The sequence below is a fragment of the Electrophorus electricus genome, chromosome 25 (assembly GCF_013358815.1).
Source record: "Electrophorus electricus isolate fEleEle1 chromosome 25, fEleEle1.pri, whole genome shotgun sequence".
NCBI classification, from domain to species: domain Eukaryota; kingdom Metazoa; phylum Chordata; class Actinopteri; order Gymnotiformes; family Gymnotidae; genus Electrophorus; species Electrophorus electricus.
In genome coordinates this window covers 3,496,525-3,640,703 of record NC_049559.1, presented here as the reverse complement: position 1 = coordinate 3,640,703, position 144,179 = coordinate 3,496,525, and the positions used below count along the sequence as shown (strand labels likewise).

The window sequence follows — 144,179 nt, the reverse complement described above, 5'->3', positions numbered from 1 at the left end:
GCTACTAGAGGAGATTAAGAACTGTTCTCCACCCCAGCTGGCCATATACCTAAACAAACTGATTTTTTTCTCCCCCTTCATCTAGTAAGAACTCCCATCCTTGAAAAACACCGTCTACAATTTCCACTATCCCCCAGAACATAAATACTGATTCAGTGACCTGTCAGTGTTTCTACTGCCAGGAACGTGGGCATTCCATAGCTGCGTGTCCTGCATTAAAGAGCATGAACATACAGAAAATAAATGCTGTTGCTTCTTTGAAAGGTAGAGTCCTATTAATCTGAAATACCATGTACAGCCCAAATATAGATCCCTATTTAAACTTTTTTGTTTTCATTGGGTATGCGTTGTTTAATGATTCTGGTGACTTTGGAACATTCTGTACAGATCTTAGGAGACACTGATGCTTTGCAGTCTCTAGTCTAGCTTCTTTTCTGGACACATTCTTAGCATTTTTGGATAAGAGCTTTGTCAGTGACATTTTGATACAGGGAAGATCTAGGTGTTGCTTGCATGCAATTGCACATGGTAATTCTAGAAACTGCTGATATTAAGGAACTTGTTATGGTAGCGGTGTATTCACAGTTGCCAGTATGTGGAGTGGCTTTGATACTTGGTAATGATTTGGCTGGGGACAGATTGTTTACAAGCCCTGAGATGGTATCCAAACCTTAAAATACAGCATCTGATTCATTGTTCCCTACTTGTGTTTTAACTTGTGCACAGAGAAAAAAGTTCCTTGATGTCATAGAGCTTTCTGACTAATTTTTAGGTAGGGACAGTCTCTTAGTGGGGAATGAGGAATAGGTTATCAAGGGTGATGCGAGTGAGTCACACACTTCCTCTGCCCTATGCCTCTCTTATCCTATTACTGTCATTAGCAAAACTCACTGCTGCCCAAAAGTCAGATCCCTCCTTATACTAGTGCTTTGATACCACTAACCTTTCTCATCCTGACACTTGCTATGTTATAAAGAATTATGTTTTGATGAGGAAGTGGTCTCCTCTGCATGTTTTAAATGATTGCTCAGTTGTGTGTCAGATAGCTGTTCCTTTGGGTCTTAATTCTCAGGTTTTATCTTTGGCTCATGAATACCTCTGCTCTGGTCATCTCAGTACATGCTAAACCCTCCAGCATTTGCTTAGGTTTTTTTTATTGGTCTTCAGTAAGGTCTGACATGACTGAGTACTGCTGTACCTGTCATGCACACCAGCCAGTGGGAAATCTGAACCAAGCCTGCCCTGCTCCATCCCATTCCAATAACATGAGCCCTTTGATCATAATCAATTGCATGGGAACCTTCCCAAAGACTTGCTATAGGAATAGCTACTGGCTTATGTTGATGTGTATTGCTACTAGATTCCCTGAGGCCATTCCGATTCAGAACTTACGCAACAATGTTGCCATAAAAGCTCCGGCACATATTTGTACCACTTTTGGGCAGCTTAAAGTACAGTCTGACCAAGGCTAGAACTGTTCGCACAGGTGACGCAAGAGCTCGACATAAAACATCAGATGTTAAGTGCTTATCACCTCTAGTCTCAGGGCATGCTCGAGCATTTTCACAAAAAAGTTCAAGAACATATTGCATTTAGCTGACACATTTATCCAAAGCAACATACAATTATGAGAGAATACAACTTTAGTTAAGCAATTGAGGGTTAAGGGCCTTGCTTAGGGGCCCAAGAGTGGCACCATGGCAGCAGTGGGGCTTGAACAGGCAACCTTTCATTTACTAGGCAAGTACATTAAACACTGAGCTACCAGTGCGGGATGAAGTAGTGGTGCAAGAATTAACTGGTTTTAGTCTGTCCAACCTTGTTTTTAGCTATGTTATACGGTCGCCTTTGAAAGCTCTACAGTGGTGTTCCCCTGAGCTGTTTACAGGTACTAGACCTGTTCTAGATTATGTGTGTTCTCTTTGGCAAGATAAGCGACATGAACTACGTGATTGTGACCCTATAAAAAAACAGGAAAAACCTGCATCTGTCATATTAACCTGCTAAAACCTTACCTCTCCCATTCATATGTGTCCCAGTCCTCCCGTCCTGTAGTTGTTTCAGTCCAAATGGTCTCCTGCTGCATCCCCGCCAAGTACTCTCCAGAGGCAGACAGACCTCAGACTGGCAGGTATAGTCTCTCCTGGGCTTTTCTACTCAATTCTGAAGCATTGTTAAATTCAGATGAGAAATTGACTCATTTACTCCCTGGCCCTGAGTCTGCCATTACAGACCTCATTCAGAAATACCCCTCTTTGTTATCAGGTCTTCCCTGCCAGCCATTGCATCCCAACATGCCACTATTTTACATGCACCCCAGTCCACTTCGGTTACTACTGACATACTACTGCTACACGCTTAATATATCAGTCTTAGTACCTCCCTTAAAATTCACACCTAAGCCTGAAACTGCACTTGTACTACTGAGCACACCTGTACAGTTACTAATTACCAAACCAAGACTGAAACTGACATAGCCAAGCAAGTAGTAAAATAAAGACCCAGAGCCTACCTCACCAAGCAGAGAGAAAACACAATCACACAGCTATTGAAGCAAAAAGAGCCACAACTATATAATCACCCAAGAAGTCAGTACATGAATGTAAGTTGATAAAGCCAGCTCAAAACACACTGTGGTGAGAAAATAATGTATATATTTCACAGGACACCAAACCATTTACAATGACAATAATAATAATAAACATAATTTTTTACAGATAGGAGCATGCTTTATGATCAAGGATTGTGATTGTCTCCAATATTCATTATTAACTGAGACACTGAGTAGACAATGTAGCTGAAGAGAATTCTAAAAGACTGTTTGTCCATGCAGGACAAAATTGGAGGCAACTTTCATAGCCTAACACTGCTGTCTTTGTTTCTCTGACAAACAAGGTAGAAAGAACACTGATGAAACATCCTGATCCTGCTTGTTGGAAGTCCTACACAGAGGTGGGGAAAATACACACCTCCTCTCTGAAGTTGATGACATGCAATTATTATTGTGTGTCATAAGCACACTTTTTTTTGTCCCTGGAGCACCAGCAACACATCAAGGAGACATGAGATTCCCTTGTTCTCCTGCATCCTTGTTGTTTAAATCTGTACTGGGACAATTGAAACAACTTTGACATCTGAGCACAAGCTCCTTTACTTTCTGTGAATCCTTTAAATCATGAGGTTATCTTCCACTCTACTGCCTGTAGTTGCTAGACTGCAAAAATTATGTTGCTATCTATTAATCCTACAGGGATCCTGTTAGATTTCATTCATCCTGCAGAAATCCTATTGGATTCCACTTATCCAACATGGACCCTGTTGACTTTCACCCATTTACCTCAGTCACACAGTGCTTACCCTCAAAACTGGAGAATTCCATTTTACAAAAAGGAGAATATTAAGTTCATAACAGTGTCATCTCCACAACCTCATCAGAGTGTGTGAAAGTAGAAGAACTTCAGCAGACTTACAATTTAATGTGTAGATACAGACTCACTTCTAGCAGGTGTAAACTTCAGATAACTTTTGACATCTACATTCTGAAGTTATATAAAAGAGCAATAAATATTCAACAAAGTTTCTTTCAAATGTTTCAGAGAGTGATATGGTCAAATATGATAAGTTCATATGCAAGTATATAGTTCCACTGTCATGGTAGAGGTTGTTTGCAATGGCCACATATTACCTTCGAATTTACATGACAATTATACATACATATTCATCTCCAAAACCGACCATCCTGACTTACAGTAGTAGTGAATATGTCAGAATAAAAAAGAAGAAGGAATATAACTAAGACTTTGTAAATGATTAATAATTAATATTTATTCTGCAATATGCAAAAAGGATTATAGCCTACACTATTACATAGAGAAAGTAATGCACTCCACTGAAAAGCTAACAAGCTCCAGGCTTTCTTTCTACTAAGATGAAAGAGAATACATTTTGAAATGCACAATTTCTTTGATTAATGAACCAATAAAAAGATTTCAACTTAATCCTCACAAGTCATCATAATTTGCTTTGAATATGAAAATATTCATATTTTGTGCAGATCAAAAGGATCATATCAATAGAACAATTGAGCCTATAGAGAACTGATCTACGTTTCTGCAAAAAGGAGGAAACACACTGCATAAGAGAATCATACAATTATCAGACAGTCTTGCTTGTGTGCATTCATAACATATTGTCGTAAAATCCTACACTGAACACAATCATTCTTGAAGGATCTGTTTTGTTACCAGGTCCGATCACCCATTAAATCTTGGTATAATTTCGTTAATCCATCCTTCTGCAGAACACACAACTGTCAGGAATGATCTTGGCATGCTTGGATCCATGGGGAACATTTTTGCATGCTTTGTATGGCCTAAGGTGTAGGTCATGCTGAAATGACACTTCTCTTTTTTTCCTTGTTTTGCTGACAGAGCCCTCTGTAGGACAATCAGTTTTGACCACTGGGATGTGTCTTGCCGGGATATTGCTGTCTAATTATATTGGGTCAGCATATTTTGCAACCACTCTACATGGCAATGGGGAATGAACTGTAATGGATATTCTAGGGAAAAACATAATTTAAAATGCTCTGATGAGTAAAGAAAATATACATTTAAGCCTTACAGTACAAGAAAAAAAAGGTTAATACTATGAAATTCAGACATCTGCTTACTGGTTAGTATTGTGGGGATGATAAAAAAATGAAAAATAGAAAACCATAAGTATCTTTATACATACTTTCAAAACATTATTTGGAACTAGGAATGATTGCTTTGCCTTTAGGCAAAATTCTTTATCTCCAGGACATCTTATCATCACATTATCATATTAAGTCAATACCTCCAAACTGAACCAGGATCAGATCATTTCCCTGACTAGGGTCCTGGAGACACCCCCACCTCACATCAACTTGAGGGTTGTGCTTTCTTTGTTTCTGCACACCCAGCTCAGCTCATGAAAGACCCAATAATTAGCTGAGACTGTGAGTCTGATGGGACAGGAGGCCTCCTCAAGCTGGAGTTCAGAGGCAGTAGTTCTCTCAAATTCAGGGTAAGTTTTCTTAACTGATGCATACAAACAAAAGTGTACCCCAGACACAATTTCAGCAGGTTCTCATCTGCATCCATTTTGGCAGAATATAGCCCACTTTGTCTTGCTTACTCAGACATTTTTGCTGATGCTCTGTGAGCTGGAGACTTATATTAATGGGACATATAGTTGGAGAGATAGGGACATTGGAGACAGGCATTTTGGTGCTGTCACTCACTAAAGAGCATTGTGTTCCATACTTTTGCCGAGGTAGTGTTAGATTCCACTGGGAGCCTGGAAAAGATCCATATGTCTTTGGTGAACCATGGGGAGCAGATATGCACAAATGTAGTATATGTTTAAATGCGCCACATTGCCTCATTGGAATTCTGCCAGCATAGCAACTGTCACTCTGGCCGCCTTGGTGACAAATGGTGACATAGCGCCGGGTGCCATATGTGCGGGATCAGGGCTATGGTAAGAGTGTCAGACTTGATAAAGCTGCTAACATTGGTGGCCATTTTAAACCCTTGGCAGTCGGTGGGCCACCGCAGATTAAAGACTGATGGCCTGTCACTCACGCAGCCATCATACTCTCACAGAGGTCTGGTGTGAGTGCCTTCACTCCTGCAGTCGACTGAAGGGGAGATTCTCAAACTTGACAATGTGACCCTCCCCTCCCCCGTCCCTCCATCTCATAGTTAAGGGAGTGGTGGAAATATGGGAGTTGTATTTCAGAGCCCTGCCACAATGCTCATTGCATATTTATGCACTTTCAACTCGACAAGGACAAAAAGTGGATGAACATGTCAGATGTGAAGAAGACTAAAAAGATCAATGCCTGCTCACGTGATTACTTGAACATGTTCATGAGCCTGTTAGCCTCTCTTTTCTCAGAGGGCCCTTTATCTATTGGTGTGCTCTTTTATGTCAACAAAGCGATACCTGGCATAGCATACAGTGATATCAGTTATTGTTTGTCTAATAATCAGGAAACCTGTACTTTGCCAAATGACCAAATACGTTCATACTAATTGTAAAAAAAAACAAAAAAACAATAACAACTATTGTACTATATTTAGTTAAGTATGAGCAGAAAATTTAAGTAGGTGCTATTGCTGACAATCTCAGATAATTTAGATGCCATTTCAGACCACATCCACAGACACTGCTTAGAATTGTAATTCATCTGCAATTCTTATATTACACTTCTAAAACAATATGTCTGTCAGAAATTACCATGTGTAAGATAAACGAAGGTCCCTTGCCAGGTAAACCTTTTTGCAGGGCTTTCTAATAATTTAGCCATTGACTGTTTTCTAAATTCTCCTGCAGTGCTCTGCGTCAGATCTGTCTAATGCGTTTGGAGTAGACTGCGGCCTGATGGAGTATGAAGAAAATAATTGGGTTCCCTGCCTCATATTGAACCATCGTATTGCTCATGGTAATGGATGAAAAATGTCTGTCACTTCTCCATTCTTTTGCTAACATCCTTGCAATAACAATTTTCTAATATGGGAGGAAATCAATTCCCACCCTGCATCTACCCCCAACCCCCAGCCCTCACTGCTGTCTCTGGATACCAGAACAAATGAGAGCATATGCATCACACCACAAAGACATTTGCTGCCATCTTCTCTTCTAAAGTAATTCATTTATTGAACCCAGCAGATGTCCTGATCAATGGACACCTAAATTTAGGGGATGGTTTCAGTTGAACCACAATCCCAATTTTGAAGTAATCATTCAAAATGATATTTATGACACTGGTGTTATGGGCAGACAATCTGTCCATAGCAAAGGTTGGGATGAAAAGGCATGCTATGTGCTGCTGTGAGGTAAAAATGTAGATCACCTTAAAAGGGAATAACCTTGCTGTCTTTTTTTTTTTTTTTTTTTTTTTTTTTTTGTTACATTTACTCTGATCAGTGAATAAGGGTAAAATGTTCCTTACACAAATCTAAAGACTAATAATTTTGCACATTGAAACTCTGGAAACAGTCTTCAGCAAGAATCTGTCCAAACCAAAACTATATGCCTAAGGTGATAACAAGTCATTTCTGTTAATTTGGTTTTAGAAAGGTAGTGGTGGAATTCCACTACCTTCCTAAACCACTACCTTTCACTTAATTCAGCTTTAGGAAGTGGTATCATAATTAATTATGACAGGAATGTTTAAAATGGTAAGAGACCATTTTATTAATAGGACAAGATTTTTTCTGTCCATTTTGTTTGGGCATTATTGTTGTAGAGAACACATTTCATTCAAACATACATTCATTCAATACATATTTCTACACTGTAGTGTCATACCTATTGCTGCCTATTGCAAGCCATTCAAAATTAAGGACACTTATCACTGAATTCAGTTCATGCACAAAGGTATTCATTATTACTATCCATATAGAATATGACATGCTATAGAAGCTAGAGTTTTTCATTTGTGCCCTTTGTTACTGTGCATTCAAAATATTAACATCACCACAATTCTCAATTCCAGAAACCCTTGTAAAAGAATAGGCTATAATAGGCAGTTAATCACCAGAAGATCACTGGTGGACGAGCTGCATCCTCCCCTTGCACCTCATCCAAACTTAATTACCTGCTGTGTTTTCCACTCCTCAGTGGCCACAGACACACATGTAATTAGATTAAGATATTCAGCAGAGATAAGATTAATCATTGTAATCAGTGACAGATATATTGGGAAGTGCATGGCTGCACCTTATTATGGGTCCCTAGGGAGAGCCTGAGATAAAGGCAGGTCCGTGACAATCAGCGCTAATGATACAGTCGCCTTCTTAAGGAGGATGACCATGGGTTATATGCATATAAATTCCCAGAAATTGTATGCAAAAGTTCTAGTCTTTTTTTCTCTCTTTTTCCTTTTTATACCCCAATGAATGGCGAATTCTTACTCAGAAAGAATATATATGCATAGATAATGGTCAAAGCATCCAGTTAATTTGATGATTTTACATACCAAATGAAAGCCAGTTTTAAAGATGCAATTTGTCACTTAAAGTGAGGGTTTATAAAAGAAAATCATAATGTGACTGATAACAAATGTGTTTAAATACAATGTATGGTAGATCTATTGCAACTGAAAGATCTCAGTAATACCAGCATCCCAGGAGACACTGCACAGGACAATGATGAAAACAATTCAAAAAGGCTATCAGAAACAAACAAATAGGATGATTTATTGAAATGTCCAAAGGATGCAGAAGATAAATTAGGATACTGAATGATAAATTATGATTAATGAGGGAACTATGATAATTATGATTATGAAGTTTTTTGTAATTTAAAAGATAGACTACTAATGGCATACATAGACCCCCATAAGAGTATAAAACTTTAATACTGAAAGTTTGCACACAGAATGATACTGTCTCCATAGGATTCACCAAAACCTTTTTCATTAAGCAAAAAGCAGACAGCTGATTGTGGGACCTTTTTGACATGAGCTCAGTCTAGCTACTGCATTTCAGTGAAATTTCTTCCAGCATGACCCCAAATGATGGGCTCAAGGGTCATGTCTCACTCCCTCTGTTAGAGAACTGAAACTGACCTATTTCTGCAATTTGCTTAACATGGCTCTTTGAGCTCAGTATAGATGTAAGAATAAAGTGGAGAATTCAGTAAGCTCCACATGACCAATAAAAGTGGATGGTGAGGGGGACGAGCTTAGGAATTTTACTAATTCTTTACTTGCACAGCTGATGAATGACCTCTGTCCAAAAAGTCCCGTTTCTCCAGAAACCATATGTATGTCACTACAATTTTTTAAATCTCTACATCTTTTAGTACAGTACACTGCAGTACTGTACTAAAAGATGTAGAGTTTTGAAAAATTATATATATATATATATATATATATATATATATATATATATATATATATATATATATATATATATATATAATGGATTCAGAAAGTATTCAGACCTCCTTACTTGTTTCCTGTTTGGTTTAATTGTCCTTGAGATGTGTCTAGAACTTGTTCAATTTGATTGACACATACTTGGATCAGTGAGGGCCAACACCTTACTCTATATCATCAAGGCAAGTCACAAAGTTCAAGCAACTGTCTATGCATCTCCAGGATCAAATTATGGCATAGCATAGATCAGGGATATAAAACAATATATAAGACTTTGACTGGACCCAGGACCACAGAGCCTCAAAAGTTTGGAAATGGAAGAAATTGGTACAACTTTGAACCTTCCTAGAGTTGGATATCAGGCCAAACTGGGCATCTGGACAAGAAGGGCATCAGTCAGAGAGAACAGAAAAGATCCCAAAGTCACTCTAAAAGAACTCCAAAAGGTATAGACAGCCATCTCTGCAGCATTCCAGAAATCAGGCTGCAAAGATAGAAGCCAAGTATAAGTATGAAAGCCCATTTGGAGTTTTGCTAAATGGCATGTCAATGACCCTGGAAATGTGGAAAAATATTTTATTGTATGATGAGATGAAAATTTAACTCATCTCATCTCATCATACATCATTTGTAAAACTGCAGGCATTATGTTTGGCAAAAAACCCCTAAACAGGCACTGCACATCACCTGGCTGATACCATTGCTACAGCGAAACATCATAGTGGCAGTGTTACACTAAGGGGGTGCTTCACATTGGCAAGGACAGGGGGACTGTTAACAACTGAGGGACTGATGAATGCAGCAAATACAGCAACATCCTTGAAGAAAACCTCCTCCAGAGAACATGCAAACTTAGACATGGACGACAGTTCACCTTTCAACATGATAAAGACCTGGAGCATACAGACAGAATGACAGTGGAGTGGCTTTGGGGGAAGGCTCTGAATGTCCCTAAGTGGCCCAGCCAAAGCCCAGATTTAAGCCCTATTGAACATCTGTGGAGAGACCTGAAGATGCCACTTCACAGACACTCACCATAAAATCTTGACAGAGTTTGAGAGGATATGCCATGAAAAATGGGATAATCTGCCCAAATCCAGGTGTGCAAAGCTTGTAGAGATGTATCCAAGAAGACATGCACCTGTAATTTCTGCCAAAGGGCCTTCTACAAAGTATTTAATCAAGTGTCTGTTTATATTTGTGAATAAAAAAATATTTTAGATTTTTTATTTATTCTTGAAACTCTAAAAACATGTTTTCATTACATCATTATGGGTAATTAAATGTAAATTGATGAGTAAATCTTGCTAGGATGTGCTATACACCATGTATATTCCAGAGCTGGGTGGAATTTAGTGAAGGAATAAATAAACAGTTAGAGCACCTTAAATGTTAATGTAGCACTTTAAAAAATGTCATCAATGTATTTCAGAAATACTGTGGATACAGGCCCAATATACTGTTGCAAAAAATCCAACAAAGGTTTATAGTGGATGCTCCCATTATAGGATAAAAATTAATGCCCATTAAAAAAAGGAAGGAGTTCCATGTGGTAGTATGACACTAAAGACTTTTTGTCATTACTTCTGTGTACAATAGAACAATGTTGCAGTTTTACAGGAATGTCTTGTTGCAGACAACATTCTAAATGCCTCCATTGTTGTCTTTGTAAACATGAAGTTACAATCCAAAAAGAAAGTGAGTCGAATCCCTTAAAATGGTTGGGTCTGTCTCATTAAGAATCAATGTATCCTATTGGCATTGATCTTTTAAAAGCTACTAGTAGTTATTGACTAGTGGTTTAATATTGGGTCATCCATACAGTTCTTTATTATAGATCAGTGCCATAAAGCTTTTAAGATTAAGCTGTTAGGCCATTTAGGATTTGAGTATCAGCTAAGGGACCATCGTCTGTAGCTAAGTCCCCAAGAGTACAACTGATAGTACTGCTCATTTGGTAGAAAGATACATGATATGGTGGTCAGTGGTGGTCATGCGTCACTTGGCTTTCAGCCAAGCATGTTGCACAAGCAGCAGTTCAAAAATGTAGCATGGTTGGCTTCAGCTGCTTCAGACATAGGTACATATTAGCCTGACTGCATTGCAAGACACTGAAGCCAAATCAAATGATTTTGGGTGTAAAACACACCAAATTGGAAAAAACATTCCTGGGCTCCCAATAAGTATGAGTGTCCAAGGCTTCACCCTATTGTTGTGGTTTCGAATCCCGATGATATTACAACCATCCATTGATAGGGTCCAAAGAAAATAACTGGCTGTGCTCTCTATGTGGAAAGGATACTTCCATCTGCCTCTGTGGATCTATTGTTGTAGCTGGCTTCACATATCTCAGAGGAGCTATTGTAGTTGGCTTCACATGTCTCAGAGTTCACTCACAGGAAGCTAGGTAAAGCTATAGAGGGAAATGTAGGTAGTATTGACTGTGAATAAATAGGAGAAAATTGGGTAAAAGTCCTGCCAAAAATATGGAGGTGATTAATATTAAAATTATATTAATATTAAAAATTAGCACATTAACACAACACTAACACAACACTTTTGAAATCTGAATACAATTGTGCAGTAGTGGTTTGTTCAAGCCACTTTACAGAGATCTCACTTCTTCTAGTCCACCACTGCAAATCTTGTTTGAAAAGAATTTCACTAATTCACATGGAAGGCTGTAATATTTGACAGGAATCTGTGTCAAGTGCCAGATATTAGATTTCTGGGTTTTTTTCCTGCAGCAAGTGGATAAATAAACTCTGAAACTTATACTTGCTGAGATTAAGTTTTTATTATACTAATAAATGAGAAAATATGTGAAGGGATTTTTGTTTTACAGTAAATGAATATTGTCCCTGAACCAATCAACCGTAAAAGCAGAAAATCTCGGAATTGGCAATGAGGAGGAGGAAAGCAGATCTCAAATGCATCTGAGGATTTTAAGATGCAGTCGGTCCTATCTCTACACTGGTACACCATGACCTTTATTTGTGTTTTACCTCTACACTGGTACACCATGACCTTTATTTGTTTCCTTACTGCTTTTGTTGATCACAGGACAAAGACTTAATTGTCACCTAGACCATAAAACATAATATTAATTATCCATCCATCCATCCATCCATCCATCCATCTATCCCTCCCTCCCTCCCAGTGGTAAGGTTTCTCAACTCTTGTGCAAACCAGCTATCAGAATTGCTCCAACATCTGTTCACCTTATTTCTGATGTTACAGTGGGTGTCCTCACTTTGGATATCATTATGCATTGTTGCTGTGCTAAAAAAAGGTACACAGTGGAATTTAATGACTACAGACCCTAACTGTGAACTCCCACAATCCCCTACAGTTTGTATCATCAGGCTCACATTGTAATTTAGCACTTGCTTCTTAGAGCCTACTATTATATGAACACACCAGGGAATACAATGAGAATCATGTGCTTGGACATCTCCAGGACATTTAATACTATTTAGTCTGATGGGTCAGATATTCAGATTGACGAAGGTGAGTGATGGCTGAGTGAACTAAGTGATGTATTATCTCACCATGCAACATCAGTTTGCTTGCCTTACCAATTACACTTCAGACACTCATCAGTGAATGAATTTGGGAGCAATCAGTTGCCTCTCTGATGGATAAGAATATGCCTGTACTTCTTAGCACTGAGGTGGGGGCCATTAATTTTGACCAAATCACCAACTCCATTTGCTGAAATATAGCCACAGAAGTACAGGTAATCTCCACAATGTTTCACTGTTGAATGCAGATAATAATCCATTCTGCCCAGAGCACCTGCTGCCATCCGCGTGTTTATATCTCTCCCTCTGAGCCATAGCTTTTTAGTCACAACTCTTCCTTGAAAACCACTTCTGACAAGCCTTCTCCGAACTGTAGATGGCTATACCAGGGTCCCAATGGCTTTTCTAGTTCAGAGCTGAGAGCAGTGCTGAACATCTTCCAATTTCCATGTGAAGTAAGCCTGAGGGTATTTCAAATCGTCTGTACTCAGTGTCCATAGGTGACCCATTTCTTGTCCTCTGGTTTGTCTGTTTGTTTGCAATTCTCCAAAAGAGCTTGGACAGCACATTTGGAAACATCTGTCTACCATGAGTTTTCATCTTGGGAGAAGGCTGGTTTATGTAGGATGATTACCATGTATATTGCCATGATGTAAGACTTTAAGATTAAACTCTAGGCTTTTTAGTTTGACTGCCCCTCACACAGCTTTATTCCCTCTATGCAGCTGCTTCTGTTTCAGTTAATCAGTATATATCAATCTGTACATGTCACTGATTGTAAGCACCTAGTTGTTATATTTGTTTAATCAAGCCCACAAAGACTTTTTAAAGATTTTTTTATAGAAAAATCCCCCTGTAGAATTTCCTTTTTTTTTGTTGTTGCAAAAATAATGTTTGGAAATATTTCCCACTGATACTGATATAATAATAATACATAAGATTTAAAATAACCATAAATCCTGTAAAACTTTTCTGTGCTTTTGGACAGTACTGTAACTTTTGGACAGTAATCTCTCTCTCTCTCTCTGCATATATATATATATATATATATATATATATATATATATATATAATTTGAGCTGTGAGCCCCAATAGTCAGTGCTGAATGCCAAGCCCCCTGGAGAATTTTACGTTAGAGGCCTTAATTATGAATCATCCAGCATTAACACTGCATATATCCACTGCAGACCTTCTCACTGACTGATCTCTCCAGAGACTAATTACAACCTGCAAAGCTTTGTTATGCCTTAATATATTCAATCTGCCTTACTTAGACCTTTGTATTCCAGATCCGTCTGGACAGTGTGCTGTCAATAATGGCCAATTATTTACGTGAAGATGTAATTTGGGTTTAAGGTGTGTTATCTGATCAATTGTAATAGCCCTTTCAGAATTGATTGTTTTCAGGGTCTGTTGACTAATAACATGCAAAACAGTGTATTCCACAACTACTTGGACAATGAAGACACTATTGTTAGTTTTTCCGTACACATAAACATGTTCAATTCAAGAAGAAAACATGGATTTGAGGTACAAGTACAGAAACATCTATTTAATTTTGACCTATTTCTGGAATTACTTGTTTTTTTGTTGTAAGTACCCATGGCCGGGCCATCTGCTAGGCCACATTTGACCATCAGATGGTGGCTCCAAGATAATTGGGGCAATTAGCCAAGTCTGTCCTCCTGGTTACTCACAGTCTTTTCTGCTTATTCTGTGTTCAGTGTTCTGATGAATAACAAGGCCAGTAGTTCAGGTAGAGACCACAAGGGCTGCCTGTTGGGTCACTCTTGCCACTTTGTGCTTCTCCTATAATTGTCAACTCAGGCCTTCTCCCTTAAGAATTTCCCGCAACCCCTCACTGGAGTTTTAGCAACACTTGGAATTTCGCAGGCTTTTCCTTTCTCTACCTCGCTTTCTTTAGCCTTTCACACCCTTAGTGGGAAATTCTTGGCACTTTTAGTTCATTATGTGGAGGAGTTCTCTCTTATATTTACCCAGGTCTGGCTAATGCTAGTTCCTGGTTGGGCATCCTGTTTTTTATTTGTTTGTTTTGTTTGTTATCTCTTTGTTGGATTTTCCAGCTCTCTAGTTGTTCTGTACTTCTCATATCAGTTGGAGGCCCTGCTGTTTTTGGCCTGGTTTGCCATTCTTGGGGATGTGGGTTTGGCTCTACATCAGGGTGAGCACCCCCATTATGGTTTTGCAATAACAGTACCAGTCTAATCTCCCCAGTTTCCAATACCACAGTAAGGTTTCCATGTTGTTCATGGGTATTTCAAGTTTCTTTTATGATTTTGTTTTGCTTTGTATGACCCTTTAAGAACCCCTGTTGTGTTTGCCTTAAATCATAATTCTTAATTTGGTTTATACATACACCTACAGTCATGCTGCATTAGTGCAGAGTTCCTATACAAATTTGTAGTGAAGACTGTAACTACAAATTATCCTTCTGATGAAACTTCAGTCTGGTCATGGTGGGCTTTCTCTCACATCCAGCATATGGACAGGAACCATGACCCCTCTGGTGCCATGATGCTGAGCAACAAAAGCATAAAATGGCTTAGCTGATGGCTTATAATGCTGACCTGGTTTTCTGACCCTTCCTCCTGTTCTAAACTGTCATAAACCCACAGATTGCAGGAATTTATTTCCAGCCTGGCTGTATTTCAAGGAACTATGGCCATAAATTCCATCATACTCAAAACCTACCAGGACAACCAACTTTTCTCATCCCAACATATGTACGTTTCTTGTCCCACAGATTCAAAGATTAATAACTTGTTATTCCAACCTACTATGTCAACTGTTAATCAGCCTGTATGTGTGCTATTTTAATATAATCTTTAAATTGTGATGTTTGCTTCTTGATACATGTAGATTTTATCATTTTTCTTTTTATTACTTGTTCTGATCATCCTTACAGGTTACATGGATAGTGTTTCTTTTCTTTCATTCTTTCCTTTCTTTTACTAGGTAGCTATTTTGGTCCACCATAAATCTAGTTTGCGTTAATTCGTTATGTTACTTCATTTGCTTCATTTGAATAAATCACAATTGTGATTGAATAAATCATCAATAAATTATATAAAATTATTTATTTTTCACTGTTAATCAGGGTGGTGCCCCAATTCATCTGATCAACTATGATTGACAATTTATTAAAGTGTTAAACTGCTACAAAGTGAAAACTGATTAAGATTATGGTGCCTACATTTAATCATGTGGATAAGTCTTCCAGTAAAGAAACTTTTTTTTTCTTCTGCTGAAAATATAAAGAGCCTACAAAATGACATATTTCTTATTATAATCGACACGTTTGTGCTAATTTGTAGTTTGTCGATTTCTAGGTGATAGAACTACTAATAAATCATTAAGTATTGTTAAATGCCATAAAAGTGATGCTGTCATATTTTCCCTCTTTAGCTTCATTTATTCGCATAGAGCACTTCCCTCTACATTTCCTCCTTCCTCATTATGTTTTGTCTCCGTCTTGTTATTGTATCCCCTTCCTTCTGTCTTCTTCACCAAGGACTGATTATACCATTGTTAATTTGTGTATGTAGAAGCCTGTTTCCTTGGTTTGGTATAAAGTCATGTTTTGTTGTAGCTGCTTTTCTGTGCTTCCCCCATTCCCTGACTTTTGCCTTGTTTGTTTCACAGTTATGAATTGCTGTGTCTTTTCCTTGTCTTCTGTGTTTTGACCATCTGACCCCTGACACTTGGGTTGTGCCTAATAAACATGCCCAATTACACAGGCAATCCTTAGTGCCTTTTGAACACTACAGACACTGCAGAGCAATGATAACTGAATAAATTGATTGATATATTCTGACCTTTAACTCTCTTTTACCACCCCCAAAATAAACAAACAAAAAAACCCAAAAAAACCCCACTTTTAATTCCACATGTACTGTTTTTTTTTTTTTGTTAGACAGTCCTGTATCATTATTTCAAAGGAAACACGGAGCTTTAATTATTGATATCAAGCATATTTGTGCTTCTTTTTTTTTGGTAATTGTGAGGTTATCCTTCAAAGTCATGTTACTATTCATAACAGTTATGCCATCATTTTTCATTGTTTGCTGGACTGTTTTTTTTTTTTCCGGACTGTTTTTCCTGATGACAAATGTAATGTGGAGTGTTTTCTTACAGAGAGAAGGTCTAACTGATTGTTACCTAATTATGACCTCTGAGCAGATGAAACAATATGACATCATCATAATCATCATCAGAGGATATTGGCATGCAACTACTATGCGTCTTATGAATATGAGGCTCATCATACTCTAGATAAGATTATTGCCACTTAAAGATTGAGTGCTAATAATAACATTTATGCACACTACTCCTGACATCCAAACTCTCTTTACACATCACTAGTCAATTAAAACAAACACTAATTAAATGCCACAGACATTAAGAGGTGTACAGAGTCAATAAAAAAATTATACATTCATTGTAAATAAAAGTTGTAGAGTAAAACATACTCTTACACAAAAATAGAAACAATGCATTGAAAGATAAAGAGAACAGAAAATACTGATGTTGCTCTCAACTACAGCATTGAATTAAAAAAGATTTTTTTGCCAATCTGGGACACATAAAATATCAATAGAGAAAATATAATTATACAGGATGATAAACAAACAGGTATGATTGCAGAAAGCCAATGACTAACACTAAGAGCTAACCCATCAATACCTATTAAAACATCATCAAGTTATATTAACAAGAGCTATATAGGTGGTTCATATACTTTAAAAGAATTTTACTTTTGAACAACAAATAAACACACTCTCCATTATTTTTTGATAAAATAATAATCTAGTATTAAATTATTCAGTGATTACTGAAAGCCCTGGTCTTCCATACACCAAATGTCATGCACACCCCTTTACGCACTGGCAGTTTTAAGATCAATTTTGAACGATTTGTACTTGTTCACTTTAACACTAGGTATCTGAAATTGTACACTTAGCACAATGATCATTCAGGATTCAAATTGAAGTAGACAATTGTGATTAGACATCCATTCACATCCAGGCTTATTTGTCCATCATTTAGGTTCCATTTGAGCTCATCTAATACAGAAGAAAATGTCAAAAAAACATGAAACGCCTTTGATTTTTTTTTGGTGTATAATGTGTCTATTGATGCTGGAGATTGATTTTCACTCATACTCTGCGTTTTCTGATTCACCAGGGTCTTGTCTAATAAATTGAAGAGTTTTGAGCATATACATGAAATGACAAAATATCTACACAATGTTTTCCACTAGGTGTCCTAGACTTCTCTGAAGGGTCCAAAAACCTCTCAATGAAAACAAAGTCGTTAATCACTATATATTGTTTGCATGTTTCTTTTTGCTAAAACATCACAGTAAGTTACTTTAGTAAGTTCCACAACAATATTGGCTTCATAGCATCATTGTTAGCATCATTAGGGGAAAATACTGTAGCTAATACTGTAAATGCTGGGGGAAATACTGTAAATGCTGTAATACTGTACATAAATAGTATACTTTCTCATTTATACTTACGATTTGTAGCAGGATTACGAATTTTTCCAGCAGTGAATGGAAACATCCAGTGATTTGCTATGCAAACATTAAAGCTAGTCCATGCTAGCAGCCAAGCTAGTCTATGCTAGCAGCCAAGCTATTCCATGCTAGCAGCACCCAAACAACTCCACAAACTTCAGCTAAAATAAGTCTTTTCCTTTCCATGATGTCCAAACGTATTGGCAAAATCATCAAATCATTCTTATGGTTGTACGTGTTTCGCCCAACATCATCAAACCAATGCGCTATGCTATCTGCAAACAACACTGAAGCTCTGAGAGTACACGGTGCACAGACCTTTAAACATTAAAGGGTTGACTAAATAAGGCAAGTGAGGGGTCTATGTTTTCGTCTAAGCCTCCTCTATTTGATGAAACTGCTGCCAATCATGCAACTTGCCCTGAAAACTCTTGGAAATGCCTGGAAGTAAATGTCACCCTCCCGCCCCCTTCCCCGTTCACACATAGGTGTGAATTGCTGTCACTCCAAGACAATGGCGCTGCAATTGCCATTAAAAATCAATATAAAATAGAAAAGGGGGGTCTAATGCTCTATTCAGGAACACTTTTACATCAGTAGCATGCATTTTCAGTTAACCAAAGGCTTGCGTAGTTTGGGTTTGTTACGAAGGAACTGAACCGAAAGAAAAACGTTGCTTTTACGTAAAGAAGTGAGCACGCAATTAAACAACTTTACTAACGCTCCGTATACCATTTAAACATGTCATGCAGTTGTTTTGATGGTACTTGAATTTTCTCTGACAAAATCTGAACTTATCTTATACCAGAAGAATGTTTTAAAAGGCAACTTAAAAGGGTAGGCATGTTTTTGTGGAAATTTTACCCAAAAACACGATATCTTCAGTGTGTACTTTCTGGCAAACGGATGCATGCAGATGGCTGAAAATTGGTAAATTGGTACTTGTATAAGTTAAGGAATGTTATGTTGATAAATGTACTGTACTTTAAGAATATTCGATGTTAACAAGTAATTTATCCGAGTATGCCTGTTTGGGTCCGCCCGCTGGCCCGCTAGGAGGCGTTGGCGCATATAGGGGTTAACCTGTTCCATGCTGTTTTTCTCAAAAGCACCACTTCTTGCCTGAAGACAGACTGTGAGAGACCTAAGAACAAAACATTGATTAATCTAAGCACAGAATAAATCATCACAGATGGAAAATCTAAGAAAGTTGTATTTTGGTAAAGAAAAGACACTGTTGAAAGGCAGTATGGTAAAAAAAAAAACAAAAAAAAACGAAGCCTAGACCAGGCTTCAATGGAGAACAACCCCATGTTCTCCATTGACTTCATATATCTACATTGGTAGATAAACATGCCTCCTCAGGTAAACGCCATGGTCCAGAAGTTCATCTGGAAGTGTTTGACAATGAACACTGTACTTGGAATAAAATTCAACAGAACTGCCCTCTCCTTCTCAACGATGGTATAGATGGTCATATTCAGGTTCTCTGTCACCACTTGACTGAAGACTCTCACTTCAGACATTTTAAATATTTAAAAATATTCTGTTTGACTTCTCCTTAGCCTTTTTCATTATTGCAAAAATGTTGGTTCAGGTGGTTTTTTGTTATGCTTACTTGTTTTAAATGGATTGTGTTCATTCCAAAGCACATGCAAACGTTTTGGCAAATCCTTTTTGTGTGTGTGTGTGTGTGTGTGTGTGTGTGTGTGTGTGTGTGTGTGTGTGTGTGTGTGTGCGTGCGTGCATCATAATATCCATGGATGAATATGACAAGTGATACATTTTTGATTAATATTCCATATTGTTATATATTTGGAGAATCATGAAATAAATATTATTTATATAAAGATTTTAACAAATCCACAATAGACCTGGACTGGTGGTCTTTTATTTCCAAGGTCGGGTCCTCTACCAGAGGCCTGTGATCTTAAGAGTCCTGTGTAGTATCATAGCTGTTCCCATGTCTGCACTCTTCTGGATGGAGATCTGGGATGTTGCTCCTGAGATCTGTTGGAGCCATTCTTCCATTTTGGGGGTCACAGACTCTAGTGCTCAGATCTTTTCCAGCTCTTCTCTCAGCCCTTGGTATTTCTCAGGCTTTTCTTTTTCCTTGTTCCTGATGTTTCTATCTCTTGCGGTTGCCATTGCCCTCTTCTGTTTATGCACCACTACTGTTTCCACTTGGTTAGCCATTACCGTGTGTGTGTGGATAATGTATAGAGTTGTATAACTTTGTACATCTGTGCAATGTAAAAACGATGATGCTGTCAAAATTTCAAGCATTAAGCTTAAACTTGCATGCAGAGAAGGCTGTGCACATGCATTGCACATACAACCAGTCTATGTCATCCCTCTAACACACTTCACTTTGTTAATAAACTAAGTGAATTGTTTTTAGATAGCATCAGGGATTCCTCTGAGGTGAATTGATAAGGCCAGGTGAACCAGGGCATATTAAAAATGGTACTGAATCAAAGCATTGGTCTTGAGACAAATGTTAATTGTTTCAATCTTGCTATGCTTGCAAGTGAATATCACTCAGTACTCAATCTTCATTTAGTGTTGCACACTTGGGACCTCTTCCTGAGACCAGTTAAAGATCATAGAATATTTGAACTAGGATTTTAGTGAGTATTTATAACTAATTTATACCTAATACAAATTATGAGATTCAATGAATGTATCATTTTGTTGTTTTCGTATTTGATAATTCTTTATATCTTGGTGGTGAAAGTTAAAGTACCCTTATTTTTATATGATTTGCTTTTGGAAGATAAGTGTACAGTATTTTAAATTCAAAATTATATTCTTGAATGGAACATTTTTCTGGTGTCAGTCTAGATTCAGAGAAAGCTTCAGTCTGAAGGTGAATTCTAATTTCCACATGGTAGTGCAATTGATGGTAGTCTATTGATGTAAAATGTTTACATTATATATTCTTAAACCAAACCATGAATTAGAGAGTTAATGGATTACAGAGTGGGTGTTCTCAGAAAGATATGGAATGCTCATTTGTGTTTTAGGCAATAGGCTTGCATTTGGCTGAGCTTTGTCAATTATATAGTTGAGTTAATTAAGTAAATTGAGGCTCCACATTTGCATAGTGGAGAACATAGAGTGTATACTTATCACCATGAATTCTTCAGCTGCATGTAAGCTATCGGCTATAGTAACAACAAGCTTAAATGGCTGGATTCAGTTTAGTCCTGTATGGAATGGTGTAGTGTACTAATGAAATTATATATACCCGGACTGACTTAAAATATTGACCTCTCAGTTTCAAATACATTTCCTTTCTTTTTTTTTTTTTTTTTTTTTTTTTTACATTTGCGTATTAAATACATTTACATATAAAGTTAATTAAATACTGTAATTCTGTCTTGTTTCTCCAAGTAAGAAAAATATTTACAAGACCATGAAGTATGTAAAATAGTTCACACATCTGACCCTATTTGATCCTAGAAAATATAGCTCTTTTCCCCCCCTCATTTTTACTCTCCATGTACTCTACAGGGGTGTCACATGACTACTTGGTGAAGTGGATGAGCACACCTGTTCCCAAATTATCTGCCATAAGACACTTATAAAAGCTAATTTGTGTGGTAAGTGGATTCAGCATCATTCAGTATTATGGAAATTAACTAATTGTTTCATGGTGTCATTCTTAAATGGCACAATCATAATACATAGATTAGCAAGGAGTGTATAACTTGATAAACAGCGTATAGTTTTATTTCAGACATGGGTCATGTTTGCAGTGCTTACATTGGCTGATGTTGGATGTTTCAGTATTCCCTCGTGTTTAATAAAGTAGATTACAAGAGAAATTAGAATTGTAGAACAGTCTGTGCCAAATTGTAATCTAAGTGGTAAATCTGATCAAATCAAAGAACCGGGTCAAAACAGAATAGGCAAACAGACAATAAGTGGCTCGGAACTTGACAGGCAAAAACAAAGACTTCACAAAGAACAGCTACTGGAGCAATGCTTATATACACTAGTCAATGAGTTTAATGAGTAGAAACTTAGATACAGGTGAGATGATGGAGTGCAAGTAGTTATACAATGGGGACCTCCGCTGGTGTGGGAAGGTTACCCCAGGAAAGGTCACGACAGATCCCCAACCCCAGTTCTTTCCACAGGCTCTGAGCCCTAGGCAATGTGAGCAATGCAATCTGTACTGTCGCAGTAGGATTCTGAAATCAGGGATGGGTTGGGACTCAGGACCTTTCTTCCAGACCTTACCCCGCAAAGTATTAAAATACTAAAACATACCGCCACCCCTTTGCCTTGAATTCAAAAGGGTGCAAACACTAAACACAGAGATGCCGTCTGTGTCTGATGGTGGAGCAGTACCTAAAGTGCTCTTAAAAACATGGACAGGAATATGAGCAGTTTAAACAGCAAGACATGGAATGTGAGCCATATACCAAGGAGGCTGCAATCAGCAGTACGCAGGGTGCCAGGATAGAGAAAAATCTTGATGCATGTCTTTTTTTGTGTTTTCAGGGAATGTTGGTTCAAGACGGGCTGTGCCAGGAGCTCTAAGGTGGCATGATGCAGAGCAGGATTTGATTAGTGCTTTTAGGTATATGGGAGCTGGTCCAGTTATGCCTTTGTAGGTGCCATTGAGGTTTCTTTTCCTTATGCCACATAGATTTGTTGATAAGTAAAATGGCAAAAATAATACAGAGTACAGACTGCAGCTAGAGCAGATAGCACCTCTTTTTGGTTCAGACTAAGCTCAGAGATGTCTCTACTTTCCTCTCTTATCACATATAGCTCTTAGACATGTACTGGTATGAGCTAAATTTTTTAGCAAGTTTCGCTGCCCTCTTCTTGGGTGTTGGAATGTGTTTTCATCTCTTCCTGATTGCGATGGGTACAGCATGGACACACACACACACACACACACACACACACACACACACACACACACACACACACACTCAGCTTAATTCAGTGTTTCCTCTCAGGTCACACTTTAAAACAGAAATAGTTAAAAGTAGAAAATGTATATTGTGATTATTATTCTGCATAAATTATTGTTTTACATCTGATGCTAGCCACTATATTTGTCCAGTGGTAGGAATGCAGGAATGGTGAAACATGCGATAACTTTGGGAGGTTGAAAAAGCTATGCAGCTGTATTCTGGATGAGTTGCATGGTTCTGATGGCACAGAGGGGATGGCCTGCCAGACGTGAGTTGCAGTAGTCCAATCTCATGATGACAATGGACTGAACAAGCATGAACCATGTGCTGAACCATATAGAAAAATGGCCAGATTTTCCTCATGTGGTAGGGGAGGAACCTGCATGACCAATTCAAGTTAACATTATGAGGAGTTATTGCAAGGTGGCATGCCTTTCCAGTTGTAGTGATCCAAGAGGTCTTTAGTAAGATCCCAAGGTCTTGACTTGGAGAAACATCATCAGTGATATATAGCATATATGCTGAGGCTCAGCTTCAGGTGATAAACTGCCATCCATGAAGGGATACTTGCTAGGCTTGCCAAGGTACGAGGAGTAAACGGAGTGTCAGAGGGAGGAAAGGAAAAGTTGTGTATCATCAGCATAAAAGTTGTATGAGAGATCATATCAGGATATGACTTCGTGAAGAGAGCTGGTATAGAGGGAGAACCAGAGAGGACCAAGTACTGAGCCTTGTGGAAGTACCCTCTAGCCATTGTCTCCATTCCATGAAAGCAGGTTTCTTGGCTAAAAGTTTTGTTCTGCCAGGTGAGATTTCAGGAGCAGTTGGGAAATACTTTTTCATCATCAATCTCCACCATGAAAGGGATACCTAGGTTAGGATGCTTGAACATGGTAAAACAGGCCTTTAGGGAGATTAATCAGACCACTGATCAGACCACTGGGGCTTTTTGCAATTTCCTTGCAATTGAGATCAGTCGTGTTGTTCCTGAGCTGAATTTCCAAATAAACTGACTGTAAAAATTTTCAAAATCACAAAACAGATTATAGCTCTTGGATTCTTAGTGTAGGGCCACTCCTTATCAGCCCTGACATTCTCCCTGTTTATTCGCATCTCATGTTTATCTAACATCTAACTTGAGCCCCCATCTATGTAGCAACAGGAGGTGTGAATGTACCCTAACTTCAAAGCATCCTCCACATACTCTTCCAAGGCCTTAGTCTTTTGGCAGACAAGAAGTAAATACAGCCTTTAGGAGGTGATGAGCTTGACAATAGGCTTATTGCGCAGACCTAGGCTGGTGTGGAGGAGTTTTATAAAACAGTAGAAAGATCTTCATAGCAAAAGGTAATATTAACAGATTGATGTATCAAGGACATGGAAATAGTTCTAACCTTAAAAGCCATACTGTCAATTAAAACACGACAAAGGTTTAGAACAATAAATACAGGCTTAGTACATACAACCGAGGCTAGGAAAACAAAACACTGGCCATGTGAAAACAGGGCTAGGACAAACAACGACCAGCAAAAAGACTATGGACACACAGGGTATGAATACAGAGGGCAACAAGGTAAAAATGATGAACAGGTGAAACTAATAAAACAGTGAAAACCAGCTCAAGGAATGGAACAGGAACTGAGACATGAGACAGGGAAAACATGGCGACAGGATGCTAGGAGGAGCCAACCATGACAGGTAGTAGAGAAAGCATGTATTAAGATTTGTCCATGGACCTCATCACAAAAAGCATGATCTGGTCAAAGATGAAACCACTGTGTATTACAATGTAGTGGTTTTAACACTTTAATAAATTGTCATTCACAGTTGATAAGGCTAATTGGGACACCACCATGATTAACCATCAAGACAAGACTAAGACCTCTAGTAAATTGGACAAGACAGACATTAATTGCTTATTTTTTCATTTTATTATTATTTATTTTTCTCTTAAAATTGTTATTATTGTGGTGACCATTGTTGACCAGAGGAGGATCTCCCCCCCCCCCCCCCCTTTTTAGTCTTGGTTCTTCTCAAGGTTTCTTCCATATGCTCTAGGGAGTTTTTCCTTGCCACTGTCACCCTTGGCTTGTTCACTGGGGGGGCTTGGATTTGTATATGTGTAAAGATGCCTTGTGACAACAGCTGTTGTAAAACATGCTATATAATTAAATTTTGATTTGATATGATTAACAGAGAAAATGTATTCATTTTAATTAATTTATTAATGATTAATAATTCAGTCTCAACTCATGAAAGTCACCAGTTGAATACATGATTATTTATCATCTATCAAACATTACAACATCACAGATGTTAGATTCTACTAATGATACTAATGATATCAAGTTCAGTAGAATCACTATAATAAACAAATGTAACAATGGAACCAAATCAAAATTAACGCAATTTGTGGTGGACAAAAAGTAGCTAACTAGGCTAATAAAGAAAATAAAACAAAAAAAAGGGAAAAAAAATAGAAAACTGTCTCAAGCAACCTGTGGGAATGACCCGAGATTCATGGTAAAAGAGCATGACAAAGTATAATCGAAGACTCAGGAGAGAAAGGGGAAACTTTTGTGAAGCAGCCAGAGGGAGAACTAATTTTACGATTTAAGAGGCTGTATCATAGATGACAGAAAAGAGTTAACTGATCTGATTTGATGTAAAAAAAAAAAAACATTTAAATACTATTGATACCAACTGGTAACATGAAAAGGAAAATGCCTGTGCTTACGACTCTCTGGCTCGACCATGTAAAACTGTCTGGTTGTCTCTGAGAGAGAGTGCCCATTTCCCATTCAAGCTGTCTGGAGGGCACTGAAAGAGAGTGTCCATCTTCCATGGAACAGACAGGATAGCACTGAAAGAGAGTGTCTCTTTTCCATTGAAATTGTCTGGATGGCACTGAGAGAGTGTCCATCTTCCATCAAATCACCAGGATGGCACTGAAAGTGTCCAGTTTCCCCAACTTTGCTGGTTCAGCAGTGCATGAGCAATGAAGGTCAATGACAATGAAATGACCAGGCTTCTTGGACCAAGGGATTGGATCTTTGATGCTGGCTCAGTTAGAGTCATAGGTCTTTGAGGGTAGGATTTTCTGACTCCAGTCTTAATCAACACAACCAGGTGAACTAGATATAAGCTGTGATGAGCAAATTCCAATGAACACATACGAACTATAACAAATTAGCAAACCAATTAACAGAAAAAAAAAACAAAACTAAGATAACATCCGCTTAGTGAGAGGCTATTGGCTTAGTTTAAAAGAAATATTTTGAGTGTTGGTCTCCTCAGATATGTTCTGTGTGTGTGTGTGGGGGGGGGGGGAAACCAGCCCCAAACTCGTACTAGAGTAAGAATGGGGTCAGACTATCCAGGTATATATTGGGGGACAGGGCATGCCTGGTTCAGCGTATTCAATAGCCTTTGTTATCATCATGGGGTGAAAAGAATTCCTGTAGATCCACCATGAATCAATAATAAAAAAAAAATCCTACATTTACTAGCCTTTTCTACCCCCTGCTCTTAGAATGAAGTTTGTAAAACAAACCCTGAGATTGGAGGAGCAATTGGATAATCAACTTAATTGCATTCCATTTTCTAGAAGTTACAAACTGACTTTACAAATTATTGATGGTATAATTGGTTCATATTAGATTTCTAGTAAGCACAACTAGGAGTTATTAACAATTTGTTTACAATAAGCATGAGGTAGGCAACATACAAATGAAGTGATCAGCATGAATAATGCCAATGAATAAGGAACAAGTAATGAACAGAATAATTAAACAATAGACACTTATCAAATAATAGGAGTGAACATCACAATTTGGAGATGATATTAAATAGCCATAAATTACTAGGTGATTACCCTTTGACATCATAGTTAGTATCTTAAATCGTAAGGTGTTACTTTGTGAATCTGTGGAAAAGAGAAACATCTGTGAGCATATCTCTGTGGGATGAAAAAAACGTTGCTGTCCTGGTAAGGGTTTGAGTCTGATGGAATTTATAGTCACAGTTCCTTGAAGTATAACCAGGCTGGAAAGAGCTTCCCACCTTCCAATCTGTGGGTTTTATGACACCTCAGAAGAGGAGGAAGACTTGGACAGATAGTCCATCATGATAAGATATCAACTAGACCATTTTTGGCATCATCATGCCAAGAGGGGTCCTAGCTCCTGTCCATGAACCAGGGATGAGTTTCCAGGTCAGGTTCATTGTCTGTTTTCATTACAACAATGTTCTTGTTAATCCAGGCAAATTTACAACCCATAGCTACTTATTAAAAAATCTTGAATGATGGTGATCAGTGATCCCTTAAATATGTGGTGAAATCAAATCGTAGAAAAACAACAGTAGAACTCAGGGTAAGAAGCACTCAGGGTGCATCAGGGTAAGAAGAAAGGCGGCTGAAGTGATGCACCCATCATGCCTAGTGCCTACCGTACAAGCCTGTGGGGGCAGTGCTATGATCTAGGGTTGCTGCAGTTGGTCAGGTCTAGGTTCAGCAACGTTATGTGCCCAAAAAATGAGGTCAACTGACTACCTGAATACTGAACGACCAGGTTATTCCATCAATGGATTTTTTCTTCCCTGATAGCATATTCCAAGATGACAATGCCAGGATTCATCAGGCTTAAATTGTGAAAGAGTGGTTCTGGGAGCATTAGATATAATTTTCCCACATGGATTGGCCAAATTGGCCACAGAGTCCAGACCTGAAACCCATTGAGAATCTTTGGGATGTGCTGGAGAAGATTTTGTGGTCCAAATCTCCCATCATCAATATAAGATCTTGGGGGAAAAATTAATGCAACTCTGGACAGAAATAAATGTTGTGACATTGCAGAAGCTTGTGGAAATGATGCCACAGTGAATGTGTGCCGTAATTAAAGCTAAAGGTGGTCCGGAGAAATATTAGAGTGTGTGACCTCAGCACTGTAAATTTAGTACTCCTGGGGCCTGCATGCCAACTATTTGACCAAGGGGTCTCAAACTTGTCAAGCATAAACCAGGCCTTAAGTGGATGGCAAACACCAAGTTTAAAGGCCTAAGGTTGAAAGGTATGTATCCTGCAACCATTTACATATGTCAATACTGTTCTCATTTATGTATCATTTTGCATGGTACCAAAAATGATAAAATAATATTAAAATTACATTTAACTGATGCTTTTATCCAAAGCAACTTACAGTTATGATTGGGTACAACTTGAGGGCTAAGGGCTTTGCTTGGGGGCCCAACAGCAGAAACCTGGCAGCAGTGGGACTTGAACTAGCAACCATCTGCTTACAAGTCAAGTATCATAACTACTGAGCTACCACTGCCCCTACACCTGTCATAAAATATCCTAAAATAAAGCATATAAGCTTTTGGTTTGGTGCTTGGCCAGAAATTGTCAAGATGCCACCTATGATATTGGAGTGTGTAGCATCCATGGTAACAAACATATTATAGGTTAGTTTAGTGAATTAAAACAATCTTGAATTCCAGAGAACATATGCATGGACAACCTGAAGTCTGATACTCGGATATTAGGAAATATTTTTGTGTTTCTCATATAACATAGAGAAAAGCATGATATGATTTAGCTATCATAAATTGTCATTCCAATGCAATGAAAGAAAAATATGTTTCCCTGTCAATTACCACCTGACCTACTGGACATTCATTTTCATTAATTCCAAAAGTGTCACAGTATGGCTCCTTCTCCCGAATGTCTCCTCATGTGTGTGTGTGTGTGTGTGTGTGTGTGTGTGTGTGTGTGTGTGTGTGTGTGTGTGTGTGTGTGTGTGTGTGTGCGTGTGTTTGTTAATGTGGCCATGTTCTCCCTGTGTCTCATACCTACTCCTCATTGTGTTGTTATCATGTATGTATAAAAGTCTGTTGTTTACGAATTTGTGTTGTCTGGGTTTAATTGTCTGTGTGTTACAATGTGTATGATATATGTGCAATAAAACGTGCGACTCATCTCCGCATCCTTCTATAACTCCTCATGTTAGAAAAAGAATAATTACATTTTTCTAGTCTTCATCTTAACTTTGTTAGTTTAGCATTAAAAAAAAGTTAAATTATGTTAATTTTCCAGAAAACAAAATTAAGTACATAATGTTACTCAATCATGGTACTGTCACATAAAATGAGAAATGTGTTTTTGGTACTGTTACATAACATGAGAAAACCCCTGAAACAGGAATTTGTATATTAATATTGTCTCATAATAAAAGATATGTGTCTATGGTACAAAATACATTCTCCTGTATACTCTACTATATTACAAATGGGATTGAGACTGGGTTGATATGAAATATGTACAAGTTGTTAAAGCTTGCATAGTTCCAATTTACTATATGAACAGACTGAGGTTTCTTGTTTGGCAAATATATGATAAAACGTTTTGAGTTTGAGTGGATTTTGAAAACCATTTTAGATACTTATTTCAAAGGTCTGCTAAAATAAAATAATTATAATTAAAATTGTAAATCACATGAAGTCAACATTCAACAAACCAATAATAGGTTATTCTAAACAAATCTGACTTTAAACATTACGAATGGATCGTGTTCCATATTGCCATCAGCATCAAATTTGGGTGCAGTAGAACTTAGTATAAAGCCTATGGTACTGCCATGCACATCATAATCTGAATCAAAAGGACACGTTTTTATATACTGATGCCAAAGAGTTTTGCCCAAGCTTAAACCGATAATGAGCGGGAAATCTCATTACTGAGATGTTGAGGAGTAGGATGAGAATGTTATGTAAATCACAGCTTCAGTTGCAACCAGAAGCCAGTTGGATGTATTAAGAAAGGCAAGTAAAACTATCAGCACAATGCTTTATTTTTTAATTGTTGCAGCAAACAGCAAGAATTGCAAATGTTGACATATGTATACTACTGCAATTTGCTTTATAGAACTGAAGATATAGAAGATAAGAAGTTATTTAAAATGGCAGTGCTAAAAGAAATTGCAGCATATAAGCATATAATTCTCCATCTCAATTTATTCTAAAGTCTATACATACATGCCTTAGTTTTCTGTCTAAATGAGCAGAGGTATCATCTTTTGAATGCCCTGTTATTTTCAAATTCTGTCAGATAGGCTTTGTAATTGCACAGCATCCAAAAGGGGGTCACATCAGCTGAAAGTGTAAATGTTAATAAAATTCCACAGACCTTGTACTTGCAAAACTAACACCTTAATGGGACCTGCCATGAGTTTCCTAATGCTGGTCAAGAAAGATTTAAAGGGCAATTTATTTGTTTTTAGGCTTAACAGTCTTTTTTTTAATTTCTTTGCTAAAGTTGTTTTAGATTAAATTAAATTTGTTTTACATTAAATCAGCTACTTTATTAGGAACACTATTTCTTTGTAGATGTGTAGAGACTCTATCCCATTGGTTGCCAGGCACATTGTGTTTTAGACATCCTCAAACTCTTTGTCAATTCTGACCATTGAACTGCTGAATGAATATTTTGGCAGCAGATCACTCTTAATGCAGCAGTGACATGTTTGGTGTAGTATAGTGGGTAACATGTCTGCTTTCCATGTAGCAGACTGGGACTCTATACCCCATCCAGGCAGGTCTACCATGCTAATACTAAAAATAATACTTGGGCAAGGTCTCCTATGCTACATTTGCCTTCCTCAACAACTACTATGCTTGATAGACCGGTACAACAGCTGCTATTATTTTATTACAATGTCTGTTTCTTTACTGTGTTGGGAATTGTTAAGCACCCAACATACAACAGTGGTCATGTTGTCAGGAAGTAATTTGTAGATATTGGTAATATTTTATACTGAACTAATAATAATGAAACTTTTTAGCCAAGTTCTCAAAACTGAAATCTACCTCATCAGTTTAAAAAGTTAGTGTTAGTGAGTGTTCCACATGTAAAGTTCCACCACCTGGCGTTATATCAGAGGAATGTTTGACCTATTTTAAATAAAAATGACACAGTTTCTTTCATCTAGCTTAATTTGTCTTTGGAGCCAGAGGACAGCATGCAAATATTATCCCTATCCCATCAATGTGGAGTTCAAAATCAAGAACTCTGGCATATGGCATGGTGCTCAGAGTGGATGTAACCTGAATCAGGCATGTAGTGGCACTGTGCCAGGAGGAAGACAGGAGAAAACCTTCAAAGCCCATGCTGACTCTGCGATTTCCACAGAGCCAAACCTCTCATGACCAAAATCTCTGACGTGTGAGCCTGACAGTTACATTTTCCAATGTGTCTTTCTCAATTTTCCAGTTTGATAAAAAAAAAAAATTTGCCACAGGTAAGCCAGTGTCGCAGGCATGTTTCTATCGATAAAAGATACACTTGTATTTAAGTAAAGTAGCGTTAAGACATATTTAAAGCAGAAAACATGCTTGGTCATGGGTGACCTGTGTTCTGCTACACATGATGTTATTTTCTTTCCTTCCTTTTCTCACAATTTCAGCTGCCTTGGTAGTCATGACTGTTATGATGCTGTGGAACTGCCTTCTGGTAATATATATTATATTTAATCTTATTTGCATATTTACATATATATATATATATATATATATATATATATATATATATATATATATATATATATTTAACATATATATTTATGTATTTATTTATTTACATATATATATATATATATATATATATATATATATATATATATATATATATTTACACACACACACACACATATATATATATATATATATTTACACACACACACACACATATATATATATATATATATATATATATATATATATATATATATATATATATATATATATTCTGTGTTTGATGCATATATTTGAAGATTTTGATAGATGCAGTTGACATGCAGACTTAAAGGTTTATATGCATGTGACGTGAGGAGGCTAAGCAGGATGCGGGGACCAGTCAGGTTGAACAGAAAAATCAGTTTATTTACTCACTTAACACACACGATGTAGCACGCAGGCTATTTTGTTGAAACATCGACAACACAGACATGTAAACGATAGACATTTATACATTTATTCTAATGACACAATGAGGAGCAGGTGTGAGACACATTGAGGGTGTGGCCATATTGACAAACACACACACACACACACACACACACACACACACACACACACACACATGAGTAGACATTTGGGGGGAGGAGCCGTACCATGACAGAGCCCCTCCCCAACGACGTGACTCCTGGTGCACCAGCCTAACAGGCTGTGGCCCTGAGACCAATGCCAAATGGTGAGGCTGGAGGACCAAGCGACCCGACATGGGCCAGAGTGAGCACGACAGCGGGGGGAAGCACAGGGACCAGGATGACGACAGATACAGGGATGCTAACGGGGATGGGCACAGATGCAAAGGGGGACAAAGTGATTGGTACATTAAATGTAACAGGGACAGGCACGGTGACGAAGACAGGCACATGCACAGCACCACGCAGAGGGTCGGAAAACAGTCCAGGAAACGGATGGGAGATGGAACCCCAGCCAGTCCCCCAGTCGTTGGCTGAGTCGAAAACCGATCAGCCTGGGGGGGATTGTTCTTCACTGTCTTGGGTAGCGGCGGCTGTTCTGGCTTTGGCATATGCGTGTCGGGAAGCGAACCAGCTGTTTTGCCCATTTCTGGGGCAAGCACTGGTGCCACTGCCTTTTTTTCTCTACAATGCTTAGGTATAGGCACATGCACTCTGGGGCTATTTGCCTTAGGGGGAGGAGTGACTTCCTCTGACGACAACGCTGCCTCCTTGCAAGCCGCCCGGGGCAGCTTGCTTGCTTGCTCCAGAGTGGCATGCCCTGGGTGAAGCTTTAGGTGGAGCCTTGGGTGCTGGAGGCTCACCGCTCTCGGAGTCTGCAGTGTCGCTATAAGAGAGAGGGTCCATATGGAGGACCTACTCCACCTCCTTTGATGGGTCTTCCTCACGATTATACTTAAAGTCCGACTGCAGACTAATGTCACTGTGCTCCTCCATCTCTCCACTGTCTGCTTAACCCTCATAGTAGTCCATGTAGTCGTTGGACCCAGCGGAGTCCACTTCTAGGTGCTGATCCCCATACTTCGGCTGGGGTCTGTAGGACTCTGCAGATTCCGACCCTGGACCATAACCAGGGTGCCCCAAAAATCATCCATTGGCCTCATCACCTGTTGTGGGGGTATGGAGTGAGGCCAAGATGACTGAAGGTCTCTCTGCAGGGTAGCAGGACCCTACAGAGTCTGACTCCGAGTACTGGACATCACTGTGCCAGTCCCGGAAGCCCCACGTGGGTTCGTCCAACTCTACAAGTCTGCACCTGGACCACACTCAGGGCCCCCTCCAAATCCCCCAGTTGCATTCTCCCCTGCTGTGGGAGTCAGGGATGTGCCCAGGAATATGGAGGGCTTCCCTCCGAGGGTTCTGGGAGGCGTTTGCATCCCTTCTTACCCTTCCTTTTTTTGCTTTTCATCCCAGGCATCTTTCACCGGTTGATGTTTCTGTGACGTGAGCAGGCTAAGCAGGATGCGGGGACGAATCATGTTGAACAGAAACATACGTTTATTTACACACTTAACACACATGATGTAGCATGCAGGCTATTGTGTTCAAACATCGACAACACAGACACATAAACGATAGACATTTATACATGTATACTAATGACACAATGAGGAGCAGGTGTGAGACACAGGGAGGGTGTGGCCACATTGATTAACACACACACACACGAGGAGACGTTCAGGGGGAGGGGCCAATGTAGTTGTACTGTTGACCTTCTATTCTACTTTCAGTTGTGGAACACAACAAAACCAGTCCCTACAATTGCAGGAACAGCCAATTCAGCTTGACACGATTAATATTATTATCAAACATCACAGTACATTAATTTATCAATACTACTACTACTGATGATAATAATAATAATAATAATAATAATAATAATAATAATAATAATAAGAAGAAGAAGAAGAAGAAGAAGAAGAAGAAGAAGAAGAAGAAGAAAAAATTTAATATGGCTAATACATTCCTGTAGGTATTTACAGAATATCAATAATCCTAGTCTTAAAAATATCTTTCAAGAATGGACACATATGCGTCCAGTAGCAGGTCAACAGTGTGCATGCATCTTGCATTGACAGTTAATCTCCAGAAAAAAACATTATTTGGCAGGTCACCTGGGCATGCAGGAGCAATCGATGATCCTCAATATGTATGTGTGAGCATTAGCTATGTTCCTTGTGTTATTCCATGACAGAACAACCAAACTATTCATTTTGAAGTCACTGTTTTAAATTCCTCCGAATAACACAACTAACCATTTACAACAGCTCTGCTAATTATCTTAACAACTGGGTTTGATATGACTCAGGCATCATTTCCTGGCAGAGTAATTCCTATGATGCATAGAAACTTTATCAAACATTCTGTTTCTTTTGAATAGTTAAGCAGCTGAATATCTGCATTTGCTTAGAAATTAATTATTTTCTTATGGAATTTATGAATGTGTAAATACCCACAATACCAGATCAGTCCAGGGACTTTTTATAAGTAAATTACAAATATGTTACATTTATTCATTTGGCAGATGTTTTTTTTTGTTGGTTTTTTTTTTTTTTCCAAAGCAACTGCCAAATCAGGCAAAAATCCAGTACAAGTATCAATTTGGCTACAAATGCCATAAGACCCAGTATACAATACTGGTATACAAATACCATTGTTTATTTGCACAATGGAATCATTTGCAATAAAAACATGGCCAGTGGTGTGAGACCTTTTGTAGGTGAGAACAGCACCCTAAGATGCTCTGAAGGCAAAGCATCAGGGACTTGATTTGACTGGCCACAGGGAGATAGTAGACAGAGATGGCATATGTAGTGCTAACATTCAGGTTAGACTGGTGCATTCTGGACCATCTGAAGTAGATTGGTGATGCATGCTGGCAGGCCAGCCAGTTGGGAGCCAGATTTGTCCAGGTGTGAGATGACGAGTGTCTGGGCAAGGAATCGAGAAGCATAATCTGACAGCGAAAACCTGATTTTCCTGATGGAATAGTGAGTGATGCTGTGTGATCAGAGCCACTGTGATGTGAAACATGAGGTGGTCAACAATCACTCCACAAGAATGTAATCAGCATTTTGTTTTGGGAGTGGAGTTGCCGTTTCCCGAGTTTCCCAAGTTTGGAATTGCAGTTCTGTGCTACAGCTTTGAGTCAACACGTATTTTATATCATATTAAAGTTTCTGCTACATCAAACAAACAAGACTGGATTTTACAATTTTCTTTTGTTGTTGTTTCTGTGATTGATCCTTATTTTCATGAATCTACTGCAGAGTTCTAATGTTATTCTGGCATCCTAAGAGTTCATGTCATAGTTAAATACTTAATGTAAAGTGCTGCTGAAAGCCTCTTATCAAGGATGCTTTTCTACATAAGAGATCTCTAGTAGGTCTGTAACATTTTGGTTTAAACAAATAGTCTCACTTGTGCTGATCTGGGCTGGGCCTCTCTACCCTCCTCCCACCAGTAGCACTTGACATCCTGCCTGAGCAAAGATGAATCAATGAATCGCTCAGTGAATAACACAGAGTGTGTAGATAATGCCCACATTGGCTCTGCATTCACTCGCTAACAGAAACCATAAGCGATTTAAAAAGGCATACATAGTTCTATACTAAAAGGATTTTCAGGCTTTTTCAGGGGTATTTCCTGTTTTATAGGGGTACTATTATCTGAATCCCACATTACGGTAAAGTCTGCATCTAGCACGCTCCCCCTCGTCGTTCATGTTCATTCCAATTGCATTTGTACAGTACGGCCATAAAGCACTGAGAAAATTTAGCAACTGGCAACTCAGCTGCTTCCAGCGTTTCTACAACGTTGCGGCTATCCTGGGCCCAAAAGCAGACAGCAACACAACACTTCTCAGTTTGGATGCAGAGGTGATTGTTAGTGTTATGTGTTTGTTGCCATACAAGTGTGCAAAGTACAGTAAAGCTAAACTCGACAGGCTGCTGGGGAGGAGGAGAGCAGTTGCGCTACGACCATGAGTCATCCTCAGATGGCTCTGTTTCTGATGATGGGAGACAGGACTAGTGCCTTGCTCGGTCCTTTTTATATCTCTACGCATGTAGATGAACATTCTGCCCTAGAAAACAGTGTAGAAGGGAGACCCAGCACCAAATACACCCTAGCGTATGTGTACAACCCCGTATTGCCCACTTTGAAAGTTATCGAGATAGCAGTTTGTTGCCATGTTTTGATTTAGATCAGTGGAGTTGTTTAAAGCTAGTGATGTGATATCCCAGTACCTGAGGGCAACGTAGATATAATGAAGATATATTCTGGCGGCTGTACACTTATACCATAGTTTTGTTTTTATACCAGACTGAACATGTATTTTTATGAAGTAAAATATTATTTGAAGCACCAAATGCAAGATAAGCACAAGTTGGTTTGTTACCGCAAAAATTTGACAACTTTCAGAAATTAAGCAAGTGACATAAGAAAGCCAAGGATGTCTAGCAAAGGCATTATGCTTTCCTGAACTGTTGAGATTGAAGACAAACAAGATTCACAATGACTGCTGGATATTCATTTTGTCTACTGGATGATAGTGACCAAAAAAATGAAAAAAAAGAGAAAAATATTTAAAAGAGCACCAGTGAGGGGGGAACAAGCTACAAAAAAAATAGCTTACAACAGTTTACCCACCTGAATTAATGCCTCAGTTAATCAATCACTGATGTCTTATTACAGTAGCAGTGCAGTCACCTCTAATTGTCCTATTCCTGATCCTGGAACAGTTACACAGTTACAGTTACATAGTTGCACCACAATCAAATAGGAGGTGAAGGTGGTATATGCTAAATGATTTTAATGGGCCTTGTCTAACCTGTCCTATCACATGCAAAGTAACACCTGGATCAATGAAGGGGCAGTCGTGGCATCAAGAGTGCAAATCACATATATATGTTTTTGCTTTTAGGTTAAACTATGCTTTTCTTTTCTTTTTTGTTAAACTGATAATTATCACCACAGAGGTGTGCTCTTTCTGTGAAGTTGAGGTTTGAGTCACAATACCAATTCAAGGAAGCATGGCTGGCTCTGAGATGCATCTCTTTAGGCCTTTGTGCTAAAAAGCATTGTCTTAGAGAATATATGAAGAACAGCAGAGGAGATGTAGGCTAGATTAACATGTAGTCTAGAAAAAAACATAGATGATTGTTTAATCTAGATTAACATCTAGTCTAGATCTAGGTTTATTTAGATGTCACGCACTCCTATGAACATGGTTCTTGTATAAAGTGAAACTGACATGTTTTACATTTGTCATGAAGATGGATGATAGTCACTTTTATTGTGGCAAAGCCAATATATGATCAGGAGCACAGGAACAATTAAATGTTCAAAGTGCCTCCCTTGGTCTCTACCTATTTTGGCAGGCTGTACAGCACACATGGTGAAGGGAGCACGCACAAAATAAGTATGTTTACCATTGCCCTGATGAGATCCAAAGATCCTCCAATGATGGCGTACAGCAGTGCATAAATTTCCATTGATTGCTCAAAATGAACCATTGAAATGAAATCCATCAGTTTTCACCAGTTTTCAACAAATGCTGTCAGATCTACAAAAAAAGGACTGTTATAATGTGATTTAATACACCTTTATTAGGACCAAATATCATTTAAAAATATCACAGCTTGTCTCAAATCTCACCTGGATCTCACACACATGTATGTGCATTTTGTTTGCACAGTTGATAAAGGACCTCTGTCAGAAACCTCCTGTTTATCTGGAAACCTTGTGTACTGCAATTTTTATTAAATCTATCTATCTGTCTGTCTGTAGTTTAATACAGATCTTATAGAGGTGTAAATAAATAAGTAAAAATGAAATAAAGCTTCTGTCTAGGTCTGTCACTGCATATACCAAATGCAAAGTGTCCTTGAAATTCAGAAATTATTCCAGCTGCAAGCAGCAGTCAATGTTTGGCAGTGTAACAGTTAAACAGTTAGCCAGCATTAAAATTTAAAATTTACAGTGCATAAAATCTTGCACTGCCTCACTTTATGGTATTTTCATTACTGAGAACTGGTTAGATTTTTTTTCTCATAAACAAGCCTAAAATGTCTAGTAGATTTTTTTTCTTTTGAATGGCATGGTTACTTTCAGATCATCTACGGTTACCTAGAGCACCAGCTTAAATGGAGTTTAGGGAAATAGTTATACCCTTCATTCAAACCCTGGATGACTTAATGTAATTACAGCCTTGTCATCTGTTTATTTCATTTGCCTAGAGAAAATCATTGTAATTTATGTGAAATATGCTCTCTTTTCTCTAAATAAGTGCCAGGTATGTGAGTGTGTGTGTGTGTGTGTGTGAGTGTGTGTTGGGGGGGGGGGGGGGGGGGTATATATATGGCAAAATGGGAAAGGCCTACTAATTTTCCTGAAAATCCCAAGAACTGTAACTCCTCCACACTCACTGAGCCCACGGGCAAATATCAGTCAAATATACATATCTGGCAAGTATCAGGAAAATGTACATATCAAAGCACTGAGGTGAAGGCCATTATAGAAGAGGCACATCCAGCTCTGTCACTGACTTTATTTTTCATGACCTCTGAATTGTAACGTGTGATGGCCCGAGTGCCGCAGGGCGCGAGGCAGGACACACAGACTTCCTCGACAGGGACAAACATTTAATAACATAAAAGACAGCGGCACTCACACATTACAAACGATAAACATGAACAAGAAACGATTGACGTTAAACGAACACAATGATACATCTAACAAACACGTTGCATTTAGACATTACATCTACAATGACCAACGACGCCGCACACCCTGACGTGAGTTTAAATACACACAGACAAAATGGGGTACAGGTGCGTGACTCGCGGGAGGCAAGTGTTCCGTGACATGAATCAGATAAACTTGACTAATGTCATATCTATTAATACCAGTTTAACAGAATAGTATATTAACCAGTGAACCTCTGTAAATGTATTTTTGTTCTCATTTCTTTTTTTTCCCCACATAGAACAACCCAGTGGTTGGAGGCCTTTTCTAATAAACATCCGTGTGTTGTTTTGGTTGTTTTGCTAACATGCTAGCTGTTAGTTACTGCTAACACACAGCAATGAGGGGAACCTTGGAGTCTCTGCTGTGGTCACCAAGAAGGCAACAATGAACTTAATAATACATCTGTTTCTTTTTCAACAAACTTTAAAGTGTCTTTGCTTCTTATCACACCAGCAGGTGCTTAACTGCTTAGTCTTATCTATCCATAAGACTTTGTTTCATAAAATTACAGTCTTATTATTTTTTTTTAGCACAGTTTAATCCACCAATCTGCTTTCTGGGGAGAATTACTGCATCCTGCATTGGTGCCTTTAACAGTCTGCTGATAAAGACTAGAAACAGATTGTCCAAGTTTTTATAATTTCAGTAATTGCCATTTTAGGATTATTTTTTCCCAAGCACTGCACACACTTTTACACACACACACACACACACACACACACACACACACACACACACACACACACACACACACAGAATCTTAGTCTTTATAATCTTATAATATAATCTTATAATTGATTATTATTTTCTTCTATTACCTGTTTCTTTATAAAGGTTTTTTACACTATTTTATTTCTGTAAATTCATTTTATTTTTAATTTAATATTTTTTGTTATCTTTTTATATTTTCTCTTTAAATTCCTATTTTATATTTCTAATTTATTTTTATATAAACTATACCTAATTTTAGTTAAATACAAGTATACACAAATAACCTTGTCTTGCCTTACAGTTTAAGACAGTATCAATGCTTTCAAAGCATTCATGTGATCTGCATTACAGTTAAAAAAGAGAAAACGATGAGTTGTAATTTTAGTGACATATTTACAGTACTTACTGTAATACCTCTATAATAATTCCTCTATAATAATTCCCAAAAAACAACTTTTTTTGTTTGTTTAATCATTGTTTAATATGGTTAATACCTTTTTGACTCTCTTCATCATAGCAGTGATTATAAGTCTAAAAAGCAGGCTGTTAAAAGCCCAAACACATTTGCCAGGTTAGATAAGGAGAAGACACTCATTTTAATGATAGTCATGGTCTAGTTCTCCACTAAGAGCTTGTTTATGGCCTACAGGCTGCTGGGAGTGAAGCAGACAGGCTGCACTATGCCTCTGACATTTACCCTGCTCTAGGCTTTTGTTGAGGACATCTTCCTGCTATACCCATAACCAAAAGTAGACATGTCTACAGAACAGGAAGATGGAATACAACAAAGAGTGGATGTCATTGTTTAATTCAGATAACTGGAGGTTGAGTTATTTGTTGGTGGATGCAGGTATGATATGATGCTCATGGACATTGCAGACAGAAACAATACATGGATCAAGGGCAAAACTGCTGAATAGTATAACTTGAATACTTTTCTGAATTCAGATACAGGTGGCACAATGTTCCAGAATGATCTTCATGTAAACAAAAATGCTGATCCAGGCACTGCTCGAGAAATTGGAGCAGTTGGTTTGAAAAGTTGTTTCCACATTTATTACCAGTCAGCTGGTGTAAGAAAGGGCGGAACGACTGATTACGACATTGAACTGCTGAATTGTGGAATTTTAACACTCAGCAGTTAGAAAGAAGTGGGAAGGTTGATGTTCACTCCTGCAGACGGCTGACTTAGACAAAAAATAAAGATGTGTAGTAAGTGTACACAGACACTGTAGTAGAAACGATGCAGAAATGATTGCAAATTGGAGCAAAGAGCATCTTAACCACTGCAATGAAGGACCATACTTTGTACCCCATATAATCTCTCACCAAATTATATTAATAAATGTTTAGATAATTGATAACATTAAAAACACCATAAGTCTAACTGTTAAAGAAGGAAGTGGAGGATCATAGAGACAGGATCTAGAACATATAGATTGTATTTTGTGGCTTGGATGGAACCGAAAGTCAGTCAGTAGACATTTCAAAGGCAGAAACTCCCACATCTCTATAGCTCTTACATAAGATCCTACCAAAAAATCTCTACTGAAAAACTAGCAACTCTGATGTTCACTCTAGTGACTGTGGTGGCACACTCATGTCACTCTTCTATCATTCTGCATATGTGAGATGAGCCAATGTATATGTTTAATTTTGGAAAATATTTTGAATGGACCTTAACTTCTCATAGGCATCTATGTAAAACACAGTGGGAACAATTTACATGTTCAGGCAAGTAGGGAGTTTTGACATTGAGCTCTCTGGCACATGAAGCATGGTGTGTATTTAGTTTGAAGGCATTTTTATTTCAACTGCATGTTAGTTATTTCTCAATGTGGTGTAAATTGTTTTTTTATATAGTGTAAGTGGATCATTCTATTAGGGTCTGAAAGCTAATTTTTCCTGGTGTCAAGAGGTGCATTTGAGACCGAAAAACAGATTGGTGTTTTATTGCATCCATATTTTAATTTCCTATGTATCACAGGTTTTCAACTCTGGTCCTGGAGTACATGCTGTCCAACTTGCTTAGGTGTGTTAGCAGGGCAAAAACTGAAATGTGCAGGGCAGGGGCTACTCCAGGACCCTGGTTGGAAAACATTACTATATATCCTAACCCTAACACAAAATTAAACATGAAACCAACCCTTAAACCCAAACTCTTACCCCTAACAGTATATCCTAATCCTAACCAGTCAACTTATTTGCCAATCAATATCACTAGGAAGACCTGACAGATAAACATATGTCTATTTAAATCTAGTTGATCATTCTGTAGAATACTAGAAGTAGTGAAGAAAATAGTGTTCTACAGCTTTCGTGTCATAGAACAGTTAATATCATATGATGCCACTAATCATAGAACAAGGTGTCACATGTATTGGCTCAGTAACAATGGATTGACAATATATGAAGAGAGTTTATGATCACAAATGCTAATAAAACATGTCCATCAGCAGACAGTGTGGGAACAGCAGCATATTTTTGGCACTTTTAAAGTGTTTTACTGAAGGTCTCTTCCCTCGTGTCTGAAGGCTTGCTTATAAAATCTGATTTCACCAAGGATTTACAATTATTCTAAAGAAGAATGTCCACAGATTTCATTCAAATTAAGCTAAAGGAAATGTTAAAACAACAATAATATAAATCTGTTGTCGATAAATTACTGAATTGCTTGACTGGATTCAAATGAGTACATTCACTGACAAAAGACTGAAAAAATCTTTTTTTAATTATTATTAAACATATATTTACAATATAGCTGTACAATTATACAAAACAGGCCCTGTAAAATAACCAGTATCAATAGACATATAAAAGATTAACAACAAAAACATATTGAAGGACACTTCCATATAAAACAAACAAAAACATGAAAATCAGTAAGTAATTGACATTAACATGATATGAAGATAATAAATAAAAGATGTGGGAATATGAAAATAAACCTCAATTTAAATTTTGAGAATAGATTATCCAAGTAAATGCAAGCATATCACTGACCTACCTCAAGGACTCAGTAGGTAAAAGCACTACATCTGTTAATTTAGGTTTAAGTGCCAGTCATGTTGGTTACCCTCCGTGTTCAGGAGTCCCAGAGGACACAGCTCATCATGTTATCACTCAGAAACAAGGACAGTAGATCTACTGCTAGAGATAACAGGTTCAATTTCAGAGGACTGTGCGTAATTTGTTGTATCTGTGACAGAAACATTTCTTAGAAGGATTTCATGTTGAAATATAAGCCTATAATACAGAAGCAACAGGGACTGAGCCAAGCTCTGCATTTAAATATGCCGCAGTGGCAATATAATTTGAAAATTCAAAAGTAAGTAATCTGGCACAATTGTTTTGTCACAGTGCAAACAGTAATTATCCAGTTCTCAGAGTTATTATTATTAAATTCATTGGCTGTAATTCAGGTATACCCTTGTTTCTAAATTTAAATAAATTTTATTCTTAAGCTTCCGGCATTGGTTTCTACACATTCTGTAACCACAAGCATGCCAACCTGAATTTTAACAAAAAACAGGTTCCAAATGAAATTACTGGACCTTATCTGTAGCAAAAATGTCATGTCAAGATCGGTGACTAGGCAGATGACATGACACATTACAACATTGTTGCATTTATTTATTTATTTTTGTTAGAACATGAAGTCTTACAGATATATTGTTTTATATTACTTTATGTTTAAAAGAACAGACTACTTTTAAAGGGTTGTCACATTTCTGAGGCATTTTCCATTTTTTTTAATATGAGCTTCACCTTCTATACTCACTAGTTTGTAAAAATGTGAAAAAGAAAGGTGAATTACAATCTTCTTTCTAACTTTCCTGGATAACTGTCTCTACATATGGTGTTAAATGACAGTGAAGTAATCATTTTGGAGTACTTAAAAATAATAAGTACAATGAAGAGTAATAATTACTAAATCAAACTGTGATGGACTGCCGAACACCTCTTGAGGAAGGTAGTATTACTGCTTATGTCCAGTCCAGTAGGGGTAGAGATGATTTTGTGAATCATAACGTAACAACACTTTAAGCCCAACAGGGATGAACAGATTCTCTAAAATAACAAGGTTTTCAAGGATTCCCTCAGGTAGATATTGTCCAAGAAATGCAGGGGCTTTTCCCCCATAACACCATCACCATACATCACAACCCGGACCCACTTCTCTGGGCTAACAGGCTGGGCATCTACTAGCTACGACCTACCTAGATTGGAAGATCCCTATGTTCTCCAGACTCCACCAGTGCAGGATCTCCTCCACATATTGTTCTGAAGGATCTCCTCCACATAATGTTCTGAAGGATCTCCTCCATGTAACCATTGCTAGATGAGGTCTGCACCACAATGGTGCAGAAGGACTAAACGAAAGTAGAAACGACCAGTGGCTACAGGCCTTGTACATCTGTTAGATGTAGTATTCTTTCATATTGTCCCTCACGCAGTTGTGTAGGTGGAGTTCGGTTTTGTAGGCGGCTTCAAGGCTGTGTCGGTGCTCCTTCTCTTGGATGCTGGCAGTTCTCCGGACCTGCCGGTGCTGGAGCAGGAAACGTGTCATGACCGCCACCACACACAGTGTAATAAAGACCACTGTGGTGACCACACCTAAAATCACAGAGGAGATTTAGGGTTGGTGACTCAGAAGAGAATTTTAGAATTTTTCACCCTGTTTGCATTTGAGTTTGATTTGAATAAAGAATATCAGTGCATTCAAATTCCTTCTTATGCTTGTTTGGTTTTAACTTCAGTTAGCTAATGTGTGAAAAATAATCAGCCATGATTCAACAAATCTAGCCAAGAATTAATATTGGTTGAAAACCTTGCTGAATTTATAAGGTCTTAAGATCTTCATTTGTTTTTGTGTTTATTCTATATTTATTGCCTATTACTTTGTTTTACATGTGAAATTTGTTAGCCTTAGTTACAAGGGAAATTTTGTTAGCTGAGAAACATACAATTGTCACGGAGGGCCGGCCCCTCAGCAGGGGGACCATGCGCCCTTGCTGGGAGGACCACAGTAAACACCTACACCACTCCCAATCACCAGCTTACTAACCATATGCACCTATCCCTTGTTTCTCCCGTCAACTGTTTAAATCCGCAGGTCGGGGACAATGCTGCACATTAATGGAGTACCTCTTGGGGAACCAACCAGGTAAACCACAACTAGCACCTACCTTTGTATCATTTATGTTGCTATACATCCATGCCTTTACTTATGGAAAATAAAGAGCACTTTCTAGCAATCTCGTCTCTTGCTCCCTCTGTGCCGCCAGTGTCACAGAATTTGCAGCCCTCGGGGTGCATGGCAAGCAGCCCTCACTGGGCTAGCCTGCTAGCTGTTCAAATGGCGGTACTAGAACAGCAAAGACAGGAGAGATCAAATTTGGAGAGATCCACTCCATGAGTCAGAGCCTTGCTCAATGCGTGAATAATATTACCATGTGCACCGAGAACCGAACGACAACTTCTACCACCAGACCAATCTCAAAAGGGGTAAGGTGTCTTATCGCCACCCCTGAGGTCTTTGGGGGAGATACAGAGAGCTGTGAGGGGTTCGTGGTACAATGTGAACTGTACTTTGGGTACCAGCCCCTCCTGCCTGATTATGCCAATGTGGCCTTCATGATTTTCTGACTGACAGAGAGAGCTCGTGCCTGGGGAACTGCTTTGGTGGTTAACTCCTCCCCGTCCTGAATGACTACCCTTCATTCATAGGAGAACTCAAAGCCGTCTTCCAGCACCCTCAACAGGGGAGAGTCTGTGGGAAATCCCTACTTAGGCTAAAGCTGGGGTTGCGTGCAGCGGCTGATTATGCTACGGAGTTCAGAACACTGGCGACAGGAACCTCGATGGAATGAACTAGTGCTGATAGACACGTTTTTGAATGGACTGAGAGCTGAACTACAGACTGAATTAGCCTGCAAGGTGGAGGTGGCCACGCTAAACAAGGTGGTACACCTAGCTATTACTTACAACCGTTTATTGTAGGACAAACAGCAAGATTTTCCCAGAGGCTTGTCGGGTCGAGAGACCAGGGTGACAATGGAGACCTCAGAAGAACCTATGCAACTGGGCAGGGCCAGGGTTCATTGCCAGTGTGGAGAGCAAAAAAGGGGGAAAGATCTGTGAGTTCCTCTCTAGCCCTTTCGATGTTGATTCTTCGTCAAGAAAAAAGGATGGAGGGTTGAAGCCGTGTGTGGACTACCAGGGACTTAACAAATACTGGTTAAGTACCCCTATCCCCTCCGCCTGGTCTCTGCGGCACTTAAGCATTTGTTGAGGGGGGCCCCATATTTCACTAGGCTAGACCTGCGCAGTGTCTACAACCTCATTAGGATCAGGGAGGGGGACGAATGGAAGACTTTAGCACATCTTCTGGTTACTATGAGTACCTGGTCCCCTCACTGGCTTGCTTAGGGGAAAACCTAAACAGCTAAGTTGGGGAGAGGCAGCAGAGAGAGCATTTGCAGACTTGAACACCGCCTTCTCCACTGCCCCTGTATTGCAACAACCCGACCTGGAGAGATCCTTTATTGTGGAGGTAGATGCCTCGGATGTGGGAGTAGGAGCTGTGCTGTCCTCAAACGAGAGGGAGGAAGGTAATTTAGGGCCCATCGCTTTTCAAGAAAGCTGAGCCCATCAGAGTGGAACTATGGTGTCGGGGACAGAGAACTCCTGGCGATGAATCTCACATTAGAGGAGTGGAGGCATTGGCTAGAGGGAGTGAGACACCCCTTCATTGTTATCACTGACCATATGAACCTAGAGTACCTCTGAAATGAAAAATATTTGAACTCTAGGCAGGCACGGTGGTCTCTTTTCTTCTCCAGGTTTGCCTTTTATATCACCTACAGGCTGGGAGAGAAAAACATCAGGGTGGACGCACTCTTCCAACAACATCATGCCAAGGCTCGGTCCTCCAGTCAGGACCTGGTGCTCTCTCTGTCCTGTTTTGTGGCCGCCATCACCTGGAACATCGACCGCAGAATAGAGGCCACGAATCCACATCCCCAATGTCCACCCAAACGGCTGTATGTCCTGCTTGGACATCGTGGGGACCTTATCACCTGGGCGCACACCTCTGTGGGGATTGGACATCCGGGAACAATGCGCACCATGCAACTGTTGAGCGCAAGATACTTGTGGCCTGCCATGCCCAGGGACGTCGTCAGGTACGTTTCCTCGTGCACCGACTGCGCCCGCAGCAAGACTCCATGGACTCCTCCTGCCAGTAAGCTACTCCACCGGACCTGCCCGCCTCTGAGGGGAACACAACCATTTTGGTAATTGTGGAGTGCTTCTCCAAGATGGTTAGGGTTGTCCTGCTATAAAGGGCCCACCCACAGCCTTGGAGATGGTGGACTTGCTCTTCCGCCATGTCTTCAGGCAGTTTGGGCAGGCTGAGGACATTGTCTCAGACAGGGGGGCTCAGTTCACCTCAAGACTGTGGAAGGAACTGCTGGGGAAACTAAATATTACCATGAGTCTGACGTCAGGTTACCATCCCCAGACCAATGGCCAAGTGGAGAGGATAAACCAGGAGGTGGGCAAATTCCTTTGCCTGTACTGCCAGCGACATATAGAGACCTAGAGTGCATACCTTGCATGGGCTGAATATGCACAAGTCATGCTGGAACTGAGCTAACACCTTTCGAATGTGTCTTAGGGTACCAGCCTCCCCTTTATCCCTGGAAGTCACTGGCGTCAGACCTGCCAGCTCTTGAGCAGTAGTGCAGACACAGCGAACAAGTTTGGGGGGAGACCCACATGAGACTCCGCCATCGCAGCCTACAAAAGAAAGGCAGACCGAAAGCGGGGAGCGACCCCCCAGTTCGAGCCGGGAAAGAAGGTATGGGTTGCCACCAAGGATAGCCGTTCTTGCAAACTGCAGGCCAAATATGAGGGTCCGTACACCATAACTAGTCAGATGAATGAAGTGACCTACAGGTTTGGCCTGCCAGGACATAGCCAGGCCTCCAGGGCCTTCCACGTGTCTGCCCTGAAGCCCATGGCAGAGGGTCCCCTAATGGAGGAGGGGAGCTCCTCAGAAGCTCCACCCCTACCGCTGGAGTTTGGGGGTGAGCCAGCCTACTGGGTAAGGGCCTTGCTAGTCTCTCGGAGGAGGACCTCGGGGTTGCAGTACCTGGTGGACTGGGAGGGGTACGGGCCCGAGAAACGTTGCTGGGTGCCGGCCTCCCAGGTGTTGGACCCTGACCTCATCGTCTCCTTCCACCGGGAGCACCCACAGAAACCTGCTCCCCGTAGGCCGGGCCAGCCACGCTCCAGGTGCCTGGCAGGGTCTTTAGTGGGGGTTCTGTCATGGAGGGCCGGCCCCTCAGCAGGGGGACCATGCCCACTCACTGGGAGGACCACAGTAAACACCTACCCAACTCCCAATCACCAGCCTACTAGCCATGTGCACCTGTCCCTTGTTTCTCCCATCACCTATTTCAAGCCGCAGGTCGGCAGGGACGGTGCTGGGCATTAATGGAGTACCTGTTGGGGAACTGGCCAGGAAAACCATGACTACCTTTGTTTCATTTATGTTGCTAAATGTCCATGCCTTTACTTATGGAAAATAAAGAGCACTTTCTAGCAACCTCGCCTCTTGCTCCCTCTGTGCCACCAGCGTCACAACAATAAAGCACCTGAGACCAGTCTCTCCTGATAGTTTCTCAGGGAATTTTATTACCATGGTCCCTTATCAGCACACAACACATAATCAATATAGTCATTACACATTTCAAAACAGAATGTGCTAAGAGAAAAGATGAACACTAAGGAACCTGTAAGATAGCTATTGCTCATTTCACACTTCACTGACTCTTACAAATGGTGCCATAAAGCAGATTGAGGTAATAAAACGCACCTCCGATTACCGCTGAATCTCTTTGGGTGTCATCTTCATGGGCCTTGTTATCTTTCCCCACCTCTTCCCCATGGTCTGCCGAGCGGGAACAAAAAAAAGGTAATATATTAATATCTCAGGAAATCCTCAAGATTCGTTCTTCAGAGTTGGTGACCCTAATAGACTACAAAGTTTCATGCTTAAAAAACTGCCAAATTAGTCATCTCAGGACATACCTAAACGGGATTTAGAGGTGGATAAATCAGCCAGTGCGCCACAGTTCGACTCCAGCAGATTTCCTCGTATGCTGACCAATGAGCTACCACGGTTCAGAAGAGCTGCTTTCAGAGGGGCTACATGATTGTACTGAACAGATGAAAAGCAGCCGATGAAGCCTCTGGATCCTGCTTGTGCAACTTCCTCATCCAGAGCATCACTTCCTGCTAAGAAAAAACAGTTTTTTGTTTGCTTTAGGTCATTTTTGATAATTTCTTCCTTTAAAGGCTCCAATGGCTGTCATTTAAAATTCAAAAATGATAAAATACACTGTAAAATGTTGTGCAGGAAAAATGTGTAAATTTGTAAAATTTAGGAAGGCCAATGAAATTACCAATGACCAATCCAAAAAAATCAAAAAAATAAAAAGTGTATCCATGACTTAACACAGCAAGCAAAATCAAATGATTAAAGGTTTTGAGGACTTTTGCCAATATAAGGTCATTTTTTAAAAGCCTGTAAGTTTTGAAAAAGAGTCTTTTCAAAGCTGCCACAGCCTCTGAGGAACACAACCTTGTTTTGTCATATGAATTAATATTTAATCTCCTGAATAAGAGTCAGACACTTTGAGTTACTGAATAAAAGATTAATGTCTCCATGGAGAAAAAGCACAGTGTGCTTAAAAATCGATTTGGCCTTCACTTAATGACAAAGTGAATGTTTGCATGGATATTGAAGGTTTTTTGCAGAAGTAGAGGGACAAATTTTAGCATTTCATTTTAATGTAATTTTTATAATCAATAATGGTCCTGTGGTACTGTATTATTTTACTTAAGATACTGCAATTTAAATAAGACCATGAATCTAAACATTTTCAATCCTGCATCAAATATTTCAGCATCACAACATCAGACATTTATTATCTTACCAGTAACTTTTCCCAGGGTCAGTGATCTCATCGAGTTAAACTCTGCATCATAAGAGAGGGTATATTTTTTATTGTCTTCATCAACCTACCGCAGAGAGGCAGAAAAAACACAGATCAGATCAGGATATATGAGCAGTACAAATGGTGTCTTTCTTTTTCTCTTCTCTGATATGTAAATATATTGCACAAATTATACATAATTGTATTCTGTAGGACAAAAAAATGCCACAGTAAACAGAATTAACAATGACAACCATTTTAGAATTGCCTCAAGCTAAAAGGATGCCTTATATAGCTCTAGTGTTCTGAACATCAGCTTTAGACTAGTTATGGCAGTCACAGAAACTCTGGTGCAGGACCTGGAGCAGAAGCTGACCTGCACGTACACGTCCTGTCCCTCCCTGTGTAGTCGTAGACGGTGGATTAGTCCGTCTGCCAGGCTGGTGGACACAGGGCTGAACACACTGGGACTTCGCTCTTTATGGAGCCGGTACCATATTTGAAGACTACCTATAGAAGAGAATCGACCCGTTATTTAATCCACATGCAGCCCAAGTTCACCTAATAAGAGAGTTTTGCAACAACAAACAAACAAACAAAAGATGAATGGATGCTAACAATGGCACAAAACTCAACAGATTACACTGCAACAGGCTGGATTTCATGTCCACTTGGTTTCTGTTCACTGTTAGCCAGTTTAGAAGTGTGTCAGAAGTATCCCAGTCACTGTTTGAATGCTTGTATAATGATGAATGATGTAAATTAGATGAAAAAAATTAGCTATGTTTGGATATGAAGAGTGCTTCTTTCCTTGAGTAAACAGTCAAAACTGAAATCACACCTTAGATATGTTATCATAACATAACTAAAGCCAGTCCAGGAGAACAAAGTGGCCAGCCCGGGAGAAGACTACCTAAGACAATAACACAAAGCGTTTATATATAGCCCGTTCGATCCAGACCCCAGCAGTCTTCTAAAAGATTTATAAATATTAATTCCATCTGCGCCTCTAGCTCTTTAGTCAGTCTTAAATGTGTCAATACACCCTTAGCTGTCCCTCCCACACACACGTACACACAAACACATACACCATGTAGCCACTGAGAAACAAAAGATAGTTGAATTATCAAGTGGAGCAGGGTCAATTTTAAAGTTCCCTCTCATCCTTAAAAAAAAAATACACCGTATTATTCTGTATTCAGAGACTGCCTGACTATGCTTGTGTGCCAAGGATTACAGAGGATAACGTGCTCCTGCTACATCCTTCAATATTTACAAAGGCATGAATCAGCCAAGCGATTGGATTTAGCACAAAGGAGCTCTGAGTTCACTGGATCTGAAGGGCATCTATGCATATGTGCATACTCTGTTTCACAGTTTGTGTGGATCAAATGATTTATTTTGTTTTATTTATTTATTTTTTATATTACTTGGTAATTTAGTTACATTGATATACAGGCCAATAATTAAAAACGACCAAACAGATTCAGATTGAAATACATAGTACAATGTGTATGTGTGCGTGTGTGTGTGGGGGGGGGGGGGGGTTGTGAGAGGTAATTTTCGAGTTTTTATGATGCCTGCAGATTGTACTAATTTTGAGGCAAAAAGTGAGAGTACAATTATGAATTCAAGAACATTGTTTAAGGCTAACAGTGAAATCACACTTATACCACATCACACCATCATTTAACTGATGTACACATATAAATTCACTGGACAAAGCCAACTTTTCGATCCAAGAGCTTTCAAATTACAAATTGTTTCAAGCCATTCCACTTCTTTTTCAGAATTATTTAGTATAGGTTCTTTCACACTTTTTTCACACTTTTGGGGATGCTCAGTCTAAAATTTGCTACATTGCTTCAATGACAGAATGAAGGGAAACTTCTCCAACTTCCACGAGTTATTGAGAAACTAGTTATTTGTAACTTGGTGTGAAGCTTCATGCTAATAACTTCAAACAAACAACCTGTCATTTAAACTATGTGGCAAAATTAGTCAAAATTCAGAGTGGTTCGTCAACAATTTTACAACAGCTCATCAGATAGACCTGATTTTGCCTTTAACTTTTTATAACTGATTCTCTACTTTGATGGCTAATTTTCTGCACATGATCTTTTGAGTTGCATTACTATCATCGAGGAGCACAGACTGAAAGCTTGTGTGCTTTCTGAGACAAGCAGGTCACTGTTTTGACAACATTTTATACTTACAGCCTACATTCACACTTTCCCCCCTATTTATTGTCCTCACATGCTGTCATCTATGTTATTTATTCCTCTTCTGTTTATGACTTCCACCCTAAAATCACTTGTACAGTAATTTAAGGCCATGGTAAGAAGAGTAGACTCATTCTGTTCTCATATGCCTATTGATTCCCTTTTCATCTTTTACTTGGTAACTAATTTTCCCAAACTCTTTCCATGTGTAAGGTATTTACAACTATAACCAATAACCTTGGGCTACTGGCTACAGCATGTCTACTGATTTTAACATAGCCCTTTAATATATTCTTATTAATGGGCTGAAAACTAAGGTAGCCTTTGTTGTACAACATGTGGAGCCAGAAGTTGAGAAGAAGAGGGAAATGGGCAAAAGGTGGTTTATTCTTCTCTCTGCAAATGTAGCTTAAAATCATGTATTATTCTCTTTATTAGTAATCAACATGTTTGCTGCATCTTGAGATAGTAAATAGAGCATATTAAAGAAGAGAGAGAGATCATGTTTGATGAAAAAAGAGCATAAAACACAAGCATAAAATGCTACTTGCAATAAAGCAAATGAACACTCATCTACTCATATTTAGACAAATGAGTAAATTTGAGTGTTTGAGTGCGACATAAATTGTATTTGATAGCTTCAGCTGTGCAGTCACATGCATCTACTGAAGAACTGTTTAAACAGCATAGCTGTTTTGAGCTGACTGATGTTTTTGAAGAACATCTTAGCTTAAAGTTCTTGGAGACTAAATCTGAATTGCCTTTACCATTGTGAGCCAAAATGACAGCCAGGTACTGCTGGGTGAAGGTGTTGGCAGTGAGGAGCATGGCAGGAGTCTGGGTGGTCAGGAAACTGAGAGCCATGTGCTCTCTGGCTTTGGGGTAGGCCGAGGATGCAGATGAGGCCTGGGCCGTCCGGTTCTGCATGAATGAGAATGGCTCCTGGAAAGTGTAGGTCACTGATGAGCCCCTCTCGAAGGACACTGACACTTCTGGGTGATAAAGGAAATTGCATATTTGTTAGATTTCTTAATGATGTAATATGACAAAAAGCTATAGTATATAAGTTATAGAGTCAATCTGAAATTGATAATTGAAGAATGGTTTGCCAAAGTGTTGGCATCTCATAGATAGACCAGAAGAGGTGTACAGCTAAAGATGCATGAAAAATAACTTGGCTGTCTTAAGTTGGCTTTTGATTTTAAATTATATAGAAATGATTATAAGGGGAGAGATTAGTGGTGGTTCACATGAAGATGACCCAAAAGAAGGGGAAACCATATAGTCTGGCATTCTATGTCTAATCCTTTGATCACTTGACAAAGATCTAAATCTGAACAGATGGGGGCCAGATAGATCTTCTGGACACCTAAATGAATTTCCATTGTTGACGTAAGTCCTTCCACCAATCCTATTAGGTCTGCCCATACAAACTTCACTGTTTTGTATGAAATTTTGCTGTTTATAAATGTCTTGTGTAAATTTGTAATAAGTCGTGACTGTGTTTAGAGATTAAAGTGAGAACACTACACCCACGTGAGCTGAGACGTGAAAAGCAGGAGCCATCACCTCCAGACGGGTAACAAGGTTAGGATAAGTCAATATTGCTTTATTGCATTGCCAGGATGGAAGGGCAGGCTTTTATTGACTCGAAAGATGCTTTGTTTCGAATTTCAAACATCAACGCATTGAACATCCCACACAGAGTGCATGTCTCAGGGACTTCCATGACTTCTGAAGACCATTTCTGTAACATCAAAGCCATCCAATTCTGCAGCAGAAAAAATGCTGATTTCATAACACAATTTCCTTTTTAGTATAAATTGTTAAAATGGCAAACACCCTTCATGTAAATTACTCCAAAATCCTGACAAAGATTAAATTACCGTGTTGTTTCATCACATCTGGAACTTTAGTCCAGCAGCAGCAGTCGATAGAAATTGCTGTATTTCAGTGTTTACAATCTTGTAAAAGAGACGCTCTGAATATTTCATCAGATTATTTTTGTGATATTAATTAAGAAGAAACCACTCGTGAATCCTCTGACACTAAATACTATGTAATTAGGCAATCCTGCATCTGCTGTATACTAACAGGCTTTACCCAAGCCTAATTTTTACTTTTGCATGTTTTTATTATTCTCCTTTTTCTCCCCTTACTTTTCCCAGCACCCTTGATACATTTTAAGTTAATTCACAAAGGCTTTTAAGATATTTAAAATGTCTTATAAATCTTCACATCTGTAATTATAGATCTATTCATTAAAGGAATAAATTAAAGGAATAAATCTGTGCCTTAAATAATACAAAATCAGTGCTGTGTCATGCCCTGGCCGCCACCCAATCAAAAAGACACGCATGCACGCACACACATGCACACGCACAGACACACACAGACACACAGACACACACACACACACACACAGACACACAGACACACACACACACAGACACACACACACAAACACACACACACACACACACACACACATAGCAGACCACTATTCTATTCCCAGTCACCTACTTATTGATTGACTCCCATCACCTGTCCCTCACTGCATTCACTCATTACCTTCACCTACCTCTTCTTTTCCCCACACACTATTTTATCCCCACAGGTTCTGTCCTCCAACACTTTGCATTTAGCCTGCTACAACCTAACAGCACTAAGCCTGGAACTTGCCTTGGGAAAGCTACTGCTTTTGCTCAGACTTTTCCTTCTACACTTTTACAAGTGTTTAATTATTTTATAAATAAAAGACTGTGCCATTCTTACTCACTCACATCCTGTTCCTGTGCATGACATGTCACAGTAGTACATTGTAAATGAAGGCCCCATAGAACAGAAAAACACTAGAGTTATAATGTATTATGTATTTTGTTATCGACTTTTATATGCAGTGATGGGTTATAATGCATTATGAATACCTTATAAACTTTATGAATATTCTTGTAATGCATTATGTACACTGGAAGTGCTGACTCTTTAACAAAGACTTTACCTTCCTTGCAGGAGGGTCCTCCATAGGCAGAGTGAGTGCAGTCGCAGGTGTAGCCACTGCTCTTCTCCACACACCTACCCCGGTTGTGGCAGAAGCCAGCGGAGCTGCTGCAGTGGCCGGGGCAACCCGGAGTCACGCCGGGGCTCATCTTGGCCCGCTCATCAAGGTCCAGGGTAATTCCGTTCACACTGAGTGCTCGCACGCACCCGAGGAAGCCTCTCTGCCTGGAGGCTGTCCCTCCTGAAGAACAAAGGGGGGCTCAGTAGCAAACAGCACAGCCCTCTATGCTCTGCCAGAAAACAACCTCACATGTCTAAGTAAACAGTCCCAAAGCTGGGGAACCTTGTTTTTGTTGTTGTTGTTTTTTCACCTCTGGTCAAACATACTTGGCTCAAGCCAACAGGTAACTGCTGAGCCTTTCAAAAATGTGCAGGTCATAGCAATCCTGACAGAGAACTGAGAAGCACTTTAAAATAAATGTATCACACCATGCATAGATATTATATAAACCCAGGATCAGGCCATCAATTGTGAATTTGGTTTCAACTTATGAAATATTCAGTTGGCATTTTATGTTCTTTTAAATGTGTTGTTATTTTGTGCAGCAAGACTATTTCTGCTGTTTGTAACATTTCATTGCTATTTCCAGACTATAGTCATAAACATCTTAAACATCATGTCCTTGACAGAGATGTAAATAACATCGGTATAGAAATATTTCCTACTTATGAGCCCTTTGTCCTATATTCTTGAAATCTAAATTTTAAGGTGTTTTTAAAAAGTCCTTGAAGTATCTTAAATTTTAATTCAGCAGTTTTGTATCATTTTTAATGCACGAGTATGAAATATTTCACACACTAAAAACATTCAAATACTTTATAAATCATGAATCAAGCTTATTCTTAATAATGAATTTATAATGATCTGTAAATATTTTTGCTACTTTGTAACAAATAACTCAATAAATCAATTATAATCATAACCTGATTATTTCTAATGCATACAATGCCTAATTAGAATCTTACATGAACAATATAGCATCTAGAATTAAACTCCCAGGCAAGAGCACAAATGCAGAAATGTGACCATCTCAGAGTATGAAACCACCTCCCTGTTCTCTCACAAGTGTCTGAGCTGCTGTGTCTTACCCACAAACAGCTGACTGTTGAGCTGCAGGCGAAGGTGCGCGTCTGCTGGGGCCTGAAGGAAGCGGAGGGGCAGCTGGTCCACCTGCAGGGAGGCTTCCTTCACATTGCGCTCAGCTCGCACCCAGTGCCACTGCCTGTCGTTGAGGGGGACGGGGGACTTGACGGACAAGACAGCTGGGCCATCACCCGCGTCGAAGGAGAATGTCACGGCAGAGGGAGCTGAGGGAGGGGCATAGGGGCCACGGCCTGAGTCCTGCCTTCATATGTGAGCTCCAACGTTTGGAATGGAATGGGATTTAAAGATGACATTGCAGAGTGGGTCATGCTGGATGGGACTTGCTGGGGGGACATGATGGTTGGGGCATGCTGGGCAGGACATGCTGGGTGGGACATGCTGGCTGGGACATGCTGGGCAGGACATGCTGGGCGGAACATGCTGGGCGGGACAGCATTCTGGGTTGCAGTGCAGGGCAAATCTGGTAAACCCCTTATATATACTGACAAATATTGATGCAGTGGTGATTCTCACTTTTGAGACAAAGATGTGTTTCCAGGCAGCATCAGAAATCCAAATACCAAACCTAGTTTCATATCAGCCTAATCTGATTTTATATTCCCTGTTTGAAGGCAGGTATATTGACTTTTTAAATTCAAACCATGTCTGTAATTTGCAGATCTGGATGTGTTATCGAGCCTTGTGCTGGAAAAACTGTCAAGCTCAGAACACAGTTCTTCAAATTAGGGGGTTTGCTGAAGTGCCTCAGTGGATTTGCAAGGCTGATAAAATGAACCTAGACTTTATCTCGCCACCATGCCAATCCATATCATACACTAAAATATATCAAGTCATAGCATCCTTTAGAACACACGCAGTTGGTGTTCTCCCCACTTCAGCATGTGTAAACCAGATCATAAGTCAATTATCAAGCATTAAGAAACTGAGTTATGGGAAAACAGTAAGCCCTGCACAATATTGTGCTGTATGCTCTTTGAATGGCATTATAGAGCAGTGTTTCCCAATCTAGTCCATTAGGATCCTGCATTTTTTGCTTTTTCACAGGCTCCTGCATACATAGAAATCAGGCATATTGAACACCTGGGACAGTCCTACTGGAAGAAATCGGGCATACTGAACACCTGGGACAGTCCTACTGGAAGAAATCAGGAATACTGAACACCTGGTACAGTTGGAAGCTGGGACTGAGTGAAAACGTGCACCGCTTGTGGAACTCCAAGGGCAGGGCTGGGAAACATGCATGAAGAGTTCCCTTATTGGGGGTAGTGTGCATTATTGATGAACATGGGATATGCAGATTGTGGAAATAGGCTGATGAGACATACTCACAGCTCAGCTCCACTCTGATGAAGTCACGGAGCCCCCAGATTTTCGAGGAAGACCCCTGAGGGGGCACCGGTTTTGAAGTAGAAGGAGATGTCAAATGAGAACTCAATGTGGAAGGCAGGAAAATGCAAGTACGACGTCTCCTCATAGAAAGACGCTGCGTTCCACAGAGACTCTGACAGAAAAGGGACAGGAGTGATTTCTCACAGGATTTCTCATGCCGGATACATTTGAGTCACAGCTGGATTTTAATTAGGCGCAGGAGATTATATGTCCTGTCATCTAGTTTAGAAAAGGAGCAAAGAAAAGATCACCTACTGTCACCAGAGCATTCCAGTGGCCCAACACTATACAAGGCCTCAGAGCCCAGCCTGTTTGTGTCTCCTATTGCTATCCCACTCACAGGCAGGTCAGCCTTATAAGACAGGATCCCCGTATCATTTTCCCTGTGAGCAATAACAGAGGCTAAACTGGGTCTTACCTCAGGAGTCATCCACCTCTGTCACTGATTACTGTATTGAATACGAAGATAGATGTAAGCTGTATAATACTAAGTGGATAAAATGGATGAACAAATTGTTAAACAGATAAATTACGAAGCAGATCGAATGCAGGGCTATTTATAGATGCTGTATATTTAGAGCATTAAAAGGGAAAGGAACATGTAATAGGCTATAGAACAGGCGAGACAGACTACAAACAACCGATAAAAAGTGGTCTGTGGATAGTTGCTACACAGTGCATGTGAATTAATGGGCACAGTGAGCTGCCTTTTGCTACTGTACCATGAGTCTCGGTCTGCATCACAGTTGCAGAAAAAGTTCATGTCAACGCAGTTTTCTTCCAGGCTGCAGGCGCACTGCTGAACGCCAGGCAGAAAGCCTCCCCAGTACGTTTTCCTCTCCCCACTGCGGTCCAGCCACCAGGACAAGGGCACACCATCTGCAGCATCACACACACACACACACACATGCACACACAAATCCAAGCTTTAGGTGAAAACGATCTGGATCAAAAGTATATGCTTCAGGAAACCCCTCAGAGAACCATAATAAAAGACAAACATATATATCATTGTTGGTATGATGTTGTCTCCATATTTTTACAAATAAGTTTGGCTTTTTTCTAGTAAAAAAACAAACAAACAAACAGAGCAATTTCTCTCAGCTGAACATAACCGAAAGAAATGCTTTCTACATAACATTAGGTGTTTTTACCACAATCACAAGTGTGAGAAGAGGAATGAGGATATTAGAACCATGGTGCATAAAAACTTTGTTTGCAGCGCAATTTAGTTTGTGGCCCTACACCTGCAAAACTTGCAATCTTTGTAGTTTCTTAACAATGAGGAACTAAGGTTGTACATTTTGAATTCATCAGCCTTCTTGTTTCTCATTCTGAAGGATTATTCTTCCATAGCACTCAGCCACAGTGTAGAACATCACAAACATTACTATGCCTATCAACACTGTCATAAACATCCAGTAATATACATCCACACCAATGGAGTCAGTTAATATAGACAGAGAAGTGTTATAAAATTACACAATGCATGGTCTTTTGAGCAGCAATGATTTCTGCAGTTCAGGATCTCAGTATATAATAATTTTCTTGATTGATGGAGCACACAGAATAAATAATAAAATGAGCCATAAGCACGTAATTCTTTGCTCTAAGACTAATATATAAATATGGCCAACTGTACACCTCAAGATGAATCTGAATTAATCTCTTTGTCTCTATATAATAGTTCTGTTTAACTATGGGCTTCGCGATCACCTCTATCAGGGAAGATTGCACATAGTTAGCTATTAAAATTGCATTACTGTGTACTAAAGGAAAAATGGATGAAAATTAATTCAATGTGGTTATGTGAACAGGGTCTTTTCTGCAATATTCTCTGCACAACATCATTAAAATATTTTTTTCAGTAACTATACAAAAGTCTTTCCTTCCCCTCCCTGATTTCTGAGAAGGCATTGATACATTTTAAATTATTTAATTGTACATTTGAGACTATCATACCAGACTTACTGAATGAGACTTCTACTATCAAGAAAAAAAATTAACTACTGAAACGTTCTATTCAATAGAGTACAGTATATTCTATAAATGACTGAATGCAATCCTTGCTATACATATACCTCATGGGAGAACATTATTACTTGTAATGTAATTAAAAAATAGCTAATGAAAGCATTGGGTTGATAGCAGACAGATTTATGCATCTCTATATCTCTCAGTTTTCACTGAATGTCTTTAATATGATAAGGTCTTAATTTATGATAGGATGACGTTTGCACTCTTCAGATGCATAGAGACTTGGAAACAGTGATTGATATTGATAATGACTCAGATAATTTAAAGCTGCAAATCCAAATGTTTGTAATAAAGTGCAGTAATCATGGTACACTCCTATAAATCTCTGGCCTAGTCTCCATTAATGTCAAGTGGAATTTTATCAGGGTTGTAATTATTGGGTGTCTGGGACAACTGCCAGATTAAAAATCAAAAAAGGGGCCATGAATAATCCTTAATTATCTTCCTAAATGTTGAGATCCGTGCTGTTGGTATATTGTTTATGATGAAAATTGAAATAATTTCAGCCAAACAGGCTTTATCTGTTTGTTTTCTGTTTCTGATGGAATTTAAAGAAAAGACAAAATACTTGCTGTATTTTTAAAATTAGATTGAAAGTACATTCTTTTATGAATGGGGATCTCTAGTAATCTCCAAATCTGAAAAAAGTATATGAGGTCAAGGGCAGATTCTCAGCTCAACACTTATTTGCATCTCAGTTCTAAATGTATTATGTATTAAATGCTTTCTGAATGTAAATGGGAGTTAAACATGCACATGTCGACTATGAAAACCATGAAAGGTAGTACTTCCTGTAGACTACTACTACTACTACTACTACTAATTTAAAATTATCTCATCTCATACATTATACACACACACACACACATACACACACATTGTGTGTGTTTGTGAGGGTGTGACTCTTTTAAACCACTCATGCTTCCAGTAATTCATTCAGCTTGTTGAACGTTTGATTCCTCATTATACACATGAACACATCAGGCAAGGAATATACCACAAATGAGTATCCACATAAAGCAAGTTATGTAACACAAGACCAAAACGTGATCTTGATTATGTGCAGAGGAAATTACTTTGAAGGTCTCTAGAAGTCTGAGGGAAAAAAGTATCTCTATCTGCCCACAATACACCAAGACATGGTGTACTCCATAGTAACATGAGACATGAGAGAGAGAGAGATGGAGTGATAGTGAGAAAGTAAGACAGAAGAAGAGGGCCGCAGTGTGTGTGTGCGTGTGTCTGTATCTCTGTGTGTGTGTGTGCGTGTGCGTGTACGTGTGTGTGTGTGCGTGTGTGTGTGTGCATGTGTGTGTGTGTGTGATATATAGAGAGAGCTGGTTTATGTGGCATTTCATAAAAACAATGAAACTAATTATGTTTTCTCTCCAATGTCCAATGAACCGGAAGAAGAAGAAGAAAAGTGACCTTCCCTTTAATGTTGGGGGAATAAAAATCTTGTTTATTGTCTGCAGTGACATGATATTTGCCCTAGGGGAATGGGGCTTCTTCCAGTTTTTTCTAAATTAGGGTGGTACACATGCTTCTGGAGATTTGTTTTCTTGCTCTTAGGGTGGAGTCCATGCACACTTTGTACAAACTGTGTATGATGTGGAATAGTGATAGACCACAACATGATGGCCACCAATGTATCTATGTACCAATGATCTGAAAACACCACTGCAAAGTGATCAGGTTATCTGGTTTTACTATTTACAGGTATGTGCTTGAGTGAAATAAACATTTGATTTATTCCATACACCACTGACAACATTTCTCCAAAATTTCTGAAACATAGAGCCTTAATTGGAGCATTTAATTGCAAAAAACTGGTAAAAAAATAAAAATAATAAAAAAAAAAAGATGGCGTGTTGAACAATGCAAAGGAAACAAGGGTGGAATAACCCCAGTTTCACCTGAATTATTTTATTTTGCATAATTAATAACTGCCTCCCCACCATTATTCATTAATCGATAAGAAAATTAACATGTTACACTGGACTATTTATTCCATTTAAAAAGTTGCTCCAAAGAACAGACAGAAGGCCACACCATTTCTTTAGCACCAACTAATTGAGAACTTTATGGTTTAGCTCACAACCTCAGGGTCAATTTCTCCAAAGCATGATAGCACAAAAGATCCTTGTAAAATGGTTGAGCGAATGTAATTTTCAAGACTTCTTTTAATAGTTCAAACTATCCCTTCACTATGATGCTTCTGGGAAGCTTGGCTATGAAGGTGATTTACTGCATGACATGAGCTAAAGGTCAAGTCCTTGGTGACTAACATTAAAAAAGCCTTAGACTTGGCTGTAGGGTGAGGGCTTTATATTTAACATCTAGGTTTAACAATGAAGCCAGATTTAGCAGTCAGCATGCTAATGGTTTAATATTTATGCCAACATACCATGAAAGTGCTACTGCTTCAAATGATAGGTTTGCTATTTTTTAACCCATTCCCTCTTTTAAAAAGTGTTTCCCATCTTCGGTAGTTCAGCCTAGCACAACCTTGCTGACAGCTTTAGTTTTTGAGAAACTCACTGCAGCACTGCAGCTCCTTACTGGAGTTAAAAACATTTCAACTGAGTGATTTTTCAGTAACCTTCAGTAACCTTAATAATCTCCTTCTGAAATGTGGAAACCTATAGAAAAGGTCTAAATCTCTTTTAGATGCACTGCTGAGAAACACTGAGTCCCAGGCTGAACATTCTCTTATATTTGATTTACAAATATTTGGAGTGTACCGGAGCAGCTTAATCAACAGTGCTATTAAGGTTTAGTGTTAAACAGACCATGTCCTGAATAAACATAAAATGATTGCACATGACTGTACTGTTGGCCTCAGTGAAAAGGAGGAGGGGAGTGATAAAGTTCTCAGTACTAAAGATAGTGACAAAGTTAATATATGCATGATTATAAAAAGAATGAAGCAGTTAACTCTGCTGAAAACTTTGTTAGAGCAAGCTTGAGCTCAACTCAGCACACAGGACTCAGCTCAGGACCCAGCCCAGGACCCAACCCAGGACCCAGCCCTGGACTCACCCCAGGGCCCAGCCCAGGACCCAGCCCAGCACTCACCCCAGGACCAAGCCCAGGACCAAGCCCAGGACTCAACCCAGGACCCAGCCCAGGACCTAGCCCCGAATCCACCACAGGACAAAGCCCAGGACTCACCCCATGTGTTGAAAAGTCGGGACCTCCTGCAGCGGTAGGTGAGTCTCTGCTGGCAGTACTGCGACTCGGCCACCAAGGCCCCCAGCTGCTCTGGAGAGGCACCATAGTCGAAGCGTGAACTGTATATTCTTTCTGGGGTTGATCCTCGAACCCTTACCTGCCCGGTGCTGTTGTGGTCAATTACAGTCCATACTTTGTTCTCTGGAACCAAATGCAAAAAAAGAGTAGATATGTCAAAGCCAAAGTCAACGTTGTAGTCATTGTTTTTTACCACAGACATACAGATTGAGAAATTAATGATAGTTTTCATAGAATGTGGTTTACATTTAACATAAAACAACACCAGACATAAATGCCAATGAAAATAGATGCAATAAATACAAGCACCAGTTTGAAAATATACACAACACTATACAATAAGCCATACAGATCCCTTTACATCAAACCATACAAACGCTATATAATAGACTATACAAACACAATACAATCAACTATACATACACTATAAAAAAGAATAGAAGCACGATACAATAGATTAAACAACCATTAGAAATAGGACAGTCGACTGAACAGTAGGCAGTGAGACATGGGATGGGTGAATTACTATTTTACTTGTACTTCTTGTATATAGTATGTACAAAAATACAAGTAATCAAGTATATTAAAGTTATGAATTGTCAGCTGCAGCTAGCAATGTTATTCAGAATAATTAATTGAATAATAGAATAATAGAATAATACAAACTAAAATAAGGGATGATGATATATGCCTGGATGAACATTACTGTTTAAAGACAGAGGGCTAATTGCTCTCTGGGATAAGGCTTCTCAACTTGAGAGGCACTGATATTGTACTGAGAACTGAGAGGTTTTTAAAGTTTAACTAGTATGTTCCATGTTTCACTGTGGGGAAAAAATGTAGCAGCTTACCTGTCATATTGCAGTATACTTGAATGGGCCCCAAAGGGCCACTCCCATCAGGATCAATGGAGAAGTAGCCGGAAGTGCTTCCCACAAGCCTGTAGGACTCACATGAGGCTTCATAGATGGCTGAAGTAAAGTGATAACAAGACAAAAAGGGCAAAGAGAGTGGAAAAATCAGGGTCTGAGGATCCAGTGAAGCACAGATACTTCTTAACGATAAGTAAACACTGGGAAATTTTGTAACAGGCAGGGGAAAAGGTCAATGCTGTCTGTGTAAGACTATGCTCCTTTCATACCCAGTCTTGAGTGGATACCTCTAGAGAGGAATGTGTGTATGAAAGGCATTATGCCATGATCCATACTGAGGGGCTAAGCAAGGGTAATGTATTTCAGCAATCAAACATGGATGACCTTGCAAATGCCTTTTTTTTTTTACATTATTATGTTTCATTTTGTGTGGTTTGAGGATTTCTTCTAATACCTGTGTGGCTCAAATAACGTATGGCCATGAAAAGATGTACAAATGGGAATAATAATAGACAAATCATAGACAAATGCCTTGTGGTCGATATTGAGGAACTTTTGCCACAGAGTCCTGTAATCCAAGCCAAACTGATATATATCTGTACCACAAAATCGGTTCTGTGTAGGTTTGTGTTATTGGGATATTAAAAATACAACTGTTTGCATGTTAACCAGAATCATCCAGACTGAAACAGTTCAACAAATTGACCTTTGCGAGGATCCCCCATGTGCACCTACAGTTATGGCATGTGGCTCCGCTGTATCCAATCCCAGCACAATCACAGGAGAATGTGGACCACGTCTGAGAGCATCGGCCACCGTTTTCACAGAAATTGGGGAGACACCTAAGAATGTATTTTAAAAATATTGAGAGGGAGGAACACATCAGACACAAATAACGTGGAAAACAAACTATTAAACAAAATATACAGCTTTAATGAAGTGAGGGTGGCTTATCAGGCACACCACATTAAATATAATTCATTCAGTATTTACCTTTGAAACCCAATCTCTGTTTCAATAAAATAATGCAGTGAAGAAAACAGTCCCTGTTTGCACAAGTCTTGTCTCAAATTCAAAAAAACAATTTAGTGGAACTGAAAGAAGATGGCTGCATTCTATTAACCTGCCTTCCACACAAATGTGTTTGCATCACAATTGGCCTTGATCTGAAACACTGAGACAGAGAGAGTTAAACCATCTGCTAAACCAAATGAAGCTGCAAAAGAGAACTATTTGACTTGCTGGTATGGCGCATTGTGGATATTTCAAAATGGGGCTCAACCAATCAACCAAACAAGGGCTAAATAAATTCATTCACACACACACATACACACACACACGTGTGTGTGTGTGTGTGTGTGTGTGTGTGTGTGTGTGTGTGTGTGTGTGTGTGTATATATATATATATATATATATATATATATATATATATATATAATATATACATAAAACATAAAAGTGTGGTCCTCAGATTAAGGCACATTTCCTAGTTTGTGTCTAAATACCTGTCCCTTGATTATTAAACACAGTTTTAAATGCAGTTCAGAAGCACGTGTAGCTCAGGTAGCTCATGCTACTCATGCTACCCAGTTGCAAGCACAAGATGTGTTTTTTTCATATGTGCCTTTTCTATCAATATATTTAATACAAATAAAAAAAGGAAACATCCACAACGGATCTACAGACAAAATAGTGACATAAACTCATTACAATTTTAAAAGCACATAATATTTTACTTAGGACACAGTATAATCCTGGTACCTACACACTTTCTGTGTAAAATTATTCTTTTTAAACTGCTTTGCAGTAATTTATGCTTTTTTTTTTTTTTTTTTTTTTTTTTGAGTGAAATAAAAAACTTTGAAAAGCCTTGAGAAGGTGCAGCGCCTGCCAATAAACCTCATACAAACACTTAACAAACCAAACGCCTAGCGTTCAAATGTATGGGCTTCCTCCAGACATTATGATTAATAGCATGCTCATCTCAGGCATCTTAAATTTCACAATTACCAGCCTTTTAGGCCTGCATATATTATTTCACAAAGCATGCTTCTTGCTGTCCACTCCCGTGAGACCTTTACGAGGGCTCTTCGCACAATGCTGAAGCCATTAGCCTCTACAGAGGGAGTCAACCGTGTTCTGGATAATGTTTCAGGTGATGGTTTAATTACTGCTCTGCTATTTCTACTCAGGCTCAGGAAAAGGACTTTGGTGGACCATAAAATTATGGTGACCAATGTGCAGAACAGTTCACCAGCAATAAAGCAGTCAGTGAAGCTTTAGACGCCTGGGTGAGTGGTGGAGCTGAATGTTTGAACACATAGTTGATGGACTGCTATTTATTAGCAGGGGGAATGCTTTAGAAATTTGATGGGAAAAATGTAAACATTCCACTAGTAGTAACAAAGGTGGATTTGACAACTGTTCTCCCTTTACACATGAGCTTTTTCCACTTATTAATGTAAGCTTTATGACAAGGCTTTAGACAGCTTTTTAATGACAGTGATGTTAGAGTATTAGATAAGGCAAACATATTTGTGGAATAAACACAATCCATAAAATCCTGTTTTAAATATCCATGGAGAGGACACTGAAAATCACAAGAACCTTAAAGGGCACGTCTCAAGCACTGATCTACATCTACATAAGAATGATAAGCATTCCCTCCGTCTTTCAGGGAGAGTTTTTGTGACATATGTTATGATGAGGGTTCACTGAACCACCCCTTGGTCTAACAAAAATGTAAAGGCGTCTTTTTGAGATGAAACACCACTATCCTTTTGCCTCTGGGTACACACTGTCTAATGAAAACCTTTTTTTTTGGATGCTTAAAGAAGAGTACTGCTATATTAGCAGAATTTAAAAATTACACATTAAAGGAACAGTTCAGTTAAAAATGTAAATGTAAATGATAATGAATGGAAGCTTGTGGCTACCAGTAAGCATGGTGTAATTTGCATTATGCTGTTTGCTGTTCATTTGCACTCTTGGTTAGAACATTGTCTCATTTGACCAAACCATTCCTTTAAATCTGTTTCCTTACAGCCTGGACATGAAAAAGAGGAACAAACATCTGCTTCCCAGCGCACTAAAGGCTGCCTGCCTCTCCCCTGCTTTACACTGGACTTATACAAGGGAATTCCTCTCCAACACAAAGGGACATGTCAAAGTCAAAAAAGAAGTGCACTACTCTGCACCGCAGACCACACTAAGACTCTAAGCCTTCCATTCAGTAAAGCAACCAATCCAAATGACAAACCCGGCCTCTCATTCTGACTATTAGAACTGTCTGTGCCACTCCAACCCCTAATCCCTATCAGTGTCAGAGCACTTGTTGACAGTGTCTAAAACCTAAAGGAGGGGGAGTGGGATTGTGGCATGACCTAGCCGGTTTTGGCAGCAAGCTTTAGGCTGCACACAAAGGGAAGGGTGGCGGAGGAAGACGAGGGACTACCGTCTAACGGTCTCTGGCACTTTTGCCCCTGGCAGACTCCAGAGCTGCCATGGAGCACACCGAGGCCATCAACCGCCGCCTTCCCCGCCGACTGTGACAGCTGCTCATGAATGATTTAGAGGCACTGTCGACGGATGGGTCTCATCATGTTCACACAAGTTCACTATTAATAAATAAAAAAAAACCACTTTCCACAGACAAGCTGGCAGGAGACACCCCCGCCCTTAAATATCAGCATATCGGCAATGGAAGCTCTCCCTGGGAATACGGTAATCGGAGTTTGCTGCAGGGAGATTTGGATGTCAGAGGAACTTAGTGAAGGACAGTGGTTTCGATGTGATTTAATAGAGTCAGTGTAATCGAGTGTAAGTATGAGCATCCAGTGTTTCTTCTAAAGGATGCAGTGTTTTTACTCATTATTTTTAATAGCATAACTAAAGCTATAAAATTGCCTGCTAAGTATATCCATAGACAGAAAACTCCTTCTTGACTGTGCATATAGATTATGTCTGTATATTATTGCTGGACTAGCAAGTAAACCTTTTTACAATGTGTATTTAATGATTCTATCTGCTGAAGCTGATGTGAGTTGAATGCAATATATTATAGATTCTACATTCACTGGTACCATTATGAATAATTAATCTATTATTTCCATCATTCTAATCTCTAGCTTAGCTGAATAAATACTGAAGACATTTTTGTATTATATGCAAACACTTTCATAGTGTAGAAAACAACTTTTCTCTAGCAACTCTACCAAGAACAGTTGGGGCTGCAAATTTGCTTGTAAGACACTGTAGTCAGGGATGTAGGGGTAGGTTACATTGCAGGGGGAACTTTATATCAACATCACAAGTGGGTGATTTGCTGCAAACGCTCACAATACTCTCTGACACTTTCCTTACACCACACTGCATGTCATATCTTCCCATAAAGAAAGCTAATGAGAAGTCAAGAAAACAAGGCACTTTCCTACTTGCTTGTTTCCCCCTGTCCGGGACCCCTGCGGTCCACTGTCACACCGGCTGCCATGTTTTGGCAAGTCGATTGGGGCCCCTCCGATTACAGAACTGGTAATGAGAAACACCAGAGGGTGTAGCGTGGAGCTTGTTAGTAGGGCTGCTAGCCTGAGTGGCATTACTAAATGAACGTCTTCCTGTTTCTAATAAGGGCTCTGATAGTTGGACCAGCTCTACTGCCGCTGCTGGAGTCCTGCACGACAAATAAAGCACTGACAGGTGTGAAGACGTGAGGATGGCACTTCTGCACTGAGCCACGGCACTGGTAGTACAAAATGATATTTTTGTCACTGGCACAAACATAGCTCACCAGCGTTAAACCAAGACCTGTTTTCCAGTGTTCCAACAGCAAGGGTTACTTGCTACCAAGAAATGCTTATATTGCTAACAGTAAAAAAAGCAAGTAGAATCTAATTAGTATTAAGCAAATAAGTTATACTAACTCGTCATACTAACGAATCATGCTATTTTGTACACACCAGCTTTTAGACGTTATTAGCCAATTTGGGTGAAAAGCTTCAGGCCAGTTTTCATGATAGTTTTCAACTCATTTTTGCTGACTCAGATATTGGTTTACAGAGCGAGGAAATTTATTATCAATTCTAAGAATAATTTTAACATCAAAAAAGACATTACAGTCTAAACTTTTAAAATTCTTTCAGAAGTAGCTGAATAACATATAATTGTATACCTGTCCTGAATGCCACACATGTCAAACTGTAGTTGATTCCATCTTCCCATGATCCCTTGCTGGATAAGCATGAGGTCCATAGGTTGGTTATTGATGAGGATGAGACGAACACAACCCTGGAAAGCCATTGTGGGGTTCATACAGCTGGAGTCATTATGAGCCACTGGACAACCTAAAAGAGTGTACAAAAGAGGCCCTCAGTGGCAGTCGTAATTCAGTCAAATAACCCACTTCACATTATGGCAGCGGTGACATTAAAGCATTTTGGTATAATATAAAAGTCTAATTGGCTAATTTTCTGTTCCTGTTTCATGATTATGTTCATCCTAGCTACAGGCAATAAGGAGGTACTGCTTGTTCGCCAGCTGACTTTTTTAGTACTTGTAGATGATTTACACTTTTAATGATCATCCATTACTTAAAGATACTTGGAACAAATGTGATTTTTGTAATGTGGACTATTTATGAGGAAATCTCTAATTTGACAAAACCTAGCCTATTTTTTTAATGTCCCATATAAGTGAACTGGCTTAAGTTGTATCTGCTATGGATTTGTTGATGGATTAACAGGATGCTGTTTAGTGAGATCTAAACATGTACTTATAAGCTCATCTGAAAAGACTGAATTCATTATGTTTTCACTAGAACACAAGGAATGGCATTTATTTTGAATATGCAAATTCTGACAGACTCACAGTTTTCTATTTGGATTCTAAGAAAAGCCGATTATGAAGACATGGTGTGGCTCAGTGTGAAGAGTGCCATCTCTTATGGCATCATTACAAGCTCTCAAGCAGTAATAACACAACAGCCTTTTCTTCTCACAAATGTAGATCACGTTCTCTTGGCAGCCAGATTTTTTGACAGCAGTTAGACCCCTGCACTACAACACATGAATTAGCCTAAAGAAACCAACACTAAGTCATAGATATCATGAATAACAACTAACATAATTAGAAAATTGTTTCATTGCATGTAAAACATCCTGGGAAAAGTCAAGAATCTTATTTTTTGCTGTTAATTGAAAACAAACTTTCATACCCCCAAAATAATAATTGTCCCTTGGCTCCAGGTAGTGCTCTAGCTGAATGGTGGAGGCTGGCTCGTTGTCCAGGGTCAGAGCAATCTGTAGTCCTCTGCTGCTGAGACTCACCATGTGCCACAGACCATCATTTACCCTCTGACCTGCCAAGCAAGGAGATCATAAATAGAATATATTAGTTAAATGCCATAGTGGTGTATTGATAGACAACGATGGAGTCACTGCCTGTCCAAAAATGAACTGATAACATATTTTGCAGGTATAAACAATGTTTCATTTGTAAACAATTCAGTAGCAATATAAATTTGTATTCCTGTATTATTCAACAATAACTCAATAACAAGTGGATGATCTATGCCTATTCAATAACAATTCAATTTAATTAACCATATCAATAACTGAATGATCCATCCAGCCAGTTAATTTGTCTAATATTGTTAGCAAAGCTAATAGATTCCTTGCAGGTTTAGGAACTATAAATATAAAATTGTTATTTTAAAGTACGGGTGAATCAGACACAATATAAAGCAGAAGACGAGCCAATACAAACAATGTTATCCATGATATGCAGTGGTACCAAAGCCAACCTGCCTGCAAACACTGAGCCAAAAAAAAAAAAAAATCTCAATGTGGTTTGATTTAATTAATTCTGGCCATTACACATGAAGGGCACACTAGCTGTGTGGGGCCGTTGTGTGCCTACGGTCCCCTCTGTGCCAGCCATCTGCTAGCCGTTCAAGCTTGATCTAATGTTTGGGCCTTGGTACGACTGGGATCACCGCACTCTTCGGTCTCCCATTGACCATAATTACTGAGCACTGCATTTCGGTCAAAATACACATGGTGTTGGGAAGGGAAAAAAAGAACACAGGGCCACAGGTATTCTGGAATTAGATATAATCTCAGAAAAGCTCCCTGAAAGGTAACAGATGGAGAGTGGCTTTCTTTTTCTCTCCTATTGCTGACTGTCATTGAATGCCACATCAGGCCCCACCTCTGGGGTGAAATTTGCAGCTGTCTGTCTGAGCATGTGCAACTGGCTAATCTGATTTGGGTGGGTTGCCACCACCGTATATATATGCCTCACATTTATCTTCAGAAGACCAAAACAATTTTGCTTTGTGGTTTTGTGTAGTGAGTGATAAATTAAAGTCACACAAATGGTTTTGGTCTTTTTGCACAGCACTAAACATTAAACACAGATGAAACCTGGGCTGTTTCAGAAACAGGAAAAGTGTTATGCTCTGTGGTGGAAGCAATAGAATGATCTACCCTTGCATGACACGTCAGTCTGAAATAAAAAAAAAAAGCATACTTCCTTTAGAGAAGTGGCATGTGAAGTTAAAATTTTATTAATGCAGTTTATTATTTTAAGGGGAAAAAAATGTTGGCTATTTTCTAAAAGACAGAGCTGGGATTATCTCCAGATAATAAAAAATTGAGGCATGTAAAACAGATTTACCTCCACAAATGTCAATTTAACTTTTTGTTTTTATAATAACGAGCTTACCAGTAGACACCTCAGATGTCTTGAGGCTCGATGTCTGGTGGGTGAGGCGGAGTCGACCACTGCTGATCTGGAGGAGCAGATAACGAGGCTCGTAGTCTGAGGCCAACTGGCTAGACAGCAGTAGGCCATCTGGGTTCCAGGTGCGGAACTGAAGGCGCACGGAGAGCCCCTCCAGAGTGGGCAGTGGGGCCGGCAAAGACAGGAAACTGCTACTGGAGCTCAGAAAGGTAGCAGCAACCAGCTGTGGCTCCGAGCAGGAAAAGGTCACATTGCCCTGGGAGATGAGGGAAAGAGCCAAGCCACATGTCAGTTTACATGTCAACGGGGGAATGTCGAAACATGTTCAGACACAAAAATTCTTAGTAGATCACATGTAACTTTAGATAAAATACCTGTACAAAAAAAACCCAAAACAGATATGAAAGAGCCATTGAACATAAATTGCTGAAAATTACGGTTTACTAATGTCAATTTATGTGGTAAATTGTTTGTTACAGTATCCGCCAAGATGAGTGCATTTCCATAGTATCTATTCTGACAGACAAATACACAAGCAGAAAAGCAGACAGAAAATACAGCAAGGCAAATATAGTAGAAGACTCCCCAGAAGGAAGCCAGGAGAGTTGATAGGAATAGGGAATGGAGAGCAGAGGGAAATAAGAGAAATAAAAAGAAGGAGGGTGAGCCAGACAGGCAGAAACCCACAGAAGGGAGCAGACAGCCTGGATAAATGTCACCAGCACAGTTCCGCTGAGACCGGCAGGAGCACTGAGAGCACATCCGCGGGACAGAAGCTCACGTAGGCGTGAAAAGGTTACCGCAGTGCTAGGTGAACACCTCATTGATCCCAGTGCCACAGGGCCATACGCAGCCCTCATCAGTGAACTCGGGCCTCGGAGGACCCACTCCCTCACAAGCTCTGTCAGTTTGACAGCCTTTCTGTCTCAACCAGCTTCTCTGAAAGGACTCAACTATCTTGTTATTTGATTTGAAAGCTACAGGGGCAGGTGGATGTTCTCTTGAGATGCAGTGATAGAAGGAAGAATATGAGGGTGATCGTGGAGAATATGTCTTTTTAGTAAGCAGACTATTTTTCCAGTACAAAAAAAGCAGCTTTAAATTTACTCCAGTAGAGGTAAATTGGATTCAGCCGTGTAAATGCAGCCGCTGAAGGCCTCATTTCAGAAATCACGGAGAAAAGTAGGAAGTGAAAAGTGTGAACAATTTACCACAGATGCTGGTCCTTTGTACCAGCACCAAATCAAGCTGACTTGGTCATTGGAGGTGTAATATAAGTTGATAAAAAATAGTGATATTTGATGGTAAGAAATTACATTTAATGGTGATATGTCATATTGAAATTGGTTATCTGTCTCCAGCCATGTATCAGGAATAGTTAATATCTTATTTGCTTATCCATGATTCATCATATAACCCTTATCTTGTGTTGTTGTGTTTAATAAGCTAAAACACTATGCATTAAGCCTTACCACACTGTATATCTGAGGCTTGCGTCGCTTAGCGAGATCAATGATGTTTACTCCATTATAGTAGAGATTCTCCACACAGCCATGAAAATTCCTTCGGAGAAACGTTCCAGGTTTTCCAGGGAGTGGGATCCCACCGAAGCTAAGCTTTGGGGAGCAGTTATTCACAGTTACGAAACATCTGAAGTGTCTACAGGGACAATTTATATTACAACAGAAAATAAACAACATTAAAACATACTCCAGGCTTCATTAGTACCGCCACAATCTGATGTCTGTTCAAATTATTATGAAGGGGTTCTGTTTGCAGGGCAAGACCTCAACTGAAGTAAGAATCATCTTTTTTTCCTTACTTTGCTTATTAGACAATATCTAGATTTTGTTACCATGTATGTGCCCTGAATTGTCCAATTTACAAGCCCAAGTCCCCAGAGTTTCCAATTCTTGGAATTAACATTGGTCTAACTTTTAAGAAAAAAAAGAACTCTACCTCATAGTCGACTTCCAGAGAGTCTCCATCACCTTTGGTCCTGAAGTGCTGTGTTTGTCTGTCCAAGGTGAAGTTGACCTGCTTGTTAAAGCGCTCAATGAGCACTGAATGCCAGTGCTGGTCATCCAGCAGACTGCCCAGTGTGACCACCGTACGGCCACTGCTGGACCTCACCCTGGTGTCATCTGAGAAAGGCACAGAGACAAACAGGAGGAAGGTACTGTAGGCGAGACCTTTGCTTTCATGACATAGTTAATAAGAGAAAAGTACAGAGGTAGCAGGCTTTGAAAAAGTACCAGGTCCAAATTTTTGAAAAGGACATTGAGAGTTACACATATTTATGTTTCCTTCTGTAGGATTGTATTTAAACAGTTGTGCTTTATTTTACACTATTACGATATTGTAATTTCTTGCAGTGTCCTTGAGTACCTTGAAATGCACTTATAAACAATCTTCTTCTTCTTCTTCTTCTTCTTTTACTGGTTGCTGTCCACCTTATAAGAATAATTCATCCCAACTGGCTAATGAGCCAGCAATAAACAAAATGAGCACTGCCAGTTTTCGTTCAGTGACTATGAGGCTGAACTCACCCAGGTTGAGGTGTAAGGCTAGCCTTCCCCGATGTAGCTCCAGTGTTATGTAGTCTCCTCGCTGGCCCTCCCCATGCAACAGCACGCCCTCTGCCTGACGACTCTTGAAACGCAGAGATATCACATCCTTCACGGTGCTCATGGACTTCTGGTTGAATCGGTAGAGCAGGGAGCTTCTGCCATCAAAGTCCGCCACAAATGATTCTTAGTGAAATGAAAAAGGTACATAGGAAATGTGAAGGTTCCAAATTTCAAATAATGTGCCCTGATCAAAAGCAGGTTAGAGCAGTGCTCAGGATGTTATGCTCTATCTTGGAGCATGTAGGGTTAAAATACGTTGGGATGAGAATTCTTATCACATTCTCTTTTTTTCTTATAAAAAGGATAACATTTATTAGAGGAAATTAATCAAGACACCTTTAGTAGTTTTAATAACTACAATTTAATTGATGTTTGACTGTGCATTGGGATCTAGTACTCTGTGAAATCTGTTTCTAAACATTCTAGATGTTGGAAGAATATCAATATATTATGCAATCCAAGTCTTAGCCCCTGTCAATGTTGGATATGCCCCAAATATCAACCAATTATATTCTGCTAAGGTGATGTCCAAAGTTTGCCTCTTTGTTGTATGGGCTATGGCTGTCTGAATAAATAATGCAGTCTCCATCATGCACCTGACTTCTCAATGAAGAGCAGAAGAGAAGAGAGCACAAGAGATTTTGCGGAACTGAATCCTGAAAGCCAAGTTTGAGCTGGCATATTTGGCAGGAGGCTGTTAAAATACTGGTCACATTATGGCCCATCAAAAACACGAGTGTTGCAGTACAACAGGCTTTTGGGAACTTCTGTCAGTGTGCTGTTTCGGAATGTCGCCTGCAATCCACATATACACAAAAGCACAGAAACAGAATCAAAAGGACATGAGAGAAGAGGGAAAAGAGGTGGTCATTATTTCTCATGCTTGTTTACAGTTATTTTGTGGAATTCTTGTGATCTGGATGATTTTTCTGCTCATTACTGATAATATCACTCATCAGAGGGGCGCAAAGAAAGATTGGGAGAAAGGGAGTGAAACAAGATAAAAAAGAGATAATCCTAACATAGTCTCTGCTTACTGCATTTTTATGAAAGAAATGTTGCAAAATTTTGTTCATAGTGAAACCTTACAGGCAAATGGTGCCTAGTTCTGAGGTGGATATCTATTTTGCTAACAAGCCACCATGTCATTTCAACCAAATGAGGAAGCCAGTTAGTTGAACAGAGTGTGGAGAATGCAATATAACAATGCTGATAGACAGTGACACTCAGCCAGTGTTAAGCCATGCTTCAGTTCAACTTGGGGTTACACGTCACGCTGGTTTTCTGATCCCAGACACGTTATTAATGGGAGATGCCAGACATGTGAATTCACACGCTTAGGTATTGTCTACACTTGCCACTGAACAGTGAAACCGTCAGATCACACCATCAAAAATATTCTTATGTATGTCTACTTACACTATATTTGATGAATACATAGATAGTCCAATGTGCCTGTGACTTCATTACTATGCGCAAATAATGGATTAAGTGCATCTCAGACCTGCTATCTTCATGATAGAAAGGAAACATTTGCTCATCTCTGGAGATCAGTCATAGCCATATAGGTTCTTTAGGTGGTCCATGTGCTGTGAAGCTACATTATTAAGGGGAGTTGATCCGGAGCAGTCCTCATGCAGCATTTATCAGTGAAGCATGCATTCATCCAAGTTTAATATGGGGGATCACGGCATGGAGCCGTGTGGAATAATGGAAACGCTCACTAAGGGATAATTATAAATGTCTTTTACAGTGCAGTAATTCGCCAACTGATCCATTTAGTGCTGCTTGGCTATGCATGCAGTGGTATCATTAGAGACACCTCTTTACTTATTTAGCACTAGCCTGACAGAGGCCGACCGCGGAACCTTCGCATGTTGATGTTTGCTGTCAGCCGATGGAATAGTGTAGGGTCAGCAAAATGCGCTGATCCTAAGTGATTAGAGGGAGAACAAATATGCTTCTCGGTGAATATTATGGTCTCTACATTACAACCTCACACTGTGGAACTAGACAATGGAAATCCCAAAGGAATAAGAAGAGTTCAGGGGAGAGTTTATCTCCTAAGCATATTTGTATTGGTTATATAAATTACTGCAAATATAGATGACTGATTTGATTTCGGTCTAGAGTCCTATATCATTATATAGAGTGCAGTTCAAATCATGAACTAGCACCAAATACCAACATTGCTGAAGTGTGCTGAATACACTACGTGTTCTCCTCAGACCATTCCCTCATCTACAAAATGCCTTTTGCTAAATAATGCTCTGTATGATGTGGTGTATATCTTGGTAGATATTGCTGCTCTGAAAATCAAAGTGTCTCTCAGGGATGCTAAGAGGGGACTTTTAAGGTAAAATCATTCTATTGCCTCTCATAATTACCCCAAAAAGACAATGAAATCTGTTACAAAGCACAAGACAAATGTCTTTACATTTTCAAGACTGAGTGCTTCCTTTTGATAAAGAGATTAAACACATGCAGGAAAAAATGTGTGATGACAAAGGCTGCCTGACTGACAGTTAGATGAATGCCAACAACATCTGCGATTGAACTGAAACTTTTGTCCATCTAGTCGGTCCTTGCCAATCTAAATGTACTCGGTCAGTGCTAATATATAGCCAGTTAATGGTATTCTCTCTATCCATTCACCACTGTTTACTTTACTCTCTTTACAATTTTGTTATTTTAGTACATTTTATTTGTATTTAAATGATTTTGTCAAATATTTTGTATCTAATTTTAAATTATGAATGAGCCTTAAGTGTACTTTTAGCTAGGATTTAGTGTATACCTGTAAGCTTAGAAAAGTAGTTGGCAGAAATGAGGGATACCAGAAATATAGAAAACTATTATGTTATAATCCTCAATTGATTTTGTACAAAAAAATAATAATAATAACAATATTAGACATGCTATGTGTGTGATCATAATTTGTTTAGATTTTTTGCTTGTGAGCTGAGTTTAACTTTTTTTTCCCCCAAAGATGCTGTATGCTTTTCATCCTTTCACCTTGCATTATACTGAAAGTACAGACACAGGCAGGGTTTGTCCAGTGAACTGGTAATTTCCAAAGATGGACCTGATCTTCTCAGAAGAATGCAAGCAAAAACAGAGCAATTCAAACAAATGTTCACATGTAATTAATAGCCTGATGTCTTGGAAGTTTCCTTTCAACTTCCTGTGGAGACAGCAACTGGTTTTGGAAACATTCGGATGCAAAGCAAAAGCAAACACTGCTGAAAAAATATAGTGGTATATGATATTGGCCTTTCGATCAGAGCAGGCGAGTTACTCACTATATGCACATCCGTAGACCTCCACCCTCAATCCCACCCTGCCGCTGGGGTTCCACCCAAGAGGGACGAATCGCAGGAAGCGAGTTCTGATAGAATGACTGAGCTTGTGGTGGACCACACTGTCTGAATTCATGTTTCCCACCAGTCTCTGTAAACAGAAGGAGAAGGAAAAGGACAATGCACAGATGATGAGGTGCACCCATTTATGAAAATTTGATAGCTGTAATTAAACACCATGGGCTATAATTAAATCAAGGTCAGTGTATGGCTCTATGTTCTGAAATACTGGAACCAAATCAGTATTTTGACTTTTTTAAAGCCTCGACAGTTTATATAAATGTCACCGTATTTTCATCTGTTAATCCTCCTAATGCCTCTGTAATTAGGGTTTGACTCACCCCACTGTTGAGATATGTGTGGAATACGAGAACAGATTAAGAGAAACCCACATGGTCCCTAATGAATCACCAAGGAACAGTGGGAACTGTGGGAAAATGTCAACATTTTTTGAGCATACTGCACTTGGCCTGATAAGAAACTGTGATAAATGACTCACACGTAATAACATGGGAGAACAATATCATGCAACACCCTCCCTCAGAAATCTGTTGAGCCACCTACAGTGTCCAGATATTGTTCTGTTGCTGGCAAGACTTTCTTTCGAACATCACTTGCAGTTGTACACCCACTGGATTATCTACATATAACACTATATATGAGGATCCAACGTAACAATATTCAAATGCAGTTACTGTTCTCTGTAACACTGAATTTAAGGGTATTCACAGGGACTTAAAATCTTAATTACACCATCATGGTTATATTCACGTTTTATGATTCAGATTCACTGTTCCTCAGATGTATTGTCTTTTTGTAGAGAAATATGACAAATATAGTGTTTGTTGGGTAGAGTTGGACCCTGAGCCAAAATGTACATATTTGAGTGGGCTGGTGTGTGTAGACAATGCATAGTTCACCTCAAATGCTTATTCTGATATCTAAACTCTATCATAATATCCATAGACATATAATACCAGACATAACATGCATGGTAATTACATCAGGTCATGGCGTAATCCCCTAATAAATGTAATTATGACACTTACTTATATAAGTATATAACAGTTATATCATTATATACATTGTAACGCGAGGTGGCCCGAGTGCTGCAGGGCGAGGGGCAGGACGCACAGCCTCCAATGTCTGGGACGTACATTTATTAACTGAAAATGCACGCACCTGACGTAAAATTGTTCCTGAATAGAACATTAGACCCCCCCCCCCCCCTTTTTTTTTTTTTTTTTTTTTTTTTTTTTTTTCTACTTTATATTGATTTTTATTAGCCGTTGCAGTGCCATTGTCTTGGAGTGACAGCAATTCACACCTATGTGTGAAAGGGGAAGGGGGCGGAGGGTGACTAGCATTTAGTTCCAGGTGTTTTCAAGAGTTTCCAGGGCAAGCTGCTTGATTGGCAGCAGTTTCATCAAATAGTGGAGGCTTAGATGACTACATTACATCCACAATGACCAACACTGCACACCTTGACATGGGTTTAAATACATATAGACAAACAAGGTTCAGGTGTGCAGGTGTGGCCATAAACAGATCCTCCCACTATACATGGTTGGCCAAACCAGGTGATTCGCAGGAGGTGAGCGTTCCATGACATGCATGTTATATGTAATATACATATTAAATCAGTTATATCTGACATAATTTATAATATAACTAAACAACCTATTTAATGGGAGTCTTATATGTAATGAGTTATAATTAGCTCAACCTTAACTCATGTATGTAAGGTAGAAGAGCTCCGAATCTCAAATTACTCAATTATGAAGCTTCCAGGTCTTTTCAGAGCTGCATAAAAACACAGATCTGATGGTTTCATTTTTGATAGTTTCCTTTATGATGGTGAGCAGACTGTGTCCACCTGATTTGCTGTTGTTTAATGGAGCAATGGGACACATCATATGTCGGGCTTGCAGCTCACACATATGCATCTGTCCCATCTTTTAAAAAACAATCCTGGCACTGCCTTAACATTTTTTTGTGTTTAGCCATTGTGTATAGCACAGCTGGTTAAAAGGTAAGTGACAAGTAACATGGCACTGATTAATCACCATGTCTTTCTTTTCTCTGCCACTTTACCCAGTTTTGTTTGTTTGTTTATTAATTGTGCATAATGCTTCTGCATGTATCTGCATAAAAATGTGAACATTCCTTTTGGATATGCCCTAATGACTTTACACTAAATAGTGATACATGTAATAGCATGTTGTGCTTTGTTTCAATGAAAAATATTTTTGAGTGCAATATGTCAGCTACGTCTAAAAGCACTAAACACTGGTATTACTAAAACCACTTCCAATGTTTCTTTTGTTAAAATTTTCAAAAGATGCACTTCAGTTTTTGAGTCTGGGTTGATGGTGAAAAATAGTTGTTAAAAAAACACTGAACAATAACAACATATTATAGTCTCCACCACCAGACACTTCCCAAACTGTGCATCATTAGCACCGAAGAGGAGCTGTTACTTATGATAGGGCTACCATTTTAACCAAGGGCCATATTTCAAACAGAAAAACATGCAAAAAGACAGAGAGGCAGCCAGACATACAAACAAACATTTCCCTCTACAGTGAGCACAGAACAGTCCTCAGAGACAAAGAACAAAGGGCTAGTGCCCGATCTGTTACTCTCCTGTTTCTACAGCTTGAATCATTTTTTCTTTTGAAAAAGCAACAGAAGATTTACACACTCATTATGTGCTTCCAACTGTTCAAAAGGGATAGTTGGCCTGTTCTTCTTTAGAAACGGTATAGTCTCCCCCAGAAGCTGCTCAAAATGCGTATAACAGAACTCCAAAAAGGACTGTGGAAAAAGAAAATAATAATAATAACCAGATACTTTATTGCTGAAAGATCCATATATACTACTGAGTGTTTTAATTACTTTTCATACTGAATGTGTACTCAAATGTTGCAAACAAAACAAAATATATTCAAAATTAATCTAAAAAAAAAACCATATATTGTTTAGGCAAGTATATAACATCTTATGCATTCTAGAGACAAGTTGTAATAAACAGTGAGATGCAGAATCCTCCAGTTGATTCTTCCTTCACCCAAAGATCTGTTGATACCGCTTCCATTACATCATCACCCGTCCTCCGCTGAATTTCCATTCATGATGAAATTCTGAGTTTTCCCAGGCTACCTGCATCTTTCCAGCCACCTCGGAAAAAAAAGTAAATAACTAAACCTGGCAACAGTACATCCTCCCAATTACCCATCTGCGACAACTCACCCCTGCCCTGCCCCTACCAGAGGCACTGCCCACTTTCAGCAGCACCAGCAGGGAGGGCCTGACTTACACGCACTGCCTACATAAACTGCATCCCCTAAACGCTTCATTAGCGCTTATCCTCGCATCCTCCATCACAGTCTCCACTTCCTGCTTGTGCTCCACCACTGCCCTGCTCTGGCCCGATTGCGTGGTGACATGCTCCCCCAAGGCCTGTTTCATCAGCACAGTTCTGCTCAAGCTGACGTCGGGCTCCCTGGGCTCAGTGCCGTTTGACACGCCACTAAGTCTTCTATGACGCCGGAGGCCCAGGTGATGTGAGCGGGTCCCTCGAGAGTAGAGGGCATGGAAATAAAGACAGTTTGGCATAATTTCAGGGGAGAGATACAGGACAGCCGGTGTTGTCTGCTTCGCAGGCTGAGGTAGGATCAGTAGGTAACTGTCTAGGCTGGGAAAGGAACCAGAGGGCAACAAGCAGTGTAGATTAGGGAGAAGTCTCTGTAATAAAAATGTGCACACAACAATTGTCCTAAAGTGGACAAAAGACATGGAGACATGCTTTCGGCATGACTTTTTTCACAGAGGTGGCCTGGGGTGAACAATAGGAGAATTATTCCGTCCTGAGTCACACCGCTTTAATATGTTCCAGTGGGCTTTCCACTGGTTCTGTCCCTTTCCTCATGAATTGTTCTGTCTTCCTCCAGGGAGAAGAGCACTGGAGTGTGAGTTAGAAATAGAGAGCACACCTCAGAGACTCAGAGGCTGCTTTACAGGGGAGCTAAGACAGGAAACCTGTCCCCAGGGGCTAAACAGACAGTCTCCCTCCATCTCTTTCTCCTTTGCACCCGTTCTCTATCTATGCCTGTCCATCTTTCTTTCTCTTTAGTTTTTTATCTCCCTCACTTAATTTTTCCACTCACTTTATCTCTCTCCATCTTTTTCTTTTTCCCTCTTTCTATCCTCTTTTTTCTCTCTCTCTGTCTCTCTGTATCTTTCTCTCCTCATCCTGCCCACATTGTCCTCATCTCCATCTCTCTTCTTCTGCACCCTTGTCACCTCTGATGGTCATTGCCCTCCTACACTAAGAAACAGCAGAGTGCATGTTTTATTTACTGCTGCTCAGTGAACTAGAAAAAAAGTACAAAATATCCAGAAGGATCTGGAGCCCTGACAGGTGATGATTCCATCGCACAATGCTGAGTACAGGGTATGGCAAGTGAGGAGATTAGTAGCCTAGGGCTTTTTCATTAATCTACTGTATACATTGAGTATAAGTATAAACAAACAATTTTGAATCACAGGGATTTTTTTTTCTTTTTTCTTTTTTTTTTTTACATTAACGCCTCTGTGACAACAGCAAAAGCAAAGGCTCTTGAATTGCATCAAGGATAAGTACTTAATCATGCCCTGATTATGCATAATTATTAGCATGCTTTGAAATTGATTGTTGAATATGTGCATCAGCAAGTTAACAGCACAGAGGCTCATTTGGATGTCACTCAGAACAGGTATTGGCACGCGGTGCACATTTGGCCTCAACCTTCAGTCTCAGTGGCGAACTCTGATCCAGCTGAATGGATCCAAGCCTCATAATGGAGAAGAAAGAGAAATGCCGGGTCACTGGGCTATTATGCTGCCTATTGATTTCAGAGATGAAGGTGTAAGAGGAGCCTCTGGCACCAGCTGCAGAATATTTGCAAACTCCAACCCACAGAATTTTAAACTTTGATGTGTTTGTGATGATGCTCTCTCAGTTCAAATCAGCACAAATATCCAGCAGACTCTCCGAGATTGATTCCAGCTTTGAGGTGCAAGCTTTGAAAGTTACCAGGTCCTGGAATTTATTAATGCACCATCGGAGAGTTAGTGTCACTATTCATTTGTGTAAAACAGACACTGGAATTTTTAGCCTTCATCACTATAGCACTGCACCATAGCAATGCTGACTCAGTGTTGACCTAACACCTATTGTACTTATAGCAAGTCCAGTTTATTTTAACACTGGGGTTTACAGCTAATATTAGCCAAAGGTCACACAGAGTGACTCTAAAATGTCCTTAAAATGTCACCAAATGACTTGTGTAACATGTTCTTATCCACACAAAGCAGACTGTCACAATACATTCATAAATCTATCAATCCCTTACATAAGGTGCACAGAGAGTGTAAATTGCTAAAGTGAGAATTTTGGCACAAATGAAAACAAGGGATACATGCCATGTGCATTGGCTACCTGTGTTTTTAAGAATTGAGTTTTTGATACTCTTGGTGACCTTTAAATGATAACTGTATGGTCTCACCTCACTGTATCTCAGTGAGTTGATTATTAAGTATGTTCCCACAAGATGTACTTTCAGATGTACCAACAGTAACATTCTGGTTCTACCTGCTAACCGACTAAAGAGAGATGAGGCCAGCTGTTTCTACTGTAGCTCTGGAAAAACCCTCTGACTCCAGGGTTCTTAACAATTTTCATTATGTTATTTTTGTTCTCTAAATTGGGCATTGCTTTATATTTATCTTCTGTTTTATTAATTAGTTCTAGTTCATTATATTCCTAATGCATCCTTCTGTAAAAGACATCACAAATATTGTTTTTAAAGTGATATACAAATAAATCTTATTGTTATTAGCTTTATTTTTAATTTATTTCTACTAAAAATCCCAATGATGTTGAGGTTTGAAGCAGAGTGCACTTGTCAAAGTTCACCTGAAAGTCATAAAGCAGCCTGATAAATCCACTACTTTGGTCTTCCAGTACATAAGTGCACAATGAGTCATGAGCTGTGCTTTTCAGAAGCAGCACAGAAACAATGAGGACATTCAGACGAAATTGACAACTATGGGCCAAACACTTTTTACACTGTTCACCTTGACCACTGACTATAAATTGTGACATTACTTTCTGATTTTGACCTGCTAAATAATTTGTAATTATTTTATAATCTAAATAATTTGTAGATACTCTTAGACTTGGTGGAACCTGAACGACTAACAGGCTCCTGCTTTGAGCAAAGGTACCTAATCAAAATGGCAGGCCTTTCATATTGATTACCTGGGGGCTAGTCTAGCATCTGTGTAATAGTAGAGTCTAGAGATAGAGGGAAGATGAGAGAGGTGGCAAGGAATGCTGTCTGGTTTAGAGGTCTGTAGTCAGTCGAAGATAATTGCTCCAGCAACACCAAATGAAGGTGAGAAGAATATCAGGAATTAGATGCCAGGATCGGATCAACCATGTTTAAAACAAATTCCACTTCTGCTTTCAAGTGGCAGAATCTTACAGGAACTTTAAGATTCAGAAGCACAGAATTTAATAGAGACATGGGTTTAAAAAAAACAAATGAGTGAAAACCTCTTTGACTCCTTCATTCACTTCAATCAGTGATACAAAGGGATTTTAATTGATTCGTTTATTGGTGTGCTTTGCTGCGAATGTAGGTTTTTTTTTTCATGTTTGTTAAGAACATGATGAACATGTTAGAATCTGCCAAGTACAATATTAAATGCATCTCCAAAATTCCTACGCTTCTCTGCTTACATGTAACAGCTCTTTTACACCATTCACCTCACTTACATTACAATAAAATAACTTCACAATAACTAAAAGTACTGCCCCTACTTGAGTCTGTTTACAAAGACCTTTAATAACCCACTCAAGAAAGAAAAGGCTCTCTGCATCTAGTCTGAAAAAAATGAAAATGTTCTTCAGCATCACTCCACATCTGGGAGTGTACACACACACACACACATACACTCTCCAAACATGGATGTGTATGCAGTGGTGTGGTTCAATCCTCCCCAGCAGCTTGGAGAAAGAGAGCGGTAAGTGTGCCGAGACTCTTGCACAAGCCTCTCTGCTCAGCAGTTTCCCCACGACAGCCCGTAGCCTGCCAGGTGACAGCCAAGCAGGACAAGAGGCGATGGAGGTGCCGAGTGAAATGTGTCGTTTTCAGCCGGCTGGCACTTATAGTCGGGGCTGGAGGGATGCCAACAGGAGTGCATCCATCTCAGCAGCTGTTTCTGCCTTTTAAATATAAGTCTATCACCATTCCACCCCCAACCCCGATCTCAGCTTTAACGGACCTTCCTCTGATTTTCACCGTATCTTCGCTGACTACTGGCTACACATCACTGCAGAGTTGCTTAGCTCTGTGGAATGTGAACGCTAACTGGCCAACTTGCTATTGATGACGTGTCACTTACATCTACAGAGGAGATAGGAACCCTGCCATTCCTCCTCCTGATGAGTGCACAGACAATTAACCTCTGGTGGACCTCGATCCATGGACAGCATATGGCACAACTTGAACTCAGGCGCCATCAGTAGGGCTCATCTCTGCCCAGTAGGAAAATAAATTTGAGGCACCCACAAGATCTACTTAACAGGGGTCTCATGATGTGGCAGAACTACACACACTGTAGTCTCTACACAGTTATATGTTAATCAACTTTTTCTTTGAGACAGTGATTGGCTATATCCGATGGGATATGCATTACATTTAACTTTTCTCTTTCAGTTTCTCTTCAATATATACAAACATATGAAGCAGCACTGAATGCTGGTGGTTGCAATTATCCCTCTCTTCAGGGAGCTCATTCACACCTTTTGGAAGATCTTCTCTGACACATAGAGGGAATACTAGCTCCACTGAATTTAGCAGAACTGTCACTACCAGACAAGTAATCCCAGCATCATTTAACCAGTAAAGAAATGCATGAATTACTGCAAAGCTGCACAGAGGAACCACAACCAGTGATTCTATTAAAACAACGTTTGACAAGTAAGGAGTTTGTAGCTGTGGAGGGGAAGACAGCTTGAGGAATAACGGCATATCAGCTGTGTGACGATTAAAAATAACAGCACGAAAATTAAGGAGAGATTATTTTTGTTTGATTACGCTGATGGTTATTTTAAACTTAAAAACATAAATAAAAACATAATATAATAGCATAAATAAAATAAATAAACTGACCAGAAAAGATACTCTCTATCAAATAAGCACAGTTCAAGGCTTATTGACAGCAATTTCTTTCTTTAAAAATAATTACTTGCTTTAATAATAATAAGAGTAATAATAAAGAATTGTAATTTGGATCAAGCCTATTAATATTTACTATTCATCCCACACCAAACTCTTCATCTGCAAATAACATAATGCATTAATGCTTAGTGAAAATATCATCGCAGTTACTACCTGACCCTGTTAAGCACCAAGATGAGACAGAAGTTAAGCCAAACAGAGAGAGCAGGATATGATACCTTAGTGAGTCCATTGTGAAGAAGAGCCTGTAGCTAGGGGAAGATGTATGGTTGTGGTATTCAGAATATGCTTGTTGCATTTCACCTGCATTAATCTCAAAATTCAACATGACGCTTTCAGCCTGTCTAAATGCCAGTCACATTTCTGTCCATCAGTGCATGGTTCTAATAAATAAATTAATTAATAGGCCTCCCTCGGGGAGACCAAGGAGAGATGTGTAGGTGCTGACTCTCAGTTTTGACTGAGGAGTCATATGGCTCACTTGACAGTATCACTCTGTCCCCTTCGCTGACCACAGACCTTTTTGGGATTTTCTCAAGTTGCTCTCTGAAAAAGCCTGTTTTCATTAAAGCTCTCCTTTGAAGTATGAGGAGAGAAAGGAAAATGAATTATGTTAGCTAAATAGACACCACTTTCTTAACAAAGAAATTTCACTGACAATAGAGAATGTGACATTCTTAAAGTCTGGTACGTGACATGGGATAGGTTTTGCCACACATTCCCAAGGTGTTTATCTCTGGCAAGGAACCTCACAATTCCACCGCAAAGTCTGGTCACTTCAAATGTGTTACGACATATATTTTTCCCATGCAACATTTCAAGCACAGATGTTGGCCAATTACAGCATATTTTACCGTTTCTGAAGATTTAAGTTACTTCTATGCCCAATTTGGTATTTCAAGAGGTGTCAGTAAAATGCAAGTTGTCTGTATAAAGAACAGGTGTGATCATGGAGACTAGATCCAATCAGCCTGCCACATTCCCAGAAGGCAAGTGTTTACACTCTGAACGGATGTAGTGACAGACTAGCCATACCCAGCAGTCTGTCATTTTAGTCTTTATTTTTCTGCAAGTGCATCTGCATTGTGCTGTATGATTTAAAAAGAAAAAGATACTGCTGGAACATGCTGCCTGTTCAGGCACCTACACAACCTGCAAATAACAGTGGAGAGGAGCGATGTTAGTTTTAAGAGCATTCAAACACTTCCTGTGCAGCTGGAAAGTTTTATGGCACACCAACTGACAACAATGAATGAATTAACTCTACAGAAACTTCATGCGGCATTTTACTTGGTTTATGAATAAATAATCTCTTATTTGACTGTAATATCTTTCTGCCATTAGGTAAGCTTCTAAATGTCATTATTCCTTTTATATAACAGAGGCATCACAGTTTGAATGTAATTGCCTAGAAGCAATATGAGACAATGAATCTCTCTGTAGACACTCTCCTCCATCATAATAAAACAGAAAATAAGTACGGCAGTGTGGCCGCAAGAAAGAAGTCTTTATCATTCATCATAAAATGAACACTAAGATTCCTTAAAGGTATCACAAATACACAAAGTAGGACCTCTGCCAATGGATTTTGCAAGGTCTCATGTACACTTGGTTTTAAAATGTGTCCTTCATCAGGGATCAGTCTGCAATGTGCATTGAAACTGCATTTAAAGAACATGTGCATTTAAAGAACATGTGTGAACACAGAAACTGGATCCAATCAGCCTGCCTCATCCCCAGAAGGCAATACTGCCTGTGTTTGACAGGCACTTCATTCTATTGGGAAAGGTAAATATTCCATGGTAGACATAACATACCACAGTAAACTCTCAAAGGGATGTACTGGCTAGTTAAACTCAAGAGAGGCACCTATGAGATAGACAAAGCACTGATTGGATTGTGAACATGATTGCTGTGATCAGACAGCATGCAGGTAGTAAAACACTGATATAACAGGCAAAGGGCAGTGTACTACAAGCTATCCAACCAACAGTGTATGGCAAAAACACCTTCAAAACCAACAATTCATGCTGCACAAAAACACCTTTAAAACTGACTATATGACATTTAAAATACCATTAAAACCAACTATATGACATTTAAAATATCATTAAAAGCAACAATGCATGACATAAAAAACACATTTAAAACCAGCACTGTATTATATATAAAGACCTTCAAAACCAACACTGTATGATATGAAACACCTTTAAAACCAACACTGTATAATATTAAAAGCTTTAATTGGTGTGTTTGCACTTTTGGCATAAAAGAAAACAAAACTAAGTATAGGTAGGTGAAAAAATCAATGCGAACAAAATTATATTTTATATAAAGAAAGTGTTTACCTCTAAATGTTTTAAATTCAAAAAGTATTTTCTAAATCTATATTTAGCATTCTTAGCATATTTATTATGATGTCACAATAGGCTCCCTAAATATGGAGTAAATGTATTTCTTTTTGGTTGATTAATTTTCAATAATCACACAGTTATAATAAACTGGATTACATAATAAAACCTGATTTAATTTTCCACTCCAGCACTGGGTATGTGTAATTGATTGGCTGAGTAAAGCTGAACGCTAAAAGAAGATCTTAAAAGGATGTTGTCACGAGGGCAATTACTTCTCTCTCAAGCAGCCTCCGAGGTTAATCACTATCAATACTGCAATCAAAAACCACCCAGTCATGAAGCCCATTGCACCACAAATTGCTGGTGGAAATGTCAATAGGAGGTAATAAAAACCTGAGACTCACCCCTACGATGTCCTCGTGCCTGTATTGCTTCCAGACACGGCCAGTGTCACTGTACAGGAGCATGTAGGCACTGACCCAATCGTGGCTGCCATAGCGGCCCTGAGTGGCCACTGCTGTCACCTCCATCCGCTCCCTGAGATCCAGCTGCAGCCAGGGGGACCTGTCCATCAACTGAGGGCTCCACCCTCCTCCTCCTGAAAGGCCAGTTTGGTGAAATAAGTGAAATCAGAGAATGAGTGAGAATGCTGAACCGATCTAGATAGTTCAGGACGTGGAGATGGACAGATGGATGGATGGATGGACAGACAGATAGACAGATGGATGGATGGATAGATGGATAGACAGACAGACAGACAGATAGATAGATAGATAGATAGATAGATAGATAGATAGATAGATAGATAGATAGATAGATAGATAGATAGATAGATAGATAGATAGATAGATAGATAGATAGATAGATAGATGACCATAATGAATGAGTTTGGTCTAAATTACCATAGAAAACAATGGATAAGTTGTTACACCCAAACATCTCTCTTTTAATTAGGGATAGGAATTCAAACTGGCCTTCAAACCAGATGTCTATGGTAAACCTAGACATCTTGACCTTAGTTAGCATGCACAGCGGTCTGCTTTGTGTTGGCACAAAGGAGGGGCCAGCACCCCCGGCCGCACGTGGCCCATAAAGATGTGCTTGAGGCCCCTGTTTTCTTGCTATTCTCTTCCATATGGAGTGGTGCGGAGGACCTTGCTCCAAGGGAAAGGTTCATTACTCAACCTTCGCTACCCGGAGGTTGACACTACATGGGGAGATGAGAGAGGAATATCAAACTGGAGATCTCTGGCTCATGGGAAGTAGCGTTTACACAGCTGCCGCCACCTGCCCCCTCTCCCCCAACCCCACCCACCCTCCCTCTCACCCCAACACCTCCACCCCTAGGGAAGGAAGCTGGTCTCTGCCTGCAACACATTCACCACACAGTGGAAGTTTGTCACAGCCGAAAATAGAGGACCAAGGGAAGAAGAAAGATGTTCTTTTTAGCTCTTACAAATGTGCTATTGACTGTGGGCGGTTGGGAACAGGGGTGGGGGGGTTGTTCTTGTTTTATTTTAATTGCTTCAAAGCAGAGGAAGGTGTGTTTTCTTACATTGTTTGCCAGTTAAAAAGACAACATTTGCATTTTATGACCTTGTTTATTGAAATCTACTAGACAAAAAAAAAATAGATTTAGGTACATCTTCAGTAGGCTATATATTTTGTTAGAATACTTTAGTCTAGCCATTAAGTGTAGCTACATTAACTCTTACTGTGGGTCATCTTTAGCTGCACTGGAAGAACACTTTGTTCTAGATTAAATAGGACATACATTTTTGTGGTAGGGGTAGACAGATTAGTAAGTGATGTTTATGTTTTCATTGGGATTTTTAATAACTCCATCGGTTTAAGATATTGCAAAAGTCTTGTTATACATTTTCCCTGATTTAGCTAAGGTTTATGAGGTTCCAACAATGGTAGCTGAGACAAAAGTGATGTAGCTACAAACAGAGTATCTTGTCACTAATTTACCAGTGTCAGTTTATCAAGACTTGTATTTAAGGAAAATGCAGACACCGTACAAGGGAAAATAGAAATATTACCATGTTCCTGCAGCCTAGAGTCTATTTACAACAGTGGAAATCACTATTGCTGTTATGGCCTTGTCCACAAACCAACAGACTGTAGGTAGTTTCTCCACTTAATTTTCAAGTTTCTGCCTGTCGCTTTCTTTATTTGGCACCTTGCTGTGGCTTTGAAAACAATGCATGGAATCCTGCATTCAAACGCACAAACCTTGGCCATTCGACTTGCTTTGCATGTTCAGCACTATAAATGACGCTTGCAAAGCCCAGCTGCTGGTGTACTGATCTCCTCCTGAGTTCCAAATGCCATGTGTCACACTCTGGTTGTTCTGTTGAATCGTCTGATGCTGTGTGACAGCTGTCAGGTGTTATGCTCGTGCATGCGAAAGTACACAGGACATAAAGATCTGACTCTATTTCTGCACCTTGGAGTTGTTGTTTTTTTTTAGTCATTATGCTCTCTCTACTACAGTCCTGTGCACCCTTTGATCACAGTCCTGTCGTTATTTTTTTCTAATGAGATTGTGTTAAAAGTCATGTCATAATGATTGCGGAACATACTGATGGGGTATGATAAGAAGGCTTTCCATAAGCCACTTAGCTTTCTCAGATTACCTTGTGCGAACATGTCATTCTGTACTAACTACTGTTAACATTTACATCCGTTAAACCTTTGACACCTGCTGTAATTAACACATTTGCTACTCATCACTTGTTTTCAGCTGTCAGAGGAAATGCATCATGCTGCTGTTTCCTAGCTGACTAGAGAAAGCTTCATGAACTGTGCTTTTCAGAGTTCTGTCAAAACAAATGTTAACAGTACTAAGTTTATTTTCAGCTGTGAAATACTGCGCCCCCAAACTCGAGATTGCTTTTACAATTGCCCTTGACCAGAATCACACTAATATGTAAATGTAAAACTATGTAAAACTAATATGTAAAACTAATATGTAATAATAATGTAATGAGAATGGTAACAGTCACAACAGCACACTGACCATCTCTTCTGTTGAGCTTGGCGAAGTATGCAGCCCGACTCTCTGAAAAATGTGTAGAACTCTGGAAGGAGGTTAGAGGCAGGCCAGTTGATAGGGATCCCTCGCAGCTATCTGGGTAAAAGAAGAAACAAATGTTAGAGAAAATGCCTAAGCCTAAATGAAAGGAAGTTTATGAAGCTAACAGGAAAACCCTTTCAGGGAATAAAAATCAACTATTTTAATTTCATGGCACACTCTGTTGAGCTTTCAGCAACTTTGCATTAACTTAACACCATATGTCTATTCTATTTTTTTTTTTGTAATATAAAAACCAGAAAAATGCTGCAACTTCTTCAGTGGCTCTTAGGCATTTACATTTGTTTTGAAACAAGGCTCCAATTCATCTAAATGAGCTGTTATATTTCTGCTATCTCAGAAGGTACATGAATCTTTGAGCACTAATGAAACAACAAAGGACCCTCTAAATAAACAATAAAGGACCCTTTAAATGACCAACTACAAATTGAAGTCAAGCTGAAGGGCTTGAAGAAAAGGGCTTGTATTATATCTCCCTAATTGTTAGGGACAAAGTTATTTGTAGTTGAAAGAAGGAGGCATAGTTGGTGTCTCACCGTGGACCGAAGACAGACTTCACCTGCACACCACATCTTTTTACCTGTGACTGCTTTTAATGATAGAAAGCATGGTGATCCAGTAGTGGGTTGTTCATAGAAAAGCTGAGAGAGTCCTGGAAGGTAGAGCTTGAAAAACCATAGCGATTTGCTCGAAGTGTGAGCACACCACGTCTAGGGCATCTCTGTCAAGCTGGCAAGGCCAACTTGTCATGTCAGTCTCCCATAGTTTGCTCGTCACTCCTGATTTTGCCGTTCTTTCTCAGCTCAGTCTCCCACTCTTCTTGTGATCTCCTTCCCAGCTTCCCTTCTCCTCTGGCCTCATTAGAGCCCATCCTTGCTGTACTACTACTGAGATCTCTGCTCCTCACCTACATGGCAAGCCAAGCTGCCTTCCAGAAGGCTGAATTCACACTACTTTTTTGCCTAAGCCTTTTTTGGAACATCTGCTTCAATCAGCTACACTTCTGTTAGGTAATTACAGATCCTCTATTCTTACTATGTCTTTGGATCTTTAAGAAAAACCTTTTTTGAACATCTCCTTTTAGGACCAGCTATATCCCAGAGGCTTCAAGACCAGCCAAATTCCTGGAGGCAGACTTCTCAATTGAGGATCACTGATTTTCAGGGAGGACCAGCATCAAAGAGCATTTCTCATCTCATCCACACCACCTGTTCTAATATTCTCTCTCTGTTCACACCTGGTGCAGTGCATGTTGGCCAGACTATATGTTTTGATATTAAATTTTTATCCTTAAAATTCTGGTGTACTCAGTATAGATAGTCAGATAAATAGATAGATAATGAATCTATAAGTATATACATCAGAATAAGCAGTGATCTACCAGGCAGTCTTTTATTTAATTACATTATTTGATTTAAGGGTTAAAAAGGATTGTATTTGAGTGGGAATGGTCATACAAATGAACAAATCGCGTAGACAGGTCTTGGGTATTAAAGAGACATTTCTACTTGTTCACCAGCTCCTCAAACACTTCTTGTGTCAGGAAATGGCAGGTGATACAATAGTTCCAGGTGATGAATGACATATGCCTTAAAGGTGGTGCCAGGAGGCTATGCTGTTATGTTACTGGGAAGGTCGCTTACAGAGGTCACCCATTGTGGAATTATGGAACCATGTCTGGAAATGTAAGTACATTTTATATATTATGGTTATAATAAGAAAACATTTTTTTTAATCATTTGATATTAACTTCCTTTTATACAGTGGCCTTTACATCCTTTCATGATGAGTGGACTAATTTAAATAGTCTAAATTCTTACATGGATGAATAGAAATAGTCTAAAGTCTAATAGAGATACCTTAGATTCTTTTTTTTCACAAATAAGATAAGAATGTGCAAGAATTACAAGAATGCGTGGCCAAATCTATAGTCTCCTTAAGATTTTATCACAAGGATATAATTTTTAATAAAGTTATCAGTGAATGTGTACATATCAGAAATGTTACATATAGCAACAACAAGCTCACAGTGTCTCCTTTCACCTTTCCTGTATTTTCTTTATTGTTAAATGCCTCTCTCTTTCTCTCTCTCTCTCTCTCTCTCTCTCTCTCTCTCTCTCTCTGTCTCTCTTTCTCTCTCTCTTTTCTCTTTGTATGTCAAGGGTCTGTGCTTAAGGGTCAGTGTATATGTCAATATGAACTTAAAACAATTAAAATTACATTAGAAGATTGTTTTATCCTGTGTATGCCATACCAGCTCTTTTTCAAGGTTATTTCAAGGCTGTTTATACCACTCTAACATAAGAAAGCAAACTCATTACTTTTAGGAGAGTGATACCATATTTTCCCTTCAAATATTTGTCAATAAAAGTGTAACTGTTAAATGTTAATAAAAAATAAATTGAAACCCAATATCCCAATATTGTTATTGTGTTTGTCACTCTTCCCATTATGCACAAATGAAATTGATTATTTTATTTGTTTGTTTACTAAACCTTCATCGTTGACAGTCTGATTCAGACTATTATTAAGAAGTGCATTAAAAGGTAGGGCTTGGGGAAGAAAAATGCCCCAGACAGGAAACTGAGAGACAAAGTAATGAGAAACAGGTTTCTAGGTCAAGACAGGCTGCATAGAAGGTTATTGCTATGGAAACTATGGGAGATATGGCTCTGTCCACTGGTAAGAGGACAAATTAGAGTTAAAATCCAGTGGTGTTTGACTGTATTGTTAAATGTGGAATGCTAGGTCAAAATTTGAAAGATGTATGGTAGTAGTAGCTTAGAGTATGATTAGAGTCTACTCTATATATTTTTAGATGGCCGCATTTGTGATTTGAACCACTCAGTGGTGCATTTTTAATTAACAATGGCCTGTACTGTGCAAAGTCTTCACTACTGACTTTGCACACAAACACACACACATACACACACACACACACACACACAAACAAACAAACAACAACAACAACAACAGTCAGACATGTACACAGTGCAAGCACATGGTTCAGAATGAAAGAATGTAGATGCGTGAGGAGGTCCCAGCCCTGGGAGTATCATTGTCTTCCTCAGTATAATGCCTCACCACATGGAAAGCTCAGTGAAGATTTTCTTTGGCCCACTGTACTCTCACAGATGAGTTAATTCCCAAATAAATTCCAGTGTCCAAACAAGAGACCATCCCACTTCTCTTCTCAGGGGCCGTTTACTATGCCAGTGCATGGCAGAATCATTTAATGCTCAGAGAGACTCCCTGTCTCAGCTACAGGGAAAAGAGATACCTGCTAGGATAACCCTTTGTCAATATTTAAAGATGGGAACCTCTGGTCAAGCAGGTCCACTATTGATGTAAACTGCTAAATTAATTTCCAGTTAATTGTACTTTAATATATTTCCTCTGTGTAGTGTGAAACATTTGGAATGACTGAAGAAACTAAATTCAAACAAAATTAATAAATAAAAGAAAAAAATTAGACTAAAAGTCTTTGTGAACTGATAGTTGTGGATGGGCAAATGTCAGTATGGAGCATCTTTTATCTTCCATGTTATATTAAGTTACCTAAACATGTTTAGTCTTTATCAAACCGAATCCAATAATTTACTTCTTACATATTGCCACTGACAAATGCAAAGCACACTCAAACCACCCATGCCTGAAAATTTAGACATCATATATTTGGCTAGTTAGCAAACATACGATGTTTACCTTTACAGAAATTCAAAGACAAAGCTCCAGTTTCCCATGTAATTCCTCTATAAATGTCAATACTAGAAACCATGTGTCACACTGCTCATTCTATCACTTGTGAAAATATCAGAGATCTTTTCTAAGGAAGAAATGTCAGTTGTTTTGAACAGATTTTAAAAAATCTTGCACTAAACGAGATAATGTTGTTCTAGAAAAAGTTCAGTCTTCTGTGACTAAGAGATAAGCAATTAACTTACATCTTTGTCCATTGAGCTGGAGCTCCATGACCTACCATAGAAAAATAGTGATGGCCTTCAGCACTGACATTAACAAAGCTGAAAGGCAGTAAACTCACTGCAACAAAGGATTAATTACAGAAGCAGCTGCTCTCAATGTTCTTTGAACACTGTAAGCATTAAAAGCACCCACCGCTATTCATATGGGGAGTAAAAGACCCCAGCAGTGTGAAAAGGAACTTTCTGAACAAGCAAAACTGTCACTGAAGCTTTTAAGTGAGCACTTTGTGTTTTGCTGTTTTTGCTATTGTTAATGCACTCCATCTGAGCATCACAGAATCAGATTAAACCCAAAACTATCTGAGCAAATTACATAAGGGTGCACCTAAATATCCTAATCCCACATGCGATGTATGTACAGAGAAACATCTTCCAGAGCATTCCCCAAAAACGATGAGTGGTGCTGCAGACACATACTTGCCAGGGTCTGTGATTAATCTCTGGTTAGTTTAGGATTATGTCAGGCCTTCCACCTAGCAAATTAACAAGACAGATCCAAGTAAGTAAGCATTCCTCATTGTCCCTGGGAGAGTTGGGGTGAGTAGTGGTGAGTTGGGGTGAGCGCAGCTGGAATGTGGTGCTTCCCATCTTTATTGTTTCTCACCCTGTTAGCCAACTCATGGCTCAAAGGTCATGCTACTCTGGCCTGGAGCAAACATGGATGTGGCCATTATTGGAACTGTGATTAGAGAGGTGGATACACTCCAGCCATATGCGTCTCAAATCATGGAACCCCTGCACCACAGAGAATTGAGAGGCTAATGGAGAGTCAATGGAGAGGGTTGGAGAGTATGGTACATTTTCAAATATGGCTTTTTAAGTGTGTCAGCACTGTGATGAGAGGTAGTATGAGAGTTCATGCAACATGATTTGGTGGCAATTATTTTTTATGTTTTGTTTTTCTCCCCCTAGCAGATGTCTCTAATGGTGATATGAAGGGAAAGTGAGGAGGTGGTTTTATATGTCTAAGCAGATGATTACCTGCTTGTGTCCATTGCGGTGATAAAAACTAAAGCATTAAAGCAGACTCCTCAGAGAGTACATGTCAGCCTTTCATCAAACTCATACAGACTTTACCCTTTTGCATGCACTGCTGAACCATTTACCTACTTTTGTAAGAAAATCCCTCAGCCTCTCTGTCTCCTGCTCTTTATTTCTGTCTTTGTATCATTTTAAATTGCCCTCACAGGTTCTTTTTTAATATTATTTACTCAGTGTTTGTGTTTTTAGCCCTTTCATGGATATGATACATATGATCAGATAAAAAGGAGCAGTCAACAAATCTGTGTAATGTTATAAAAAAAGATTTAAAGAGGTAACTAAGTCTGCCATTTTTTTATATATAAAACCTGACTACCCAGAAGGCTTTTCTTCATACCATAGCTAGCAATCTAATTAATACTCTGAGATGTTGGTGTCATGTATTAATATTCCATAAGGACGGGTTCTTGAGATGATTATGATGATTATCCTAACCATGATTAAAACATTCCTCTGATGCACTGTCCCTCTTCAAGACAATGGATCTTTTCAATTATTTTATATGATGTGCTGCTGCTCTGTTGGCAATAAATTGTGAATCTGTGAAATGCACAAACATTAAAGCACATATCCACATCTGCTACTACAGCTCCTCTGGTAGATCATCTAGAGTGAGGTGCTAGCAACACCAGGGCCATGACACAGTGTCAAACCTACATTCATACTGATAAATAAGTAAGTTTCTCTGGATGAGAGCATATTCCAAATACTGTAAATACAACATGGTTGTGTTATATTAAGAATTATTACATGAAGATAAAAGAAAAAACACCCCACATGTGCATTTTCAAAAACAAACAAACAAAAAGAAACATATGAAAGATGTTGTTACATGGAATGACTTTGACTGTTCATGTTATACGGTCGCTACTATAATGTTTTATATATGCAGTGATGTTTGCCCAGTATTAATGTCCACTGCTAAATTATATATGAGGAGCAAAGTTTGCTATTAAAATACCAAATACCAGGGCAGTCCATCATTTCTGCAGTCATAACTACATAACCACCCCATGATGATGTATTCACTGTGTCTTTATCATACTATCCACTACTGCTCTGCTTCTCTGTTACATCCAATGACCTTCTGTTACGTCGGTAACAAGGGGTTTACCCCAAAGGAATCTTGCTTTAAGATAATCGTATGACACATCATATTGCTACACTATTACACATCACAGTGCGAATCATTTTGCCATTGACTGAATGCATTACCTATCTTGTTGCCAGATAAATTTATTTGGGTTATTATGAATGCATATTTTCCCAATTTTTCACATAAAACTGAACTGAATACATAGCCCCAAGACACCAATACAGCTAATATAAGTCAGAGAGGGAATAAAAGATGGTAGCAAAGTCTGTTTTGTTCTGCCTAGCCTCTGTGAGCATTCCTCCATTATCAGCTACTCTAACAGTTTTGGATCAGATAATCCTTTACCGCTCCTTATCCATTGTAGACCTGTATGTGATCGTCGATCTTCAGCCTCCTGGACTCCTGCTATCTTCGCACGCTGTGTCGGCGACACAGCCTGAGTGGCTGGCGGCTGCATTAATTATGTTTCAGTTTTGTCAGCACATTAGATGCAGACACTGATGGCGGCTGGCATGTCATTAAAGCGCTGGACGGTGGAAACATTTGGACTTTTTGACCTCCAAACAAAATGGCAGCTTTTCCCCTCACCACCTCATGTTGTCACTTAGCGTCAGCAATCAGGAGAGTAGCAGGACTTTAACTAGAGAGGTCAGTCCTACTTCCTTTAAGTAAGGACACATTGGCTTTGCCAGCATATTGCAGATTTTTGATGGAACCAAGCCTCTTTCAATCCCCTTTACAGGTGACAGATGCAGTGACTTGATGAAACATGCAGCATTTCTGTGAATTTAGCATTATTTTGTTTGCACCAATACCACTTGAGCCTGCTCTTCAGCCTAAGGAGACACTGGCAGTGGTTATTTCTAGTTGGATTGTGTTTCATGTGAAGCTCTGAATTAATGAGAATGGCAGCCTCCGAAGGGCACAGGGGCAATGGTGAGTTCCAGCTAGCTTTATAAATGGAACCAAGTGACCCTTGCTACAAGATTCACATTAATCATAAAGACATGGAACCATGTCCCTGTCAGAAAAAGCTGGTCTCCTAACAGCCCTCTGATGATCTTTTTCATGTCCCATACCATATGAGCATCCTTGGGTTTATAAACATACCCATCATTCTATTAAATGGTTCTATCAGTGTGAACAGTGGTTTCTCAGGCAAATGAAGCGATAAATAGGCAATGCACAATTGCCTAGCAACGGGCAGTGGCAGTAATGATGCTGTCCATTTCGGCTTTTTGCATGATATTTTGTTTTCATGCTTCCTTAGATCATTGTTTGTAGAGAAAAAAAAGAACATGGTTTCTTAAAATGAGCCTCTGCTTCCATTGACTGTTTCCATTTTTTCCAAGGTGAGCCACATTTAGTTTTGGCCACTAGCCTCACAACATCTGTCAGTGTTATTTGTCAGCATTTCCGCCTAATAGCTGCAAATACCCTCTACTGTGTGCCCTATCTACTCATGGAGCCCTACAGTGGATTGGCATCCCTCTATCTTCTCATTAAGCAGCTCTCTCCTCACCAAAACAAACATGGCTCTTCAAGGGATCTGACTCAATAACACAGACAAATTGCCTTCTGTCTCCCTGTGGAGATTTCCCTTTTCTGTCTTTTCTTCTTTCACTCTTCTCATTCCAGATTGAAGAAGTAGCTCTGACAGGCATCAACCTCTCTGTTTGTTTAGGACCCAAATGAGGAGTCGAGCCAATTGCACGGGATTGGGGAAAGGAGCTATCGAACCTGCGTCTGTCACCTTCGAAAAGCACGGCTAAGTAAAGCCATTGCTCATGAGTGACTTGTGGATCACACACGAGTAAAAGGGAGCTGACAGAGCATGTGCATGGAATGAAAAGGCGTAGCCTCGTAACCCAGTGATAGATCAGTCTTATTCACAAAGATAAATTACAAGGCTACAAAGCTTATCTTTAATATGCTGTAACTGAATCGTGCAGTATTCACAGACCTGATAGCTGACAAGGAAGAAACTCAGTAGCCAAACAGAAAGCAATCATGAAATCCTTTTAGCTTCTTGTATTCAGAGTCAGTGGTATACGAGACTTATGGTTTTTGACCTTGTGAGATCAAAGGCATGCTGTAAGAATCAGCTATACATATGCATCCTTTCACATCACATTATGCAGTTGACATCTGTGCAAGCTCCATGGTTTGGATACAGTACAACTCACAATAACCAAATAAGGGCTAAAATGATTGCTTCCTGTAATTGCTAGTCTCAAGATTCAAGTTTGCATGCACTACCCTGAGCTCCAATGCCTTCTTACCCTTTGTGTTTTTCACAGTTAGAGTGAGGCCTGGGGTTATTGTCCTATTAACTTCTGCTCAGCAGCATATCAAAGGAAGTGGGACTCCGGTGGGAGGAAGCTGACAGTCGGGGGTGCTCGTATCCCATCAGCCCCAGATGGTGGGGCAAATACTGAGATGACTTCACCCACCCCACCCCACCCACCCCTCCGGGTGGCTTATGGCAATGTCACTAGGCCAACACATGGCACATTTAAGCTGAAATGAAAAACGTGGATGCCACACAGTAGATACATCTCAGCTGATATATCAAGTTGGACTCGATTGGGATTTGCCAGAAGCGGGGTCATGCATTGGGGACAAAGTGACAACTTATGCTGAATCACAGACAGTCTTTACAATATGGCAGACTTATTTTCAAACAGTTAGGAGGAATAATTTTGGAGATGGTTCATTCAGATGTTAAGACTGTAGTGATGTGCTTTTCATCTCAGCCTTGGCTCTCTCTGAATTTCAGAGATTTGTGTAAACATTTTGCTAAATAATTGTTATCCTATGTCCTTTTCCCAATACAGAAAATAAAAACATTTTAATGATTTTTCCACTCCAGCGTTTACTATCTGACTGCCTTGGTTAAGTCACTGAGACACTGAATGCTTGAAAATCTTTATTTGTACAGACAAACTTTCATGCATAAAAATACAGATCAAAGTGTTTCACATAAAATGCAAAGGCAAATATAAAGAGCATAAAAAAAGAAAGTATTAATATGACTATTAATATGACTAAAATATTAATATGACTAGAATAGAGATTTAGGAAGTAAGTAAAACTGTTATACACCTCTCCACATATATCAAAAGAACCAGTATGGAATTTAGAAGACCACATATGACCTACAGCTCTTCTAAAACTCCTGAAATTTAAAACTCCAAATCAAGACTGTTAACTGTTGCCAGCCCGGACTGTTGCCAGCCCGGATGGTATATCATTACCATGTAGCTACATAGGCAAAACCAGCAGCAAGCGGTAATTCAAATGGTAACTGACAGTGTTTATTCATACTAATAATAAAACTACCTGTTTCCTACATGTCATCTGAGTATGGTTGTCCTCTAGTTACATGAGGGACATCTGTCTCTGTCCTTAGTAAGCAGAAGTTTGTAGGTAGCTGTGAACTCCTGCTTCCATCAGTGACATTAACTCCACTGTATTCACAGTCCTCAGGCGAGCGTGGCACTGTTTCAGCTGTGCCTAGCTGGCGAGATGCCAGGGGCCTTTCCCTTCCATAAGCAAATGAAGTGCATGGGAATTATGTGGAGTTGAAGTGTCATCTGGGCTTTGAAGTGTTCATGCAAAGTGACATTTTCAGCGTGGAGGAGGACACACTGGTGGTGGTCTCTCTGCAGTGAGCTTTAACAGTCCCAACAGACAGAGTTCAGTCAGCCTCTATCCTTTGATCTCTTATCCCCCTCCCTTTATGAAGTAATGAGTACTCAGTTCTAATTCAGCATGGACCCACCTTCTTTGTGAACTGTATTCAGCATTATTTCTGGCGCTTGCATGCATTCAAGGCATTGTCATCATTTAACTAGAACATTAGACAAGGTACACTGTGGAAATGTCAGCGTTCCAAGTGATCCAAGATTTAGAATTTTCCCGTATTTATATCAATTAGGCCCCTGATGACAAGTTTAATAAACATTATAATATTTATAAATAATAAACATTATTTCCCCTCATTAACTTATTTATTCATTGTTAAATTTTTCATTACTATTAATTGGTTTTTTGAACATTTATGGTCAACAAAGCATTATTTTGTCACATGAGGCTGATCAGTACTGATTTGGAAGCTTCAGACATAGCAATGTGCATGTAGTTTCAGTGCCTCTGGTTGTACTGTGTTGTTTCAGTGCACTAGGGGGTTGGTTCACTGGTTATTTTGTGCTCGTAGTGTAGACTTACTATCCCAGAACACCTTAAGATGGTTACTGACTCTGCACTATACCTCAGTCTACTGAGGTATACTGTTGTTATACTACTCTTTTTTATGGGAGTGTCCATTTGCATGTAAAATATATTAAAAATAGTGTAAAACCTACCACAATCGAAATTATGCAATTAAACATCAATACAAAAAAAGAGTAACAGGATTTCTTTTGTCTTTGTTTTTTTATTCTTAAATGTTGTTGATATCTTGTGAGATTGCAGAAAGGTTTGGTTCTCAAGCTTATGATTATAAAAGCACTGAATCAAATTTTGTACGTACAATGGCACATTTACAGTTTAGGCAGAACAGAAGCGCAGCCTCAGTATAACTGAATCTGTGTGGGGTCGCATGGACAAAGAATGCAACAAAAAGCAGCAGGACAGAATTCACCATGGGTCCTTTTATTTTGAGCAAACAAATACTGCCCAGATAAACAGATTTTTACAAAATTGTCTTGGTTGACTTTTTTACAGAACCATATGCAAAATTCACACTGGTGTGTGTATTCCAGTGCAATAAATCAATCCAGGCCACTGTAACATCTCAGTTTTCCACCAAGGATCAATAACGTGTTATCTTACATCTATTCACCTCTGTAAGATGAATTTATCAACAAAGCATAAGGCAGTCTAAACATAAGGCAGTCTTCAAATCCTTCTCTTGGAGGGTCATACCAATACCTAGCTGGAGGCTTTCCAAAAACTCACAAATCAATTCATCAAAATTTCTCTATCCATTCCACAGGGACACCCAGACAGTCCAGTCAGTTTAGTTTTTTCCCACCTCCAAGAACACCTGTACCAGGTATTCAGTCTTCCTGGTTGTCTGAGTTATATGCACTGGGAACTGGGACAGAGCGAATATGGGGTCTGTCTATATGTCCATGCTGGGACACCCGGTTTTAAGAACCCTAATTCATTTTGATGAATTAATTCATGATTTCAGTGTGGTGGGCTGGAGCAGAGACATCGTGATCCAGGGCAGGGTTGCTGGCCTCCAGGACTGAGGGTTGCAAAAATCAACCACAGAGCTGCCTGCACCTCCAGTGGTGGATTTCTAGTGTAATTGAATACTCAACTGAAAATCTAAAGGCCCCTAAAGGCAATACATTTATCAAATAGATGCTTCCTCCCATCCACTGACTGTGCAAGAATGATCACACCGTAAAACCGCTTCCATCACATCACCTTAGACCTTATGTGCAACACCAAGGGGGTCTTTTGTCTCTTTCTTTAAGGGAGCTCAAGCATAATTTAACACACATCTCCGATAATTAATTTTCAAATGAGAGCACTGGCATGATAAATGCAGAGCCACACAAATCGCCACGACGATGCCCAGACGGGCTGGCTGCTTCATTCTGCAGCCACAAGATAATTTTCAAGAATCCATCATCAGACGTTATCTGATGAAAGCCCAGCAGTAATGAAAGGCCACACATCTGGTATGTCAAGACCCTCACCCTCCTCCACTCTGAAACTGGAATGTGTCCACCTCAAAAGCCCATTAAAGGCAAAGACATGGCAACCTCAGAAGAATATTACTTGATCTGCAAAACCACTCTTAAAGAGATATTGCCTGACATTTTCCTGTTACTTTGACAGTGCTTACAGTCTCTGCATTTGTGTGAAATAAATTACTTTTTAAATTATTTTAAATGTAAATGAGGAAAATGAGCTTTAATTGCTAGGAACACCTGACTTGGAAGCAGTGAAGCATTTAAAAAACACACAATAATGTTTGCAAATAAGTAATTTCATGTCTTGTAGGTCACACTTTAATTCTGTCCCAACAGAGAAGGAACACTAGGTCAGTGCTTGCCTTTCAACTAAAAACATATCCAACCACTATGAAAGACATTTGAAAGAGATCTTTTCTTTTTTTCCCTTTTTTCTCTTTGCATTCATACTAAAGCAATTGAAGGAGAACTACAGCAAGGCGTGTGGGACATAAAAGAGTACGAAACAGCCATCGACAGTATGTGGCATTCAAAGAGAAGAAGCTTAGCAAAGAAAATTCAATATGTGAGCTGGTCTCCTTTTAGCATCTGTGACTCTCAAAGGATAAGGTCTTCATGGGGAAATTCAGCTCTGTGCTTTAGTCTAAATTTGGCATTAAACCACAGTATAATCTCAGTTTATATGTACATTGCAATTCTAAGTCCTCAATTAATTTATCTCACATAACAGTTAGCATCAGAGTCTATCAGTTTATTTGCTTACTCATTTCAGCCCTCAGCTTCGACTTAGAATACGTTTATTTTCTTATATCCACGGGTGCCCCACTGTCATATTAACGCATTAATATGGTGATCATATGAAATGAGTGCTACTCTAGGTTCCAGTTTTATCTGAATCCAACTGTAGGATTCAGTTTGGTGATATGTGAATCCAACTAGAGGATAAAGAGACCAAAGAGAAATGTACCCTTTAATCCATCTATCTAACCATTAAATCTAACTTCAGAATTCTAAGTTTGTGCTTGTTTACAATAGATGCATATATGGAAAGCACATTCTCTGATTAAGAAATCTCTTCTTAACTCCTATTAGTTGTAGTGTATCTTAAGTTTAAAAAGATATGATACACAATAGCATCTCCACTTTAGATCAGTAATGTTTCATAGCATCAATAATTTAATGCACTAAGGCCCACACCACCTGTTGGTGGGCAGGTACAGTATGCTTAAACACTATTGATTCTATTCTCAACATATTGCCTTCCAGTCACTGAATACATTCTGGCTTTTGTAAAAACTACAATGTATTTCATCACTTCAAATCAGTCTAAGCCAGAATTTCCAGAAGACAATTTCCCAAAGAGCAAATGAGTAGAAGAAGCAGAGAAGCAAGAGTTTGTGAAGCCAGGCTGAGGTGTGGCTGCTCTGGGTAGAGACTGCGCTTCATCACAGGTCCACAGCCATTTACCTCTCACTTTATGAGAAGACTCCCAAAATGGCCTCAGACCAGCAGAGAAAGGGCCACTGCTATCAACTCTTAACCCCAGAATGTCATAAGATTCGGTATGTAATCATGGTTTCAGTATTGAAAGTCTCCTGCTGTTCTTTGCCTACAGCAAGCCTTAAACTCATACTCACCTGCTCACTAAGAAAGCTGCCTTCAAAAAGCCTCCTACTTTTGACCTTATAATGTTGAAATGAACAACTCTATCACATTAATGCTCCAGTCAAAAGTCCACCCCCTTCTTTCCCTACTGAGGGAAGAGTTGTATTTAGAATGTTAAATTAGCTTAACTCTACTGAAGCTGCACTGTGACATGCAATCAAACCTGTGAAGGACTGACTATGGATGTGTTCTGCTTAACAGCGCAGGCTTGCTAGTAGCTTTACAGTAACAGTGGGCCAAATCAATTTTGGACTTTTAAATTGCAAAGATGACCTTAGCTTGGCAGGAGCTTCACTCATGATTTGCAGCGGCTACCATTCATAGACTCTTTGACTATTAACACAGGGCACAACCTGAGAACCTTTTCCTGTCCCAGTAAAACGAACAGAAAGGACGTTGCAGACATACTTGCCTATTGGTGATATCACTTACTCAAATTTTTTTACTCAAAGTTAATTTCTCTATATGGGTCAAGAAGGCACAATATTGTGAAGAAGCACCAGCAACCAACTTAGCATTCTCAGCAGACATGCTCCTGGCAGGCAGAGACTAATTATATATTCTCAGTATTCAAGAATTTAGTTATTCAAGATGTTAGAAGACCAAACATGCTATAATCAACATGCTATAGTTGGGTCACTTGTTCCAAGTTGTATAAAAATACACTGTGCAAGATTAAGTTAGTAGGTATACTGTCTTTTCTGAATGCCTAAATTAATAAATAAAAAAGCAAGTAATTTACTTTTGTATGAAACATAGTTTTCAAAATCTACATGCTATTCATTTTACCATATATTGGTCTAAGCCAGATACCAGACCTGAAAAAAATGTGGATTTAGTTTTCAATCTGAGTTGCCTCTTTAAAATGCTGTGTCAGGATGTTTGAAGGGGATCCAAGGTATGATTAATAGTCCGCCTAAATTTAAAACTGTTACTAGCTATTAATATCAGAAGGATCAGTTCTACGGACCTCTGATTGGGACACACAGTCAAACTGCTTAGCACTGAACCAGCAATGTGTGTTATTTTAATGCTGGATCTCCAACTGTGGTACTAATCAAATTCTTCTTGGCAGGCGAAGATGGCAAGGAACCTCTGTCTCCTACTACTGATCACTGAACAAGTCAGTCAGATGTCTACTTGACTGTGTGGGCAGAACTTGGTTGTTGTTAAATGATTGGAGTTCTCCTCCAGGCTTACTTGAGATGACAGTTCTACACACTGGAAGAATAGAAATACACACTGGACACCTCTACCATCACAGTAGAAGACAGAGTAGAAGCAGAAATACTGCATGAAATACAACCTCCCACCCAATTAGATCTAAAGCTAAAACAGGTTAAAACCTCAAGCAATAATAAAAAGAAACAATCAACAAACAAAAGTTTAGAAAATTATATACTCAACCTTCCAACAAAAAATAGAAGTTAGTGACATCTTTTTTTTTTTGCTCCACTGACAGCTTGTTTTGGAAACACAGAATACTCAAACCCACTTTTGCTGTTGTCCTGGCCAGATGAAACCAGGCTTTCATCTCGTGTCATGTTGGGACCCTTTGCTGTCCCAGAGGTCACAATAAGAGGTGTGTAGCTGCTTTCCCAGGGACACCAGATCTGAAAGGACATCCCCTCGTTATTCCTCTCAGAAATGTTAGATGTTTTCCTCTGAGAGGCAGTGGCGGCCATTATCTTTGTCACCTGACACAGATGACACGGCCATGATGGGTCCCCAGCTTTATTCTGGTGTCTCTGTGGTAAATTTGAGACCATCCATTTGCTTGTCCTCAAAGAAGAGCTGGCCATTTCATTTGATACTGTCAGCCAAGATACGGGGCATACTTAGTAAGCATGCATAACTCATAAATGATTGAAAAGGTTTTTACCATTCCTGTTTTGCTATATTTTGGGACATAAAGCTGTGGCTTGCAGAAAAATGAGACTTCTTCAAATATTTGATGTAACTTGATTATTAAGCCACTCTGCAATTTTGTAATGTACAGGGCTATAAACCTAAATCTTATTGTAAAACAAAATACATTTCCAATTGTTTCTTATGGCAGGTTAATTCATCTAATCTCTATCTTTTATATATTTTATTACATGCTTGTTTGTTTGTCCATCTCATGTCAAGTCCTTTGTACATTAAAGGGTTTCTGAGGGAAACACTATGGTATATTAGGTGTGAACAGAGGAATATTTGTCTCATGACAGTTCCCAGATTTACGGAGATTATTATTAGCACCGCGATTTTAGATGCAGTCTGCCCGAGACACTCAGTGTCTTGATTCCTACAGTGCTCTCATTAGCTCAACGGATTTGTGAGAAAACGCACAATGTCCTCTCCAGCCTCACAATTGCTGCCCCAGAGGGAACCATTTATAAAGCGGATGTTGTAGAGAGTAATGAAAGGAAAGAAAATTGCTGCTCTAATGCGATGCGTTAGAGTTGAATACTACCGAAGAAATATGGGAATGGAAACTGAACTTGCAATGTAACTGAATAATATTGCGATCAATGCTGAGAAGCGCTCTAACTGAGAACAAGAGTTTTCCATTCTATATTAGTTACAGCAAACAGTTCAGACCAGCACTAATTACTAATGTCCCTGGATTACGGCTTGCTAAAAAGCCACTATTTTATTTTTATTTTATTTTATTTTATTTTATTTTATTTTATTTTATGTATTTTTTAATGTATTATTGGTTTAATTTTGGTTAAGGATACCAGTGTTCAAAACAACGATTACAGCTAATAGAAGCATCTCGACTTCTGTTAGCTATCTACGTAAATTAAGTTTTTCATTTTACATGTCGTTGCGATTCTAATTTAAACCATAAGACAAAAAGAAGAACGCCCTAGGCTTAGTAGACATAAAAAAGCAATTCCCATAGTTTGCTAAGAAAAACAGCTTTGAATTAAACCTACCACTCACAGTCATCAAACAAGCATATAAACACACATTTACACGTGGGAGTGTTTCTTTTCACATATCAGTAGCCTATACAGTTCGATACGTTTCTCACATATGTGCCAAGGAAATCTACAGTTATGCTGGAGCCGTCTGGGTCTTCGTGACCTCGTATGGTGAGGGAGTAATTTCTGCATCACACCTCGTTGCCTGGTCGGGGGGTCACCGGACCGGAATTGTCACATTCGTTGAAAGTTAATTTGGCCTGAGTAACATTCGAGGAAGTCTTACACGTGGGCCATTTAAAAATTCTTCGCTGGTAATATACCATACCATTTTACACCATGGAATAAATACTGAACGCCTTAATAAAATAACGTAATTAATGTGGAACCTATGACATCTATGACATGATACAACTGCCGATGGAACCAAACAACTGAATTTCAGACTCATTAAAAAAAACTCAAACTTCAAGGCAGTGAACTATCCCCATGCACCCAATAATACTTACAATGAATAGCACCTATTGTTGAGCTGAAGACGGCGAGCAGACTCAAAGTGACGACACAAGACCACGACTTTCCCAACTCCATGTTGCTTAAGGCTTCAGTCGGCAGTATATCCTAAATCTGTACAAAAATAAATGTATTTCCAAAGTGATTCGCAGGCGAGCGTTTCAGTTCCAGTAGCTAATGTTCCTCTATCCTGCCACCAGCGAGGCGTCAAGGGGCAGAATGCTCACCAAACGCGAGAGAAGCTCTTAAAGACACCCACTGCTCCCAAAGCGCCGTCATCGGCATCTCTCTCTCTCCGTTTCTTTCTCTCTCTCTCTCTCTCTCTCTCTCTCTCTCTCTCTCTCTCTCACACACACACACACACACACACACACACACACACACACACACACACACACACACGCACAGACACACTTATTGAGTATATGACGTTATCTCATGTTCCAAAACAAACGCAACCAGAGAGGAACGGAAAAAAGTGCGAATTTAAACAGTTTGGAGCATCGGTATGTCGCGCGTAGAGACGCTAATGAGGCACAGTTTCAGGACCATAGATAGTTACGCGGAGTTCCAGTGATAGCACAGCTATATATTTGGAAAAGCTTTCGGTTTTGTTCAATTTGTTTTATCTCTGACACATATCACCAGTGACACATCGCCTAGAGGGTGACAATGCGCGCTCACGGCAGCAACTTTGCCAAGGACTTTATGTTCGAATGTTTTAGCAAGTGAAATGAGGCTATAGCCTGGGCTATATGCCGAGTCCTGTCCAATGCCATTAAAATACTATTCACCTGGTAAAAAACAACACCCCACCACCACCCCCGCAAAAAAAGAAACAACTGAATGAAACTTAATGAAAAATCATTTAAGGTTCATCAACTGATAACTTTACAAAAATGTGATTTTATACATGAAAGTAGATGCATGCATTTAGTTCACATTCATGCACATTCAAACATGTTACCTCAAAAATAATAATAAACACATACAATTTCAACATTTCAGACACAATATTGTCCTCAGGTATAGTGAAGTGTCTGATGAATTCGCACTTGTGTTCCTAATTATATGTAGGTGCATTTGACATTTCTTATTTGACATAACAGTTATTGATTATTTATTAATAAACAGCCACTTAACTTCACTGAGCATTCAAGGTCATGTGATAAACATTCTTCTTAATAAGAAATCGATTAATGTTTATTGCTGTGAGAAATTCTTTATTGAAAATAAGAAGTGCTCAAAAGCAATTAATCATGAATCACATGAAAAACTAAATGGTTTTCACTGTGTAGTATTTTCCTTACTTCTCTGGAAATTCACTGGAAAACTGGAATATTGTATATTAGTAGAATAGTTCAAATGGCAGCTGTTTTTCTTCTGCCACTTAAAATACTCTCCTGCTGCCTAATGTTAATTAAACTCTCCAAGTATTGTAAATGCCCACAAATGCATTTTATAACATACTGGGAGCACCAGGTGAGATTTAGAATAATTCACTCTAGGCACCATGCAAGCTGCCTCCTAGAGAGCAGCCCATTAGACCTCTGCTTGCTTAAGAGCTGCACCAGACAGGGCCAGTGTTATGCAGCTTCACTGGCTGGACTGACAGGTAGGCAGTGTCTGCTGTATCTCAGGTGGGCTGGAGAATAGAAAAACACATACACACACAAAAAAAGCTGAGCTTTGCACAAGTTCGGTTGTTCCAGGAATGTTGGGGAAAGGAAGTCAGCTGTCTTCAGGGTGGCCAATCTAAATCTGCTACTGCTAATGCCAGGCTAATCCTGCTGGTAGAGGAAGCTATGCATGATAGGTGGTGGCAGTTTCCAAAAGGTAAAAATTGAACATTTTCAACTTTGGCCCCTAGAGAGCTAATAGTCTACACATCCTAAGATTCTGATCTTAAGGATTGTCCTCTAATTGTTCAGAAAATGACCCATCCTCATATCTGTCGGTGTTCTTTCTATATTTGTTCATTTAGTGGTGAGTTTCTACAGTGTGATACCAAAGGCAATAGAAAAGTTGTGGAGTGCCTGCCTGCCTGGCATGATGTGGGCGTTCAGATCCAAGTAAGTTCCATAAATCATAAAAGGTTTATGAATGGTTTAATATTTATTTATTTGTTTGTTTGTTTGTGGTTATTATTTAGTAATAAGGACCATAATAATAATTATGAATATGTAGTTATAACACATAAATAGAAAAGGAACACAGTGACCTGCTCCTTTCCAGAGTACTCCAAAGAGTAACTCCATATGTTAAACTGCAGGTCTCACTGGTTATTTAGCCTACTTTGTGTTCTCCATCAGTCAATATTATACCTGTCAGCCTCATTAGATATTTGTTAATAAGTTACTGCCATTTAACTGCCAACAAGATGTCTGATTAGTCAGGAGTGATAAAATGGCCTACATTAGCATATGAAATTACAAAATTCATATTCTAAAGGTCACTGGACTGTGGCTGACGGGGCAGAAAATTACATGTATAAGGAGCTGAGTAGGAGGTGAGTCCCATCTTTAGGCTAAAGAAATGTAGGAAGTGTGTTATCAGTGTAGCAGGTGGTTGATGAATTAATGACTCTTCATCCAAAGTGAATCCAAGTTAATCAGTGAAGGCAGACAGATCACAGCCTATTTCACATAGATAAAGAGTTTGTGCATCCTGCTCCACACCCTTCGGCACTCGGGCAACGTTACAGAATGACCAACCACCACAGGACGTCAGCTCCCGCGGCTAAAAACGGCTAAAAACGGCTAAAAACGGCTAAAAAGGGTCTTCTTAGCGGGAGGTGCGTAGGCACCCCCCGCACTGCTGACTGGATCCAAGGACATTGGGGAGAGGACCGCGACGGCTCTCCGGAAGCAGAGGGGAACACCCCCAGTAATTTCTTGGGGGAGGCCTGAGGCTGTTGAGCCTGGGTCGAGGAGGACCGAGGGGCACCACAACGACCAGAAAGAGGGCAGTCGGGTGGAGCCAGCGGGATCTCCTGAGTTCCTTCCCTTCAGCGGACTCGCCAGCAAGACTGGAAGGGTCTGCCCAAAGCCTTGGAGGCAAACTGCCTCTGGGAGGCTCCTAGAGCAGCAGGAGAGAGGAGGACCATTAGGGGAGGTAGCACGTTTGGAACCGGGGCGGACATGCACCCCCCGCATGTTCATTGAGGCCACGGACACATCAAGGCACCTGTGGGGATGGCAGGTGCCACGTCACAGCGCGTTGTGTGTTTGTGTGTGGGTTTGTTTTGTTTTTACAGGTGCAATGTAATGTTTAGGAGCATAACGGACTGCCCTGAGAGAGTCAGGGAAGCTGCCTTTCTCCCTCTCACCGCGAGGTCTCCCTTGCTGGTGGCACTTGGCTCACCTGGTACTGGGTGGGCACCGGGCACTGCCGTGCTCTGTTTTGTGTTTACGTGTACACGGCCCCTGGAGGTTCGCATTCATTGGATGGACGCGCCGGGAGCCACGCCCCTTGGGAGGGGGTTCTGTCATGGAACGCTCACCTCCCATGAGTCACGGGGTTTGGCCCGTCACATGACTTGGGAGGATATGTTTGCGGCCACACCTGTACCTCATCTTGTTTGTGTATTTAACCCCTTGTTAGTGTGTGCAGTATCGTCGGTCATTGTTGATGTAGCGTGTTGATGTCAAGATTAGTCTCATTATTGTTAGGCATATTCGTGTTCATCATTCGTGTTATATGTGAGTGCTGTTATGTTGTATGTAATAAATGTTCGTCCATGTCAATTGAGTTTGTGCGTCCTGCTCCACACCCTTCGGCGCTCGGGCAACATTATAAAGTGCATAAGGGGATTCTATATTAGTTCTTGTTTTGCAGTGTAAGTGAGCTGAACTAAGTCAAAATCCCTCAGTATATTTTCTCCGAAAATTAAAGCTGCTCTAATCAATGCTACAGTTCTTGTTCATTTCTGCCAGCCACTGAAAGAGGTCACTTCCTCCCTCTAAAGACATGCATGCTTAGCACTTTTCTTCCCTTCCCTGTGGTGAATGTGTACCCACAATAATCAATAGGCAGGGAAGTCCATATTGCTGTCTTTGTTTATTCCACACAACCTATGTAAGAGCCTCATGAACACTGGTGTTTTGACATAGCACTAATGGTGCAATTTCCCAAAACTGTAAATGCTCCATCTTGTCACAGTACAACAGTGTAATGCTGTTTTTTTCTCCTTTTACCAGTCGCTTTCCTCTCAGGCAGCTATGATAGAGAGATTTTCACTGAAACTTTGTCTCTAGGACTGTATCTTCCAAAAGGATCATCTTACAGATAACCCACAGAATAATTACACATCATTTAATGCTTTTATCTACATCAAAAATCATCTTCATCCTGGAGCCCCTGCCTGTGTATCGAATTTAGTGAGTCACACCCAATCATTTGCATAATGCACCCTCAAATAGTGATTCATCTGCTTGCTACTTCAGAAGGTTCCGTTTCCACAATCTGCATAAGTGCATTCAGGTCTCATTTATCTACCAGCTCAATAGACTCTCCCTTAAAATCTAACCCCAAGCCTTTTTCTGGTTGGGTGTCAAGTTATGAGGTCTATGTTGAAGAGCTATTAAATTACAAGGCCACCTTGTTCCATCCTTCCAAATATGTGCCTGGCTTTCCATAGTGTGGAATTCCATGAAAAATGTATTCTTTATTTTAAGCCCTCAAAGGTTACAGGGTATTGAATATTTGAAAGCCCTCTGTGACTCCACAGTGATGAATGAAAATGTAAAGGAGTAAGATGACTGACAGGCACTTCTTTGCAGCACTGTCCATGCCTTATCAAAGCTACTACAATGTACACATCCTTCAGTACAAATTTGGATATTTGTTATAAGGGGGAAAATACATATTATACAGACAGATAAAACCCTTTCTATTTGAATCTGTGAGTTGTTCCTGTTTATAAATAACCAAGGGTTCTACCTGGCAATAAAATGTTCTTAGAAAATCCACTCTAAAGATGCACACTTTATTTCAATGAGAAAAAAACAACAACAAACAAGCAAAAAAACAAAAAAACAAAAAAAAAAAACAGTGGACAACAAATGAGGCTTCTAAAATGGATTTTAACCATGCCAGGATGTTGACATGTTTCTTCTGAATACAAAGAAGCAGTCAAAACCATCTGGACTGAAAGCTCTTGGAAAACACAGGCACATGAAGTGCTCTGCTTTTGCAAATTTCACTGTGTGGTGCTGATATGTGTAGTTGTATGTGGTATTTCTTCGTAGTCTTAGAATTTTATCAGTTTCAAAAATAGCACTGTTTTGACAGTCATCTTACTGTCTGTGGTCTGCAGACAATATTACAAAGGCATTCTTCTCACATGCCACTATTGTATTGTCTGAAACTGCACCACTGAATAAAACAAAACACTTAGTTATTCTTGATTCAGCTAAGCTTTCTCTACTTTGAGGTGTTACATTTTTTTTAACAGTTCTGTAAAACTAAAAAGTATTTTTTCCCCAACAATGGAATAGAACCCCAGGGGTAAAGCAAATGCCTCTCACCTCAGGCAACCTGAGAGAAGACCTAGCCTTGTCTGATCAGCTTTGTTTGATCTCCTCACTTTCAATGAGGGACCATACAAATGCTGCTACCATATTCATCAGGACTGCATAAGTGATGGTGGGAGTAAGCTTTGAGCATGCGCACTTCATCATTATCTTTCCCAGCCAAAAATAGCTTACGATGGCACTGAACCCCTTTAACAGTGTTCATGTAGGTTTCAGAGGTCTGGGAAGGAAAGTTTATTTTATTGTTGTTTCCACTGTAAGACAGGCACTGACACATGTTGCATTGAATTTACGATTGAAATCTGCAGTTGTATTCATTGTTGAAGTCTTGGAAATAAAGCATAAGGCAATTAAAAGTTTCATTGTACTTTGTACACTTATAAATGAAGATTTTGACTTTGAAGAGATAAACAAACTTTGTTCTCTGTCAACTGTGGTAACAATGTCTGAGTGAAAGACCCTTAAGAACTTTGCTTTCTTTGACTCACTGTACTTTGCAGGCATGTACTTAAAAGTGCATATACATTTCAATAAAGCAGCAGTGTTTTCTAATTTGCAGTTGAGCAATTTTCCTTGGCTTGATTAAAGAGTTCCTCTCTGGAAGTGAGATCAAAATTTACAATCAGTGCTTAAAGTACTGGACTTGGAAAACTGGCAGAAAATGTTTAATAAATTAATAGAATGAATACATAGATTTGGAGATTGACAAATAACTTTCTCTATGGCCCTTTTATCCTCTTCAACTCTTTCCATGTCCCCTCAATACCTTAAAGCATATGGCTTATGGATTTGAGCATATGCATTATGTATAGAGAACATAGTGCTAAATAAATAGAAAAACAGTACCTGGCACCTTAAGGAGTGTATTAATTATGCTCAGTTATCTATCAAGTGTGATATGCTTGAACTGTAACTTTCTTGTGGATTTATGTGGGAATGTATTCTAATGTCAAATGTACACCAAGCTGCGAATTAGAAATACTAATCAGTATTAGCATTTATAATGGTAGCATTTGCCCCTTTTTTCTTTCTTTTTTTTTTTTTTTTTTTTTTTTTTACTTAAGCGCCTTTCTTAATTATAAAGTCTGGTTTATGAAGCATGCACCTTGAGATTCCTTGACAAGTCTCCTCTGGTGTTTTGTATTTGTGATCCCTATTGTGGCTTATATCCAGGTGAGCAAGCCAGTGAAGGGCAGACAGTCCCTACTTGCCCATCCCAAATGATGGAGAAACTCCAGGATGGGACAAGTGCCATCATTAAATGTGGCAATAAAACCTCCTTCTCTTTCAGTAACATAATCCATTCATTCTTCACTGCAGCCTGCTGGCTAAAGAAAGGGAGAGAAATCAGCTTAGCTCAAAGTGGGCAAATGTGGCAAGGGCCACTCATCAGTGTGATTTATAGCTACTTCAGTGACACCCATCATTGCCATAATAGCAGCTTATGACCGATAGCCTTGGCACACTGTCTGGTATCGGGGTTGGACTGAGGCAGTGCTGAAACGATGTGGATTTGCCTGCAATCTTGAATCAATATGTACATTTGTTATGAAATGATGCAAAAATGTGATTATGATTGTGACAGGGACAGAGCCATGTTTGTTTTGTCATAGTGCAGAGTATTAGGTGAGATTATCTGAGTATGATATGAATACCCTGTTCTTGGCATCCTATGTTTGTGTGTATGTCTATGGTGAAGGAGAGTTATTTAAGCTTGTGTCTATATATAAATCTGTGAATTTCTGAAATCTGAATCTGAAACCCTACACTGCTATCATGCCTCCCTGTCCACAGAACCAGAACACCAATTCTGTAATCCTTTTTTTATCTGTAATACAAATTCACAATAATGTACATGCAACCACATTCACTATAAACTAGGTAGGTGACTAATATACTACATTCACTAATTCACTAATGTACATGTAACCAATGTACCAAATTCATTATAATGTACAGGTAACTAATGTACCACACCACATGCATATTATGGAAAGCACCTTATTGCCACAAAGTATGTTCCTGTTATTGTGCTCCTTAATTTGCAGATTGTATTTCTTTATTATAATGCATTTCATTCTAAATTAAATGATTGCTCGATCACAGCTGGTGAGTATCATTTAGTATAAGGCAAACAGTGCTCTAAGTATTCAGATTTTGTCTCAAGCTAGACTGTGCATTCATTTGGTTTTCACTTCTCTTCCTTTTGGCTTTTTTCACCAGTTGTAAGCCATTCCAACACTTGGCAGAAGTTGTAAGTAGGAGGAAAAAGTGAGAAGGGCCATCCACCCACTTCAGAAAAATTAAATAAATGTACAGAGACAGATGTACACAAAAATCCATGAAACTGATACTACCATAGTTAATAGTGTATCCTCAGTGTATAAGATCACTGCCATGGTCCATTTCCTGTGCACAAATAGCAGCAACAGCAGTTTTTGTTAGGAAGTCTTTCCTGTGACTTTTGTGGATATTTCTTGAAAATCGCAGCCACAAAGGCCATGCTTTCTAAGTTTGGCTCAAATGGCTGAGAAAGAAAATCATGATTTCCTGTGGTTTATAAGAACAAATATGTTTCCCTTAAAGTTGGCCTTGACAGCAGTGCTAAATGGAGGCATCTGCATTGAGTTCCCCGTGTATATTATTTCTTTTTATGACATTACCTTACCTTAACAGGAATGGAAGAGCTGAGCTTACACATGGAGACTAATTCCAGGATGATTCAATGACAAATCCAACCACTATCTCTGGACCTGAGTTTTAGCCGACGCACGTCATGCAAAGAAGCATGCAAATGTTGTTTGAAATGCTGAAATTTTGTCAAATTTAAGGAAAGTACATGTGCTCAAAAGTGTGTGGCATCAAAGGTTAAGCTTTCTATGAAAGTGTGATGTACACTCAAGGAATATATAATTTTGATAAAAGTTTAATCAAAGTTAATGTGAACATGAACAGCATGTCCCAAGTGCAATCAGATTTCCTTATCTGAATCCTGCAACACAGTGTAGTGTGGTGATCTCTCCGAGTCATTATTCAAAGGGAGTAAGGTAGCTTCACTCAGGACCTCCAGATTCCTACTTCTCCACTGCACTCCATCCCACAGATATTTAGGGAAGAGAAATGTTGAAAGTCCACCTCAGATGGGTGTCAGAAGTGCAAGTGATCAATGAGTTCCCTTTCTCCATAGGTACCTTCCACTGATGGCAGCCAGAGTATCTGGGTTTCTTTCACACAGAATGTACTCAGAAGGAACCCTCTATGGAGGTAAGGGCCTGGTGTTCGACCTTGACCATGTTGTAATAAAAACGCTGAGAGATGGACTACTAGAACATTAATTAAGCTTTAAACTGTCCCTGGGAGAGATGTTGTGTTAGACTTGGCAGTAGAACCTCAGTTTGCTTTGTCTTTTGAGTCATCATGCAGTTAAAGACAATGTTTCCTAAATCATCTCTTTAATCATATAATAGAATAGTCGGACAAAAAAATGTTAACATGCATAAAGAGGAATGAAAGCTGATAAGTGGTACAACCAGAGTTTTTTTTTTTCTTTTAGTCACATCGGCATATTTTAATGTACAAAGTGCATTAGACTTCCAAGTGTTATTACTCTTTGTAAATGAAAGAAGAGCTGTGGTCAATATTCTTCTTTACATGTGCTTTCAGTTGATCAAACTACTGTTTAATTTGGCCTTTCTTGTTAAGACTGCTCTTATGAATAACTAAGCCAAGTGAAAGTTTGCTTAGCCAAAGCACATACAAACAATTAGTCATGCTGAGTTACTGATGTCAGTGTGTAAGACCGTCAGTGTTATTTCAAGAACATCATAAAAACACAATTAATGTATAATAATACATGTATTTACACTGACAGCTGTTGATTAGGTACTGTCAAGTAGCACAATTAGCACAGTTACTTCACAAACATACTATAAATCTTTCTTTTTATAGACACTCATGGCATCAATGCCACAAAAAGGAAAGCTAATCAGTAAAGGTCCAAAAGTAACCTATTGATTGAAAGGTTAGGTACATTCAACCTATTCTTGTCTTTAGAGCAAAGGTTCATTGACATGGCCTATGCAGATCAGTGTCTCAATCTGATGTGAAAAAGCTGCTCCTCATCTGTTCCTACACAGTTTGTCCTTCTTCTAGTGAACTCGGTTTAATCCAGTCTGATCTGTATATGTGATTTCTTATGGTAGACTGACTGCTTCTGTCGTGGAGGGTCATATGGAAATTTCGTGGAGAAATAAACTGCTCACAAGCTCTTTTGATTAGCCTGCTATCTGGCCCATGGAGTGATTCTGTGATGGTAATTAAAACCACTGCTTAAAGTGTGCAGGAAACAAATACTCTTCTTCCAGATACTTTCCACATCAGAAACGTATTCAGCAGCCACTGCACTGGTTCATCCTTGTCTATTGGTGTATGTGGATGAGCGGGTGGAAAGGAAAAGGAGCAGGTGGGCTGCCAGCTGTTCCCTTGGTCTACTGCCATCACCCTCCAGAGCCGGATGGGGCCTTTCCACACACACCCCGATTCAACCCCACCCCGCTGCCCAAAAAAAGAAGAGAAAGTGAGATTACATATCTTCTGCTTTGAGAGCATAAGCCTTGCTTGTGTGCCCCCATATGGGTTTTATGGCATTCGAGACCAGCTGATGGGATCTCCCCTTTATGCTGTCATTGACAATGACAGCCATGGAATCATACCGAATCAGTTTCTTCTCGGTTGAGCCATGCGTCGGTAAATTCTGTTTACCGAGCAGCAGGATGCCACAGATGGCATTGTGTCATAATTACAGCGGAGGTGTGATTATATCTGATAATGAACAAAAATGTACCACTGGGCTCTCCTTTGGTTAGTGACATGGTACATAGGTGTAATGTGTATTGAATTAGAATTTTCAGATTCATGCAATTATAATTGCACATTTAAATAAATAAATAAATAAATAAATGTGTGTATTATTTAAATTGTTGGAGGCTTGGCTGTAGCATCATTACAGTAAATTGTTTGGTAAACAACCATTCAATTTTTTTTTTACCTGCACAGTAATGTGAATTTTGCTTGGTAATATTCTCAAAATCTTTTCAAACCCTGCCATAACCTAAAGTAACCCAAAGGAAATCTTAAGTTATTCAACATTTTGGAATAATTTGGAAATCCTTGAAATGACATTTGATGGCTATAAAAAGACAAATGACCACACACACACACACACACACACATACACAAAAATGAACTTGTTCTTTATTATATCTTCCCTCAGCTCCTGTAGTATGCAGCCTGGTCTCTCTTTGTCTGTCTCTCTCTCTCTCTCTCTCTCTCTGTCCAGAGCCCAGAGGCAGTTCAGACAGTGAGGATCCTGCTCCATCCACACAGACCCAGCCAGCCCTGCCTCCCCTCCTCCTCTGCGCACACCTGTGGCTCGGCACAGTGCCACCACCCTCCTCCACTGCCACTTGCCAAATTTCAGGATTAAAGGTACAGAGCTCTCACTCACAAATTTGATTGCAGGAGATCGGCATGCGGTATCTCACTTGTGTTTTGAAGTGAAGAACCACATAATGTTTTGTGTATTTGTTTGTTTGTTTGTTTGTTCTGTCTCTGGACGAGGTGGCTCTTTCTCCAAACGCTACTTGGAGGACTGCATATTTTCTCCTCTTATGTTATTTTGGCTTGGCAGGGATTGAAGACATTATTTGTTGGTTTTACTTTTACTTTTTAGAATCACTTTCAAGGGTCCAGTTTGTGTGTACGGCAAAATTATTTTTAGTCAAAAATCATTCATGATGACACAATGTAGGCCCGCCAAACAAACCGCATAAACTCTATCAAAGAATGCCGAGTCAGAAAATTCAGAAGAGAATGCGACCTCCCAGTGAAAAGCACTGCTGCTTAGGGTGGCAAGAGGTATTATAATAGAACAGTCTTGACTTTCACGACCCACAACCCACCAGCCCACTTAATCACAGTCTTCAATATGATTAATTCCCAGCCCCTTTCACCCTGGAGCCCAGACTGCAGCTGGCCTTGCGTGGATGATTTCTTACCTAATTACCTCGATTACCTCAGAGAGTGCAAAAACTCAAATGTGAGTTCATTCTCAGATTATTTCAGAAATGCTCCAAATTTAATGCCAGATGCAGAGCGCCTTCAAATCTTCTTCACATTAATTAGATTCAGAAGTTTGCACAAGCCCTCCATTTCACCATGTTAATATACAATTATTTCCATAGAGAGGCTTGGGGATCAGGAAGCACTTTGCCCTGATGGTGATGGTCTTTGATGTGCTGAGTTTGACCTTTAAAGTCGTTCATCATGTACTGTGCTGTCTGAAAAGATCAGCACTAGCGTTATAAGTGTGAAAAAAGATTTACACAAGAGTCACAAGCCAAATGTTTCACTAGTGAACTGACACTCAATAAAGGGACCTTGTGTCAAGGTTTCATGCAGAAATCATAAAGAATCATTGGGGTCATGACACCACAAACTGCATGGTGCTGAAATGTCGAATTAATTGGATCAAGATAACATGCGCTACAACAAATTGCATTACTGTCAGTCTTGATTACAGTGCCATAATATATATTCATGCTATATTTGGGAGCCCAGGGGATCTTTCTGGTTCTTTGTCAGTTATCGTGACAGTGTCACAGTATCACTCCAACCCCCACCCAAGCCCACAAACCAACAAACACACATTTACATGCACTAATGTAGCTACACAAAGAGCCACCAAAGAACATCATCCAGCCGACCATTTTTTAAGTACATTTTTCCAGGTGGCAGAAGAAATTATTGTTGATTCTGCTTCTGTCCATAGCCCTGTTGCTTGCCCTCTGGGGAGACCTCCAGCACACAACCTCACACAATCTGTAATTGCTTGCCATGGGCACAGTTACCAGAACTTGCTGCCCATGAACAGACCGGTGTATGTTTTGTGTGTGTGTGTGTGTGTGAGTGTGTGTGTTTACAGGTGAAAGCCTTAAAGCTTCTGAGTTCATATTAGCTCCTGGAGTATGACAGTTTGGCTTCTCAGAGAGAAGCAGATATGTCCAACAATCACTCACAAGGGGACCAAGCAGAGAGGGGGACTGAATTAACAGAGAGTGACTGGGTTAACAGAGGAGGATTAGGTTAACAAAGAATGACTGGATTAATAGAGGAGGAATGGGTTAATATAGAGGGACTGGATTAACAAAGGTTGAATGATTTAACAGAGAGTGACTGGGTTAACAGAAAAGATCTGGATTAACCGAAAATGACTAGGTTAACATAGATTAATAGAAGAGGACTAGGTTAACATAGATTAACAGAAGACAACTAGGTTAACATAGATTAACAGAAGATGACTAGGTTAACATAGATTAACAGAAGAGGACTAGGTTAGCATAGATTAACAGAAGACGACTAGGTTAACATAGATTAACAGAAGACGACTAGGTTAACATAGATTAACAGAAGAGGAATGAGTTAACAGAAAGGGCTGTTCCATGGAAAGATCTATATTGATGTCTACTGGTGATCATACAAGAAATAAGAATATAAGAAATATAGACTTGTTTGCAGGGTTTTATAATTTTACAGTTATGCTCACTCAGACAATAAAGTTATTTTAGTGTATGGAAATGTTATGATTTTTTGCCATTATGGTTTCATAAAATGTCATTATCTAGAGCGTGGAATGTTTAGTTTGATAAAAGGTAACTATGTGGTTTTGATGTTCTAATAAAACTGAATATAGACATAGATTTAAATATTAAAATATTTTTCAATACACAAAGTATATATTTTTTCAATTCACTGTAAGCCCAGGAATTTTCTATTTTGAACTTTTGCCAATGAACCAATTTAAAATTATTTCACTTCTCCTGAATAAACCATATGAGGAGTATGTACCATGGGTTTTATTTTTGGTTTTATATTTGATTTTTTTATTTTCCTCATCCTCTTCCTCATGATTATAAACCCCTCCAAACCTGCATTTCACAATCCTTTACACATTTCTTAAATGCTTCTGAGTGATTGCATTCTAAGCAGAATGTCTGTTTTTAATAATCTGATTTAGCACATAGTGAAAGTAAATTGTGCCTTAGCAACAGTACTATCAGCATCGAAAGAGGTCAAATTAATCTGCAAGTCTGACACACACACACACACACACACACACACACACACACACACACACACACACACACACACACACACACACACACACACTAAAGGTTCCCCATTTCTATATGCCAGGTTTGCTAGTAGGTCTAATATGAAGGACCTATAATTCAATGGAAATCATCATGTTTTGTAGACATGTTGAGTAGCTCTGTGAAGTGAATCCAAGTGCATAATTGTGACATGTGAAGGTAATTCTCTGACTCTAACTCCCTATCCACAGTAAAGTAATTGGCCAATTCTTGTTATTTTGGTTCTGCACTTCAGCACATCAAGCTTCAAATAAATAAAAAAGACATTGAGGTTAAAGTGCAAAACGTCAGCCTTGATTATTACCTTTTGTCAACTCTTTTGTGTATTGATAGCATGGTTATGTGAATTAATAATGCAATGGCACACAGCTGACCAAGAAACAAGTGAAGCAGCTAATTCTCAGGTTTCTTGTGGCCCTAGAATGGATTAATGACTCATAAAAAGAGCTATGGTTGCTATATTGTCCATCTGAAACATAAATACCCTGATATTAAACCTCATGGTCCTTGTGCCTTAATCCAGTTATTTTATATCAGATCTGAAGATTATATCAGATTGCTGGAGAAAAGAATAAAAAAACTTCTTTGAAAAACTTGCAAACTCAAAATAAGCAACCATCTATAAAACATTGTAAAACTACAACATGATAGGAAAAATATGATTCTTGCATTGAATGAAACATACTTTCATGACTTGGTTGAGGTCAAACGGCAGGTGTAGGCTGAATATAACATTTTATTTATATTAACTGTGAAACCATTTGTAAATGCTGCTTATGCAAACACTTTTTAATATTTCTTAAACAGCCTAATACAGGTTAGTGCTATACATATGTATAAAACTCCTGGGTTGTATTTTTCCTTTAAGCTCAGATTCTCTACTGTCACGGTATGGCCCCTCCTCCCAAACGTCACCCTGTGTATATGTGTGTGTGTGTGTGTGTATGTGTGTGTGTGTGTGTGCGTGTGTGTGTGTGTGTGTGTGTGTGTATGCGTGTGTGAGTGTACATGTGTCTGTGTATGCGTGTGTGTGTGTTTGTGTGTGTGTATGCGTGTGTGTGTGTGTGTGTATGTATGCATGTGAGTTTGTGTGTGTATGTATGCGTGTGTGTGTATGCGTGTGTGTGTGTGTGTGTGTGTGTGTGTGTGTATGCATGTGTGTGTGTGTATAGGTGTGTGTGTGTCTCATTGTGTATTGTCATTGTACGAGTATATAAGTCTTTTAAGGGTGAATATTGTCAGTGTTTAATCTGAGAGCTACATTCCATGTTTTGTGCGCATAAATGTTTCATCCTGTTTCAAGTAACTCGTCCCTGCATCCTGCTCTGCCTCCTTGTGTTAGAGAAACACCGACCGCTGAAGGATGTCAGGAAAGAAGAGTAAAAAGAAGAATAAATCCCCCATACTACAACAAACTGCTACAACAGGGGACAGTGTTCCTGGAACATTTTGGGGGGGCCTGGGTGTTGTACAGAAGAGTCCTACAGGCCCCTGACAGACTATAGGAACTAATACGATGAAGACCAGTATCCAGGTCTGGACTTTGCAGGGTCCTATTATCCATATTGGGACTACTGGGAGAGCTACAGGGAGTATGACCAGAGTGAGGGGTATACAGACGTCAGCCTGTGTGTGTGTGTGTGTGTGTGTGTGTGTGTGTGTGTGTGTTCATCCATATGGCCACGCCCCCCGTGTTTCACACCTGCCCCTCGTTGTGTATTGTTAGTGTGTTAGTATATGTCTTTTGTTTAAGTGTGAATATTGTTAGTATTTAATCTTACATTCGATGTTTTGTGCGAATAAATGTTTCGTTCTGTTTCACACGAATCATCCCAGCACCTTGCTCTGCCTCCTTGCGTTACATCTACCAGATGCCTGGCAGCTTGGGGTTCCTATGTAGTATCTTTGCTGTTTCCAGGACTGCACTTTTCTGGACGGAGATCTTGGATGTTTTTCCTGGGATCTGCTGGCCTCTTCATAATTTCCATTTGCCTGTGGGATTTCAAGGTACTTGTAGCTGCCCTCAATATCTGTTATGTTACCTTCTGGTAGTCCGGTCCCCTCAGTTCAGACTGCCTTTCCTCTCCTTGTAACCATACGACCACACTTAGCTAGTCCGAATGACATTCCGATGTCATTGCTGTGTATCCTGGTGAGATGGATTAGTGAGTCCATGTCTCGTTCACTTCTGTCATACAGCTTGATGTCATCCAGGAACAGGAGGTGACTGATGGTTGCTACATTCCGTAGCCAGTATCCATAGCCACGCTTGGTGATGATCTCACGGAGGGGATTCAGGCCTGTGCAGCTCCTTGGTAAATCCTACACTTGATGGTGACTCATGCTATTGGCCTGGAGTTGGCCTTTAGGGTCGTCTTCCACAGCCCCATGGAGTTCTTGAGTCTTGTTGGTGCACAGATTGATCTGTCTGGTCTTACAGTCTCGAGTGATTGTTTTATGCACCAGTTGCTGGTGTTCTTTGCCAATGCCTTTCTGCATCCCCGGCATGGTTTCTTAGGCAAGGTTCTTTATGATAGCCGCCCACCTAACAATGAGAGTTAGAAACAAAAGAGTCACACTGGCTTGGATGTCATCCAGGTCAACAAGGTCAGGGCAATGCGAAGGAAAATAGTTTACTAGTGTGTGTATGTGTGTGTGTGTGTGTGTGTGTGTGTCTATAAACTATAAACAGTTTTGCTCTTTTGAAAGTTTGCTATTTATATAGAATGTCCATTGTGTTTGGACCATAACATGAGTCCTTGGGAATTACATTTGCTAATTAGCCAGTTTGGCACATTTATTTTACATTGATTACTGTGTTTTGCAAATATATTATCAAGCTCCAGCCCCCACCCAGCCCAAAACATACACATAGTCTGTAATCACCCACACAATTGTGTCAGTTATGCCAATCTCCATTATCCAGACAGCCACCTTCAACCTGTCAATCACCAGCCCATCTACCAGTCATTCATTTACTTCCACATTCCAATTACCCACTTGTTGATCATTACATACACCTCCATATTGTTTTAGCTCCCCTATTTAAGACCAGACGTGTCTCCTGTCAATGCTTCCTGTCGACCTTCTCACCTTTGAGATTATGCCCACGAAGCCTAAAGGACTCTGAGTCTTCTCCATTGTCTGTTGGATTTTTTATCCTGTGTATTTTTTCTTTATATCTTGCCTTCAATTTGCTCTTCTTTGTTTTCTTGTTATGTTCTTCATTAAAATGTTTTTTTTCTTTGCTATATCTCACTTGCACGATTGTCCAAATGTTACATATATATAGTACCAGTCAAATGTTTGGACACATTTGTTGTCATTTAATTTTATTATTTTCTACATTTTACAAAAAGACCAAAGGTATAAAAACTATGAAATAGCACATATATGATTATGCTCTTAAACAAATATTGTTATTGTTTAAAACAGTTTGTTGAGGGAGTGTTTAAAATTAATACATTTTTAATTGTATTATTATTTTATGTCACCGAATGCTCCCTTTCCCACTGGTTGCTTGGTTCAGCCCGTCACATGCAATGGGAGTTTTATGTTAATCTTGTTTGTAACCACGCCCCTTTTGTCAGCGCACACCTGCATACGGTTAAGTGTTGTGATGTTTGTGTGTATTTAAACCATTGTTGGTGTGTGCGTCTTTGTCAGTCATTACATTTGTCGTAGCTTGTGTTAGTGTTAGTGTTAGTGTTAGTGTTAGTGTTAGTGTTAGTGTTAGTGTTAGTGTTCACGATGTTCCAAGTTATTTGTGTTCGTGTTTACTGTTTTTGTGAATGCCATTGTCTTTAACGTACATCAACATCATAGCCAAGGGAGACTGTACGTCCTGCTCTTTGCCTTGCAGCACTCGGGCTGTTACATTTTATAATTGTATTTTATATAAATATATATTTTATTTTGTTTTTATTTTTATACTCAATTTATATATAGGTTAGCAACTTCAGTATTAAAATTTGTTTTAAAAATTAATTTAGACATAAACCTTTAGATTATTATGCCTTTAAGAATATGAAAACCTAACATTCAGTAAGGTGTCTCTAAACTTTTGACTGGTACTGTGCATACAAAAATATCCAGACACTGCGTGTGCTGCTTTTCAAAGCAGGTTGTTCACAAATGAGGTCACTGGAAACATAGCACAACTGGACAGAGCACAGAAATGCTATCTGTCAGCTAGCTTCTGGGAACACAGACCTGACCAACAGAAGGTTTGGTAGATTATAGATGAAGGTATAGTGTATGTGATAACTCAGGGACCACTCAATGTCAAGTCACGTCAAATTTACTTATATAGTGCTTTTTACAACAGATGTTGTCCCAAAGCAGCTTTACAAATGTTCGAGTCTCAATGTATATTTAAATTCTCTGAAAGGGCATCATACATTGGACTCTGCCTCACTTAGAGCCCAGCACTATTTCTGTTTGATGATGGTCTTTGGACTGTATTTCCTATCCTTGTTAGGACTGTTTCCTGATCAGTGATCAGTCAAGGAAAAGGGAGCTGTGAGGTGAGATGTGACTTCCTACAGGTCATTTGGCAGCTAAATGTGATGAATATTCATACAATTGCTGACAGGGCTGCAGTTAGGCCCTGAATATGCAAAACGTCGCATCCTGTGATAACACGGGACCGATAGGCCTACTTTGCATATTAAGACACCTTCAAGACAAATGGGTGAAGAATGATGCAGGGAAAGTAAAAACTTCAAAGGAAATGCTAATGCATGAACATGAGTGTTTGTATATGCAGCATAATACTATATGACACCATATATGGAGAGGCTATTTATACCAGTGGAACATACTTGCTGATTTGCATGTGTACTGCTCACACATCCTGAATGTGCCTATTGGCCCCATACCGGGGCTATTATTTGTCTGTCATAGTGCCACTTAGTCCATGCATGATCAGTGCAAGAGGCTGATTGTGTGTTGCCTCTTGCGAAACACTGCAAGCAAGCTGTTATTCAATAATTATGTAATGTGTGTTTTCCTTTGAACATCTTGGATGAGCTTTGCATGGTGAGTGTTCTCATAGGCAACCCGTAAATTACTTAAGAAGCAGAGCAGTTTATCAGTGATGTTCATATTTCACATGCAAGCACACAGTATGGTCGTTGAAATGAAGACTTAATGACTGAGATTTAATTATTAAAGGTACAGCAGGATACAAAGTAATTATAGTATATAAGGCATTCTCACCACTAATTTCACTAAGTGCTTAAATAACTTGTGACATTTTTACACATTAGGGAGTTTGTCAAGTCTTAATCATAAAAACAATCAGAATGGTTTTAAGAAAGATAATGGAAGAAGGGTGGAACAACCATTGATTGGTACATGAAAAATACATTTGCCTGCCACTTAGAGCACCGACTTTACCAGGAAAGCTGAGATCAGACCTTCTACCAGTCCCTAGACTTGTACCTCATAAAGAAGCTCCTGTTCTGCTGTTACTGTTTCATCTATGGTATCTGAAGGCAAATTATTTTATATGGATGATTCAGTTTGCTTTTTTCATGGATGTGCAAAGACAGCGACATATTGATAGCATGGCAACATATTGGTGTTTTCAAGACCTGGCTATGTGTCCTTGCAAATAATGTGGCTGATTGTGCAAAAATCACTATCTCGTATGATAACTGCTTTTAAGATGATTACACTGTAGAGGTATAAGTATATACTTGAGTACACTGAACAGGTATAAGTCATTATAGTCAGCATTTTCAGTATACATGGGAAAAGAAATGAAATATATAAATTAAGATGACATAAATAAATTAAACAGGATTATACATTAAGCATGATATTCCATATGGAAACTAAAGGATTTCCCCCAATTTACCATAGACCTTTATACATTAGTTCATAAACCAGTTCCTTATACAAACAAGTTTGTTATATTTCCCATGTTTCCTATCCCATGGGTTAATTGATTGACCAACAAATGAAGGAAAGGGAGAAGGAATAGAGGGAGAAGAGAGATAGAGAAAGAGAGAAAGAGTGAGAGAGAGTGAAGATATGTCTGCCTATTTACACTCATGCCTGAAAGAGAACTGGCCTCGTTTGTCCCTGTCATTGTCAAAGCGTTGCATAATATATTTGGCTTTTCCACTACATTACATATATCACACGATATGTAGGATCATAATATCTTTTTTTCTCTCAGTCCATGATCGATTGACAGGAAAAGCCACCGTCATATGAGCACCACAAGAGAAGAACTGTCAGTCAAGTCTAGGCTCAGCCTGTGGCATCTGAAGGTCCCCACTGGCAGATGGTCAATAAAGCCATCATATTGCCTGTCATGTTGCACAACAAGAGAGTGTGCAGTTTGAATCTGAGGCCGTGTGACTCAATACAGCCTCCTCAGCTTGGATCACATGCACTAAATATCTGGCTTTGCACAGTGCTGCTTGCTGCACTAGCTCACCCAGTGTGGAAATATGCATTCTCTACTGAATAACCATATGCAGCAAAACCTGATAATCTCCACAATTGCACTGTAGTTATTGTATATTCAAGCATTAAAGGATATTCATCAGCCAACTAGTGTCCCTTTTTCACAATTTATTTTATGTGGTCTGCAATTTCTCTACATATTTTTATAGTCTACACAGTTACTCCTACACCTGACATGTCTTGTTTGAGTCATCAGCTAATTATCAGCACCAGGACTGGTAACCTCTGTGTCACTGTTGGACAAATGAGACTGAGGATTCACTTCAGACATTCAGTAAGAGAATTCACTGTATAATTCAAGTATACATCATAGAAAGGTATAATTCAAATATAATCCAATAGAAATGTATAAGAATATGTTATTAGTTTTCAAATCACTGTAAACAGAATGATATGTGACACATTTGAAGAAAAGCATCATTACCCCAGAATATTGTGGATATCACAGATGAAGCAGACAAAAGAAATGAAAAATGTTATTCCAGTGAGCTTTCAGGCCTCATTGATGCTAAAAGGTAATTTATACCTTTTCCTTTCCTCTAAGGGGCCACCTGCGGTGGCCAGTCCTATGTACAAGGCCACAGCAAAGATTTAAATGTTTGTTTGATGGACTTCTTTCCATTGTTTGGCATCTCAGCTTTTTAAAGACAAGAAAAAAGGGGTAGGGGGTTCAAAGTTTTGGCATTCTCAATTGAATTCTGGTCTGAAGTACCCCACTAATCTTGCTCTCTGATGTATTACACAGTAAGTTCTCATTCTTCTGGAGATTTGTCATAATACATGGCCTCAGGAAGATCCATTTCCATTCTGTCTGAGCTATTTTGTCTTGAGCTTAACCCTTCACTTTGCCTGCCATTGCTATATTTCCATAATCATCCACAACTGAATCCGTGCCACCAAATTACAAAAGTGTCTTACTACTTCACTCTAACAACAGATTAATCTAGACAGAAAGGTGAAAGTAAAGGGCCATGGTCTTCATAAAATGTCACACAGATGATTGTTTGGTCACCCATGCCTAGGTACTCATGATATTTACATTTCATGACATAAATTATTGCATACAGAAAAATGAAAACCAAGGTGCTCTGTTATCATGTACACTTATGAGTATCCTTATGTTCAAACAAAGTGTTTATTATTGACATTCCATGACTTGAGCAGAAGTCTAATTTCCAGTTCAGATTAAGGTTCAGTTCAAGGAGGTTCAGATTGAGGAGGCCATTCCTCAAAATCACTGTGCCATTCTCAGCGTGGGTGTTTAAGTCACACAGCAGGACTATGGAGTCAGTAGGACATATTCTCTCTAGCACCTGGCCCATCTTCCCTAAGAAGACTGAGTACTCTGAACCACATACACACAAAAGTCAGCATTATTCTCGGAGACTTGTAATGTCATTGAGACAATCTTGTCCACCGGGATGAACTCCAGCTGAGTGGTCCTCAGCCTGGGAATTGTGAGTATCCTCACCCCCATCTGGGACCTATCTTCCCTGGAAACTCTGGAGTAGAAGAGACACCACCCTCAACTAAGAGATTTATTACTGGATCCCCTACTGCGTGTGGATATAATGTTAACTATATCTAGTATATACTTTTCCATTTTAAACACCACCACTGGCTCTTTCCCTGCTAATGAAGTGATGTTTTACCTTCCCAGAGTCATTATTCATCATCAAGGTTTAGTCCATCTGAAACTATTTAACCCATGCCTGACTCCCGATTGGCACTGAACTGAACTCCACCCTTCACCGTGCAGGTGGTGATTCCTCCACACTCTTGGGCTAAGCCTGGCCACCAGACTCTTGCTTGTGGACACCACCTCAGGTCTACCTCCAGGGGCATGTCTGCATGTCCCTAATCTGGGCAGGTTACTCTTATTTACATGAGATCATATCCACGGGGGTCTGTTGGACCACTCTTTTGTTTGACATTTCCCATCAGACCTGTTTACCAAGGAATACCCTACCAATGATATAAACCTGTGGTTCACTGAAGTACACAAACACCATCACCATGACAAGGTTGCGATCCTTGAGGGGGGTAAAAACAATCAAAATCCATGTGTCAAGATCCTGTGTGTATTAAAACTGCACACCGATTCTTACTGGTATTTCCTTTGTCCTATGCATAAGTATGTTTCGGTCACACTTTTAATGATTTAGAGATCTCAGTGCATCATCTCATTACACATTCTCATTACACATAAAGTAAGATCCTCACATGTCTATAAAGTAGATTCTGTATGAAAGCGTGTGTGCCAGTGACCTACACTACAAAGACCACAGTACTGATATGTAGCTGTCACCAAGCCCAGAGGGAACCAGTGGGTCCAAAAATGAATTTGCTGACACCAGCAGGTTTCACTGAACAACTGCCACTCCCATCCCCTAAGAACACTAAAACTGGAGCAAACAATCGTTTCTGCACTAACAAATGGTTTCGAGAGCAGTACAGAGAATTGTTTTTACACATGCGGTGTTCCACTGTGTTTGTGGTTCCACATTATGTGCACGGGGCACAATGCTCATGACAGATGTTTTATTTACATGTAATTTTTTCTCTATTTCCATTTAACTCCTTACACACAAGGAACTTGTCAATCCTGAATAACTGCTAATTATAGTTACATGATTATGCATTGAATAATATACAGTAGTTACTGATTAATGTGCCTCTCGGCAAAGTATTTCTTCAGTATTTCTTATCTAAAAAGACACACTAACCAACTTCATCCAATCCAATCCAATAGTATCACTCAAGTCTAATCTACTTTTTGCATATTAATATAGTTTTTACATATTCCATACTGAACCTATTATTTTTCTGTAAAAGGATATAGTAAATGAAATAACAATAGTTCTTATCTCAGTCAAAAAGGACAAAATCATAGCATATAATGCAAAAATTAAAACAAGTGAGAAGAGGTCACCTGTCCCTGTATGAAGCCCAAAGAGCATTTAACTTAACCAAAAGAGCAACCTATGGCATCAAAGTTTTACATTCAGACTATGCCATGCTTGTCCTCACTGCACTCAAGTGATCATTTCCACTAACGTAATGATTGTTACAATAATCTCTCAACAAGGGAGCCATTCATATGCCAGGGAAAATGTGTAGAGTAGAAGCAGCTCTGAAATTATACACCTTGTATGACTTGTATAAGCAATACTTCTCAGCTTTCACTTAAATGATGCACTGATGAGATTTAAAACGTTACATCAAATTGACATGACAAAAAAAAGTAGAGGTGCAAATAATGAAGAAAGGCAATTGGGGGAAAGTTAATAAGTTAATTCTAAGTAGAACAGCTTTCATTCACTTATAACCATGTTATCTATTTTTGTCATATCATTTCAAAAGCCCTTCCATAGAAGCCTTTTGTTTGAGGCTATAACTATAGTCTTCAGAAATCAGAACATATCAAAGCAAGGAAAAAAATATTGTTTAATTATTATTGGTGTTGTTTATGTGTTCATGGTTAATCACCTTTTTAAGTGCAGGTAAATGAATGAAGCTACTTATTTAAAAAATGCACTGTACATTTTGTAATGCACTGTGGCTCTCTGAGTTGAGATATGTTTGTGCTTTGGTTCCTTCGGGTGTTTATGATAATTCTGCATGACACATTTTGTTCACAATAAGGCGCAGTTAGCAAGACATATTACAAATGAAGTTAATTAGTTGGCTTTGGATTTCAATGGGCAAAAGTTCCATACACCTCAGGCTATTGCATCACAGTGTGTGGGATTCTGTTCCAGGATCTTGGAGCACATTTTCAGGAGGTAGTAATTCATTTATATTACACATTCCTTTAGAAAAAAAAAAAGTTAAAACACCACATATGCTTGTGTTGGTCAACTGGATTAATAAAAAACAAGTTTTGCAGTGTTGCTTCAGTGTAGACTCTGATGTTGCGGTATTAAAAATTTTCAACCCTAAAACATGTTCCTATTTGAATAAACAGAATTACCTAATTAAATCTAGTACTATTTTTTGGAAAATATTTGACAGTGACAAGCGAATGGATTTTTGTAGTTAGCTTAATGATTGAAGAATCATTAGAAATGGCAACAACTTAAACAAGACAGACATTGACAGACATGTGACAGTCAAAATATAAAATGCTTCTGTTGCTTCTTTCATACACAAAAAAGAGGCAGTTCTTCAATGGTTTTGGATCCTTCAAACACAAATACTTATTTAACAGCACAGTTATGTGCAATTATGCCAACAGCACTGTATTCATTGTTAATTTTTTCAAGACAAGTGCACTTGTAGAAGGAAAAGCACTGACATTAACACTCAATATGGCAGCTGAAGGCATAATGGCACCAAAGGAATAATTCAGACTACGATTTTGACTGAAGAACAAGAAGTAGGCACCCCAGCTGAACACCTTCGTTACAGAAAGAGCCCAAAGGATGTGGAAGCCAACTTGGAGGAAAGGATTAACAATTCACAAACGGGATGCTTCAGTGGTTCATTAAATTAAGCGATGTTCCATGTTCCAGTGTGTTCCGATAACTTTCACTGCTCCAGTTCAATACCCAAATCTGTTGTCATTAAAATACCCCTTCGCTTTTTGTTGAAAGCTGTGGAGTTCAGCTTGATTACTTTGGCTAAGTAAAACATTAGCTGTACATTCAAGGCTCTGTAAATTTATTTGATTATTCAGGAGAACAAAATACCACAAAAGAGTCTTGTTTAGTTTAGTGTCTGATGATAATTGGCCTTTCAGGTTTTGATGGACTTGGAATGTCGTATCTGATGACATTTTCCCACCTTTTTCTTTGAGTATGTGGCAAAGGCACAAACAAGTGAGTAACTGCATCAGATTACTACTCACTAAACCAATAGGGCTGTTATATATCCTGAGATGCAACATATTTAGACTTAGACCTGTGGGAATAAATAAATAATTACATTTAAATTGGATCAATTGATCACATTCTGAGTGTGAAAAAATGCCTTTGGTCATCCAGCCTTGCAAGTCCCACCCCTTCCTACTTGTGCTACACTAGAATTGAATACGAATGCCAATATTACACATTAATTTTATTGACTTGCCTTTTTGTAGATCAGGAGCGCTCGGCTCTAGTCCTGAAAGTCCAACCTGATCTAGTCTATCAGATAATTATCAAGCCCTTCATTAGCTAAATCGTATGTGCTGCGGTAGGGCGATGGGCTCCAAAGACTAATCCTTGAGCACATGAAATACAGGTGAAATACTCGAACTGGCCTTCAGGTTCAGTCTATAGCAAGCAGAAAAGATAAGACATTTAGCAAGGGAGGCTGGCCAAAGGGTTTTCCCTTTTGGTTTATGAACCCCTATGGAACTCATTATTATAAGTTCAAGTGTTTCTAAAATCCTACTGGGTTTAACACAGTCTCAACCAGTTGATTTGCCATTTTCCACTTTCCTGCAACTCATATTTGTAGTACATATGTGCTTAAGTAATGCATAGCATGGCACCAGCATTTCAGCAGCACCACGCCAATGTGCTCATGTCTGTTGGTTCTCCTGCATTAAAGTTCTTCCCTTCTCTTCCAGTCTCCCTGCTGCTGTTCTCCATGCTGCTGTTCTCCATGCATACCACCCCCCACCCCCAACCCTGCCCTCACCACAGAGTTCAATTAGCGGAGACACTCTTTTTCACAGTTACTCACCATGCTTGTCAGACTCAGGGCAGGGTGACTCTTAATGGCTCTGAGAGGGCAGAGTAAGGATCAATAAGTCACTGGACACCACACTTTAAGCAGCTTGTCAGGGTCTCCCTCCTGTCAGCATTGCCCAGTGCAGCGACCCAAGTGACACTGATAGGATGTCGGTAACTAGTGTTTATGCTGTGTGTTATTGACTTGAGCAAAATGTGTTGATGATGTATTTGGATTTGTCTCTACTTATGAACTTCACGAATCACTCATGACAAAGACTGTGAATCACTCATAGATCCTACATCTCCATTTCTGAACCGCTATGTCAGCAACAGCAAACATAACACAATTGACTGCAATGCCTGTGGTTGTTTACATTCAGTAAACATTCATAAATGTTATATTTATATATAAGCAGATATATGTCTTTACACAATCCATTGTATACTATTGTATCTTCATGCATTTGATATAATGGAGCAAATTAAATTCACTAATTACAGTGGCCCAGAAGACTCATTGCACTGCAAGTTACCAATTGTGCTGCAAATTAAAAAACATGCTGTAACCACATAAAACATATTAATCGAAATGACAACACATACATTACATTTCAGAAATGCCATGCAAATATTGTATTCAAAATGAAAACAGGTGCGCTATATTTCGGAAAGGAGGTGGAAATTCAGAAAACACATACAACTTCAAAAACTGCAAATCCAGCCAAAACACAACAGAAGTGTTGTTTCCTGAGGACATGAAAAGGGGATGGACAACCTTACAGCTAGTGAAAAGTAAATAACTTGTAAGTAATTTGCAATTACCATGGTTTTGTCAATTGGTATTATGGTACAGCATGAACAATTGGCCTATTTTTGCTTTGCATTCTTATAAATGTTGCTACTGCTATGTTATAAAAATGCAGTCTTAAATAACTCTGATAAAACAAAATCTCATTTAATACAAATATAAACCTGACACTGCCAGTAAATAACTAGCTAACCTACATTCAGAGTGTGTTACTATTTTACAATCCAATTCAACCTAATGAAATACTGTCTAATATAACATATTTTGTATGTAGCTAATAGGATAAGATAGTCAGAATAAAACAATTGACCAGCTGGGCATTGTATCAGACCATCTAACCAAACTGGTCATTATAGCAGACCAGTTAAACTATCAAACTTGAATGAAAACATAGCCTATGCTGTAAATTAGTAACTGAATGTAGCTAACTAACTAGCATTAACTAAGTATTAAGGCAGAAACTTAGTTGTATTTAATGGGATGTTTATCAGCATTCTTTAAGGCTGTATTGTGCACAACCTAGAAACAGTAAATATGCAAGATGGCAGAGCATGAATGGGTCAGTTTTTCCTTCTTTCCTAACCAATATAATGATATTAACAGTGGTAATCACACATATAAACATTTTTCATCAGCTACCGCTGGTCTCATAGGAGTCCATCTGCATGTACTCTGGGAACACTTCTGTTATGTTGTGGCTGTATTTGTGGCATTTATGAAGTTGCATAAATTTTTTGAATTTGCACAGCTTCTCAAAAATGTAAAGCACATATTTTCATTTTGATGAATATGCTTTGTGTAAGTACAGAGCTTTTTTATTTGCAGCATGATGAGTCTTCGTGGCCACTGTAACTAATGTCTATAGGTTGTGAAAATGAACTGTGTACTTGTCTATAGCTTGACAAGGCCAGGTGTCTTACATTGGACATTTCACATGAAATGTTGAATGACACAAGCCATTGGATAAGAAGTGCCAATCTATTGTATTACTGTATTTAGAAACAAATTTGATGTAGAATCTACACATACACACATACACACACAAACAAACACACACACACACACACACACACACACACACACACACATACACACACCCTTATGCATGCATGCCTAGGCACATATGCACACTCAGACGTTACTCTCAAGTGGGGACTTGTGATGAGACGCAAAAGGTCATATGTGTCAATCAAGGCTTGGTAACCCTTTTACTGGGGAATTGCTTTCATGGGCCACACATGTGGCTGGAATATTGTAGTGATTACTGCTTCACTCTGTGGTGCTAGCACTTGTGTGCATACTATAGTATACACATATCTTCACTGGTTCCTTACTATCTTTGAATATATAACTCCATTTAGAGTTCTTGGAGACAGTTTTATGAGATCAGTCACAGAATAAAGTTCACATAAACAGATTTACAACACATTATGCACATCTGAGCACGTTATTCTTTTATGCAAAATACAATGTAATCAACCTTAAAGGCATCTTACTCATTTTTAATGTACCAGTGCATCCTACATTACTTTTTACAGTCTCATTTTTGTGTAATTCACAGTAAGATATTCCTTATAATATTTACATTTGGGTAGACAACTGCACGCAGTATAGGCAACTGCAAATAGGGTTATATGTGCAGCTGTTGACATAAGACTTTATAAATATCTCTATATGACATGTAATTGGCCTGGGTGTACCATGAACAACCCCTGTCACCATCTTTTTCTAAGTGAACATAACTTTTCTTTGATAACCCTGACCTATCTGTAATTCAGTTGTCATATTAGCTCCATATATATTCTCCTGTTGTTCCTGTCTTTGAGTTGTGTCATGTTGTGTCTCAAGTTGTTCAAGTGGTTATGTTGAAGATGTGGATAAAAAGGCACTACACACTTACATTTTATATCCCTGCTCTTATCACAAGGGCAGATTAAGTATGCATTATATAATGGTGTTATGAATGTCTTATTATGTGGTTCTTAAAGTTGGTTCTCTGAATGTAGATATTTAAAACTGGAACGACTGCATTAGCATTTTCCTGCAGCTTTTATCAAAATATCCTTTTAAGAATCTGAGAGATCACACAGGCTCCTATATCGATAAGTGCAAGTGTCAGCTCCCTCCCACTTCAGCCAAGTTATCTGATCTTCCTACAGTTCACAAAATGACGGACAGGCCATCAGCAGTGGCATTCAATTGATTAGATTGGTAATCTGATAAGAATGATCTCTTGCTTGACTAGTGTTCAGTCTAAATCTATTTTGTCTCATGTAAAAGATACATCAAATGACGAGATGTAAAAACTTCACCATCAGCTGACTGGCAAAGCAAGCTTTGTCACACACTGCCTTTTCACATCTCAGTGGTTTATGCATATCATGCCAAAATATAAATATTTGGCTCTCGCTACATGGAATGCATATTTTCAGCCTCAACCTCAAGATGCATATGCATTGACAATCTGCATGTCATACACAAAATTATATGAATGAAAAAGGGAGGGAGGCAAAACGTGAAGAAGAGAAAGAGTGAGTGAGTGCATGTGTGCGCGCGTGCATACCAGATGGAAGGTCTGTTATCACTGAAGGTGCTGTGTCTGAGCCTGTTTCACTATACCATACTCCATACTCTATGCTAAATATCTATACCATACTCCATACTCTATGCTAAATATCTATACCATACTCCAAATTTCGATACCTAATATCTCTATGCCTTACTCTATAGCTCTACACAATGCTCAATACCACTATACCACACTCCATATCGCTACACACTACCCAATATATCTACACTGTACTCCATATCTCTATAGAATGCTCCCAATCTCTGTTATTAGCATTCTTATACCATAATCTTCTTTAAATACAAAGTGACCCGTTGTTCCTGGTCTTCAAGAACCTTTCTGAGGCTTAAAGAGCCGAAGTTCCTTGCTTCATAGAATGTTACAGCTAATTAACATGCACTAGATAATATCAGCTGACATTACTCGCACACTCCATGCAATAAATGTCATTGACCCTGATATGGAGTGCTTGATGCTAAACTAGGGTTTTTTGTGTCGTACCTCAGTGGTGGTGTGGTGGAATACTGGTGAGTTATCTATACAAGCTGGCTACTCTATATCTCTTATATTCAGACAACAGGTTTGGGATAATTGCCAATATGCTTGAAGCAAAACCACCTTAATCATATTATTGGTACATTGGTGTTATAAAGTTGTGGAAGACTTAAAGGAACAATATGTTGGAAGAAAAGACTAAATCAGTTTTGGTCCAGCAGATGGTACAGTGGAGCTGAGTCACTGAATCTTCTGCATTTTTGTAGCCAAAGGCCCAACCAGAGGGCCTAGTTTCTGCTAGTAATGATGCTTAGCGCATAAGCACACAGTAAATACACATAATTACACAAGGGGTCTTTTCCAAGCTCTCTTTTTACTTGTTTTTATTTTTTTCCCAATATTTATATACACTCATCTGGCAACTGTAATATCAATCAGTTTTTTTTTATATTTTATTTTAAAAATGACAACTAAAAATGTAAATGTGAAGTGATTTAAGCATAAAGTCACAAATTTTGCTGCAGAACACTTGCTGTAAAACAAATACTTCCGATGTTTGCTACTTTCTCATAGGTCAAGCTCTTGCAGACTGTGTAAACTTTTGTTTAATCACCTTTTGAACTAAGATGCTTGAACACAAAGATCAAAAGTTCGAAAGGTCAGAAGGTACCCTTGCACTGGGGCAGGTGCAGCTGAACCTGCACCCCTGTGGTTAATTTTCACTTGCTCCAGGAGGTCACCCTGTGCAGAGTGACTGTGTAGGAGCATCTTGAATCTCAGGAGGAACCCAGCCGTATGTGAGAAGCAGTGTAAGGGCTCGCACTGCCTTGCCCTGCCATGTGTGCCCTGCCCCCCCCCCCCCACACACCCCCACCACAGGCTAAACAACAAGCTGTTGGATGATTCTGTCCTTGTGCCAGGAATATAAATCTGCCTTTGTCCAACCCCACGCTCAGAGTAACCCTAGGAACTAAGAGGAAGTCCAACCTGGAATGAGAAGAGGACCAGATGCTTGTGTGTCATAAGCAGATTCTTGTTTTTGGCTTGTTTTGTCTCTACATAGTGTAGGGTATGAATACTAAGTAACTTCCACATTCTTACAATGGTTTTTCCTTGCAGGATTGTTGTTTGTTCTTGTAAGCTTACCAAAGAGAAAGGGAAAAAAGAAATGACCTGTGTAGTGGTTATGGGGTAGCAGCTTGAGTCATATTTGTTACTGTTTCAATGATAGAAAAGAGGGGACTGTACACCTTTCAGCACAAGCCCAGGAAATGCTTCCTTTAAATGAGTTTGATAGGAACAGTAGGCCCAGAATTAAATTATTCTTGTTTTTGAGGTAATTTCCTTCATCTCCAAAGACCTGTATTGATTCACAAACTGTGAAATGCTGCATTTAACAATTATCTATAATATAGTACAAGTAAAAAAATTCTTGTGCTTAGTGATCCAAGTCTCATAAAAACTTATAATTGTTGTTGTTGTTGTTGCTGCTGCTGTTGTTACAAACACTAAATAAAAGTCCAGGCTATTGATTTCTCATAAATACTGATATCTTGGCAGGATGTTGCTATAGTTTATATTACAGTCCTAGAACCCACACTCATTTGGTCAATACATATTCAGCACATATTCTGAAAGCAGTGACTTACACAGTAAAATAACCAGTGATAAATTGACCTCTGGAGAGATCATATCATGCTGCTTAGCTAAAAGAATCAGGTTTACATGCACAGAGGTAATTTAACATTAATGTCTCTCTGCACCCTAGTCTGCCTGGTATGAGCAATGCCCATAAGATGGAAAAAATCCAAGTATTAAAACAGAAGAGGAATTCACAGAGGATCTGTTTGTGTTGAGTTCTACCTGAATAATGGTTTCACTGAATAATCCATATCAAACTCTAGTTTTGCTTTCTGCCATGCTATAGGCCTTAATTCATTTTACAAGCAGGTGGGTCATTTATCTTTCTCGCTGCCTATGTAACAAGTACATCTTCTGGAAAGGTTTTCCAGTGTAATGGTATTATACAGACGTGGGAATAGCTAGCAGCTGTGCCTTCTCTTGGCTTCTTTTCTCCTGAGTCCATTTAAGCATGAGGAGGTAAAGCTTCTGTTGTTTACTCTGCACTTGTGTGACAGAACTCCACCCACACCCCATCACCTCGCCCACTCCCCACCTCCCCAGGAGACAGAATCAGCTCCAGACATCCCAAAGAAACCTTGAATCTGGTGGGTGTCTCTGGATGTCAGTCCAGATTCAGAACACAGCACCCCCCACCTCCCTAAACCCCCATCTCATTTAATGTGTTTCTGATGTGCACTGGGAATAGTGGAAACACTGTGGAAAAAAAAATGGAGAGCAGCTCTGATTTCTGCTGGGAGCCTACAGCACCTAATGTACCAGCTTCATCTGTTGTTGTTCACCTTTTCACATGTTTCCTTTTAACATGTGTACAATTCAAATGTTGCTAACTAGTCCACATAAGAAACACATTAAATGACAATAATTGTACAAAAGTGCTAATAATTACATTGTTAATATGATTAGTCCAACGTACGGCTGACCTGCATGTCTTCCCCGGTCAATGAACCCTTGGGGGAAAAGGGACAAAACACAACACAGGTTGAAACAAAAGCAGTGTGACGACCATCTTTTATCTGCCCCGTCTTCCAGTCTTTATATTCAAAGATTACTATGAATCTGCTTTGCAGCTATAAATGAGGCCTATGACACACTGTACCATTAAAACCTAAATGACCTGTCCATATGGATCTAGAAGAGGACAGGAACACGCATGCTAATTTCACTAACATGAGCCATGATTGTTGTCATTATGCTTACAATGATCTGGTAATGATGGCATTAAAGCTATATGAGATGGTCCATTGCCACATAAAAACCCATCATGATGGGGTGGGTCTAGAGTAGTATTACTAGTCCTTTATGCTGCATAGTACTTCTATGGATGCCTGTTTAGATCTACATGATAATGAGATGTAATCTTCCAATGTGTGCGATTGGAGAGACAGGACTAATGTATTAAAATGTTGCAGTTAATTGCAGTATTTAGCTTTGCCTTTGTATTCCTGTGGGGGTGGGGGTGGGTAAAGAGTTATTTTGGAGCTATTTTGGAGATAACTGATGTAATTGTGTGACCCTTGGCTTCATTTGGTTTCTTGTGTTGTGCTGAACCACCATCTGCTAGTGCTTTAAAGCATAGTGGCTCTCCTGTGCATAACTGGACATGCTGTCCTGTGCGTAACTGGACAGGTTGTCCTGTGCGTAACTGGACAGGCTATCCTGTGCGTAACCAGCAGTGATGCATCCTATTGTACTGACTCTTTCCACTATCCTATGATGACCATGAGGTTCAAGTGTAGTGCATTTACATAAATGAACTGTGCAGTTGTCTTCATGAAACTGGGAGAGTTATTTAGTTTCAGGAGACAAATGGCTCCATTTGCTGTTTAATATACCAAGGAAGATACCCAGTGTCTGGTAAAAGAGGATCTATGTTTAAAAGGGGTTGTGATCTCAATGTGGTTAACCCTATACAGGTGTAAAATTAAAAGTCATTTCATTCATTATCGTTTCATTTTAAATCCATGAATAATGTTGGAGTCTAGAGGTAAAACAGCAAACACTATGTTGCTTTGTCACTAAATAATGGACTCCACTATATGTAAACACTGAAAACATACACATACAGTGTATGTAAACACTACTGAATTGGGTGGCATATAAGTGTTTGCTAGCTATATCACAATTTCCTTACCCTAAACATAATACAGTACCACACCATTCACCAGTTAATTTAAAGCATAGAATGTAAAGTATATAAAGCATATAATGTAAAATATAGAAAATATAGAATGTTTGGGTAAAGACTATGTTGGGCTGTTCAATCTATTTTAAGGTTATCAACCATTGGCCAATCAGATTAGTGTTAAATGAATTTCCATTAAGGGTCTGCTGTGAATCACAGTTTTCTCATGTTTAGCAACTTCATTTATTAATGTAATGTTCCATTAGTTCAGTCTTTTGAGAACTCAGTTGGAATGGAGCCATCTGTGGTGTGAACATCCCCATGCTAAAACTGTATGTCACTTAGCATCTGGAAGATTGGGTCCCCCTCAACTACAGCAGCATGCAATCACATGTTCATCTGCTGGGGTTTCAGCACAGGACAAACATAAGGGTCTGCACTGGGACTGATTGAAGTGAACCATCAAGGATCCTGTGTGCATTATAAGTTTGATGCAGAAGTTCAATGTCTAATAAATGTGGAGGAATGAGGATATGAATGTGGAAAATCCTCTGCAGAATTATTAACAGTGCTAGTGTTTTGGGCACAACATTGTACAGTGCTCACTGGATAATTCCTAAGTAATTTATCTTGTCCTATTAATTCAGGAAGCCAGTTTAAAACAAATATGATAGATGTGAATTATTCCAATTTAAGAATGGATTATTTCTACATATGGTCAAAGAGAACATGTAATTAAAAATAATGTAAATAATTCAAACACAAATGTGGTAAACATGTAAAATGTGGTAAATTGTTCGTTGCTTACATTGCACCAGCAAAATCTCTGGCAATGTGCTAGAAGGTTTTAGCTGAAAAGTTTATGTAGGCCTGTTGATTTATAAGCTGCTGTATGCCACACTTACTCTATGTAAGCACACAACCATACATTCATGCAAATGAACTTCTGTTCTTATCAAGGCTTCAACTCCAGTTAGCAACATGAACCCCATCTCCTATCAGGCTGTCTGCCTTATGGAGGCTTTCAGTGGAAGAGTTCTCTATGCTACAGTTACGTCTGAGATACGGAAGAGTTTGGCATCGACAGCATGGCACAAAAGTGAATCTCCAGCTAATGGATGAAAATAAAGGCATGACTCAAGGTAAATGTTAAAAAGCCACTTACGGTACCTCTACAAACCCTCCCACCGAACCCCCAGCCCCCTGCAAACATTCCATCTACCAGCACATCCAAATGCACGGCAGTGAATGTCATGCTCCGAGCACGGAAATGTCAGAGAGACAGTGCGCGAGGTGCAGAGCCAGCACGGAAGAAGCAAATGAATATACTTCCAAAGGGAAGGATCTGATAACAGCAGGTTATTATGTAAAGATGAAATGGTTTTCCAATATATTGCCCTTGTTATGAAAAAAGGCACCTTTGAAGTACACAGCAGGTAACCTTTTCAGAAAGTTCTTTGTGTTCTGTGAAGGTGTGGGACTCTATGCTGTGCCTCCGAGATGTTATCTCTTGGCCACAGATTTTTTGGCAGCACACACGCTGCTGTTTAGCGTCCATACTGGCCTTGTGAGCTCTCTCAGCAGCACTGTGCCAGTAGCTATGAAAAATAATGATCCTCTTCAGCACCGTGGACAGCTCCATCCCCAGGCAGTTGAATATCTCAAGCGGTACAGCTAGTCCTGCATTGGCCAGCAGAAGACAGAATTTTCTAATCCAGATACAAGAATGTACTTCCAGTGTAATTGAGAGACAAGTTAAAGATACACTGCTCAGTCAATGCTAGGGGAATCCTTACTTCTTGTTTAATTCTACTGTTTACACTGTTTACACTTAAATATTGCTTATGGCATTTTCTTTTGGATTTTAACATATTACGAGACTCTCAGTAATCAGATATTTCAAAACTGCAGTAATGGCACAAGATTTTTCTTCTTTGCCACCAAAAATTTCTTTAATATAAATTTTGAAATAGGAAGTCAGGAATCAACCTGAAGTCAGGATTCAACAATCAATACGATTACAATAATTTGCTTTTTTAATTTGATTTGATCATGTTTTCTTGTTTTGCATTTTTTGCTTTTTGCATTGTTTATGTTTGTGTTTGCTTTTGTTTTGTATTTGTTTAAGGATTAATGTCTTTGAGGATCAATGTATTCTAAATTGAATGTAAACAATAATTGTCTACAAATTCCTGCTTGTGGCTTTAGTCAGCAGCTTTATGCCATCTGTTATTATAGATCATGCTTTTCTTCTGACATTATTAAGCAAGTCAGAAACCAATAGCAAACAGATTTTAGATATTTTTGTCACATTTGGTGAAAGGCCAAAGACTTATGAAGAGCTGTATCACAGTGGCTCAATATGAAAGGAGCCAGTGATAATCCAAGAGTGCTTTCAGTGTCCAATCAATGCAGGTGGGCCATGAGTCCTGACCTTTTCTGTTAAAAGAGGCCAAGGTGTGGAGAGAACATCTCAGTGGAACCGGTCAAACACGCCAAGCAATGAAGTCTCACTTCAGAGCAAGCAGCTGCCCTTCCAGATCACCATTTTCAGTTCCCTGTTGACATCTCAAGGCTGAGGGGGTTTATGTGGGAGTAGCTGAAGGGCCTCATCAGGGTAAATGACGATGTAGCAAAAAACGTCTGCCTTTAGAGTAGAGAGGGAATAACAATCAATAGTGTTTACATACAGCTGTGAGAAGGCATGACGTCAACAAGGCCAATGGCTTATGAATCATTTATCCTGCTTGGCAATTCAGAGCAATGGATTGGTTGTAATAGAGAGACCTCAGTGTTAGGAGAATGTAGCCTTTGGTTTCATGCACCATGCATGAAGGATGAAGGAAGCAAATGCTGCATTATCATATCTGATTTTCTTGAAAACATTTGAAACCTTTACCTT

General features: G+C 39.3%; 1 protein-coding gene across 1 annotated transcript; it reads right to left on the bottom strand.

Annotated features, from left to right (window-relative positions):
* Window positions 1-42,185: 42,185 nt before the first annotated feature.
* On the bottom strand, window positions 42,186-107,944 carry cntnap5a (contactin associated protein family member 5a). Its single transcript, XM_035522790.1, is given in 25 exon segments — window positions 42,186-44,033; window positions 48,301-48,375; window positions 48,516-48,719; window positions 49,424-49,508; window positions 49,800-49,933; window positions 52,413-52,637; window positions 54,647-54,886; window positions 55,795-56,013; window positions 57,140-57,173; window positions 57,175-57,311; window positions 57,455-57,582; window positions 57,922-58,078; window positions 62,411-62,611; window positions 63,340-63,459; window positions 64,096-64,202; window positions 68,528-68,699; window positions 69,569-69,712; window positions 71,080-71,353; window positions 72,570-72,713; window positions 73,057-73,241; window positions 73,647-73,850; window positions 77,030-77,177; window positions 88,136-88,329; window positions 90,757-90,867; window positions 107,752-107,944. Coding segments are annotated over 25 exon segments (3,921 nt in total). The 5' UTR covers window positions 107,834-107,944; the 3' UTR covers window positions 42,186-43,836.
* Between the last annotated feature and the right edge of the window lie 36,235 nt (window positions 107,945-144,179).